At 41.8% G+C, this 144,179-nt stretch overlaps 1 long non-coding RNA gene across 16 annotated transcripts; it reads left to right on the top strand.

Moving 5' to 3' along the window:
- The first annotated feature begins 24,403 nt into the window (after positions 1-24,403).
- LOC119870017 lies at positions 24,404-112,384 on the top strand. 16 transcript variants are annotated; one of them, XR_005355690.1, is made up of 11 exons: positions 24,416-24,595; positions 34,968-35,804; positions 35,891-36,007; positions 44,033-44,201; positions 55,217-55,291; positions 76,539-76,667; positions 85,101-85,176; positions 91,406-91,463; positions 101,763-101,938; positions 102,699-104,777; positions 107,371-112,384. It is a non-coding gene; the product is annotated as an uncharacterized LOC119870017 (long non-coding RNA). The 16 variants fall into 16 exon arrangements; XR_005355695.1 differs by having other exon boundaries at positions 111,732-112,384; XR_005355696.1 differs by having other exon boundaries at positions 112,240-112,384.
- Positions 112,385-144,179: the final 31,795 nt, after the last annotated feature.

Below are 144,179 nucleotides of genomic sequence, written 5' to 3' on the forward strand. Positions count from 1 at the left end.
CCTGAACAGGCCAATAACCAGGGAGGAAATTGAAGCAGTCATCAAAAACCTCCCAAGACACAAGAGTCCAGGGCCAGATGGCTTCCCAGGGGAATTTTATCAAACGTTTAAAGAAGAAACCATACCTATTCTACTAAAGCTGTTTGGAAAGATAGAAAGAGATGGAGTACTTCCAAATTCGTTCTATGAGGCCAGCATCACCTTAATTCCAAAACCAGACAAAGACCCCACCAAAAAGGAGAATTGCAGACCAATATCCCTGATGAACATGGATGCAAAAATTCTCAACAAGATACTGGCCAATAGGATCCAACAGTACATTAAGAAAATTATTCACTATGACAAAGTAGGATTTATTCCTGGGACACAAGGCTGGTTCAACACCCGTAAAACAATCAATGTGATTCATCATATCAGCAAGAGAAAAACCAAGAACCATATGATCCTCTCATTGGATGCAGAGAAAGCATTTGACAAAATACAGCATCCATTTCTGATCAAAACTCTTCAGAGTGTAGGGATCGAGGGAACATTCCTCGACATCTTAAAAGCCATCTATGAAAAGCCCACAGCAAATATCATTCTCAATGGGGAAGCACTGGGAGCCTTTCCCCTAAGATCAGGAACAAGACAGGGATGTCCACTCTCACCACTGCCGTTCAACATAGTACTGGAAGTCCTAGCCTCAGCAATCAGACAACAAAAAGACATTAAAGGCATTCAAATTGGCAAAGAAGAAGTCAAACTCTCCCTCTTCGCCGATGACATGATACTCTACATAGAAAACCCAAAAGTCTCCACCCCAAGATTGCTAGAACTCATACAGCAATTCGGTAGCGTGGCAGGATACAAAATCAATGCCCAGAAGTCAGTGGCATTTCTATACACTAACAATGAGACTGAAGAAAGAGAAATTAAGGAGTCAATCCCATTTACAATTGCACGCAAAAGAATAAGATACCTAGGAATAAACCTAACCAAAGATGTAAAGGATCTATACCCTCAAAACTATAGAACACTTCTGAAAGAAATTGAGGAAGACACAAAGAGATGGAAAAATATTCCATGCTCATGGATTGGCAGAATTAATATTGTGAAAATGTCAATGTTACCCAGGGCAATATACACGTTTAATGCAATCCCTATCAAAATACCATGGACTTTCTTCAGAGAGTTAGAACAAATTATTTTAAGATTTGTGTGGAATCAGAAAAGACCCCGAATAGCCAGGGGAATTTTAAAAAAGAAAACCATATCTGGGGGCATCACAATGCCAGATTTCAGGTTGTACTACAAAGCTGTGGTCATCAAGACAGTGTGGTACTGGCACAAAAACAGACACATAGATCAGTGGAACAGAATAGAGAATCCAGAAGTGGACCCTGAACTTTATGGGCAACTAATATTCGATAAAGGAGGAAAGACTATCCATTGGAAGAAAGACAGTCTCTTCAATAAATGGTGCTGGGAAAATTGGACATCCACATGCAGAAGAATGAAACTAGACCACTCTCTTGCACCAGACACAAAGATAAACTCAAAATGGATGAAAGATCTAAATGTGAGACAAGATTCCATCAAAATCCTAGAGAAGAACACAGGCAACACCTTTTTTGAACTCGGCCATAGTAACTTCTTGCAAGATACATCCACGAAGGCAAAAGAAACAAAAGCAAAAATGAACTATTGGGACTTCATCAAGATAAGAAGCTTTTGCACAGCAAAGGATACAGTCAACAAAACTCAAAGACAACCTACAGAATGGGAGAAGATATTTGCAAATGACGTATCAGATTAAGGGCTAGTTTCCAAGATCTATAAAGAACTTATTAAACTCAACACCAAAGAAACAAACAATCCAATCATGAAATGGGCAAAAGACATGAACAGAAATCTCACAGAGGAAGACATAGACATGGCTAACACGCACATGAGAAAATGCTCTGCATCACTTGCCATCCGGGAAATACAAATCAAAACCACAATGAGATACCACTTCACACCAGTGAGAATAGGGAAAATTAACAAGACAGGAAACAACAAATGTTGGAGAGGATGCGGAGAAAAGGGAACCCTCATACACTGTTGGTGGGAATGTGAACTGGTGCAGCCACTCTAGAAAACTGTGTGGAGGTTCCTCAAACAGTTAAAAATATACCTGCCCTACGACCCAGCAATTGCACTGTTGGGGATTTACCCCAAAGATACAAATGCAATGAAACGCCGGGACACCTGCACCCCGATGTTTATAGCAGCAATGGCCACGATAGCCAAACTGTGGAAGGAGCCTCGGTGTCCAACGAAAGATGAATGGATAAAGAAGCTGTGGTTTATGTATACAATGGAATATTACTCAGCTATTAGAAATGACAAATACCCACCATTTGCTTCAACGTGGATGGAACTGGAGGGTATTATGCTGAGTGAAGTAAGCCAGTCGGAGAAGGACAAACATTATATGTTCTCATTCATTTGGGGAATATAAATAATAGTGAAAGGGAATATAAGGGAAGGGGGAAGAAATGTGTGGGAAATATCAGAAAGGGAGACAGAACGTAAAGACTGCTAACTCTGGGAAACGAACTAGGGGTGGTAGAAGGGGAGGAGGGCGGGGGGTGGGAGTGAATGGGTGACGGGCACTGGGGGTTATTCTGTATGTTAGTAAATTGAACACCAATAAAAAATAAATTAACTTTAAAAAATAAATAAATAAAATAAAAATAAAAATAAATGACAGAATGCTGCCAACTAGCTATCTCCTCAGTAAAGCTACTTACAACAGTCTTGAATAAAGAATGCAGTCTGGTGATAGTTTCCAGTGTCCCTTCTCTTGCTGATAGAATGCATGTGATCCCTTTATGTGACTGGCTGAGGAGGCAACAGTGACACGCTAGCATTTGTGGGATTATGACTGCAAGCCTCTATGTCTGAATTCCACCCAGGCTGAATGACAACACGGTGACATGAGGTCTCAACAGTCATCCCAGCAAACCCACACACATGTACTGTCACTGGGATGTCTGGTACTAAACCCTTTCATAGATTACCCACGTGTGAGCTGAGGTTCCCTCCAGAGCAGAGGAACTTCCTTGCTGTGAGCTAATAAACAATAATAAATAATACAAAGACAGGTGCAACTGCTTTGATCGTTTATAAACCTAAACACAAAATAGGTTTTTGTTTATATTCTGACAGTGCAACTTTCCCACCAACAGTGGAGTTAGGAAATGGGAGAAGAAAGAAAAAGGAAAATCAACCTAAAGTTCTCTTAGGACAGAGGGTTTCGAGAGGAGATAATGAAATTATTTGAGGGAGCCTGGGTGGCTCACTCGGTTCAACATTGGCCTTCGGCTTAGGTCATGATTCCAGGGGCCTGGATTTGAGCCCCACATCGGGCTCCATGGTGAGCAGAGTCTGCTTCTCCTTCTCCCTCTGCAGCTCTCCCACTGCACATGTTCTTGCTCGCTCTCTCTCTTGCTCTCTCTCAAATAAATAGGTTTATTTGAAAGTTTTAAAAATTATTTGAAAGTCTCCTCTTACCGGCATCTAAGAGAAACAAAAAGGCAACAAGGTGCCCTAGTCGGAACATGCTGATGTCATCTCAAATAATGGATGAAAACCATGTCTGAGAATGAATTAAGGAAAGGAAAGAATGCCCTCCAGAAAATGAAAAACCGGCCTCCCTCATAGAATCTAAACATTGAGTTTTAAGATGCCATTGTTGTATGTGCCACAAAGAACGTTACACTATGACATATAATAGCTATATGACACGTATTGATTTCACAAGTGTTAAAATATGAAAAATATGACTCTTTAAATCAATTTTTTAAAAACCAAAAACATTCTAAATGCTTAAGGAGGGAAGATGGAAGGCAGAGGGGAGAGCAGGCTAAATAGTACCATAAAACATTTTGAAGTGGGTTAGTTAGCACATGTGGCTTAGTCAGTTAAGCGTCTGCTTTCGGCTCAGGTCATGATCCCAGGGTGCTGGGATTGAGGCCAGCATCAGGCTCCTGGTTAGTGGGGAGCCTGCTTCTGCCTCTATCCTTCCTCTCTTCTCCTGCACTCTCTAGCAGTCTCTCACTCCAACACAAGTAATCTTTTTAAAAAATGTTTTGAAAACATGATAAAAATAATGTAAATGTAAAAAGAAGTAAAGTTTTGAAAAATCAAGAATACTAACCCTTACACTAAGTGTTAAAGGACTAACCAGTTCATCCCAAAAACAGATGACCAGATTGCACTAAAAAGTAAAACCTATGGACCCTTGGGTGGCTCAGACTGCTGAGGGAGGGTCCAACTCTTGATTTGGGCTCAGGTTATGCTCTCAGAGTCATGAGATGGAGCCCCATATCAGGTTCCATGCTCACACAGTAACTACATAAAGGGCATAATACAACAAGATTTAACAAATATCTACTCACCCACCATGGGAGGAACCAAATACACCAATCAACTGATAACAAATATGCAAAGTGGACTGAAGAATAACACAGTACCAGTAAAGGCTTTAACACCCCATGTATAGCAATGGACAGATCATCAAAAAATAAAATCAACAGTTACTTTGAATAACTCACTGGACCTGATGGATCTGCAGATATATTTAGAACATTCTATCTTCAAACAGCAGAATACTTTGCAAGACAAACTATTCTCCAGAATAGATAACATTTGAGGCCACAAAACCAGTCTTAACAAATTCAAAAATACTGAAGTCACACAATGCATCTTTTCTGACACAAGTCTATGTAGGAAACTAGAAATCAAACACAAGAAACCATCTGGAGAGAACACACATATACAGAAGTTCAATAACCCGATACTAAGAAATGAATGGGTCAACCAAGAAATCAAATAGGAATTAAGAAAATACAGGAACAAATGCAAATGAAAACACAACAATCCAAAACCTTTGGGTGCAGCAAAAGCTGTTCTTACGAGTAACTTTATAACAACACAACCTACCTCGAAAAGCAAGAAAGATCTCAAATAAACAACCTAACCTAACAAAATAAGGAGCTAGAAAAAGAAGAAAACAAAACCCAGGACCAGTAAAAGGATAGAAAGAATAGAGTAGAAATAAACGAAATAAAAACTAAAAAAAGCAATGGAACAGATCAAAGAAACCAGAAGCTGATTCTTTGGAAGGTTCAACAAAATGGATAAATCTTTGGAACACTCATTTAAGAGAGAGAGAGAGAGAGAACACAAAATCAGGGCTGAAAAAAAGACAAAAACTGAAAAGAAATACAAAGGATTATAAGAGAATATATTGAAAAATTACATGCCAACAAACTGGGACAAACAAGAAGAAATGGATAAATTCATAGAAACATAACCTCCCAAAAGTGAATCAGGGAAAGAGAAAAGAGAAATCTGAACAGACTGGTTACCAGGAAAGAAATTGAATTGGTAATCTTAAAGCACCCAACTGCTTAATCAAGATAAAAAGCTTCTAAAAAAAAAAAAAAAGATAAAAAGCTTCTGCACAGCAAAAGAAACAGTCTGCAAAACTACAAGACAACCTATAGAATGGGAGAAGATATTTGCAAATGACCTATCAGATAATGGGCTAGTTTCCAAGATCTATGAGGAACTTATTAAACAAAACAGCAAAGAAACAATCCAATCATGAAATGGGCAAAAGACATGAAGGGAAACTTCACAGAGGAAGACATAGACATGGCCAACAAGCACATGAGAAAATGCTCTGCACCACTGGCCATCAGGGAAACACAAATCAAAACCACAATGAGATACCACCTCACACCAGTGAGAATGGGGAAAATTAACAAGACAGGAAACAACAAATCTTGCAGAGTATGTGGAATAGGGGAACCCTCTTGCACTGTTGGTGTGAATGTGAACTGGTGCAGCCACTCTGGAAAACTGTGTGGAGGTTCCTCAAAGAGTTAAAAATAGACCTGCCCTACGACCCAGCAATTGCACTGTTGGGGATTTACCCCAAAGATTCAGATGCAGTGAAATGCCAGGACACCTGCACCCCGATGTTTATAGCAGCAATGTCCACAATAGCCAAACTATGGAAGGATCCTCGGTGTCCATGGAAAGATGAATGGATAAAGAAGATGTGGTTTATGTATACAATGGAATATTCCTCAGCCATTAGAAACGACAAATACCCAACATTTGCTTCAACGTGGATGAACTGGAGGGTATTATGCTGAGTGAAATAAGTCAATTGGAGAAGGACAAACATTGTATGTTCTCATTCATTTGGGGAATATAAATAATAGTGAAAGGGAATATAAGGGAAGGGAGAAGAAATGTGTGGGAAATATCAGAAAGGGAGACAGAACATAAAGACTCCTAACTCTGGGAAACAAACTAGGGGTGGTGGAAGGGGAGGAGGGCGGGGGGTGGGGGTGAGTGGGTGACGGGCACTGAGGGGGGCACTTGACGGGATGAGCACTGGGTGTTATGTTGGTAAATTGAACACCGATAAAAAAAATTTATTAAAAAAAAAACAACAACAAACAATTACATAGGGGAGCCTGGGTGATTCCATTAGATTAGCATCTACCTTCGGCTCAGGTCATGATCTCAGGGTCCTGGCACCAAGCCCCCAAGTCAGGCTCCCTCCTCAGCAGGGAGTCTGCTTCTCCCTCTCTGCGTGCCCCTCCCCTTCCCACTCCAACCACATGTGTGCACTTCTCTCTCTCAAATCAATAGTCTAAACACACACACACAAACACACACACTAAAGAATACCAGTTTGCAGAAACCAGAGAAAAAGAATAAAAATATCATACTCAAAATAATAAATCACACTCATTTTACCATAATGAAGAAGTACAAGGAGGGCTTCAATTAAACGCAAAATCAAAGTCGATGTTGGCAGCAATAAAAAGCGTGATTCGTGCTCCAGAAAATCAGTGATGCAGAGGATGAACCCTTGAGCAGCTACCCCGCAGTAGAATGAATGTATAAAAAATGAAAATTAGGGAAAAGAAAACAGTCCTAAGTGACCAGAGAAGGGAGTGTTAACTAATGGGAAACCATTAGTTCCTCAAAAGGAAGAGAGAATAGATGGAACCAAGCCAATCACCAAAAGTAACAGAAAACAAAAAACTTCCTCAGCTGAAGAAATTAACTGTGTATAGAGTTTATCATAATCCTGGAAAACCAACTAAGAAACTGACACAGGCATTTCAAAATGATAAGGGAAAAAGGAGAGAAAGCTGCAGTAGGAACCTAAATTAACAGAGCTGGAAATGAGGCTTAGATTACAACATATGTTGTGCTACAGGAGAACAGATACACAGCAGGGGCACAGTCACTCGACGGTGTGCTTCAACAGCTCCTCCAACACGAGGAGCTACTGGTACAGGTAACCACAGGATGAATCTCAAAAACATGTGAAGTGCAGGAAGCTAGACACAGAAAAATGTATGAATCCATTCAAACGTAGTAAGACCCAAAACTAAACTAGGATGATACAAATCAGAAAGTGAGTGGTAGAGTGGGGGCGGGGAAGCAGGAGAACTGACATGAAAATGCCAAAGGACTGTGAATGCGGGGGTGGGTGGGGGGATGTATGTGTTCTATAGATCTTAGGTGGTGGTTTTAAATAGGTATGTAAGTGTCAGAAATGCACTGAATGAAACGACAAAGATCTGTGTATGTCACTGCATGTTAATTATATCAGTAAAAATCTAACAATGCATACTGTGAAAGCCTAAAATTGGGTTAAGAGTGAGCCAGAAACCTGACAGTAAGCATGCTAGTAGTCTAAACCACACCCCAAAATGATTCACGGATTAATCTACAGGCCAGAGACTGATGGAGAGATCTCTACTAGTATTTGCTTTAGTGGCTAGAGCAGCAAAACACGTATGCTGAGCAACTCAGCAACATCTCATCATTCTCCTTTCATCCTCCCCAGTGATTTTAATTCAGAGCACATTTACCCTCTTCTAAACTGGCCATTTCCCATTATGTGCTGTGGTTTTGCCCCACACTAAGAGGTGTGGGTGCAGGTGCTTGACTAGCTTATGAATTCCAAGGTCGCTTCAGAAAGATTACACATGATGCCCTCATTCAAAATATCTGAACATATACCAAGTTCATGAGACACTTCAGTTTCTCCCCAAGGTCTCTAACACATAATAGATAATTTTCTTAGAAGTGCACACAAGCACACGCACACACGTGCGCACACACACACACACACACACACAAAATCAGGTGGGTCCAAGAGTAAGGCCAGCCAGCCAGCATTCTGTCTCTGACTAAGGGCAGTATGGAGGAAAACAATAATAAGGGAAGGTTTTATATAAGAGTACTTACAACATTTCATTCAGTGCCTTCATATACATTTTAAAAAAATACCAAAACCACAGAAAATAAGAAAAAACTGGAAAGTACCCAGGAGCAAAGAACACTGCAGAAAACACTGCAGAGATTAAATTGTGAAATGCAAACAAGATAAAACCAATAAAGAGGCAGATCACTGTGGTAATGCTGAAGTTCTGTATCTCTGATTTTTGCACGGTTATATGAATTCACACCTGTGATAACATGGTACCCAGGACAACTTCCTGGTGATGACACCATGGTATCATGATGGGAGATGTAACCACTAGGGGAAATGGTAATCCCTCTATAAGATCTTTATAACCTCCTGTGGATCTATAATTTTTTCCAAAATAATAAGATCTTAATGGATTACAGAGACAATAAGTGCCAAAGTCAAGCAAAATAGATCCCACATATGCATCACCCGAGTTCTGGGGGCTGGAGCAAATTGTCCTTAATAAATAAATTGCTTGAGTCTACATACGGAAGAGTAACCATGAAGAGTCAACAAGAGATACAGCCTAATCAAACTAAAGGACACTTGAAGGAGAGAGCATCTTTGGCTGAAGCTTACAAGAAAAAAAATCAAGTCAATTGTGAGGAAGGAAAAACTGAGGTGCCTCATATTTCCCTGCTATGTTCCACAGAAACAGGAAAGCTATCCCTACAAAATAAAAATATAAGGGATGAAAGCAGAAGCAGACAACTTGAAACACACCCTGCTATGCTTTCATTATCAAAGCCACAGGTTAACTGTGGAACATGAAAGAGCCTAGTGCGTACTGTTCCCTCTGTTCTCTGAGCAAAAGACCACAGAGTACATTCTTTAGTCAGTTGGGCTGGGCTGGGGGGGGACACCTGATGGCTAGTTAAGAATATATTTAAAGACAGAATAAGAACTAAACAAGTGTAGGATATGGTGATCAATCAAAATGCAAATGAAATGCCAATGTAGGAATTATGAAACTAAAAAAGAAAAAGGTGGAAAGGAAAAGAACGTGAGAATAACCTCCCTAATTGTGTTCTTGGTCAAAGATGCTATTATGGGTTGAGCTGTATTTCCAAGAAAACAAATTAAACCCAATACTTCAGAACATGACTATATTTGGAAATGGGATCCCCGCAGATGTAATTAGTTAAAATAGGATCATAGTGGAATAGGCTGGGCCCTTAATCCAATGTGAATGCAGAGACAGAGATTAGAGTAATTCATCAACAAACCAATGGATGCCTAGGACTACCAGAAGCTGTAAGATGTAAGGAAGGTTTCCCCTGTAAAAGCTTCAGTTGAAAGGCTTTATTGTAAGTAATCTCTACACCCCACAAGGGGTTAGACTTCACAGCCCTCAAATCAAGATTTAAGGGCTCTCCCAACTGAGCCAGCCAGGCATCCCCTTCCCTAAAAGCTGCAGGGAGAACATGGCCCTGAACTTCTAGCCTACAGAGTGTGAGGCAATAACTTTCTGTTGTGTTAAGCTGCCCAGTTTGGGACACCATGGCAGCCATGGGAAACTAATAAACTTGGGACTCAAAGAATATCACTTAAAATCTGACAAAGCAAGTGTCAGAAGCAGAAGCATATTGGACAGTACAAAGATAAATGCTCAGATAACTTTACAGACAAATATGAGAGGGGAGACCAAGAAAAATCAGTAGATGACATCAGTCATGACAAGTCAAGGACGGATAATGTTCAAATTTCGTTGGGCTAGATGAATTTTAATGTCTTACACACATAAACTGTGGAGACAAGGCTGTGCATATGAAAAAGTGTTAAGATGAGGTATCTAAGTGTCACTGAAACAGGAAAGAATTTTAGCCCTCTACTAAGAGTTCTAGTTTACCCATACCATTTCAGACAAATATGCAAAACTCCAATGGCAACTAGGGAACAATTTACTAGGTAACCTTGAAGTCGGATTGAATTTCAACTTGTTTCTAATTACTGAGCATTTTTGATAATGTCACTGTTTAGGTAAGTTTTTCTATTTATTAAAATCTTCCAATAGGGAAACATACAAAAGATGTTTTATAAAGCCATAAGAGGGGCACCTAGGGAACTCAGCTGGTGTCTGACTCTTGATTTTGGTACGGGTCATGATCTCAGGGTTGTGAGACTGAGCCCCACATCACGCTCTACGCGGGGCACAGAGACTGCTTAAGATTCTCTCTCCCTCCCTGCCTGCTTTATAGAAAAAAACACATGAAAGAGAAATTGGGAAATTTAACAATGAATTTTCTATATGGCAAAAAATACAAGCAAAGTAAAACAAAAAAAAATTTTTCTAAAGGCTAGGAACTATAACTCCTTCTTTACAAATGACTATTCATTCTCCCTAATACATCAAGAGTTCCTCGAAATGGAGGCCAAAAGAATACTAAAAATCCATGAAAAAAAGGAGCAACAAACATGGATAGTCATAGCAAATACAGAGGAAATGATGGTCACAATCACACCCCAAAAATTTGAATTAAAGTTATACCGAGATACTATTTTTTTTTGCCTATCAAAATGTCAACAATTCAAAAGTTTTATAAACCTTCTGCTGACGAGTTTATGGGAAAACAGGCCCTGTCTAAAACTGTTGGTAGGAAAACTTAATAAGTACCTTTATGGAGTGGTTCTACTAATTTAATATGAACATGAATACAAATACTCCTTGATCCAAAAATCTCATTTCTGAGAACTTACCGTATAGACCTATTTCACACGACCACAGTGATGATAATACAAATGAAGCTGTAATAAGTAACCTTATATAGCCAAACATCCACAGTAAGGATATATATTCATATTTGGTTATGCATGCATAAGGAAACTCTAGGATACCTGAGAAACTAATAATAGCAGTTCCCTGGTGGGAAGGGATTCGGGAACAAGCAGACAAGGAACACAGTAACGAAGGAAAATACACACAGGTGCATGAGTCCATCTACACGCAAATACACATGTAGACATTTCATAAAGCAATGAACTTGCACTGTTCAAAAGGTACACACACATATACCTATATAGATAATTTTTGAATAATGCAAATTATGGCCCATTAAAATATGACACTTTAAAAAGTCCTTATAACTTGATGGTTAAATTAGTTTACAGTTTCAGTTAAAATCTGTGAAGTATCAGTATTCTTCTAGTATTTAGCAATCTCAAGGCTTAAAACCTCAAATTAATACTACAAGATAAAAAAAATCTAAACCTTTAAGCTATTTCAAATGCTGATAAGAAAACAGTGAGACAGATATTCTCCTCATACACTGAGGTGAGAACACGAGTCTTTAAGACCTATTTAGAAAATAATGTGCTAATAATTTCACCTCTAGGTATCTAGCCTTAGGAAGTCAGACGAAACATTAAAAAAATTTTATAGGCAAAGCTGTTCATCTCAAATGGCAAAACAGACGATAAATAAAATAAAATGGCAAAAGGTAGTAAAATATAGTATCAACCCCTACCCACCAGGGGCATCAAATAATCCATGACTGATTCAGGATGTAGGCTGTAACATTATTACTTCTCTCTTAAACACAAAGAATCATTATAGTAAGTGCAAACAAGAAACTATAAAAATGTGCAGAGAAAAATGGCTTGAAACAAATTCAAAAAATATTTGCAATGGTTACCTTTGAGAAATGAACCTATAAGCGATATTTTTCTTCTCTACGCGTTTTCCAATTTTTTTATAGTGAACACGTATGTTTATTAAAGAAAAAAGAAAGGTAAGTACCTACCCTCATAAACTTGTTCCAGAAATTTCACTAGGAGCATGATTCAGTGGAGAAGAGGAAGGTCTGAAGCTATCTTGGTCATCCTCTGAGCCATATCCACCATCTTCAGGAGACGGATTTTTGCAAACCTATCAGAAAGGTGTTATTTTCCAATGAGAACAACAAAATAATGACTTATAATTCTGTGAACATGAACAATTACTTCAACACTTACCAACATTCTTAGGTGCAACTATGCAATGTTTTCGAACAAAAGTCACATGTTTTTCACTGTTGCTTGCTTCACTGGCACATTCATTTTCCCTCTGATATTCTTCATTATTTGGTATTTCTTCACACTTTTCTGACAGTCAAACAGATGCTAGGCTGGGATTCCTTACTAATGAATCACTATTAGATTTTGGAGTGGATACCGATGGGACTGTTACACGGTTACCAATATCTGGTAATTTGGTGTCAATAGGATAGGGCTTCATGTCAACTACCATATGTTCATTCTCTTTTCTATTTGTAAGAATTGAATGTGGAAAGTTTGTTCTAAATGATTTCTGATTCTCACTCTTTCCATTTTCAGCATAAAAAGTAAATACTATATTTTATTCCGGTTCCCTTAGGGTTTTATCAGTAGCACCCAAGTCCACTGTATGGATGTCTTGTGTAGTCTGTTCTTTTGGCAAAGATAAATCCCAAATATCAGATGTACTACTGGCTCTTGAAAAGTCTTCCAGTCCACATTCATATCTACTAACTTCTGTTCTGGTAAGGTATTTCTCCATATCAAATATGCTGGAGCCACTACTTTTTTCTATATCACTAGGGAAGAAATGAGACTCCATGGAATAGTCCTTCTGTTCATTATCCTCCTGAAAAGTCTTCTCTCTAGTTTCATTTGAAAGTGCCTCGATCATGGCAGGAAGTTGGGAAGGATCAGTAGTCACTGTTGCATCTGCAATGGCTGAAGCAATGGTGCTTATCCTACGTACAGAATCACCACCAGTAGGTAGCTTGTGTTTTGTCTCTTTGGGGTTTCCTTCCCATGAAGAAATTGTCCTAGAAAGAAAATTCACATCAGATAAATTTTCTCAGTTCCATGGACATGTACTTATTAGTGTAATCTTTAGGCATTACATAAAATTTCACAGCAGCTTAAAGTTAATGGCATACCGATTAAATACCCTCATTAAATAAAGACACTTGGTATCAACTTTAATGATAGAGTACTGGGTTATTCAGAGTTGGATTATCAAGCAAACAAAAATCTTCAGTAGTTAAAGAGATGATAAAGAGGAATTAAAACTTAACCAGACAGTAATTTAAAGCAAAAAATTGGGGCACCTGGGTAGCTCAGATGGTTAAGTGCCCAACGGCGGCTCAGTTCATCATCCCAGGGTCCTAGGACCTGGCCTTGCATTGAATTCCCTGCAAAGGGAGGAATCTGCTTCTCCCTCTCCCTCTGACATTCCCCTTGGTTGGGCCCTTTCTCTTTCTCTCTCTCTGTCAAAAATTTAAAAATGAAACAGAAACTTAAGACTGAAATTGAGAATCCATTGAGCCATTGTGATTCCAAGTATAATTCTTGGTAATTTCATTCAATTGTTAGAATGATTTATGAACCAGGCATAAATAGGAACCATGGGTAAACAACTGAAATGGAACCAAAAGCAAAGAAACATAAACCTATCTAATACTTAAAAATCCAAGGTAAGACTTCTATCTCCAGTAATAGCAGACTAAGCAATGCAAACTAACTCTGGCTGAGAGCAATTAGAGCTGGATAGAATATCCAGAAGCATCTCTTAGAAGGCATTGCCGAGCTAAAAAATGAACAAAAAACCACTGAGCCAAAATCCAAGACAAGAAACGATACAAGTACTGAGGAGGCTCTTCCCTGGGGGGCGGGGGGAAATTTGTTGCTTCAAGATGATGCTGTGGATAAGACTTGAAGAAGAAATTCAGCAAAGCTATTCCTATGGGAGTGAGGGTATAAAAACAGAGTTCCGTGCCCAAAAATGATTAGTGGTAAGGAATAGCCGGGACAAACACCCATGCTTTCGGATAAGACCACAAAGGGCTACACACCCTCAGAGAAAAGGAAAACCAAAATTAGGCTGCCTCTCAGAAGGACGGAGGGCCAGTTCCAATCAGCTTCAATCCAAAAACTGGACCGAAGAGATCTGAGACTGCTAGTATTCCTCATTCATGTTAGAAGCAAACAGAAGTCCTGTCTGGAAGACTGTACGTCCCATGGCCTCAAATTATTTCAGGGACTTTTCATGTAGAAGTCTACCCCTCCATTCATGAATGACACATGGCGTTCCAAGATAATGTGGCCCAAATCCCAGAGAAACAGACTCATGAGGGATATACAGCAATGAAGCCATCAGAACCCAAAACACATCTAAATTTAAAATAAGTATCTAAAACATAAAACCTAAAACATACTTAAGTAAATAAAAGACGATAATGAGAATCAGAGAACTAGAAATTATTAAAAAGAATTAAATGTAAATCATATAATCCAAACTTACAGGAAACAAAATAAGAATCTAGTGGATGGGTTTCATAACAAACTGGATCCAACTGAAAAAAGAATGAGACTTATAAGTCTGAAAAAAAATCCAGAATAAACTATGAAAGAGAAAGTAACAGAAAATACACAACGGAACAGAAGTACCAGGAAGAAAGCTACTCTGAGAAAACCTAACATACTTGTACATGAACTTTCAAAAGAAAAAGGACAGATAATGGAACAAATGGTTTCTTGGAAGATATAGAGGCTGATAATTTTCTAAAACTTGTGAAAGTCAACAATTCAAGATGTTAGGAGGCCTACACACACTAAGCAGGATAAAACAAAAGATTTCTAAGCACATCACAGTAAAATAGATAAAAATCAAAGTAAAAAATTTTGAGAGCAGCCAGAGATAGTAAAATACATTATCTTTAGTAAAGTTAACAGGAAGATTGGTAACAGACCTTTAAAATGAAATGTGAAATGGTCTATTCAAATTGCTGAGTTATTTCCAACATGGAAGTCTGTACTAAACAAACACATGCTTCAAAAATAAAGGTGTGAGCAGCCCTGGTGGCTCAGTGGTTTACCACCGCCTCCAGCGCAGTGTGGGATCCCGGAGACCCGGGATTGAGTGCCATGTCAGGCCCCCTGCATGGAGCCTGCTTCGCCCTCTGCCTGTGAAATCCATCTGGACCAGTAGATCATTTCAAGCTCTTGTCTCTTTGGAGATGTAGTGTTTAGAAGATCTTTAGAAGATCGTTCAGTAGCAGAAATTGCCGTGTGGAATTCTCCAACTATTAGTGTATTATTATCTAAGTAGATCTTTACTTTGGTTATGAATTGATAGACTTGGCAGCTCCCACATTAGGGGCATAACTATTCATGATTTTTTGGTCCTCTTGTTGGGTAGACCCGTTAAGTATGATATAGTGTCCCTCTTCAGAGAGATAGCATTCTAATTTGTATGTACCTAAAAAGAGAGCTTCAAAATTTTCAAAGTAAATACTACCAGACTCACGGTGAATATCAGGCAAATTCATCATCATAGTGTGAGACATTAACACCTAAGTAACTGAAAGAACAAGTACAATAATTTTAAGTGTACAATAATTTTAACTAAAATTATTAAATTAAATTCAGTTTTACCTGAATAAAATATACAGAAGAGAGCAACCAAGGATCACAGCAAGGCATTCCTGTCACATGTATAGAAAATATTTTGAAAAACGGAACAGGGTATCCCTGGGTGGCTCCGCGGTTTAGTGCCTGCATTCGGCCCAGGGGATGATCCTTGAGTCCTGGTATTGAGTCCCACATCAGCCTCCCTGTATGGAGCCTGCTTCTTCTCTGCCTGAGTCTGTGTGTGTCTCCCATGAATAAATATTAAAACCTCTCAAAAAATAAAAATAAAAAATGGAACCAATTTTGAGCCATTTATCATGTTTCAAAACATTTCAAAAGACTAAAACCAAGCTTTCTCTGACTGCAGGCCAACAGGCCTACAATCAGCATTTAAAAATTTGCAAACTCCCCAAATGTTTGGAAACTAGGCAATACACCTGTAAAACACAATGGACCAGAGATATGGGAAATAGGTTAAAAGGAACAAAAACCATGTGAGATATCTAAACATATAGGATGTACAAAATAGTATGGGACACAACAACATCCTTGCTTTAAGGGAAATGTATACCATCAGATATTTATATAAGAGAAGCAGAAATGCAGACAAGTTAAGCTAAACGAATTATCTCCAGAAGTTAGAAAGAACTATATATTAAATCCACGTTACATATATGGAAGGAAATGAAGACCACAAGATACGAATAGAAAACAGAAAAAAAATAGTGAGTTAATTAAATTGAGAAATCACTGGTAAGAATCGACTTAGAAAAAAGAGAGGGGAAATAAAGCAAATACGTAACAATGAAGTTGTCCCTTAAAAACCTAAAATGAAATTAGGGGCACCTGGGTGGCTTAGTGGTTGAGGGCCTGGCTTTGGCTCAGATCCTCAGCCTGGGGTCCTGGGATTGAGTCCAGCCATTGGGATCCCTGCAGGGGCCATGCTTCTCCCACTGCCTAAGTGTCCTTCATGAATAAATAAATAAACTCTTTAAAGAAGAAATCTAAAATATTAAACGATCAAACAATCACAAGAGAACATTGTGATCAATATTTGTCAATTAAAATAGAGATACACTATCGAGTTTAGATAAAAGATGTAATAATTCCTAGGAAACCACAATTTCCTAAAACTGACACAAGATTTAAACATCAGAATAGTCCTACAACTATTAAAGAAATTGAAGGATACTTGGGTGGCTCAGCTGGTAAAGCACCTGGCTTCCGCTCAGGTCATGATCTTGGGATCCTGGGATCCAGCCCTGAGTCAGGGTCCATGACAGAGAAGGGGCGCCACCCGGGGAAAGCGCAGGGGGCCGCAGGGCACCTCGACCACCGCACCCAAGCCTCCGCCCGCGCCCGGGCCTCACTCACCGGCCTCCCACCACACAGGGCGGACTCCGCCCACCGGTACCGCGGCCGCTGCCCGCCGAAGCCTTTGCCCCGACCAGGCGGACGGGGTGACAACGACCCTGCCCCCTCAGCCAGAGGCGTCCGCAGCCAGGCCCCTGAGGACCAACCGTCCCCGGAGCCAGACCGGCTCTGACTGGCTTTCCCAGGGTGGCGCCCGCGCCCACGCCTCACTCACTGGCCTCCCCGACACAGGGCGGACTCCACCCGCCGCCACAGCCGCCGCGGCCGCCGCGTTCTGGACCAGGCGGAAAGGGTGATGACGACCCTCCGGCCTCGGCCAGAGGCGTCCACAGCGAGGCCTGTAAAGCCGGACCGTCTCCCGCGCCGGACGGGCTCTGAATGGCTTCCCCGCCTTGGCCCACGCGCCGGGCCGGCTGGGGCTCGAGTGCAACAGCGCCCGAGGCTCCTCGGCCGGCGTCACGCATGCGAGTGGGAGCTCCCAAGCTCAGCGCGGAGCCTTAACCCTTCCGCCCCGGCGGGGGACAGAGGGGGCTTGGAAGAGCGCGGCCCGCGGGGCAAAGATGCCCACAGCGGCCACGCACAGGCTGCCTCGGCCATGTCGGGCTGCGAACGCCCGGAGCCCAGCCGCGCGGGTGGGGCGCGGGGTTAAGTTTAGAAGCTCCGGAGGCCGCTCCAGACTCTCGGCCGCCGCCGCCGCCATCGTCGCCGCTCCCGCCCTGGACCGGACCCAGGGGAGACCAGGGGGCCAGGAGGCACCTCGGTCGCCCCCACGCCCACCCCCACCCCAGGCCTGCGCTCGCACCTCCCTCACCGGCCTCCTCGACACAGGGCTGACTGATGGCCGCTGCTGCTGCCGCCGCTCCCACCCTTGTCCGGACCCCGGGGGGAGCCCAGGGGGCCACCGGGCACCTCGACCGCCCCTACCTCCCACCCCGACCCCTACCCAGGCCTGCGCCCGCGCCCGCGCCTCACTCACCGGCCTCCCTCGAAACAGGGCGGACTCCACCCGCTGCCGCCGCCGCAGCCGCCACTACCGACCTCGTCTGGACCCGGGGGGGCGGGGCGCAGGTGGCCACCTGGCACCTCAGCCGCCCCCACCCTCACCCTCACCCCCAGCCCCAGGCCTGCACCCCGCCCCTCCCTCACCGCCCTCCACTGACAAACGGCAGACTGCGCCCGCCGCCACCGCCGCCGCCACCGCTGCCAGCGCCGCCGCCGCTCCCGCCCTGGTCCGGACCCGAGGAGACCAGGGCGCCAACCGGCACCACGGCCGCCGCCAACCCCACAACCAGGACTGCGCCCGCGCCACGCTCGCCGGCCTCCACTGACACAGGGCGTGCTCCGCCCGCCGCTGCCGCAGCCGCCACCGCCGCTCCCGCCCTTGTCCGGACCCCGGGGGCACGCAGGGCGCCAGCTGGCACCTCGGCGGCCCCCACAGCAGCCCCCACCCCCAGACCTGCGCCCGCACCTCACCCACCGACCTCTCCGATGCAGGGCGGACTCAACCCACCGCCACCGCCGCCACCGCTCCCGCCCTTCTCCGGTCCCGGGGGAAGCGCAGGGGGCTACCCGGCACCTCGGCCGCCCCCACCCCAGATCGGAGCCCGCGCCTCACTCACCGGCCTCCCGGGACACTGGCTGGGCTCCGCCCTCCGCTGCCAACGCCGCCACCGCCACCACCGTTGTCTGGAGCAGGCGGTCAGTGTGACGACGACCCTCCCGCCTCGGCCAGAGACGTCCACAGCGAAGCCCCTGCGGCCAGACCGATCCCTGAGCGAGACGGGCTCTGACTGGCCTCCAGGCGGTGGCAACCACGCTGGGCCGCATTGGGCTCCGAGTGCGCATGCGCGGGGGCGCTCCCGTGGCCGGCCTCCCGCATGCGCGGTGGGGGCTCCCGGGCTCAGCGCGGAGCCTTAACCCTTCCAGCCCCGAGGGGGACAGAGGGGGCTTGGAAGAGCAAGGCCCGCGGGGCGAAGATGCCCACAGCGGCCACGCACAGGCTGCCTCGGCCATGTCGGGCGGCTGCGAACGCCCGGAGCCCAGCCGCGCGGGTGGGGCGCGAGTTAAGTTCAGAAATCCGGAGGCCGCTCCGGTGCGAGGAGCCGCCGCCTCCCGCAGCCCCAGCACCTCGCGCTCCCGCTCACACCAGAGCCGGGCCAAGGGAGGGCTCTGGCCGCAGGTAGCGGAGCCGCTGCGGGCGGTGCGCGGGACCCAGCGGAGCGGCCGGGCGGGGCCGATGGCCAAGGGGACAGAGGGACCCCCACCGCCCACCCTGGGCTTTAGCGGTGGGCAGAATGGATTGGGGAGAAGATGAGACTGGAATTAGCTATACTGGTTGGGCTGTTGTAATCTAGAAAAGCACTGATGGCAACTAATGCTATAACAGGAGTTATGGAAAGCTGTGAGGTTCAATTGAGAAATTAGTAGATATAACTGCTGATGATTTTAGAGACGCAGAACTGTTCATGCCCGCTGCAGTTCTGGCTTGACTCACTTGAGGTGAAGGTCAATAAAGACTAGGGGAGGGAGAACCAGTTTGGGGATGAAGTGAAGAAGACCCAGTTAAAAGAGTTTTGTTTCTGGGAGTTCTGAAAGGATCTGTTGCTCCCCCAGGAACTCCCAGGTCATGCTTTGAGAAGTCCTTTCATTGTGCTTTGTCATAACTTGTCAGGATTGCCTAACAAAAGGGCAAATAGGATAAAACTATCTTGTCACATTGTTGGTAGTGAATAAATGAATCAATTAGTCTTGGGAGTAAGAAGGAACTTCTTCTAGAAAGGTAATAGGAGAATCAAGAAAATATACTGTACTAAAAACCTAAGAGAGAAATTTTTCTTAAGTGACATGGCAAGATTAAGGAGGATAAAGACTTTGTAGTCCTCTCCTGGAGGTACAATAACCAGACTGTTTCCAGCCCTCCTCTCATGACGGGCACCACAGGCAAATGAAAATGCCTGATCCTCTGAGTCAGACACCTAAGAGTCCCTACCAAGAATATTCAACAACAACAAAAGTCTCCAATAGGGCTAATCACACCCATAACTCAGACTTGTTGAGAGATTCAATATATACAAAAATGTATTAATAATCTGTTCTGAGACAGGCACTGATCTGCTTCTTGCTCTCATGGAGATTTTAGCACAGTGAAAGGCTAGAAAATTCTCACAGACTGTGGTGTTAAACAAACACAGAGAAGGGACCCTGAGCTAGACCTGAGGGCCTTTGGATGTTTTCCCAAAGGAATGTTGGGAAAATGCCAGCAGAGTATCTGGATTCAGCTTCTCAATAAATGAAACCCATGGGCTGCTTTTCCTGAAGGTTTCCCTGTCCCCTGTGGTGTCAGACATGACTCTTTGTGCAGCAGGCCTCCAGGCAGCGAGCATGCACATCATGGGTGAATGGTCTTGCTCTCTCAGATGCAGTATCTGCCTGTGACATGGCTGAGACAGACGGCACTCGGGGGCTCTGTGGACAGCTCACGACTGCGTGTTAGCCAGGAGCATGGCAGGCTGCTGCTCCCTGCTCTGGGATCTGGGTCTGAGTCCCCTCTTTAACCAGGGCAGCCAGGAAGAGAGGGAGTGAGCATGGCTGTGGGGAGGAAACCACAGCATCCCTAAGGGATGGTACACTGCCCAGAAGGGAGAAAGAACTGGATCTAGATCCCTGTCAGGCACAGTAGGCTAATAATGTGTTTTCAAAGTGTTTTTGACAGCAAAGTGTCATGAAAATAGAGACATTCAGGCCCTCCAGCCATTGGGGAAGCTAGCATCCCCTTAGGAGTTGAGCCCCCACCCTGGAGATCCTCTGAACTGAGAGAGATGTCTTTGGGGCCCAAGCTGACTGCTGGGAGCCTGCTGCAAGCAGCTGCGGAAGGGAGGGTGGGAGGGAGGGCACCCAGGAGAAGGAGCTGTGTAACCTTGCAGATGCAGGTCCAAGGAGCCAGTCTGGGGTTCCATACCAGGGCTACCACATATCTCTAGTGCACACTTCCTCTACTTGGGTCTCACAGAGTTACTCACTTAGCTGCTGAATGTGGAGAGGAGCATAGAGTCACCCAGAGAAAGCAGGAAGTACAAACCAATCAACCCCAGAAGCACGTATCTTGTCCCTAGAGGGCCATTGGCAGTACGGAAAAATGGGAATGTTTCTCCTTGACACTTGTGTGGGCCTCTCTGCCCCCGAGCCTGCCCTCTTATCCCTGCCAGCTGCCCTAGGCTGCACTAGATTCCCCATGCCATGCAGGCCCCAGACTCGCCAGATGATGACTGTCACAGACGTTCCCCTGTAGACTTTTCAGTCCTTCTATGCCAAGTACTGCCCCATATTAATTCAACCTTCTTACATAGTGTCTGTTCTGTCACATTGGCCCTCACTCTCCTACACACACCTTGTGCCTTCTGCATCCTCACTAGTCTCTTCTTTGTGTCTTTGTGTGTGGCCTGTTCTTTAAAGGTCACGTCAGCACCCAACTGGTCAGGCTTCCTGATCAGCAGATAAAAAAACAAATTATCTTCCCTCTTCTGACAATTCAACCTGCAATAATTATAAGACCTATTCATCACTTCCCATCCAAGGCCTAGGATGTGGTGTTCATTTGTACCATAACTCTCTGGCTAATGCTCAGGTCCTTTGATAGCAGAAGCCTCATCTACATTTCTGTTCTGGCTCCCTAAACCTTAGCAGGTGTTTGGGAAAAGGATGAGCATTGGCTTCTGCCTTCCAAAGATCTCTTAAAGATTAAAATGGGAAAAAAAACTATACCCAAGTGAAGGTCGAAAGTAGTAGAAAATGTAAAGCTTGTTTCGCAGAGAACTGTTTCTCCCTAGTCACCTATCATGTCTTTTTGAACCCCACTAATACATGAGCTGTCTCCACAGAGGCCAGAACTGAAGGTCAATGATATGGTCCTAGCCTGTGAACAAGCAAGGCCCTGAATTCCTTACCCAAGGTGTTGTTACACAGCCCAAGACACCATCTGGTTTATACTAGCTCTCAGAGCATGCCCTCAGCTCCTTCTCCTTATGCTGACAACCTTCTGACATCAGGAGCTGAATTTTGCCTCATTTTGGTGTTGTGTCCACCCCAGGGTGAACAATGGATGTATGTTACACATATGTTTACTCAATGTACATACTCCATCTTTCCTCATGAATTATAAGCTTCCTTGCCCTTTTCATCAACATATATGTAACCACAAACCCCCTATGATTATAAAAAAACTTTTTCTCTCCTGTTTCAGGGAGGCATAAGAGGGGAAGCTTGCTCTCCTTGTTTGGCTGCCTCTCAAAAACCCATTCCTTACTGCACACCTGATGTCTCAGTGATTGACCTTGCTGCACATTGCACAGACAGACTTGGGGTCAGTTACAAAAGGAATATATTTCTTGATAGTTAACATTTTCATTAATGATCTAAATGAAGTGAATTTTAGTAAATTAGGCCATCAAACTGGCTTTCCAATGAAAGCCACAGGGTTCAGAAGGTCCTGAATGTTTTAAAATTAACCAAAATGAGTTTACTTGGTACGGTGTTCTGCATGTAGCCCCAGGCACCTCAACAAGAAGCATGAGCTGGTTAACTCAGAGTAAAGTGTGAATGAAGGGCTTGTACTTGAGAGTAAGCTGCCATTGATTACACTGCGATGGAGTTTCCAGAAATGAATCTATTCTGTGTTGATAGAAAGTTCAGCCTCTACATCTAGGGCAGGTGGACAGGAAAACCATGCACCCAATTCCAGAACAAACACTCAGGAATGGGGCCATTGCCAAGCAAAAATAGATAAGTTGAATTATGATGGTGCCCCCAGGTTATGACAGGTTTTTTTTTTTTCCCTGTAAGTGAAAGAAAAATCATCACTTTCTCTAGGCTAAGGGAAATCTGGTACAGGAAAGGGTTTGAGAAAAGAGGCATAGTCAAATTCCATTGCCAGGCCAACACATAAAGAGTTTAGAATTCATTGCTCCTGTCCTCACAATAAGGAAAAAGGCTGAACAAACGGAAAACAACTCTTCTTAGATGTGTTAGAAATCTGAGGTCTCAAGCAAACAGCTGACCTAATACCTGGATAGATATATATATAGTATTAGAAATATAATATATTATAATATAATTTAATATATTTAGAATATAATCTAATGCAATATTATAAATATAATATATAAATAGGATAATAGATTACATATAAAAATTTACATATAAATATATATTCAATAACATATACTAATATATATATATTGAATAAGTATATTTTGGTATTATTTAAATTTAACATTAATTAATAATATTTAATATTTAAAATAAATATTGGTATTTGTTTTTATATTAATTTAATTAATATATTTAATTTTAATGTATCAACTATGTTTTAATAGATATAATATACATTTAATAAATGTATTAAATATTTTAAATATAGGGAAGCCCGAGTGGCTCAGCGGTTTAGCGCCGCCTTCAGCCCAGGGCATTATCCTGGCGACCGGAGACGGAGTCTCATGTCCATCGCCCTTCATGGAGCCTGCTTCTCCCTCTGCCTGTGTCTCTGCCTCTGTCTCTCTCTCTCTGTGCCTTTCACGAATAAATATATAAATATATATTAAATATATATGAATATATAATTTTAAAACTCAATTATAACTATCATACAGTGTTACATTAATTTCAGGTGTACAACACTATGATTCAAAAAGTGAAAAAAAAAAAGTGAAGTCCTTTTTCTAAAAAAAGATTTTGTTTATTCATGAGAGATACAGAGAGGCAGAGACACAGGCAGAGGGAGAAGCAGGTTCCCTGCAGAGAGGCCGGTGTGGGACTCGATTCCAGGACCCCAGGATCACACCCCCCAGGGTCCCGACAAGGGCGGGAGCGGTGGCGGCTACGGGAGTGTCGGTGGCAGCGGCGGCGGCCGCAGCGCGTGGTGTGCGCCCTGTGTCCTTTGAGGCCGGTGGGGGAGGCGCAGGCGCAGGTCTGGGGTTGGGTGTGCGTCGGTCAAGGTGCCAGGTGGCCCCCTGCACCCCCCCGTGTGCCAGACAAGGGCCAGAGGCTGCGGCCTCACTCCGGAGCTCCCTCCCGGGCTTCTAACCTTAACCCCGCGCACCACCCGCGCGGCTGGGCTCCGGGCGTTCAGAGCCGCCCGACATGGCCGAGGCAGCCTGTGCGTGGCCGCCGTGGGCATCTTCGCCCCGCTTGCCGCGCTCTTCCAAGCCGCCCTCGTCCCAGTCCAGGGCTGGAAGGGTTAAGGCTCCGCGCTGAGCCGGGGAGCCCGCAATGCGCCAGTGGGAGGCTGGCGACAGGAGCACCCCGGCGCATGCGCACTCGGAGCCCCAGAGGGCGCAGCCTCGCCACCCTGGGAAAGCCAGTCAGAGCCGGTCTGGCCCCGGGGACGGTTGGTCCTCAGGGGCCTGGCTGCGGACGCCTCTGGCTGAGGGGGCAGGGTCGTTGTCACCCTGTCCGCCTGGTCCGGACAAAGGCTTCGGCGGGCAGCGGCCGTGGTACCGGTGGGCGGAGTCCGCCCTGTGTGGTGGGAGGCCGGTGAGTGAGGCCCGGGCGCGGGCTTGGGGGTGGGGGTGGGGGTGGGGGTGGGGCGGCCGAGGTGCTGAGTGGCCCCTGCGTCCCCCCGGGGTCAGGAAGAGGGCGGCCTTGGCGGGTGGCGGGCGGAGCCTGCTCTGTATCAGGGGAGGTCGGTGGGAGACACGCGGGCGCAGGCCTGGGTTTGGGGTTGCTGTGTGGGTGGCCATGGTGCAGTGGGCCCCCTGCGCCCCCCACCCCCGGGGTCCGGACCAGCGCGGGACCTTCTGCGGCGGGAGCAGGGGCGGCGGCGGGCGAAGCCCACTCTGTGTCTTGGAGGCTGGTGAGTGACGCGGGGTCTCGGGCCTGGGGTGGTGTTTGGGGTGTGGGTGGGGGCGGCCTTGGTGCCCTGTGGCCCCCTGCACTTTCACCAGCTGGCTCCCGATCAAGGCTGGATCCCAGGATCCCAAGATCATGACCTGAGCGGAAGCCAGGTGCTTTACCAGCTGAGCCACCCAAGTATCCTTCAATTTCTTTAATAGTTGAGGGCTATTCCGATGTTTAAATCTTGTGTCAGGAGGAGGGGCAAGATGGCGGAAGAGTAGGGTCACCAAATCACCTGTCCCCACCAAATTACCTAGATAACCTTCAAATCATCCTGAAAATCTATGAATTCGGCCTGAGATTTAAAGAGAGAACAGCTGGAATGCTACAGTGAGAAGAGTTCGCGCTTCTATCAAGGAAGGAAGACGGGGAAAAAGAAATAAAGAAACAAAAGGCATCCAAGGCAGAGGAGCCCCGCGAGGAGCCGGGCTAAGGCCGGGGCGAGTGTCCCCAGGACAGGAGAGCCCCGTCCCGGAAAAGCAGGAGCTGCACCAAGGCCGGTGGGGGAGGCGCCTTTCCCCCCCCCCCCCCCCCCCGCGGAAAGGAGCCCACAGGGAGTTAGAGCAGGACCCCAGGAGGGCGGGGATGCCCTTGGCTCCCTGGGACACTAACAGACACCTGCGCCCCGGGGAGAGTGCACCGAGCTCCCTAAGGGCTGCAGCGCGCACGGCGGGACCGGAGCAACTCGGAGAGGCTCGGGCAGCGGCTCCCCGGAGAGGCGGCTGCGCGGCCGGGAGCGCGAATCCAACAGCGCAGACCGGGAGCACAGGGCGCCGGGACACAGCCCAAGATCTGAACTCCCCCAAGGACAGGCAGAGGCGAGGGGGCAAGAGGGGGCACAGACAGCAAGGACGCTCCTGCCCCGAGCTGAGCAGTTCAGCGGCCCAGCCCTCGGAGCCTCCAGGCCGTGCAGAGGGAGAGCTCCGGAGTTACTTCGGGGGCTGAATCCAGGTTTCCAGAGCAGCCACTGCGGTTGTTCCTCCTGGGGCCTCACGGGGTGAACAACCCCGACTGAGCCCTAAAACCAAGCAGGGGGCAGAGCAGATCCCCCAAGTGCTAACACCTGAAAATCAGCACAACAGGCTCCTCCCCCAGAAGAGCAGCTAGACGGACAAGTTCCAGGGGAAGTCAAGAGATTTAAAGTATACAGAATCAGAAGATACTCCCCCGTGTTTTTTTTCTTTTTGATTTCTGATTGCTTCCCCCACCCCTTTTTTTCACCTTTCTTTCTTTTTCTTTCTCTTTTTCTAATCTTTTTTCCTTTTTTTCTTCCTTTTTTCTTTTTTCTTTTTCTCTTTTCTTTCCTTCTCTCTCTCTCTTTTTCTCCTTTTCCCAATACAACTTGTTTTTGGCCACTCTGCACTGAGCAAAAGGACTAGAAGGAAAACTTCACCTCAAAAGAAAGAATCAGAAACAGTCCTCTCTCCCACAGAGTTACAAAATCTGGATTACAATTCAATGTCAGAAAGCCAATACAGAAGCATTATTATACAGCTACTGGTAGCTCTAGAAAAAAGCATAAAGGACTCAAGAGACTTCATAACTGCAGAATTTAAATCTAATCAGGCAGAAATTAAAAATCAATTGAATGAGATGCAATCCAAAGTAGAAGTCCTAACGATGAGGGTTAACGAGGTGGAAGAATGAGTGAGTGACATAGAAGACAAGTTGATAGCAAAGAGGGAAACTGAGGAAAAAAGAGACAAACAATTAAAAGACCATAAAGACAGATTAAGGGAAATAAATGACAGCCTGAGGAAGAAAAACCTACTTTTAGTTGGGGTTCCCAAGCACACCGAAAGGGACAGAGGTCCAGAATATGTATTTGAACAAATCATAGCTGAAAACTTTCCTAACCTGCGAAGGGAAACAGGCATTCAGATGCAGGAAATAGAGAGATCCCCCCTAAAATCAATAAAAACCGTTCAACACCTTGACATTTAATACTGAAGCTTGCAAATTCCAAAGATAAAGAGAAGATCCTTGAAGCAGCAAGAGACAAGAAATCCCTGACTTTTATGGGGAGGAGTATTAGGGTAACAGCAGACCTCTCCACAGAGACCTGTCAGGCCAGAAAGGGCTGGCAGGATATATTCAGGGTCCTAAATGAGAAGAACGTGCAACCAAGAATACTTTATCCTACAAGGCTCTCATTCACAATGGAAGGAGAGATAAAGAGCTTCCAAGACAGGCAGGAACTGAAAGAATATGTGACCTCCAAACCAGCTCTGCAAGAAATTTTAAGGGGGACTCTTACAATTCCCCTTTAAGAAGAAGTTCAGTGGAACAATCCACAAAAACGAGCACTGAATAGATATCATGATGACACTAAACTCATATCTCTCAATAGTAACTCTGAACGTGAATGGGCTTAATGACCCCATCAAAAGGCGCAGGGTTTCAGACAGGATAAAAAAGCAGGACCCATCTATTTGCTGTCTACAAGAGACTCATTTTAGACAGAAGGACACCTACAACCTGAAAATAAAAGGTTGGAGAACCATTTACCATTCAAATGGTCCTCAAAAGAAAGCAGGGGTAGCCATCCTTGTATCAGATAAACTAAAATTTACCCCGAAGACTGTAGTGAGAGATGAAGAGGGATACTATCTCACACTTAAAGGATCTATCCAACAAGAGGACTTAACAATCCTCAATATATATGCCCCGAATGTGGGAGCTGCAAATATTTAAACCAATTAATAACCAAAGTGAAGAAATACTTAGATAATAATACACTTATACTTGGTGACTTCAATCTAGCTCTTTCTATACTCGATAGGTCTTCTAAGCACAACATCTCCAAAGAAACGAGAGCTTTAAATGATACACTGGACCAGATGGATTTCACAGATATCTTCGGAACTTTACATCCAAACTCAACTGAATACACATTCTTCTCAAGTGCACATGGAACTTTCTCCAGAATAGACCACATACTGGGTCACAAATCGGGTCTGAACCTATACCAAAAGATTGGGATCGTCCCCTGCATATTCTCAGACCATAATGCCTGAAATTAGAACTAAATCACAACAAGAAGTTTGGAATGATCTCAAACACGTGGAGGTTAAGGACCATCCTGCTAAAAGATGAACAGGTCAATCAGGAAATTAAGGAAGAATTAAAAAGATTCATGGAAACTAATGAGAATGAAAATACAACCGTTCAAAATCTTTGGGATGCAGCAAAAGCAGTCCTAAGGGGGAAATACATTGCAATACAAGCATCCATTCAAAAACTGGAAAGAACTCAAATACAAAAGCTAACCTTACACATAAAGGAGCTAGAGAAAAAACAGCAGATGGACCCTATGCCCAGCAGCAGAAGAGAGTTAATTAAAATTCGAGCAGAGGGATCCCTGGGTGGTGCAGCAGTTTAGCGCCTGCCTTTGGCCCAGGGCGCGATCCTGGAGACCCGGGATCGAATCCCACGTCAGGCTCCCGGTGCGTGGAGCCTGCTACTCCCTCTGCCTGTGTCTCTGCCTCTCTCTCTCTCTCTCTGTGTGTGACTATCATAAATAAATAAAAATTTTTTAAAAATGTTTAAAAAAAACATGCTAAAAAAAAAAAATTCGAGCAGAACTCAACGAAATCGAGACCAGAAGAACTGTGGAACAGATCAACAGAACCAGGAGTTGGTTCTTTGAAAGAATTAATAAGATAGATAAACCATTAGCCAACCTTATTAAAAAGAAGAGAGCAAAGACTCAAATTAATAAAATCATGAATGAGAAAGGAGAGATCACTACCAACACCAAGGAAATACAAACGATTTTAAAAACATATTATGAACAGCTATACGCCAATATTAGGCAATCTAGAAGAAATGGATGCATTCCTGGAAAGCCACAAACTACCAAAACCGGAACAGGAAGAAATAGAAAACCTGAACAGGCCAATAAGCAGGGAGGAAAATGAAGCAGTCATCAAAAACCTCCCAAGACACAAGAGTCCAGGGCCAGATGGCTTCCCAGGGGAATTCTATCAAATGTTTAAAGAAGAAACCATACCTATTCTACTAAAGCTTTTTGGAAAGATAGAAAGAGATGGAGGACTTCCAAATTGGTTCTATGAGGCCAGCATCATCTTAATTCCAAAACCAGAAAGACCCCACCAAAAAGGAGAATTGCAGACCAATATCCCTGATGAACATGGATGCAAAAATTCTCAACAAGATACTGGCCAATTGGATCCACCATGACCAAGTAGGATTTATCCCCGGGACACAAGGCTGGTTCAACACCCGTAAAACAATCAATGTGATTCATCTTATAGCAAGAGAAAAACCAAGAACCATATGATCCTCTCATTAGATTCAGAGAAAGCATTGGACAAAATACAGCATCCATTCCTGATCAAAACTCTTCAGAGTGTAGGGATCAAGGGAACATTCCTTGACATTAAAAGCCATCTACGAAAAGCCCACAGCAAATATCATTCTCAATGGGGAAGCACTGGGAGCCTTTCCCCTAAGATCAGGAACAAGGCAGTGATGTCCACTCTCACCACTGCTATTCAACATAGTACTGGGAGTCCTAACCTCAGTAATCAGACAAGAAAAAGACTTTAAAGGCATTCAAATTGGCAAAGAAGAAGTCAAACTCTCCCTTTTCACCGATGACATGATACTCTACATAGAAAACCCGAAAGCCTCCACCCCAAGATTGCTAGAACTCATACAGCAATTTGGTAGTAGCGTGGCAGGATACAAATTCAATGCCCAGAAATCAATGGCATTTCTATACACTAACAATGAGACTGAAGAAAGAGAAATTAAGGAGTCAATCCCATTTACAATTGTACACAAAAGCATAAGATACCTAGGAATAAACCTAACCAAGAGGTAAAGGATCTATACCCTAAAAACTATAGAACACTTCTGAGAGAAATGGAGGAAGACACAAATGGATTGGCAGAATTAATATTGTGAAAATGTCAATGTTACCCAGGGCAATTTACACGTTAATGCAATCCCTATCAAAATACCATGGACTTTCTTCAGAGAGTTAGAACAAATGATTTTAAGATTTGTGTGGAATCAGAAAAGGCCCCGAATAGCCAGAGAAATTTTAAAAAAGAAAACCATATCTGGGGGCATCACAATGCCAGATTTCAGGTTGTACTACAAAGCTGTGCTCATCAAGACAGTGTGGTACTGGCCCAGACACATAGATCAATGGAACAGAATAGAGAACCCAGAAGTGGACCCTGAACTTTATGGTCAACTAATATTCGATAAAGGAGGAAAGAATATCCATTGGAAGAAAGACAGTCTCTTCAATAATTGGTGCTTGGAAAATTGGACATCCACATGCAGAAGAATGAAACTAGACCACTCTCTTTCACCATACACCAAGATAAACTCAAAATGGATGAAAGATCTAAATGTGAGACAAGATTCCATCAAAATCCTAGAGGAGAACACAGGCAACACCCTTTTTGAACTCGGCCACAGTAACTTCTTGCAAGATACATCCACGAAGGCAAAAGAAACAAAAGCAAAAATGAACTATTGGGACTTCATCAAGATAAGAAGCTTTTGCACAGCAAAGGATACAGTCAACAAAACTCAAAGACAACCTACAGAATGGGAGAAGATATTTGCAAGTGACGTATCAGATAAAGGGCTAGTTTCCAAGATTTATAAAGAACTTATTTACTCAACACCAAAGAAACAAACAATCCAATCATGAAATGGGCAAAAGACATGAAGAGAAATCTCACAGAGGAAGACATAGACATGGCCAACATGCACATGAGAAAATGCTCTGCATCACTTGCCATCAGGGAAATGCAAATCAAAACCACAATGAGCTACCACCTCACACCAGTGAGAATGGGGCCAATTAACAAGGCAGGAAACAACAAACGTTGGAGAGGATGCGGAGAAAAGGGAACCCTCTTACACTGTTGGTGTGAATGTGAACTTGTGCAGCCACTCTGGAAAACTGTGTGGAAGTTCCTCAAAGAGTTAAAAATAGACCTGCCCTACGACCCAGCAATTGCACTGTTGGGGATTTACCCCAAAGATTCAGATGCAATGAAATGCCAGGACACCTGCACCCCGATGTTTCTAGCAGCAATGTCCACAATAGCCAAACTGTGGAAGGAGCCTCAGTGTCCATGGAAAGATGATGAATAAAGAAGATGTGGTTTATGTATACAATGGAATATTACTCAGCCATTAGAAACGACAAATACCCACCATTAGCTTCAATGTGGATGGAACTGGAGGGTATTATGCTGAGTGAAATAAGTCAATTGGAGAAGGACAAACATTGTATGTTCTCATTCATTTGGGGAATATAAATAATAGTGAAAGGGAATATAAGGGAAGGGAGAAGAAATATGTGGGAAATATCAGAAAGGGAGACAGAACATAAAGACTCCTAACTCTGGGAAACGAACTAGGGGTGGTGGAAGGGGAGGAGGGCAGGCGGTGGGGGTGAGTGGGTGACGGGCACTGAGGGGGGCACTTGATGGGATGAGCACTGGGTGTTATTCTGTATGTTGGTAAATTGAACACCAAAAAAATTAATTTATTAAAAAAAATAAATCTTGTGTCAGTTTTAGGAAATTGTGGTTTCCTAGGAATTGCATCTTTTATCTAAACTTGAAATATATCACTCAAATTTAATTGGTAAATATTGATCAAAATGTTCTCTTGTGATTGTTTGATCTTTTAATATTTTAGATTTCTTTTTTAAAGAATTTATTTATTTATTCATGAAGGACACTTAGGCAGTGGGAGAAGCATGGCGCCTGCAGGGATCCCAATGGCTGGACTCAATCCCAGGACCCCAGGTTGAGGATTTGAGCCAAAGGCAGACCCTCAACCACTGAACCACCCTGGTGTCCCTAATTTCATTTTAGGCTCCTAAGGGACATCTTCATTGTTATGTATTTGCTTTTTTCATTGTTATGTATTTGCTTTTGCTTTTTTTCCCCCTCTTTTTTCTAAGTCGCTTCTTACCAGTGATTTCTCAATTTAATTAACTCACTATTTTTTTCTGTTTTCTATTCATATCTTGTTTTCTTTATTTCCTTCCATTTTTTCAAGGTGGATTTAATTTATAGTTTCTCTAACTTCTGGAGATAATTCGTTTAGCTTAACTTGTCTGCGTTTCTGCTTCTCTTATATAAACATCTGATGGTATACATTTCCCTTAAAGCAAGGATGTTGTTGTGTCTCATACTATTTTGTACATCCTATATGTTTAGATATCTCACACGGTTTTTGTTCCTTTTAACCTATTTCCCAATATCTCTGGTCCATTGTGTTTTGCAGGTGTATTGCCTAGTTTCCAAACATTTGGGGAGTTTGCAAATTTTCAAATACTGATTCTAGGCCTGTTGGCCTGCAGACAGAGAATGCTTGGTTTTAGTCTTTTGAAAAGTTTTGACACATGATAAGTGGCTCAGAATTGGTTCCATTTTTTATTTTTATTTTTTGAGAGATTTTATTTTATTTTTATTTTATTATTTTATTTTATTTTATTTTATTTTATTTTATTTTATTTTATTTGTGTTCAATTTGCCAACATATAGAATAACACCCAGTGCTCATCCTGTCAAGTGCTCACCTCAGTAATGATCCACTGGTCCAGATGGATTGAAATGATCCACTGGTCCAGATGGATTTCACAGGCAGAGGGCGAAGCAGGCTCCATGCAGGGGGCCTGACATGGGACTCAATCCCGGGTCTCCGGGATCCCACACTGCGCTGGAGGCGGTGGTAAACCACTGAGCCACCAGGGCTGCTCACACCTTTATTTTTGAAGCATGTGTTTGTTTAGTACAGACTTCCATGTTGGAAATAACTCAGCAATTTGAATAGACCATTTCACATTTCATTTTAAAGGTCTGTTACCAATCTTCCTGTTAACTTTACTAAAGATAATGTATTTTACTATCTCTGGCTGCTCTCAAAATTTTTTACTTTGATTTTTATCTATTTTACTGTGATGTGCTTAGAAATCTTTTGTTTTATCCTGCTTAGTGTGTGTAGGCCTCCTAACATCTTGAATTGTTGACTTTCACAAGTTTTAGAAAATTATCAGCCTCTATATCTTCCAAGAAACCATTTGTTCCATTATCTGTCCTTTTTCTTTTGAAAGTTCATGTACAAGTATGTTAGGTTTTCTCAGAGTAGCTTTCTTCCTGGTACTTCTGTTCCGTTGTGTATTTTCTGTTACTTTCTCTTTCATAGTTTATTCTGGATTTTTTTTCAAACTTGTAAGTCTCATTCTTTTTTCAGTTGGATCCAGTTTGTTATGAAACCCATCCACTAGATTCTTATTTTGTTTCCTGTAAGTTTGGATTATATGATTTACATTTAATTCTTTTTAATAATTTCTAGTTCTCTGATTCTCGTTATCGTCTTTTATTTACTTAAGTATGTTTTAGGTTTTATGTTTTAGATACTTATTTTAGATTTAGATGTGTTTTAGGTTCTGATGGCTTCATTGCTGTATATCCCTCATGAGTCTGTTTCTCTGGGATTTGGGCCACATTATCTTGGAACGCCATGTGTCATTCATGAATGGAGGGGTAGACTTCTACATGAAAAGTCCCTGAAATAATTTGAGGCCATGGGACGTACAGTCTTCCAGACAGGACTTCTGTTTGCTTCTAACATGAATGAGGAATACTAGCAGTCTCAGATCTCTTCGGTCCAGTTCTTGGATTGAAGCTGATTGGAACTGGCCCTCCGTCCTTCTGAGAGGCAGCCTAATTTTGGTTTTCCTTTTCTCTGAGGGTGTGTAGCCCTTTGTGGTCTCTTCTTAAAGCATGGGTGTTTGTCCCGGTTATTCCTTTTTTTTTTTTTTTTTAATTTTTATTTATTTACTTATGATAGTCACAGAGAGAGAGAGAGAGAGAGAGGCAGAGACACAGGCAGAGGGAGAAGCAGGCTCCATGCATCGGGAGCCTGATATGGGATTCGATCCCGGGTCTCCAGGATCGTGCCCTGGGCCAAAGGCAGGCGCCAAACCGCTGCGCCACCCAGGGATCCCCTGTCCCGGTTATTCCTTACCACTAATCATTTTTGGGCACAGAACTCTGTTTTTATACCCTCACTCCCATAGGAATAGCTTTGCTGAATTTCTTCTTCAAGTCTTATCCACAGCATCATCTTGAAGCAACAAATTTCCCCCTGCGCCCCCAGGGAAGAGCCTCCTCAGTACTTATATCGTTTCTTGTCTTGGATTTTGGCCCAGTGGTTTTTTTGTTCATTTTTTAGCTCTGCAATGCCTTCCAAGAGATGCTTCTGGATATTCTATCCAGCTCTAATTGCTCTCAGCCAGAGATAGTTTGCATTGCTTAGTCTGTTATTACTGGAGATAGAAGTCTTACCTTGGATTTTTAAGTATTAGATAGGTTTATGTTTCTTTGCTTTTGGTTCCATTTCAGTTGTTTACCCATGGTTCCTATTTATGCCTGGTTCATAAATCATTCTAACAATTGAATGAAATTACCAAGAATTATACTTGGAATCACAATGGCTCAATGAATTCTCAATTTCAGTCTTAAGTTTCTGTTTCATTTTTAAATTTTTGACAGAGAGAGAGAAAGAGAAAGGGCCCAACCAAGAGGAATGTCAGAGGGAGAGGGAGAAGCAGATTCCTCCCTTTGCAGGGAATTCAATGCAAGGCTAGGTCCTAGGACCCTGGGATGATGAACTGAGCCACCTTTGGGCACTTAACCAACTGAGCTACCAGGCGCCCCAATTTTTTTTGCTTTAAATTACTGTCTGGTTCAGTTTTAACTCCTCTTTATCATCTCTTTAATTCCTGAATATTTTTGTTAACTTGATAATCCAACTCTGAATAACCCAGTACTCTATCATTAAAGTTGATACCAAGTGTCCTTTATTTAATAAGGGTATTTAATCGGTATGCCATTAACTTTTAGCTGCTGGGAAATTTTATGTAATGTCTAAAGATTACACTAATATGTACATGTCCATGGATTTGAGTAAATTTATCTGATGTGAATTTTCTTCTTTCTAGGATAATTTCTTCATGTGTAGTAAACCTGAAAGAGACAAAATACAAGCTACCTACTGGTGGTGATTCTGTACGTAGGATAAGCACCATTGCTTCAGCCATTGCAGATGAATCAGTGAGTGTTGATCCTTCCCAACTTCCTTCCATGATCAAGGCACTTTCAAATGAAACTAGAGAGAAGACTTTTCAGGAGGATAATGAACAGAAGGACTATTCCACTGAGTCTCATTTCTTGCCTAGTTGTATAGGAAAAAGTATTGGCTCCAGCATGTTTGATATGATGAAATACCTTACCAGAACAGAAGTTAGTAGATATGAATGTGGACTGGAAGACTTTTCAAGAGCCAGTAGTACATCTGATATTTGGGATTTATCTTTGCCAAAAGAACAGACTACACAAGACATCCATACAATGGACTTGGGTGCTACTAATAAAACCTTAAGGGAACCCAGAAGAAAATATAGTATTTACTTTTTATGGTGAAAATGGAAAGAGTGAGAATCAGGAATCATTTGGAAAAAACTTTCCATGTTCAATTTTTACAAATAGAAATGAGAGTGAACATATGGTAGTTGACGTGAAGACCTATCCTAGTGATAGCAAATTACCAGATATTGGTAACCATGTAACAGCCCCATCAGTATCCACTCCAAAATCTGATAGTGATTCATTAGTAAAGAATCCCGGCCCAGCATACGTTTGGCTGTCAGAAAAGAGTGAATAAATACCAAATAATGAAGAAAATCTGAGGGAAAATGAATGTGCTAGAGAAGCAAGCAACAGTGAAAAACATGTGACTTTTGTTGGAAAACATTGCATAGTTGCACCTAAGAGTGTTGGTAAGTGTTGAAGTAATTGTTCACGTTCACAGAATTAGAAGTGATTGTGTTGTTGTTCCCATTGAAAAATTACACTTTTCTGATAGGTTTGCAAAAATCACTCTCCTGAAGGTGGTGGACATGGCTGAGGAAGGTAGCTTCAGACCTTCCTCTTCTCCACTGAATCATTCTCCAAGCGAAATTTCTGAAACAAGTTTATGAGGGTAGGTACTTACCTTTTTTTTTCTTTAATAAAAATACGTATTCAGTATAAGAAAATTGGAAAAAGCGTAGAGAAGAAAAATATCACTTCTAGGTTCACTTCTCAAAAGTAACCATTGCAAATATTATTTGAATTTGTTTCAAGCCATTTTCCTCTGAAATTTTTTATAGTTTCTTGTTTTCACTTATTATAATGATTGTATTTAAGAAAAGTAATAATGTTACAGCCTACATCCTGAATCAGTCATGGATTATTTGATGCCCCTGGTGGGTAGGGGTTGATACTATATTTTACTACCTTTTGCCATTTTATTTTATTTATCGTCTGTTTTGCCATTTGAGATGAACAGCTTTGCCTATAAAATTTTTTTAATGTTTCGTCTGACTTCCTAAGGCTAGATACCTAGAGGTGAAATTATTAGCACATTATTTTCTAAATAGGTCTTAAAGACTCGTGTTCTCACCTCAGTGTATGAGGAGAATATCTGTCTCACTGTTTTCTTATCAGCATTTGAAATAGCTTAAAGGTTTAGATTTTTTTTATCTTGTAGTATTAATTTGAGGTTTTAAGCCTTGAGATTGCTAAATACTAGAAGAATACTGATACTTCACAGATTTTAACTGAAACTGTAAACTAATTTAACCATCAAGTTATAAGGACTTTTTAAAGTGTCATATTTTAATGGGCCATAATTTGCATTATTCAAAAATTATCTATATAGGTATATGTGTGTGTACCTTTTGAACAGTGCAAGTTCATTGCTTTATGAAATGTCTACATGTGTATTTGCGTGTAGATGGACTCATGCACCTGTGTGTATTTTCCTTCGTTACTGTGTTCCTTGTCTGCTTGTTCCCGAATCCCTTCCCACCAGGGAACTGCTATTATTAGTTTCTCAGGTATCCTAGAGTTTCCTTATGCATGCATAACCAAATATGAATATATATCCTTACTGTGGATGTTTGGCTATATAAGGTTACTTATTACAGCTTCATTTGTATTATCATCACTGTGGTCGTGTGAAATAGGTCTATACGGTAAGTTCTCAGAAATGAGATTTTTGGATCAAAGAGTATTTGTATTCATATTCATATTAAATTAGTAGAACCACTCCATAAAGGTACTTATTAAGTTTTCCTACCAACAGTTTTAGACAGGGCCTGTTTTCCCATAAACTCGTCAGCAGAAGGTTTATAAAACTTTTGAATTGTTGACATTTTGATAGGCAAAAAAAAATAGTAACTCGGTATAACTTTAATTCAAATTTTTGGGGTGTGATTGTGACCATCATTTCCTCTGTATTTGCTATGACTATCCATGTTTGTTGCTCCTTTTTTTCATGGATTTTTAGTATTCTTTTGGCCTCCATTTCGAGGAACTCTTGATGTATTAGGGAGAATGAATAGTCATTTGTAAAGAAGGAGTTATAGTTCCTAGTCTTTAGAAAAATTTTTTTTTGTTTTACTTTGCTTGTATTTTTTGCCATATAGAAAATTCATTGTTAAATTTCCCAATTTCTCTTTCATGTGTTTTTTCTATAAAGCAGGCAGGGAGGGAGAGAGAATCTTAAGCAGTCTCTGTGTCCCGCGTAGAGCGTAATGTGGGGCTCAGTCTCACAACCCTGAGATCATGACCCGTACCAAAATCAAGAGTCAGACACCAGCTGAGTTCCCTAGGTGCCCCTCTTATGGTTTTATAAAACATCTTTTGTATGTTTCCCTATTGGAAGATTTTAATAAATAGAAAAACTTACCTAAACGGTGACATTATCAAAAATGCTCAGTAATTAGAAACAAGTTGAAATTCAATCTGACTTCAAGGTTACCTAGTAAATTGTTCCCTAGTTGCCATTGGAGTTTTGCATATTTGTCTGAAATGGTATGGGTAAGCTAGAACTCTTAGTAGAGGGCTAAAATTCTTTCCTGTTTCAGTGACACTTAGATACCTCATCTTAACACTTTTTCATATGCACAGCCTTGTCTCCACAGTTTATGTGTGTAAGACATTAAAATTCATCTAGCCCAACGAAATTTGAACATTATCCGTCCTTGACTTGTCATGACTGATGTCATCTACTGATTTTTCTTGGTCTCCCCTCTCATATTTGTCTGTAAAGTTAGCATTTATCTTTGTACTGTCCAATATGCTTCTGCTTCTGACACTTGCTTTGTCAGATTTTAAGTGATATTCTTTGAGTCCCAAGTTTATTAGTTTCCCATGGCTGCCATGGTGTCCCAAACTGGGCAGCTTAACACAACAGAAAGTTATTGCCTCACACTCTGTAGGCTAGAAGTTCAGGGCCATGTTCTCCCTGCAGCTTTTAGGGAAGGGGATGCCTGGCTGGCTCAGTTGGGAGAGCCCTTAAATCTTGATTTGAGGGCTGTGAAGTCTAACCCCTTGTGGGGTGTAGAGATTACTTACAATAAAGCCTTTCAACTGAAGCTTTTACAGGGGAAACCTTCCTTACATCTTCCAGCTTCTGGTAGTCCTAGGCATCCATTGGTTTGTAGATGAATTACTCTAATCTCTGAATCTGCATTCACAGTAGATTAAGGGCCCAACCTTTTTCACTATGATCCTATTTTAACTAATTACATCTGCGGGGATCCCATTTCCAAATACAGTCGTGTTCTGAAGTATTGGGTCTTTCTACTTAAACATATTTGTTTTCTTGGAAATACAGCTCAACCCATAATAGCATCTTTTACCAAGGACACAATTAGGGAGCTTATGCTCATGTTCTTTCCCTTTCCACCTTTTTCTTTTTTAGTTTCATAATTCCTACATTGGCATTTCATTTACATTTTGATTGATCGCCATATCCTACACTTGTTTAGTTCTTATTCTGTCGTTAAATATATTCTTATCTAGCCATCAGGTGTCCCTCCCCCCCACCTCACCCAACCCCCCCCCCCCCCCCCCCCCCCACCCAACAGACTAAAGAATGTACTCTGGTCTTTTGCTCAGAGGACAGAGGGAACAGTACTCACTAGGCTCTTTCATGTTCCACAGTTAACCTGTGGCTTTGATAATGAAAGCATAGTAGGGTGTGTTTCAAATTGTCTGCTTCTGCTTTCATCCCTTATATTTTTGTTTTGTAGGGAGCGCTTCCTTTTGTTGTGGAATGTAGGAGGGAAATCTGAGGCACTTCAGTTCTTCCTGCCTCACAATTGACTTGATTTTTTTTCTTGTAAGCTTCTGCTAAAGATGCTCTCTCCTTCAAGTCTACTTTAGTTTCATTAAGCTGTATCTCTTGTTGACTCTTCATGGTGACTCTTCCATATGTAGACTCAAGCAATTTATTTATTAAGGACAATTTGCTCCAGCCCCCAGAACTCGGGTGATGCATATGTGGGATCTATTTTGCTTGACTTTGGCACTTATTGTCTCTGTAATCCATTAGAACTTATTATTTTGGAAAAATTATAGATCCACAGGAGGTTACAAAGATCTTATAGAGGGATTACCATTTCCCCTAGCAGTTACATCTCCCATCATGATACCATGGTGTCATCACCAGGAACTTGTCCTGGGTACCGTGCTATCACAGGTGTGAATTCATGTAACTGCCATGCAAAAATCAGAGATACAGAACTTCAGCATCACCACAGTGATCTGCCTCTTTATTGGTTTCTTCTTGTTTGCATTTCAGAATTTAATCTCTACATTCCTTGCAGTGTTTTCTGCAGTTTCTTTGTTCCTGGGTACCTTCCAGTTTTATCTTATGTTCTGTGGTTTGGTATTTTTAAAAATGTATATGAAGGCATTGAATGAAATGGGTAAGTACTCTTATCTAAAGCCTTCCATTATTATTGTATTCCTCCATACTGCCCTTGGTCAGAGACAGAATGCTGGCTGGCTGGCCTTACTCTTGGACCCACCTGATTGTGTGTGTGTGTGTGTGTGTGTGTGTGTGTGTGTGTGTGTGTATGCGCATGTGTGCACTTCTAAGAAAATTATCTATTATGTGTCAGAAAGAGACCTTGGGGAGAAACTGAAGTATCTCATGAACTTGGTATATGTTCAGATATTTTGAATGAGGGCATCATGTGTAATCTTTCTGAAGCGACCTTGGAATTCATAAGCTAGTCAAGCACCTGCACCCACACCTCTTAGTGTGGGGCAAAACCACAGCACATAATGGGAAATGGCCAGTTTAGAAGAGGGTAAGTGTGCTCTGAATTAAAATCACTGGGGAAGATGAAAGGAGAATGATGAGATGTTGCTGAGTTGCTCAGCATACGTGTTTTGCTGCTTTAGCCACTAAAGCAAATACTAGTAGAGATCTCTCCATCAGTCTCTGGCCTGTAGATTAATCCGTGAATCATTTTGGGGTGTGGTTTAGACTACTAGCATGCTTACTGTCAGGTTTCTGGCTCACTCTTAACCCAATTTTAGGCTTTCACAGTATGCATTGTTAGATTTTTACTGATGTATAATTAACATGCAGTGAAATACACAGATCTTTGTGGTTTCATTCAGTGCATTTCTGACACATTCCTATTTAAAACCACCACCTAAGATCTATAGAACATATACGTTCTCCCCCCATTCACAGTCCTTTGCCGTTTTCATGTCAGTTCTCCTGCTTCCCCACCCCTTCTCTACCACTCATTTTCTGATTTGTATCATCCTAATTTAGTTTTGGGTCTTACTACGTTTGAATGGATTCATACATTTTTCTGTGTCTAGCTTCCTGCACTTAACATGTTTTTGAGATTCATCCAATGGTTACCTGTACCAATAGCTCCTCGTGTTGGAGGAGCTGTTGGAGCACACCATCGAGTGACTGTGGCCATGCTGTGTATCTGTTCTCCTGTTGCACAATATGTGTTGTCATCTAAGCCTCATTTCCAGCTCTGTTAATTTAGGTTCCTACTGCAGCTTTCTCTCCTTTTTCCCTTATCACCTTGAAATGCCTGTGTCAGTTTCTTAGTTGGTTTTCCAGGATTATGATAAACTCTATACACAGTTAATTTTTTCAGCTGAGGATGTTTTTTGTTTTCTGTTACTTTTGGTGATTGGCTGGGTTCCATCTATCCTCTCTTCCTTTTGAGGAACTAATGGTTTCCCATTAGTTAACACTCCCTTCTCTGGTCACTTAGGACTGTTTTCTTTTCCATAATTTTCATTTTTTATACATTCACTCTACTGCGGGGTAGCTACTCAAGGGTTCATCATCCTCTGCATCACTGATTTTCTGGAGCACGAATCACGCTTTTTATTGCTGCCAACATCGACTTTGATTTTGTGTTTTTTAATTGAAGCCCTCCTTGTACTTTTTCATTTTGGTAAAATTAGTGTGACTTATTATTTTGAGTATGACATTTTCATTCTTTTTCTCTGGTTTCTGACAACTGGTATTCTTTAGTGTGTGTGTTTGTGTGTGTGTGTTTAGACTATTGATTTGAGAGAGAGAAGTGCACACATGGGGTTGGAGTGGGGAGGGGAGGGGCATGCAGAGAGGGAGAAGCAGACTCCCTGCTGAAGAGGGAGCCTGACTCGGGGTGCCAGGACCCTGAGATCATGACCTGAGCCAAAGGTAGATGCTAATCTAATGGAATCACCCAGGCTCCCCTAAGTAATTGTTTGTTGTTGTTGTTTTTGTTTATATTCACGGTATCCTGTTGGTCAAAATTTTAATCTCTTCAGTGGCGACATTTTTATGGTAAGTGTACTTTATCTGATAAGTTTTGATGCTTATTAGCATTCGTGTTAAGTAGGTGGGCTTCCGGCTGGTTTCCAGCAGGTCCATAGAGGTGACATCGGTCTTCTAATTGAGAACCACCTTGGTATATGTGTGGCTGGCGCCTTGGCAGCTGTGAATTCCTTTGAAGTTTGACATCTCAACTAAAATTTCTCTTTATTTACATGTTGGTTTTTTAATGGGGGGGGGGGGGCAGTGGGAGATGAAGAGAATCTTAAGCAGGGTCTCTACCCACTCAGAGCCTGATGCAAAGCTTGATCTCACAATCTTGAGTTCATGACCTGAGCTGAAATCAGTAGTTAGACGCTTCACTGACTGAGCCACCCAGGAACCTCTCTTTCCAAGTGTTCGGATGGTACTGTTCTCATTACTTGAAATAATACAGCCAAAACGCATTTTTCTTTTATTTTTTATTTTTTAAAAGATTTATTTTTTATTTATGATAGAGAGAGGCAGAGACACAGGCAGAGGAAGAAGCAGGCTACATGCCGGGATCTGGATGCGGGACTTGATCCTGGGACTCTAGGACCGTGCCCTGGGCCAAAGGCAGGCGCCATACCGCTGAGCCACCCAGGGATCCCCGCATTTTTCTTTTAATCAAAGAACTAGACTAGGCACCTGGGTGTCTCCATTTGTCAAGCATCTGCCTTTAGCACATGTCATTATCCTGGGTTTCTGGGATTGAGCCCTGCATTGGGCTCCCTGCTCATTGAGGAGGCTGCTTCTCCCTCTCCCTCTGCCCCTCGGCCCCACTCATGTTCTCTCTCTCTCCTCTATCTTGTTAATGCTCACTCTCTTTTTCTCAAATAAATAAACAACTTTAAAAAAAGAACTAGGCTAATACCGTATATCACCCTGATAACTCAGAACATGTTTCATGCTGTCTCATGGTGTGTGTGTGTCTGTGTCTGTGTGTGTGTGACAATGTGTGTCTGGGTGTTTGTGCATACACATGTGTGCACACATGGGAACCCATGCAGACACACGTCATGTGGATGCTAAAATAGGCCTGAAGCAATTTTGTTAATGTTCTGTGTCCATTGGTTAGAAATTCACTAACTAGATTTTGTCACTATCACTGTCTTGATTTGGGGCTTTTTAAAAATCCAAAATTCAGAATGAGATTCTCTTTGTGTTTGTTGCCCAGCTTGGTATTCTGAACTTTGTGCAATAAAAGGGGCTTTGGTAAAATTCTGTCCAATAGGGCTGAATTGAAACTAAATGGCAGAGTGTACATGCAGCAGGTGTAGCAGCTGACATCCTGACATCGGCAGCAGTGCTTCCTGTCCCTTGGGACTGTGCCATTCTCTTCGGGTGGTCCTGCCTCTTACCTCTCCTTGCGTTGGGCTGGGCTGACTCAGTGCTGGGGATTGGGTCACAGAAGGTGGTGTGTATATGAGATCCATGTGGCATCTTAATGTATTTGTTGCTTTCTAATCTTTTTTTTAATGTCCTAAACATCTTTCAGAGTGAAAGGGTAGTACTCGACAGCATGATTTAAAATAGCTGAATAGTGTTTTATTTTGTTTGTGCCATAATTTCTATAGCCTAATTTCTCTTACATCTTCATATCTCCCCTTTTGGCAAATCTTTATGGTTATCGTTGAATTTTTTCCCTTAGGATTAATTCCTAGACATAAAATGTCATAGTCGATGTGGCTTTGGTATGTATTGCTTAATTGCTCAGTCAAAAGTTGTCCCACTTCGTATTCCACTCAGCAATGTAGGACTGATTGCATTTCTTAGCACTTAACTACATGATTCTTTCTTTTATCTGTGCTCCTTGAGGCCAGGAACTTTTGAATGCTCTACTCAAAGCTTTATATCAGGTATTCAGAAGGTGTTTATCAAATGAATAGCTAACATTGTTAGGCAACTATGTATGAGGTTTATTAATGAAAATGTCACAGCCTTGGGATGCCTGGGTGGCTGAGCGGTTGAGTGTCTGACTTTAGTTTGTGGTGTGATCCCGGAGTGCCGGGATCGAGTCCCACAGTGGGCTTCCTATATGGAGCCTGTTTCTCCCTCTGCCTGTGTCTCTCCCTCTCTCTCCCTGTGTCTCTCATGAATAAATAAATAAATAAAATCTTTTTTAAAGGCCACGGCCTTTTTCTTTTATAATAGTTCATTCAATAGGGATATGATTTAGAATTTTAGATAACTAAGACGGAAAATCCATGGTTGAGTTATCATACATGGCAGGTAGAGCAGAGCCTAAGATGAACAAGCCCATTGGGCAGGCAGAAAAGGCTTTTTGTTAGTGGAGATAATGTTATATAAGGGAATGGAAGACTAATCATGAGATGTTCTCCCTTTCAGGTGAGCTTTAGAGTCTTTTGGTTCAGCAGCTCCTCAGAAGCCCCCCTGTGAGAGTGAGTCATCTACGTTGGTGTGTCCACAAGCCAGTGTGGGTAGGCTTACTTACGTGTCTGAACAAGAGAGCACCTGTCCCACTACAGCCTCAGATCATGGCCTTGAGGATCGCAAGGTGGGCAGCATTTCTGTTATTTCTTTAGGAAAGCTTATGAGTTTTACGTGATATTGATGTAGCAGTCAGACTCAAGTTTAGGCCTCTGTAAATTCTGTTGCTTGTTTTACCTTAAAGGTGTGTGTGTGTGTGTTTTGATCAAATAACTACTCATGCTGGTTAGGCAGTAGAAGTCCAGCTCTTTAGTATCTGCTCTCTAAAATCTTTCAGTCTGGTGGAGGGTACTTGGCAGGCACACTGGAATGAAGTACACTGTGATCCACCTATGCTTAGATTTAGAGGGAGGTAATTACAAATGTGACCGGACTTGGTGATGGTTGAACAGAGCTCTATGGAGGGATAAGTAATGTATTGAAGCCATATTTTGTAAGACTACTTGGCAGGGAGGCAGAAGATAAACAAATGGGGGAAGGTATGGAGTTGTAAAATAAACAGTGCATTTGAAGGAGCCCCGGAGCTTTGTAATGTCTGCAGTGGATTGTGTATGGTGAAAGGAGGAAAGGCCAAACAGGAAGAGTCCCATATATAAAGTTTGGAAGTTGAACGGCTTAAGCAGGACACTGATGTGATGTTGATATTTAATTTTAATATTAATTTTTTTAAGGTTTTATTTATTTGACAGTGAGAGTGCAAGCATGTGTGTGAGTGACTGCAAGAGCCAAGGTGGGGGAAGGGAAGTGGCAGAGGGAGAGGAAGAAGCAGGCTCCCCCCTCAGCAGTTCCACCCCAGGACCCTGGGATCATGACCAGAGCTAAAGACATGAGATTAACCAGCTGAGCCACCCAGGCACCCCTGTGTTGATGGTCTCATTCATTTGGGGAATATAAAGTGTCCTGAAAGGGAATAAAGGAAACAAAGGGGAAAGGAGAGAAAATGAGTGGGAAATACCAGTGAGGGAGACAGGACACGAGAGACACCTAACTCTAGGAAATGAACAAGGGGTGGTGGAAAGGGAGGTGGGTGGGGAATGGGGTGACTGGGTGTCGGGCACTGAGGGGGTCACTTGATGGGATGAGAACTGGGTGTTATGCTATATGTTGACAAATTGAACTCCAGTAAAAATATACATAAAAAATTTTAAAAAGCTCATGCCATGAGCACTGTGAGGGAGGCATGGAGCAGGGGCAAGATTACAATCAGGAGACTTTGACACAAGGCTACTATAGTCAGGTAAGAGGTGTTGTGAGCATGTATCAAAGCCATCTTTTTGATGGCGCTGTTGAGTGTTGGGTCTCTCTGTTCTTAGCTAGTGATTTTTTTTTAAAATATGGTCTTTTTTAACATTTTATTTATTCATTCATGACAGACATGGAGAGAGAATGAGGCAGAGGCACAGTGAGGTAGACACTGCTACCATATTTTATATATGGCAGATGAAGCTGACTGTCAGGAGTTAAGTACTTGCTTAAAGCCACACAGCTGGCTAATGGTGCATCAGAGCTAAGAACCCGTGCAGTCTGACTCTAGGCTATGTGCTGATAGGAAGGATACTGCACTGCTTGATTATCTCCAGGACTCTATGAACCTATGTCATGCCACATTTGCCTTATTTCTCCTATAGAGAAATGAACATATACTTTGTTTAACTTTGTTATATCATTCTCCAATGTTGTTTTTTTTATCTTTTTTTTTCTTTCTTTCCAATGTTGTATTTTAATAGACATTTTGCTTCCTCTCTGTTCCCAATTCAAGCTTTTTATTTCTTCATTTGATCTTTAAATGGATGACAAAGAATTGATTATGTTAAAAATTATGAGAATTGAATCATTTTATTGATATTGGGACATGTATTTTCTTCGTTAATATCTTCTGGTTATGGAAGTAGCTAGACTTGGATAAATTTTAGCAAAAGTTTTTATTTCCCAATGTCTATGTGGAAACTCAGAGCTGAAAATGTAATCTATAGTATTGGCTTGAGGTTCAAAATGGCATGTGACACGTAGGAGTTTAAATTCCCCATGCTTCCACGAACTTCATTGAAAAGGCAGAAAAATGTATGTGTGGAGAAAGCTGGCTGCAAGGATCCTGGTAAGCAGGAAAGGATACACCCAGAAAATAAGACAGTTCAATACATTTCTAAAATGTGTTCAACAAGTGGGGTGAAGGAGAAATCAGAGGAGAAAATTTTTTTAAAAATTGAAGCTGAAATTGGCTTCAGAGCAAAGAGACATCGTTCACTATGGAACTCACAATAGATTTCTTCCCCCCAGAGAAGAGTCTGCTAAAGCATTGGTCCCCAGGCAGCCCTCTGCTCCTCTGCTGACTACAGTGTTTGTAACCTTGGTAAACCTAGGAGGACAGTTGTTGAGGCTAAGAGAGAATTTCCTTGTTCTGGTTTAAGGGAAAGAGACTAAAAGAAGAGCAAAACAAAGCTGTCTGAAACCTCAGTACTTCACATCTGATGACCAGAGGTACTTCCCTGTTTGAAGGGGGTTCTCAGATTAGTTCATGGTACTTAGGATGAGAAAGAATTGAGTCAGTTAGGAAGAGTAAAATATTACAGCAAATGGATAGACAAAGGTATATCAAGCAAAAGGAACTCAAGGATTAGAAAATATCAGGTAATAGAGACTGTTGCATTCAACAAAAAAACACAGTTGTCAAAGAAAGGAACAGTATGTTAGATGATAGTGCTGTTGCCTTTTAGATGACAAAATAGAAGAGACTCAAAAACAAATATAAAAGAATACAAACTATGAGAATACAAGGGCAATTTGACAAATCTACAATGATACAAAATTTTTGTCCAAAGTAATAAACAACAACAACAACAAAATATAATTGGGATATATATAAATGATGTTATCACAAAGGTTAGGAAATTCATTTTATTAAATGCATTGTACAGTGTTGTACCTTACTAAGATAAGAATAACTTTTTATAGGATATTTGCAGACATCACACATACATTAGGTCATGAAGAGAATCCCATTGTATTTCCAAAATTGATGCTCCTTGGCCACATTTCTTGCTACTGTGAAATACAAATAAAAGTTCAGAGCAAATTGGGCACCTGCATGGCTCAGCGATTGAGAGTCTGCCTTCAGCTCGGGGTGCGATCCAGTGCCACGTCTGGCTCCCTGCATGGAGCCTGCGTCTCCCTCTGCCTGTGTCTCTGCCTCTCTCTGTGTGTCTCATGAATACATAAGTAAAATCTTTTTCAAAATTCAGAGCAAAAAGATACATTCTTTGCCTCCCTAACCCAAATCTGTATCTCAGAAAGGAGCACTGAACTCCAAGCTTGATTTGTTCAAATGGGCAAGAAAATTGACAGATTATTGGCAAGTCTAAGGGAAGGAGGGAGAGAATACACTGTGCGAAGTGCTCTTTGGGAAGAAAAGTGAATAGCAATCCTGACATCAGCAACAAATCCAATAGGATGAAGAATGCATAGTATAATTGTGGAATCAAGTTTGGTACAAGACACACTTCCATGCTACTTGTTGGTTCTATTTATCTTACTTTGAAGTCTTTTAAAATTGAAATCACAAAGGATTGACTGAATTACTGATTTCAGATTATAAAGCTTCCTAAGGAAAATAAAGACACTTATGTATTGCAGCATATCTCCAGATGACTTTGTTTCCTGAAATAACATTGCTTTAATGAAAAATACTTGAATATATTCAGATTACAGATTGGATTCTTTTATCTGTGGTCTTTTTTTTGTCATAAGACAAAGTTTCTGTGTCTATTAAATTACTGATAACTATATCCCATAGTTATTTATAATTATAGATTTCTAGAATAGCTTCATCTTTGCTAAAATGAGCTATAAAAAGTATATATCTGCAAAGATAGGCTTATGTATATGACAGTTAAAGTCATAATTTATATAGCAATGAATCTAAGTACCAAAAATTGATATGTGATAATAGGGTGAGTATGCTGATGAAAGGGCTTAGAAATTAACATGAATACTTCTTAGGTTCTTTATAGTATTGAGCTAGTCTTAAAAAATCAAAGAGTCAGTCAACTGCTTTACAGTCAGGATGACTCTTCATAAGGGCAGTTTTCTCATTAAATTCTCACTCAGATTTTGTGGAACTATATTTGATACTTCCACTAGGAAGGCTAGTATTGGGTTTAGGGTCAACTCAGCTTAGTCTACAAGATCTGTATCTGGGCAGACTCATGAATTTCATAGGCATTGATTAGAATACTCATTTTAAAAAGCATATTTACTGTTTTAAAAAAGCACAAAATAATATTTAAAGTAGAAATATGATAAATGTAAGCTGTTACTTTTTTCAGTTTGTAAGGCAACTTAAATTGTAGAATACAAAAGATGCTTTAGTAACCTGAATATCATTTTTAGCCTAGGCAACAAGACTTAAATTTAGACTTGATTCTTCTTCTTTCTTCTTTCTTCTTAATCTCATTTGCTCTTTATAAAAACGCTATGTTTAAAATCTTCTAACTTTATCAGTGGAGAATCTGAGAACTTCAACGACATTCAGAAACTTGGGCTAATGTACATAGTGAATAAATGTTGGAACAAGTCATCATGCTATACCGCTGACCTGTTTATTCTTGAACTTCATGTTCATAATGGTACTATTTATAATATACTTTCTTTTGCAATTGTATCTTTATTACGTTTTTAAATCCTGTGGTCAGATTTGATGCAGTGCTTTTCCCAAGAACTGACTATTTCTTGGTGGGTCCTCCATAAATATTCGTCAGTTGATTTCTGGTCCACATTGGTCCCTGGAGGGAGCGGGGTAGCTTTGTCATGTGGCAGCTAACCTTCAACCATTGAAGATGGAGAAGTGCCATCAGGAGTAAGGTAGATAAGTGCTTGAAACTCCCAGGTATTTTCATTTTCCTCTTCCCTATGTCTGCTTTTTTCTGTTCAGGCAGAAATCTTAAAATTTTGGTTTGACCTTTTGTGGAGATCGCCTATTCTTGACCTTGTTTCTGACTTGGCTTTTTCTCCAGATGGGCCTCTTTTAGAACAGTCAGCCCTTCCTTTCTGATTACTTCTTTCATTTCAAGCATTTATTGTGACTCTATCCTGTCTTTTTACTCTGATTAACTCAGGCCGAGTGGCTCATTAGAAAGGGTGTGGGCATATTTCTTGCCAATTTCAGGAGCGATTAGCATTTTTGAGCTTTCATTTTTTAAATTAGACTTTTTATTTTGAGATAATTGTTGATTCATATGCTCTTATAAAGACAGACTGGAGATCCCCTGTACCCTTGACCGTGTTTCCCCTAAGGGACATGCAAATACAAACCCACAGTTCAGTATCCCAACAAACCAACACTGGAACAGTCAAAATACAGAACATTTCCATCACTACGTGGCTTGCCCACTTTGCCCATTTAGAGCCATCCCTGCTTCCCTCCCACATTCTCCTTTTCTGTAACACTCGATCCACTAAGCTGTTCTCTAATTCTCTAATTTTGTCACTTCAAGACTATCATGTAAATAGAAGCATACAACATGTAACATCTTATGATTTTTTTCCCACTCAGCACAATTCTCTGGAAATTCATCCTGATTGTTTTGTGTTTCACTAGTGTGGTTTTCTGTTTGTTATTGCATTGTGAGTACAATCTTATGGTATCAACCTAGTACTCTTAACCGTTCACTTTTTGGATGATATCTGAGTTTCTATTTTTTAGCTATTATGAATAAAGCTTCTAATAAATATTCATTTATAAGTTTATGTATGAATAGAAATTTTTAATCTCTCTGGATGATCAAGAATGCAATTGTTGGGACATATGTTTATTTTTTTTTAACAAAGTACCAACCTGTTTTCCATAATGTACCATTTACATGTCTGCATCTTTGCTAGTATTGATGTTGATGAAATTTTTAATTTTAGCCATTCCCATAGGTGTCTCATTGTGGTTTTAATTTGCATTTACCTACTGGTTCACTGTATTGAACGTATAGATTATCTGTAAATCTGTATATCCTGGGGCACCTGGGTGGCTCAGTGGTTGAGTCTTAGCCTTTGGCTCACGTCTTGATCCCAGGATCACGGGATGGAGTCCCGCATTGGATTCCCCAAAGGGAACCTGCTTCTCCCTCTGCCTCTCTCTGTGTGTCTGTGTCTCTTATGAATAAATAAATAAAATTTAAAAAATAAATCTGTATATTCTTTTCAGTGAAATGGATAATTTCCTTTCCCCATGTTCTAATTGTATTTTCTTAACTCTTGGATTTTGAAATTTCTTTATCTATTCCTGACGTTAGATTGAAGGTACTCTTTACAGGGCCTAAAGTTTTTAATTTTGATGAGATCCAATTTATCAACTTTACCATTTACAAATGGTGTTTTTGGTGTTGAGTATAAGACCTTTCCCTAGCCCTAGATCCCAAAACATGTCTTCCATTTTTTCCTAACAGTTTTTTAGTTTCACATTTTACCTTTAAATCTCTTATCAATTTTGAATTAATCTTTGTATAAAGTATGAGATTTAGCTCAAGGTTCATTTTCTCGTGTGTGACAATGGATGTTGAATTGCTCTAGCAGCATTTATTGAAGGGGCCATCTTTCCTCCATTGAATTACTTTGATAGTTCTACTGAAATTGGGCTTATGTGTCTGCATCTGCTTCTGAATATTCTATTTCACTGATCAATGCTTTTCTTTGACGGTACCAAATAGTCTTAGTTTCTATAGCTATAGAATAGTCAGGTAGACAGAATAAGATACTTTATTCTTCCTTCAAAGTAATTTTGAATATTCCAGGGTTTTTTGCCTTTTCATATAAATTTTAATGTAATCTTATCATGTCTATAAAACATCTTGCTAGGATTTTAAAATAAATTGGTTTAAACATCTAGTTCAATTTGGAAGATAATTGAGATCTTTATTATTTCTCGTCTTCCAATTCAGAAGCAAGGTATGTCTCCCCATTTATGTGTATCTTTGATTTATTACATCACATTTTGTAGTTTTTTAGCATACAGATCCTGTATGTGTTTTGTTAGATTTATTTCTCAGTATTTTTAATTGATCATAAATGTTTTTTTTTTAATTTGGGTGTTTATGTGTTCATTGCTTGTCTACAGAAATCAAACAGATATTTTTATATTGATATTCTACTGTGATATAGACAGTTTGTACCACCCCATAGAGATCCAACCCCCAAAGATGTGGTATTGGGGAGGGGGCGTTTGGAGGTTGATTAGCAGTAGTGTCCTTATAACAGAGACCCCAAAAATGCTCTGTTACCCCTTCTGCCATGCAAGGACACAACGAAGAGATGATTATCTGTGAACCAGGAAGTGTATCTACACCAGACAATAAAGTTGCTGGTGCTTTAATCTTGGACTTCTTAGTTTCTAGAACCATGTGAAATACATTTCTGTTTACAAGCCGCTGTATATAACAATTCTGTTAGCAGCCCGAATAGACTAGGACATATTATAACCTTGCTGAACTCACTGACTGGTTCTAGGAGGTTTTTAATATATTTTTATTTGTTGCAATTTTGTATATAGAAAATCATGCCTATGAAGAAGCACAGTTTTATTTATAAAGCTTTTTTTCTGATATGAATGCATTTTATTTTCTTGCATAATTGTACAGTTATGTTTCTTGAGCTTCTAGCACTCTGTTGAATACAATTTATTGGTGTGGACATTTTTTTGAAGAGAGAGAATGCATATGAGCAGTGAGGGGAGGAGCAGAGAGAGAGAGAGAGAGAATCTCAAGCATACTCCCCGCTGAGAGGTGCCAGATTTGGGGCTAGATCTCACAACCCTGAGATTATGACCTGCGCTGAAATCAGGAGTTAGACACTCAACCTACTGAGCCACCCAGCAGCTCCTGGTGTGGACATTTTTGCTTTATTCTCCTTTCTTAGCAGCATTTAGTTGTTTGAACATTAAGTATAGCATTACATGTAGTTTTTGAAGTTCTTTATAAAGGTGACAAAATCTCCCCTCTATTCTTATTTTTCTGAGTGTTTTTATTATGAATGGGTATTTATCAAATATTTTTTCGGTATCAATCGATATGATAAAATAATTTTTTTGGCAGGCTAATATAGGATTATATTGATTGATTTTTAAATATTGAGCTACCCTTGCATTCCTGGAATAGTACTTTTTATATGTAGTTGCATTCTATTTGCATATATTTGTTAGAGATTTTGGCATTTGTATTCATGAGGGATATTGATATTGGTCTGTCGATTTATTTGGATTTTACTGTTTTTGTTTGGGTATTAGGGTAATTCTCACCTCATAAAATGAATTTTTTCCTTCTATATTTTAGGAAGGAATTATTTGGAAATTCGTATTCTTTTTTTTAAGATTGTATTTATTTATTAATGAGAGACAGACAGAGAGAGGCAGAGACACAGGCAGAGGAAGAAGCAAGCTCTATGCAGGGAGCCTGATGTGGGACTCCATCCCAGATCTCTAGGATCAGGCCCTGGGCTGAAGGTGGCGCTAAACCGCTGAGCCACCCAGGCTGCCCAGTATTAATTCTTTTAAAAATATTTTGTAGAATTCTGTAGTGCAACCAGCCTGAAGATATCTAATTTAGGAGTTTTTAACTAGAAATGCAATTTCTTTACAGCTAAAATACTCAAATTTTCTATTTTCTTTTGTATTAGTTTATTTTACTATTATTGTTTTTTAAGATTTTATTTATTTATTCATGAGAGACACAGAGAGAGAGGCAGAGACCTAGGAAGAGGGAGAAGCAGGTTCCCTGTGTGGAGACTGGCATAGGACTTGATTCCCGGACCACAGTACCACACTGTGAGCCGAAGGCAGATGCTCAACCACTGAGCCACCCAGGCATCCTGTTACTTTATTTTTTTTTAAGGAATTAGTCCATTTTATCAAAGTTGTCAAACTTTTGTGTGTAAAATTTTTGTAGTATTATCTTATTAAACTTCTGATGTCTACAGGGTCTATAACGGTGTCCCTTGTTTCATTACTGATATTGGCCATTTGTATCTTCATTTTTTGTTTGATCTTGATGAAGATTTGTCACTTTCATTAATCATTTTAAACAAACAGCTAGTTGTAACATTTTTTTTGAGTTGTTTTACTGTTTTCAATTCATTGACATGTGCTCTTTATTCTCTTTTGGTTACTTTGTTTTTTTATTTTTTTTTTGTTTTTCTAGGTCCTTGAGATAAGGTACTTTGTGGTTTTCTGATATATGCATTTCCTGCTGTAATTTTGAGTCTAGCATTGCTTTAGTTGTCTTGGACTACATATGATACATTGTATTTTTGTTTTCATGAGTTCAGTGTACTCTTTTGATTTTCCTAAAACTTCCACTTGACCCATGAATTATTTAGAAGTTTGTTGTTTCACTTATAAGGATTTGGAAATTTTCTTGTTATCTTTTTTTAAAGATTTTACTTATTCATATGAGTGACAGAGTGTGTGTGTTGAGTGAGAGAGCACAAGCAGGGGGAGCATCAGAGAAAGAGGGAGAAGCAGACTCCCCACTGAGTAGGAAGCCCAGTGCAGGGCTTGGTCCCAGGACCCTGGGATCATGACAGGAGCTTAAGGCTGATGCTTACCCGACTAAGCCACCCTGGAACCCCTCCTCTTTTTCCCTTGCTGATTTCTGATGGTAGTTGATGCACACATGATGCGTGATGTCAAATTTCTCCCAAATTGAGGAGGTTTGTTTTATAGCCCAGTGTATACTCTATCTTGGTATAGGTTCTGTGGATCCTGGAAAGGAATGCATATTTTGGTGTTGATTGGTAGAATATTTTGTAAATTTTGATTAGATCCTATTGATGAATGATGTTTCTAGTTGTTCTGTATCCTTCTTACACTTCTGTGTAGTTATTTTACGAGTTGTGGAAAGGGGTTTTGGAGTCTCCAACTATAGTTGTTAATTTGTGTATTTCTCCTTTTATTCCTATCAAATTTTGTTTCACGTAGTTTCCTTTTTCTCTTTTTTAATGTAGTTTTCATCTATGTTTGTTACATACACATGAAGAAGTTGTTATGTCTTCTTGGTGGATTGGCTCTTTTACCATTATTTGATATTCTTCTTTGTCCCTGGTAATTTTTATTTCAATTATTGTGTTTTCACTTACAAAATTTCATTTTATCTTTATAGTTGCTGTATGTCTGCTGGGACTCCCTTCCCCCCCCCCCCCCCCCCCCCCCCCCCCCCCGTATTTTCAAGCATTTTATCAACTGGTCATTCAAGCATTTTTAGGATATCTGTTTTAGATTCTTTCTCAGATAATTCTAATATGTCTGTTTTTTTTTTTTTTTGTCATTGTTGTTTTGTTTTGCGATCTGTTGGTTGTCTTTTATCATTCAGTTTGAGACCTTCCTGGTTCTTGCTATGACTAATGGACATTTATGAGACTAGGGTTCTCACTCACCCTATCGTGACAGTAGAGTGCCCTCCTTACTGCTAGGCAGGGATTGCAATTCTGTCCCCCTACTAGTCCTCCGCTAATACATCCATGGCTGGGAAGTATAGGAATGCCACTTTCTTGTTCCCCAGGTGGCTTCTACTGACTCTATGAGCTGAAGGGGTTGTCATGGTTACTGATGAAAATTCTTTCTTTTGAGTAGGCCTCCCTGACATTATGACATTACACTGTGACACTCTCACCACCATCACAAAAAAAGGAAGGAGGAGGGCACCTTGTTACTACCAACTGGGGGTAGAAGTCCAGGTTCTACATGTGGTCTCCCCTGACAGGAAGGGTGAGGGTGGGAGGCATCTACTCAGTTTTCTGTGAGACCTCTCTAGCAGGAGGTTGGGGATAATTTGTTAGCATCCAATAAGGATGGAAATCTAGGTTCCTCACTTAATATTTGCAGATGCGAGTGGGGCAGAACAAAAGTTTTTCGGTGATGTTTGACTCTCTATCTGTAGACAAGTCTCTTGTTTACCAGGAGTGCCACTGTATTAATGTGCATTTTCGTCTTATATCCACATATAAATGCCTGTTTCAAAGTACTTTATGAAAAAAAAAAAGTACTTTATGGAAAATTTTTAGCAGAGAGTCATGTTTCAGTGCTATAATTATTCTTATTTCTTTCTTTAGGGTTGCTTTTGTAATGAAGAAGCAATTAAATACTCATCTACTAGGCAAACATGGAGGTGGCATCCCAAAAGAAAGGTAATTTTAGTGCTCGCTTCGGCAGCACATATACCAAAAGAAAGGTAATTTTCACTCATTTTAAAAACTGTAAGAAATACAATTATATTTGCCTTTTAGGCCTTGTTTAATGATGTGACTTCTAGAATGTTTATCAAATCAGTTCATCATGCTTTGCGTTTGTGGTACTCCGTTGTTGAATATGACATTTCATACCATTCTTCCACAAACATTTAATGTCCTTGTAATTCTAAAAATTCTGATCTAAAAATATTTGCAACGATTTGAAGGACTTTGAATTTGTGGAATTGTGAAATAACATTGAAGCAGTAGAAAAGTTTATTTGGAGGGGATTGACCTCTGCACATGTGTTTGAATGAGCGAAAATAATGATGTAAAAGTACACTTTGTCTATTTCTTCCTGTATTTTTTGAGTTTTTAAAGCAGTAGTTTCAAATTCTTAGTGTAGAAGTAAACATTGCTGACACTAAAAAAGAAATACATCTTGTGCATTCCCGAAATAATACTATAGTTGCCATGTCATGAAAAATAACACCACAATGATTATGTCCTCAACTGCCAGGCTTTCTTTTTTCCCTGCTACTGTATCATAATTAGTTTCTTCACATAGACTTAATTCTATTAGGTGAGCAGAAATAGAGCAATGTCATCCATCAGGGGAGCATGGCCACCTCTAAAGTGTTTGAATCTGCAAAATGTGCAACTCAGAGCTAGTGAAAATTTCTCTCTCTTTCCTTCAAAGAGAGGATATTTATCCCCCTCCCCATGCTCTAAGATGGTATCTGGAAACTTTAGGTTCTTAGTACGTTTTCAAGACGTCAGTAATGCAGTTTGTTCTACAAGTCTGCAGCTTAGGACCTCCAAGGACCTCTTCGTTATTTTGCAAAAGTTTCATTCCCTTTTTAAAAAACATAAAATTAAATACAAATCAAAACCACAATGAGCTACCACCTCACACCAGTGAGAATGGGGAAAATTAACAAGGCAGAAAACCACAAATGTTGGAGAGGATGCGGAGAAAAGGGAAGAACCCTCTTACACTGTTGGTGTGAATGTGAACTGGTGCAGCCACTCTGGAAAACTGTGTAGAGGGTCCTCAAAGAGTTAAAAATAGACCTGCCCTACGACCCAGCAATTGCACTGTTGGGGATTTACCCCAAAGATTCAGATGCAATGAAACGCCGGGACACCTGCGCCCCGATGTCTCTAGCAGCAATGTCCACAATAGCCAAACTGTGGAAGGAGCCTCGGTATCCATCGAAAGATGAATGCGTAAAGAAGATGTGGTTTATGTATACAATGGAACATTCCTCAGCCATTAGAAATGACAAATACCCACCATTTGCTTCAACGTGGATGGAACTGGAGGGTATTATGCTGAGTGAAATGAGTCAATTGGAGAAGGACAAACATTATATGTTCTCATTCATTTGGGGAATATAAATAATAGTGAAAGGGAATAGAAGGTAAGGGAGAAGAAATGGCTAGGAAATATCAGAAAGGGAGACAGAACATAAAGACTCCTAACTCTGGGAAACGAACTAGGGGTGGTGGAAGGGGAGGAGGGCGGGGGGTGGGGGTGACTGGGTGGCGGGCACTGAGGGGGGCACTTGACGGGATGAGCACTGGGTGATATTCTGTATGTTGGCAAATTGAACACCAATAAAAAATTAATTATTAAAAAAACTTAAAATGCTCTTACCAATATTTTCTATGTTTATTTATTTTTTTTTAATTTTTATTTGTTTATGATAATCACAGAGAGAGAGAGAGAGAGAGAGAGAGAGAGAGAGGCAGAGATACAGGCAGAGGGAGAAGCAGGCTCCATGCACCGGGAGCCCGATGTGGGATTCGATCCCGGGTCTCCAGGACCGCGCCCTGGGCCAAAGGCAGACGCCAAACCGCTGCGCCACCCAGGGATCCCTATTTTCTATGTTTAAAAGCAGTTTAACTTGTCTCTTCTTTGAAGGCATAGTATTCTCTTTGGCATGTTAGTTTGGACATGAGCATTTTGTCAAAGAATTGAGCATTATGTATGCCTATTCCTGATTTTTGATGTCTGGTTCTTTTGCAGCATTATATTTAATTTGAGCCAAATTCTATGTATTGAACATATCCTGAGTGCATTATTCTTCAAATCCACAAATTCTTTATTACTTAAATGCTAATTTGGAGCTTGTCAAAGTTTTGTTTTGTGAGTGTATAAAGAAGTGGAAGCAAAACATTTACAATACTGTTTTTGTTGCTTTCATGTGCATGATCTCAATAGTCACTCTGTATTGTTATTAGCAGTGCAGCAAAGTTATCTGCCCTGACAGCGTCTCCGGGGGGCTATTTTCACCCCAACCACTTTTTCCACTAGAGGATTTTAAATTGGATCCATGTGACGGAGAGTCTAAGAGCTAAATAATTTCATAACAAAGGAAATGTACATATTTCTGAGTGAAAATATCAGTGAGGGTGAAAAACATGAGAGGCACCTAACTCTGGGAAAGGAACAAGGTGTAGTGGAAAGGGAGGTGGGTGGGGGTGGGTGGGTGGGGGTGACTGGGTTATGGGCACTGAGGGGGGCACTTGGTGGGATGAGCACTGGGTATTATGCTATATGTTGGCAAATTGAACTGGGTATTATGCTATATGTTGGCAAATTGAACTCCAATAAAAAGAATTTAAAAAAGCTTTTGCCAGAATGTAAAAAAAAAAAAAAAGTACCTGTTTCTTTCAAGTTGCTAATTAATGAATATCTAGATAAATACCTTATTATTTGCTTAGGGAAGCAATTTGGGAGGCATCTACTCAGGTTGTGTAAAAGTCAAATAGTGTGTGATGGTTGACATGGGGAGTCTTTAGGCCCCAGGGCGAGCCCAGGATTGATCAGGGCTTTTGTTCAGGTGAAGGAGTTTTCCCTAGGCCTGTTTCAGATCCCTGAGCTCTTTTCATTGATGCTGGCTCTGTCTCTTTTTCACCAGACACTTGGAATTTGTGATTAGCTGTCTTCCTTTTCATAGTATCTTTGATCTTATTGATAAGTAAAATCTTGCCCCCACATTTTTATCCATACCAGGTGTTACCTAAACCAGCTGTGCAACAGAAGTCCTTGCGGCTCTGATACTTGGTTCTGGTTTGCTGTAAGCCATTAGGACCAGACATGGGACCTATAGGGCTTCGGGGTCTTGCTTGTCTCCTTTCCTTTCTCTCCTTTTTCAGAAATGCTTATATTGAAATATTAAAATTTTATGAAAGCATCATTGTTACCTGCTTTTTGGTGTAGATGGAAACATATTTTTTTGAAAACATTAAAGTGTCCCAAACCTAAACATTCCTAGAGAAAAGCATATCGATGTGCACATGCAGTTGTCTTTGCAAGTTTGCTAACAGTAATTTGGGTTGATGAGAAACTTCAATGACATTTATTTATTGAAAGGTTTTGTTCATCAGAGAGAGAGAGTATAGCAGGGAAGAGGGGCAGTGGGAGAGGGAGAAGCAGGCTCCCCGCTGAGCAGAGAGCCCCAAGTGGGGCTGGATCCCAGGAACCTGGGATCATGACCAGAGCCAAAGGGAAACACTTCACTGACTGAGCCACCCAGGCACCCCATAAACTTACATTACCTTTAAATGAGAGGATAATAAAAAAAAAATGAGAGGATAATACAATTTATAAAAATTCTGAATTATGCTTATCTAAAGAGATTCAAGTTTTTCCTATCAGAAGAGTATGAGATTAACTCCTGTTATTGTCACTTGATTGTCCATTTGAAAGAACTATGTTCCTTTGGTTAAGTTGTCATCATTGCTTTCATTTTCTATATTAAAGGATCATCATCAGGGGGCGGGGGTCTTGGGGTGGGGGTGGAGCTCAGTGGATTAAGCCTCAGACTCTGGCTTTCTGCTCTTGATCTCAGGGTCTTGAGTTCAAGCCCCACATTAGGCTCCATGCTGGGTGCTGGACATGGATGGAGTCTACTTAAAAAAAAAAAAAAAAAAAGGTTTGACATCTTCCTCAGTGTTTATTCCTTATGAATGCCTGTAGGATAAATACTGTTTTCTGTTGTACCACTGAAATGGATACCTTATTCTCATGGATGCATTGAGATATTTTACTTTGTGTTGTGTGACCATCGTTTGATGTCTGTGGAGTGTTCTTGGTAAAACTTGTTGGTCACTTTATTCCTGTTGGCCTCAGGCTCACTGTCACCATGATTCGCCAACTGCATATTGGTCTTCCCCGCTCATTTCTTCTCTTACCCTAATGGTTAGCAATATTTTTTTCTTATCTTTTTTTTTAATGATGGCCCATTTTAAGAAAAATAGACTGTTTATAGGCTCCTTTGTATTGTAAAAAATACATTTATACCAGAAATAACTCTCGAGCCAAAATGGAGTAAAACATATCTTCTTTACACCTCAGCTTGCTTATTTTAAGGAGTGAGAGGTTGTCCTATTTTATTGCCTCACTATTGCATGAGCTCAGGACTTTTTTCTTCTGTCTTTTCCCATTTCTCCATCTGCAGACAGTAGAACAGAATTAGTATCTTCTCTTCATTTGCCACAGTTTTATTGTGAACAAGTAGGATTGAGCAGACATATAGCCCTGCTAAGTTATCACTTCTATGCGGAGAGATAGATAGAAGTCACGTCAATTCATCTAAAACCAAGGTTATTTATTAGTTTTAGAAAATTTCCTTTTCTACATTACTGATTTGAACTGACAATTTACTAAGGTGCCTACAGAGATAAGTATATATTTTCCACGAAAGCTATCTTGTCAGTGTCTGGGAAATATTTCTCAATTAAATGGGTAATTTAAATGTTCTATGGTTGCTTCCTGACAAGTGTTTTCATACTGAAATAAGTACTTTCTAACTGTATCTTGGTGAATTTTCCTTGTGGAAGTGGACAGAGGTGTCAGTGGTCTACAAGGTCAGGTTCTCAGATGCTCATTTATTGCTTGAAGTCTCCAACTTACTTTTTGGCAAGGGGTTTGGACCTAGTTAGATTTAATTCTCAGGGCTCATCCTCAAGGAGATGGAAATCCCTCTTTCAGGCTCCTGCCTGCCTCTGGCTCCGCAGCTTCCGTGGAGCACTGGCGGCCCTGATCCTCTTTCAGCAGTGTTCAGGAGCTGCAGGGAGGCGCTGGCCTCTGGACCTCTGTGCAGTGGTTGACCGTGCTGTCCTGAGTGCATATTCCTTCCATTCCTTTCCTCATGTGCTTCCACTCACCCTTCCATTAGCACCGTCACAAGGGAGCCCCTTGCCCTCCCTGCCTTGCTTTTGTTTTCTAAGGTGGAATGGACTTGTTTGTTTTTGTGGTAATGACTGAGACTTAAAGATGTTTAAAGAAGTAACCTTATAAAATGCATATCTTTATTATTAAGATAGTGCTCAGGTTGCCGCTCATGAAAATAGGTCAGATCTTCCAGTGAGTTTCAGGGGCCTGTTTCTGTCTGGTCTTTTTTTTTCTTTTTTTCTTTTTTTTTAATTTTATTTATTTATGATAGGCACACAGTGAGAGAGAGAAAGAGAGGCAGAGACACAGGCAGAGGGAGAAGCAGGCTCCATGCACCGGGAGCCCGACGTGGGATTCGATCCCGGGTCTCCAGGATCACGCCCTGGGCCAAAGGCAGATGCTAAACCACTGCGCCACCCAGGGATCCCATCTGTCTGGTCTTAATTCCAGGAAGGGTTGTGCTTTTCTGAAACTGTCATTTTGGTCTTAAGGACCAAAATGTCTGTGGACCAGCACATACCCTCTATAAGTGAGTTTTCCTCTTTATGTTTAGTGCTGGGAAGCTCATTGCTCATTATGAGGCTTTTTAAAAATTGTTCTTGCCCTCTGGTCTGAAAGCATAGTGTACTTCTTGTACTGGTTCAAATGATGCCTTTTATTTCTCAAGATTATGTATTATTTTGAAGACTGCTTGCTCCTGAAGTGTGCTGGTCACACATAGTATGTATTCCACAGGGAAAGAAGTGGGGTTCGTGTACCTTTTATACTGAGATGTCTTCAGTCGGGAATGAGGGCTGCTTTTACTGCATTGTGGTTATGTTGATCAAATACCATACTCACTACTTGAATGGAAATGATCATGTTGGTAGCAGAGGAATTTTAAGTGTTAATGAGGTATATATTTGCTGGGCGTTTAAAAGACATGAGTAGTATATGAGCTTTGCTTTTAGAAGAGATTGGTTACTGTACAGTTGTCCATAATGTGTATAAAGGAAGGGACAAGCTACACAGTGATGCAAAAAAAAGTTTTACGAGAGGAAACAGTCTTCCAAAGGGTTATGATAGGGGGTGCTGATAAAGGCATCTCATTTATTCATTGACTTATTCTTGTCAGCATTTACTACTCTGGTTACTACGGTGTTCCCAAATTCAAATGGTATTGATGTTTAAATAGGATGATACACCTTTGTTCTCATTCCCCTCAGATTTGGGGCTGATGGTCTGTGGTTCAGGATAGAAGGTGTTGGTGAGAATGAGAGAGGAGTCCTCACGTGAAGCGGCATGATTCAGTGTGGCTTGTGTGAGGGACCTGAAGCAGAGTGGTGGTTGTCTGATCCGGTCCCTGCTGTGACTTGGTTGTGTCATCTCACATATACTTACAGTTAATATTGACAGTTTTTGCATATTTCCATGGTGGTTTTGAGCAAATTGCTTCAGAGAAGGACTAGGACAATCTAGATTGCCTGTCCTTAATTATGATTGTATCCTTTAGTCTTGAACTCAATTATGAATTTCTAATCATATCTCCAGAAACCTAGGATTTAGATCCTGGCTATTAAAATACATATGTAGACATGGGGGTATGCGAACATTGTTTTCTCTGTCTGATTTGAAATCAGAATGAAAAGTTAATTAGAGCGTCTCATTAACAAGCTATCTATTACAATGAAGATATGTTGTAGCATGGAAATGAAATGTCAATATTAATGCTGGTTTTGAGCTGGGGTGTAATACAAAAATGAGTAAATAATGTTGATTACATTGTACATGAATAATAATGGTGTTCTTGCTAAAGAAAATCGTGCTACTTAAGTGCTGTTTTTGAACAGAAGAAAAACAATTAAAAAGCACAAGAAAATTTACAAAATATAAGAGTTGTGTTAGTATCTAATTAGCATTAAAATTCATTCTATATTAAGCTATTTAAGCTTATTTTTTTTAAAAAAAGCTTTTATTTTTTTTTTTTTTTAATTTTTATTTATTTATGATAGTCACATACAGAGAGAGAGAGAGAGAGAAGCAGAGACACAGGCAGAGGGAGAAGCAGGCTCCATGCACCAGGAGCCTGACGTGGGATTCGATCCCGGGTCTCCAGGATCGCGCCCTGGGCCAAAGGCAGGCGCCAAACCGCTGCGCCACCCAGGGATCCCTAAAAAAAGCTTTTATATTTCTAAGAAGGATTTCGGGGTTTTGAGGGGCTTTTGCAAAATTTAGAATCCTAGAATTTTATTAGCTATGATTTTTCTCAAGACATTTTACTTTTTCTGCATTGATTATAGTTATAAAATAGTAAAAATAAGGATGCTTGGAGGTTCAGTTTCATCATTCCAGCTCAGGTCATGAGCTTTTTGGGTTCTGAGAGCAAGCCCTGCCTCTGGCTCCCCGCTCAACAGGGAATTTGCTTGAGATTCTAATTCTCCCTTTCTCTCAGGCCCCCCACTCCCCTGCACTCATTGACACACACTCTCTCTCTAAAATAATAAATCCTAAAAAAATAGTAAAAATGATATCTATTCCAAAGGGTAGTTTTTCAGACCTATGAAAGATAATACATGAAAAATAGCCCAGCACAGTGTGTGACACAAAATATTGGGAGACATTGAATCCAGGGGTACCTGCTTGTGAGATATCGCTAAGGAAATAGTTATAAAGTTACAGTGTCAACTTAACTAAAAATGCCAGTTTTAACTAAACACCTAAATAAGGGAATTTACTGTAGAGCTATTTCTGATACTGTCACTTGCTTTGCCTTTTAGTCACACATCCTTCTTAATTTTCCTTTATTGTTCATATTTGCAAAAACTCTGGTTCCCAACTATCTAGCAAATATTTCACATTATTTATGTGAAGTAGGAGTCAATGAGTAAGAATGAAGGACCATATATTCATATACTACCATATTTTCATGATAGATTTTCTGCTAAACTTGTCATAAGATAATAATAGCTTAGATTTACATCACCCTCTGTGACAGGTATCATGCAAGGTGCATTGACATAGCATCCAGCCCTGTAAAATAGGTGTTATGTACTTTTTTGATGAATAACCCAAAACAGAGAGAGTTAAAGCACTTATTCATGTTCACATTCAAGTTCACATACTTTAACACCAATGTTAAAATCTGGGTCAGTTTAACTCTGGCATATTCTCACCTGTAGAAATGTTTGCCAATGTTTGCCATGGTCCTAACCTTATTAAACATTTGACATAATAGATTATAATATTAAATATTTACATATTATCAATTTTCCATTAGCATATCATTTGAGATTTTCTATATTTTAATATAAAATTCTAGACAGCCCCTAAGGTACACATGGATTATGTCCCAACAGTTCATTTCCAAATCAGTTTTTAAAGATAAGGATAAGAAATAACATTTAAAATTGCTTTAAAGTTGCTGAAAAGCTAGTATAATCAGAAGGGACAGAGAAGTATATAGGTACAGTCCCAAAAGGGGCCTTCTGAGTACTTTGAAAAACAAATGGAATTCTGAGAAGAAACACAATTTTATTAAGAAGTCCATTCAGCAATTGGAATAGACGTGTAGGGGAAACATCATAATCTGTAGGTGTGTGTACATACGAGGTAGACTTAACTGGCAGAGAATGGTTTTCTAAATAGGCATAGATGTGCAGTATTTGGTAAAAACCCTGACGGAACAGACTAAGCAGAGGCTAAAAGGAAGTGATGGGAACTTGAGGCAGGATATCCTTCTTGTGTTTCCTGCTGTAGGTCTGGGGTAGCTCAGTTGCTGAAATGATGTAAGGGGCTGGCGAGGAGCAAAAACTTGAGTAGAGTAGCCTTAGGCTAAGATGAAGTAGACGTCTTGGGAAGTTGGCTTATTTTGTGCTCATAAATAAAATATCCATGTCTTTTTTACTTCTGTTTCCGAAAACATTTTCATAACACTTTGAAATGATTGTAAATTTGTTTTATTCTTTTCCTAGTTAAGTAGTAGATGATAGTACAGGGATAATTTCAAAGTAGGCACATTCTATGAATTACAAATTGGAACAAGGTGTAACTAAAAGATTATATTTTTACTTTGTAAAATTTTGGATCTAGATTTCTGGAATTTTTCAATTAAAGGGCTGTAACTAGATTTAAATTAGTTTTTAATTGATATCTTATCAATCTCCTTTTAAAAGCTCATTATATTCAAATGATAGTGATGGCATGAAACACCGGCATGTTAGAGTTAGTTTATTTTGAAAATGTTTATCATTTGCAAATTAAGGAAAATGGTCAAATTTAAAGTGATTAACAATTTAGAAAATAGGACTTTGAAAAAGTGATGGTTAAAATGAGTTTAAACAGAATCACATAAAAGAGACACGGCAGGGACGCCTGGATGGCTCAGCGGTTGAGCGTCAGCCTTCGGCCCAGGACCTGATCCTGGAGTCATGGGATCCAGTCACACATCAGGCTGCCCACAGGGAGCCTGCTTCTCCCTCTGCCTGTGTCTCTGCCTCTTTCTGTGTGTCTCTCATGAATAAATAAATAATTTTTTTAAAAAAGAGAGACGTGGGAAACTTACTCAATAAAATGCAAGATGTTCCAATACTTTTAAACCACATCAACATGTAGAGAAATATAGGAGAACAAAAACATGCTCTGCTTCCAGATTGTCTCGTTTATATCCTAGTCCAGCTATTTTTCTAGCTAATGTGCTTTTTAGAAATTGAAAGGATATGTAAAAAAAAATTGGAAGAGGATTAAAAGATGCTTATTTAGAATACAGTTCTGGCCCATTCAAGATTCACGGTGTCTCCCTCAGGCGCTGTGAACATGCGGTGTGGCGTTGCCCTCCACGGGCCGGCCCGTGACCAGTCCCTCGGGCAGAGGCCCCAGGACTCTCGGGTCACAGACCAAGAACCGTCTCATTCTTGGCACAGCAAGGAACACGAGCATCAACATATTTGCATGTCCCTTGGCCCCCCAGGTCCCAGGGAGGCCACACAACGGGTCCAGATAGACATCACACATGCAGTGGGTTCGTTTCATGGCCGAGGGAACCAGGGTCAAACCGCTTTTCTTTTTTTTTTCTTTTTTTTTTTTTTTTATGATAGTCACACAGAGAGAGAGAGAGGCAGAGACATAGGCAGAGGGAGAAGCAGGCTCCATGCACCAGGAGCCTGACGTGGGATTCGATCCCGGGTCTCCAGGATCGCGCCCTGGGCCAAAGGCAGGCACCAAACCGCTGCGCCACCCAGGGATCCCTCAAACCGCTTTTCAAGCCAGCATCAAACACTCTAGCAAATGGCAAAACAGACAGACTCGCCTTCCACAGGAGAGCAAGCAGTTCCATGGCTGTCACCCGCTAGTGGACTTGGCCTACTTAGTTGGTATGTAACAAGCTAAGACAGCTGCTCAGTATCAGGAGGTGGGTAAGGTTCCAGTTTGGCTCGCTCAGCAGGAATGTGCAGGGCTACTCAGAGCCCTGGCACCCTGCCTCTCCACCCACCTCCCGTGCCCCTCCACATTTGCCACCGATCACAGTGAGCATGGGAGCATGCGACCCTGTGGACTATTCAGATTCATTCCGTCCATAGGAACTCGACCTATATTTGTTCAATTTGTCTCAGACAACATTTATTTAAACTACTGTACTGATAGTGGCAGGATGTGCCACTACTATTCTGCAAGTGGCAGGATGGAGCCAACCTGCAGTCATGACTATCTACGACCCCTGGGGCCCCAGACTAAGCTGGGATTTCCCACAAACAGAGACATGATTATAGACACAGGACTCCCTATTTAAGTCTCTGCAGTGCCCTTGCCACCCTTCCAGAGGAAGTAATCCAGGCACAGCAATGTGTAAGTGGCCGTACCAGGTTCACCTTGGCCTTGAAGGACGACTGTGTGGGATAGTTCTGTGTGCCTTAGCAGTTCTGGCCAGTGGCTTGAAACTGACCCGTAATGGCTTCTGTGTCCAAAATGGCATCATTGATACTTTCAGCTCAAGTTTCAGCTGAATTTCAGGGACACATTTCTTACTACATTTTCTGAGTGGATGACTCCTGTTGTAGAGATAACTGCACCAACAAGTTCATGTACAGTGAGTAATTCATTCCTTCTGGAACTCTCCAAATAACTAAGGGTGTCCTATTCCAGAGAGATCTCCAGGCACTTGGGAGCCACATGATCTACTGTTGGTGTTTTCTTAAGCACTTGAAGAGCTCTTATGATCACTCCTTAGCTACAAATTACAGCAAGTACAGACAAGTCAATGTCTAGTTTCCACAGAAGTAGTTCAGTCCCAGAGGCACAAAGGTGCCCCCAGAAGAAGGTGTAAACCGCAGTGGTTGTTCACTGCAAATACGACCTATGTCAGTCAGGGGACACAGGGAAACAGGCTCCAGGTTGCCTTCCTGACCAGCTGCTAAATCCTAGTTTTCCCAATTCTGGTTCAGCCTGTGTCTTTGGAGGGATTGCATGAGGCTAGTCTGTCATCAAGGGTTTGTCTACACCACCTGCTAGGTGGCGTTCATCCATCCCATGTCATGACCTAGTGATTGAGATGGGAATAGAGGTGGAAAGACATTTAAAGGTGGTGATAGCCATTTTTTGTGTGAGATGCAGGGGCTGGGATCACCCCCTATTTCTGATTGACTTCTCAGTGACATTAGAGAGAGTAGATACTAAGTGCTAGTCACCACCATTTGGCAGCAGGGGGTGGATCTAGGAGTCAAGCAGTTTGTGATTCTCTGTGAAAGCTGCACTGGGATTTTTTTCTTCATGAAGAAACTTCCAGGATGGTTCCAAAAGACCACAGATTATTAGTGTCCCTCCTGCTCTGCACCGAGACTCTACGATGTTCCCTCCCAGATGTCAGAGTTGTGGCTCTCCCTGTAGTCCCCCACATTAGTGTGTCTCATCCTAGGAGCTATCCATCCACATTTTCTCCAGTCAGCATCTCTCTGTACTCAGACCTCTGAGCTAGAGTGTTCCATACCTGGGGGATAAGAGCATCTTAGCAAAGTGTGTTGAGGTGCAGAAGAGGGAGGTGGAGTTAGAAATTTTTTCAGTGTTGTGTTGTTTTTATAATCTGTGACCTTCTTAATGACACTATTTCACTATGAAAGAAGTGTGGAATGGCCAATGACTACCTTGACTTTTGACCCAATGTTGGGTGGCCTTTGTGACAAAAGGTGCACCATTAGTTTCTCAGGCCCCAGTGCGTGGTGGGCGGTGGCCAATCGGCCAGTGGATGGGCAATTGGCAGCCCCGCGGGCATTGGGCAGCCAGTGGGGGTGGGGGGCAGTCTGGGAAGGTGGTGAGCTGCGGGGGCATTTTGGGGAGTGGGCAGTAGGGAGAAAACCTGCAGTTCCTGATAAGTCACCCGGCTCCTTCTCCAGATCACACCATTCAGATGCAGGAGTTTCCCCAGTACTATTTTTTTAATTTATTTTTTACTGGTGTTCAATTTGCCAACATATAGAATAACACCCAGTGCTCATCCCATCAAGTGCCCACCTCAGAAAGGAGACAGAACACGAAAGACTCCCCAGTACTTTTGAGAACTCAGAACCTCATTCCAATAGGCAGAAAACTGGGAAAAAGGGAGTGACCTCCCCTACAACCCTGCCATAACAATGATTAGGCTAGAGCTGGCTAATGTCATCAGATAATCAGGTTAATTAACAAATTGAGAGGCAAAGTGAATTGGATGCAAAGCAATTATCTGAAACACAGGGCTGAGAATAAGTAGCATTGGAGGGACAAAGAGTAGTCAGGATTTGTGTTTAACCTTTTTTTTAATAAATAAATAAATAAATAATTTATGTGTTTGAGAGGGTGAGCACAGTGGGGGAAGTGGGAGTGCCTGGCACCCAGCACCCGGAGCCTCCTGCACAGCAGCTTGGTCCCAGGCCCCCAGGATCCTGACCTGAGCCCCCCACGTGCCCTGGTTTAACCTGCTTTACCACAAAAAGCCTTGGCTTGGTATTTTTCCTTTATTCACTGGTTTTGCATGAGAAGAAGAGGGGTTAATGGTGTCTTCTATTTTTTGTCTAATATTCAAACAGCCTGTGTTGCATACCCAATTTATACAAGTTTTATACCTTTGTATGAATCTTTGCCAAAAAAAACCACTATTTCTGGGATCCCTGGGTGGCTCAGCTGTTTAGCACCTGCCTTCAGCCCAAGGCATGATCCTGGAGTGCAGGGATCGAGTCCTGCATTGGGGTCCCTGCATGGAGCCTGCTTCTCCCTCTGCCTGTGTCTCTGCCTCTCTCTGTGTGTCTCATGAATAAATAAATAAAATCTTTTTTTAAAAAAACCACTTCACTTAAAGCTATGAACTTACATATCATTTAAATTACAGGTATATACACATCTATGCATACACATATTTATTTTCCTTACATTTTTCTGAGATTTAGTTTAGTACTCCATATATGGAACATTTTGTATGCACAGGGCATTAAATAAGGTTTTTTTTTTAATTTTTATTGGTGTTCAATTTACTAACATACAGAATAACACCCAGTGCCCGTCACCCATTCACTACCACCCCCCGCCCTCCTCCCCTTCTACCACCCCTAGTTCGTTTCCCAGAGTTAGCAGTCTTTACGTTCTGTCTCCCTTTCTGATATTTCCCACACATTTCTTCTCCCTTCCCTTATATTCCCTTTCACTATTATTTATATTCCCCAAATGAATGGGAACATATAATGTTTGTCCTTCTCCGACTGACTTACTTCACTCAGCATAATACCCTCCAGTTCCATCCACGTTGAAGCAAATGGTGGGTATTTGTCATTTCTAATAGCTGAGTAATATTCCATTGTATACATAAACCACATCTTCTTTATCCATTCATCTTTCGTTGGACACCGAGGCTCCTTCCACAGTTTGGCTATCGTGGCCATTGCTGCTATAAACATCGGGGTGCAGGTGTCCCGGCGTTTCATTGCATGTGTATCTTTGGGGTAAATCCCCGTCAGAACACTTCTGAAAGAAATTGAGGAAGACACAAAGAGATGGAAAAATATTCCATGCTCATGGATTGGCAGAATTAATATTGTGAAAATGTCAATGTTACCCAGGGCAATATACACGTTTAATGAAATCCCTATCAAAATACCATGGACTTTCTTCAGAGAGTTAGAACAAATTATTTTAAGATTTGTGTGGAATCAGAAAAGACCCCGAATAGCCAGGGGAATTTTAAAAAAGAAAACCATATCTGGGGGCATCACAATGCCAGATTTCAGGTTGTACTACAAAGCTGTGGTCATCAAGACAGTGTGGTACTGGCACAAAAACAGACACATAGATCAGTGGAACAGAATAGAGAATCCAGAAGTGGACCCTGAACTTTATGGGCAACTAATATTCGATAAAGGAGGAAAGACTATCCATTGGAAGAAAGACAGTCTCTTCAATAAATGGTGCTGGGAAAATTGGACATCCACATGCAGAAGAATGAAACTAGACCACTCTCTTGCACCAGACACAAAGATAAACTCAAAATGGATGAAAGATCTAAATGTGAGACAAGATTCCATCAAAATCCTAGAGAAGAACACAGGCAACACCCTTTATGAACTCGGCCATAGTAACTTCTTGCAAGATACATCCACGAAGGCAAAAGAAACAAAAGCAAAAATGAACTATTGGGACTTCATCAAGATAAGAAGCTTTTGCACAGCAAAGGATACAGTCAACAAAACTCAAAGACAACCTACAGAATGGGAGAAGATATTTGCAAATGACATATCAGATAAAGGGCTAGTTTCCAAGATCTATAAAGAACTTATTAAACTCAACACCAAAGAAACAAACAATCCAATCATGAATTGGGCGAAAGACATGAACAGAAATCTCACAGAGGAAGACATAGACATGGCCAACATGCATATGAGAAAATGCTCTGCATCACTTGCCATCAGGGAAATGCAAATCAAAACCACAATGAGATACCACCTCACACCAGTGAGAATGGGGAAAATTAACAAGGCAGGAAACAACAAATGTTGGAGAGGATGCGGAGAAAAGGGAACCCTCTTACACTGTTGGTGTGAATGTGAACTGGTGCAGCCACTCTGGAAAACTGTGTGGAGGTTCCTCAAACAGTTAAAAATATACCTGCCCTACGACCCAGCAATAAGGTTTTTAAAATGGTTAAGGTCAAGGAGTAAGAAAAACAGGCAAGACAAGGATAGGTTAAAAAAAACTAGAGGCGCCTGGGTAGCTCCATAGGTTAGGCCTCTGCCTTTGGCTCAGGTCATGATCTCAGAGGCCTGGGATGGAGCCCCACATCTAATCAGGCTCCCTGCTCACTGGGGAGCCTGCTTCTCCCTTTCCCTCTGCTCCTCCCCCACTCATACACTTTCTCAAATAAAAAAATAAAATCTTTAAAAATGAAATAAAAAAACATATTAGATATAATATCATAAAAGCAATTCTTAAAGCAATTTATAAGATTAAGAGATTATATATTTAAAAAATACAATCATAAGACTAGACCAGAGAGTTAACCAAAACAGATGACCTAGAAACAGTTTCAGCATACCTTAAACCTGGCTTCCCAAATAAATTTATATTAATGAAATCATTAAATGGTACTATAACAGTTGTTTTACCCTTTGAAAAATATCCACAAGTGTACTAAAGTACAGATGAATCAAAAAATAAATATTTAACCAAAATTACTGCATGGGCATCTAATTTAAATATTTGTTTGAACTCATTGTGGCTAGGCCATTTATTAGATGAACTAAAAAGAAACTATGATAGGTACAGACTGGGGTCTAGATACATAAAACTTCCTGGGCAAATGCTTTGGTTTCAACCTCTTGAAAACTGTCGGAATGAAGACATTTTATTTGCTATTGCTCATATTTTACTATTCTAATTAAATGTTATTTTGGAACATTTTGTTGTGACGTCTTTTGCATCCTCTTTTCCAGAGTGGAAATAGAATGACTAAGTTTGTTCCCATGTGAGATAAAGCTTGGATAACTTTCTTCATTCACATTTATAAATTCATTACCTTGATTGTATATTTAATAAGTGCCAAACACTAAGCACAAATAATAACTTATTTAAAACCCAGCCACAGTCCAATTTAAGTAAGGGACCTGAGTGAGGAAAGACCATGGTATACCCATTCAGAGTCTTATGGGGAAAAAGTGTGTTTGGGGGACATCTCTCCTCCGCCCCTTCTAAATTGTCTGGAATGCATGGTCAAAGGAGAGACAGGAGATATGATAGGTGTTAAGTAACAGGTGATGTTAAATGTGATAGGGATGAGAGGGTGGTGACTCTGAATTGGTTCTGTATGTGTTTGGAGTCTTTGCCAAGAAAGGAACTTCCTCAGTAAAGATAAAAGTATTTGGGGACAGTTTTCAACTTGGTTTCAAGCCCACCCCTCACTTCCTTGGAGAGTAGCACTTTTGTCTCACTTGGGTCCCTGTCAGCTAACCACACCGTTGTCCCTTCCCAGTATGAGTTGCTCCAGTAAGACAGCCTTCTTCAGAAATGTCCAGGTGAGAAGCAATTCTTAGTGTCCTTTTCAGCCATCTTAGAGAAATGGGATAGTAGAAGAAGAACTAGATCCGGTGGTATTGTGCAGTTTTGCCACACTTGACTAGTCGGGTGGACGGATCTAGCCCTGTTACAAGTAATTCTCTTTAAAATGAAAAATACAGCTTCCTTTGGGTTTTCATAAAAAGTTGTTCCTATGCTGCCAATTGTTGGGCAAAGGAAAAAGTTCTGCTCAGCATCCTTTAAGCTAGTAAATAGTCACAGTTAAATAGAAAATTCTGCAGGAAGAAAAAGATTTAATTGACCAAAAACACAAAATGCTTTTAAATAACCTTGAAGAGAAATGTTAGGACCTTTCTTAAGAGCATTGTAAAAAATAATCAGGTGGCATTTATTCATTCATTTCATAAATGCTTATTGACTGTTTATTATACAAAATTTGAATGCTGTTGTCCTGGACAAGAGAGTAAATATTAAGAAGGGAAAACTTTTGTTCAAAGTGATCTCAAAAATTAATGAATTAATTAATCAAAATTAATTAAAAATTAATGCAATTAATTAATCAAAAGCACAGTAGACCATACAGGCAGTTATGTATGTAATCAATGAAATTTTGACACACTGCTGTGTCATAGTGTGTAGGGCACAGAGTGTATCCAGTTTGTTAGTTGTCTTTTGAGGTGAGGTTTTCCTTCTAGTCATTTTGCTCAGTGCAGAGTGGCCAAAAACAAGTTGAATTCGGAAAAGGAGAAAAAGAGAGGAGAGAAAGAAGGAACGAAAAGAGAAAAAGAAAAAAGGAAAAAAAAGAAAAAAGAGAAGAAAAAGTTAAAGAAAAAGAAGGGGAAAAAAAGGGTGAGGGAAGCAAACATAAATCAAAAAGCAAAAAAAAAAAAAAAAAAAAAAAAAAACACGGGGGAGTATCTTCTGATTCTGTATACTTTAAGTCCCTTGCCTTCCCCTGGAACTTGTCCGTCTAGTTGGTCTTCTGGGGGAGGCGCCTGTTGTGCTGATTTTCAGGTGTTAGCACTTGGGGGAGCTGCTTGCCCCCTTCCTGGTTCAGGGCTCAGTGGGGGTTGTTTACCCCATGAGGCCCCAGCGGGAACAATCAGAGTGGCGGCAGCCAGCTCTAGAGCCCTGGATTCAGCCCCCACATTAACTATGGAGCTCTCAGTCTGCAGGGGCCTGGATGCTCCAGGAGCAGGGCCGTTGATCTGCTCAGCTGGGGCAGGAGCATCCTTGCTCTCCTGGGCCCTCCTGCCCTCTGCCTGCCCCGGCAGGGAGAGGCCTGATCCTGGGCTGTGTCCCCGGCGCCCAGTTCTCCCGGGCCTGCTCTGTTGGATTCACGCTCCCGGTATCGCAGCCACCTCTCTGCGGAGCTGCCATTCGCACTCCCGGTATCACAGCCACCTCTCTGCGGAGCCGCCACCCGAGCCCCTCCCAGGTGCTCCCGGAGCCCTGCAGTCCCTTCCGCACAGAGCCTGTTCCTCTGCCGGAGCCGCCTCCGAGCTGCTCCCCGGCCGCGCAGCCCCCTCTGCGCAGAGCCGTCGTCAGAGCCCCTCTGAGCTGCTCCCCGGTCAATGTGTGCAGGCGCTGCAGCCCTTTAGGGAGCTCAGCGTACTCTCCCCGGGGCGCAGGTGTCTGTTAGTGTCCCTGGGAGCCTGAGAGCATCCCCGCCCTTCCTGGGGTCCTTATCTAACTCCCTGAGAGTGCCTTTCTGCCCGGAAGATTGGTGAAGCTCCTGCTTCTCTGGGACGGGGCTTTCCTGTCCTGGGGGCACTAGCGGGGCCCCTTCCCCTTGGATGCCTTTTGTTTCTTTAATTCTTTCTTCCCCATCTTCCTACCTTGATAGAAGCAGGAACTCTTCTCACTGTAGCATTCCAGCTGTTCTCTCTTTAAATCTCAGGCCCAATTCGTAGATTTTCAGGATGATTTGAAGGTTATCTAGGTAATTTGGTGGGGACAGGTGATTTGGGGACCCTACTCTTCCGCCATCTTGCCCCTCCTCCCCGAATTTTACATTTTAATGTTTTTATTTGTTTCATAAGGCTGCTAGAACAAATTGCCAAAATTTGGTAGCTTCCAACAATTGGAATTTATTCTCAAAGTTCTAGAGGCCTAAAGTTGGAAATCAAAGTATTGGAAGAGCTAAACTCCCTACAAAGGCTCCTTTCTTCCCTCTTTCAGCATCTGGTGGGTTCCTGGTTTTCCTTAGCTTGTGCCAGTTTCACTGGAATACTTGCCTCCATCTTCACATGGCCTTTTTCTCAGTGCCCCTGTGTCCTACTATATCTTTTTTCTCTTATAAGGACATTGCTAATTGGGTTTGGGCCCATTGTAAATCCAGGATGATTTTATTTCAAGATCCTTATCTTAATTACATATGGAAAGACCCTTTTCCAAATAATTAGGCTTCTAAATTAAAGGACCAGTGGTTAAGTCTGATAAATGTTTAGCCCACCGGAGTGTTATATATAGATGTTATCTACTGAAGAGTATACAACTGTTCATCTGTATTCTCCTAGCACTTTTGAATCTAAATCTGTAAGCCATCTGGAATTTATTTTGATTTAAGGTAGGATATAAGTTTATTTTTTGTATAACATTATTGGCAAATCACCCATGTAATAAGGATAGGATTTAAACCTATGACTTCGGGATCCCTGGGTGGCTCAGCGGTATAGTGCCTGCCTTTGGCCCAGGGCATGATCCTGGAGTCCCGGGATCAAATTCCGCATCAGGCTCCTTGCAGGGAGCCTGCTTCTCCCTCTGCCTGTGTCTCTGCCTATCTCTCTCTCTCTCTCTCTCTCTCATAAATAAATAAAATAAATAAATAAATAAAATCTTAAATCTTTTTTATTTAAAAAATAAATAAATAAACCTATGACTTATTTTCAAAGTCAGCATCTTTACTTTTATGTATAACTACCTGTTTTTAGTACTTTAACTTTTAAAAAGTTTGCCTGTGAGGCTGTTTTTGTCATCATACATCTCATAACAGAAAAGACTACTATTACACGCTTTGTTGGTAATTGAAAGTATGATGGTAGCTAAAAATCCGAAAAGAGTTTTGTCAGCACTTGGCGCCCCCAACCCCCGCCCTTCCCTTAAGCATTTGTTATTCCAGGAAAGAAGGAGAAATGCCAATTGGAAACGTATGTTGGAGAGCATGGTTTGAGATGCTGGCTTATGTTGCTGTGCCTGATGTAGTTGTGATTGGACACCTCGTGGGCATCTGTAATATATGCTGTTTAGTCCTGTTAAAAGGTATTTTAGGGTCTTTTTCAAATTTTTATTTACATTCTAGTTAGTTAATGTAGAGAGTAATTATGGTTTCAGGAGTAGAATGCAGTGATTCATCACATACGTATGACACCTGGTGCTCATCAGAACAAGTGCCCTCCTCAATACCCATCACCCAGTTAGTCCATCTGACACCCAAGTCCCTCCATCCACTGTGTTTTTTATCTGTTGTTAAGAGGCTTTTGTTGTTTCCCTCCCTCTCTCTTCTCATCTGATCATCTGTTTTGTTTCCTAAATTCCACATATGAGTGAAATTGTGTGGTATTTGTCTTTCTCTGACTTATTTCACGGAGCATAATACATTCTAGCTCTATCTCCATCAGTGCAAATAGCAGGGTTTCATAGTTTCTAATGGCTGAGTATTGTATTGTGTATCTATGCACATCTTCTTTCTTCATTCATCAGTCGATGGACACTTAAGCTCTTTCCATAGTTTGGCTATTGTTGATAATGCTGCTGTAAACATTGGGGTGCTTGCCGATTCAGTGTCATTACATAGTAGTACAATGGCTGTGGGGAAGTTTTACTTTTAACTACTACTTTTCTACTTTTAATATTTTTTCCAAAGATTTTATTTATATTGAGTGGGGCGGTAAGCAGGGTGGGAGAGCAGAGGCAGAGAATAATAGACAATCTCAAGTAGCCTCCATGCTGAGCATGGAGCCCAACGTGAGGCTTAGTCCCATACCTATGAGATTGTGGTGACCTGAGCCAATATCAAGAGTTGAGCTTAACTAACTGAGCCACCCAGGAGCCCCTCTATTTTTGACTTTTTGAGGCATCTTCATACTCTTTTCCAGAGTAGCTGCACTGTTTTGCCTTCCCACCAATGCTGTAAGAGGGTTCCCCTTTCTCTACATCCTTACCAACATCTGCTGTCTCCTGTATTGTTAATTTAAGCCATTCTGACAGGTATGAGGTGATAGCTCATCATGGATTTGATTTGCATTTCCCTAATGATGCGTCTAGTCTTTTAGTCATGTGGGTGTCTTCTTTGGAAAAGTGGTTATCCATGTCTTCAGCCCATTTCTTAACTGGATGGTTTTTCAGTGTTGAGCTTGATAAGTTCTTTATAGATTTTGGATACTACCCCTTTATCCGATATATCATTTCCAAATGTCATGTGGTATTTGTCTTTTCTCTTTCTGACTCGTCTCCCTTTTTTTTTCTGATTTTCTTATTTTTCTGATTTTCTGATTTTCTTTTCTGATTCGACTCCCTTAGCATGTCTCATTGGCTATCATGAAACCTGTGGCGATGAAAATAGGTGCATGTGTATCGTTATCAGTTACCAGTTTCAGGCCTGGAGGACCGAACCACGTACAATGGGCAGTTATTCCTTGGTAGTAGAAGGTAAATGTCCTCTTTTCTTTCTGTTGGAATCCTCATTTAATTAAGTAAATACCGTCTGTCTGAATCCTTAAGGAACCATTTACTTTATTACCTGACACTTGACATTGAGGGAACCCTATCCTGGATAATGGAAATATTTCATTTGGGGGCTTCACATGATGTTTGTTCACTCAGAAATATGGATTTGAAATAAAAATGATATGTTTCTTAACTACTGGGAGAAAGATGAGTTGCTTTCGTGTCTCCAGCAGAGACAGGAGGCCACACCGAGGATGCCAGGCACACGCACGTCCCAGAGGAAGAAAGGTAGCAGAGACAGAGAGAAAGGCAGTGGCTTCAGGGACAGCAGGGAGGAATGGTCAGTCATCGGTTGTCCCTGTGGTGGAAATGTGGCCCATGTACCTTCTGGTCTTGCCTGAGCAACACTGGCAATGGACATAAAGTACCACGATGTGTAATTTGAAAGCATCCGAGTTAGTTTTTGTGTGAAGTTAACTTATCCTTTATTACAAACAAAATGCATGAAGGAATTATAGAGGTTGATGACAACCACAACAAAAATTAGACACAGTGCAATGAGAGAGGAGGGGAAGCCTTCTGTTGGGCTGCAGCCATGATGAGCTGCTGCTCAGTGGCGGAGGCTGGCTGCTCCAGTAAGGCAGGTGGATGCACGGCCCTTCGATGAACTCGAGGGCGGGCACTGAGGCCTGCCCCACGTTTTGGAGGGGCCAGGGGTGCAGGCAGCACCTCCAGGTGGGGACAGTGAATCAGAGGTGTGACCAACACCTGCAGTGGCTTTGACTCAACAGGTGACATCTCGGCCCCTGGCAGGCACTCAACTCCAGCAGCGTTGACTGGCTCGATCACTCTGGCCCTGAAGCTTCAGCAGGCCCCGTGGTAGGAGCTGGGGCGGGCTCTTGAGGTGGTTTTGGATCTTGCTCAGGAGCGGAAGCTAGTTGGTCCCCTGAGACAGGTGGCTGCTGCAGCATGTGGGGGAACCTGATTGCATGCACCGGGACTTTATGTATTTGTTTCCTATCTACTGTCTGTGTCCACCCTAGTACCTACAACAGTACCTGAGGTAGAGAAGGCCCAAAGATTTTTTTTTCCTAAGGGTACATTGTTGTTTTGGGGCCTTGTGCAGAGATTTTGGGAACTTCAGTGATGAAAGTCACTGAGTAAGAGATATAGGCAGTCCTCCAGATTCCCTTTTAGATTCAAGTATCCCACATGTCACTTAAAAATGTCAGGTTCAGTCGAAGCTGGGTCCTTCATTAGTTTCTCATGAGTAAATTTGCTCCCTGTTGCTAGGGCTGCAGTCCTAAAATTGTAAATGTTGTTTCTCTCATCATAAAAATGTACTCTCCGGATTATAGTTGTTATTATGTCTTGGACAAATTTCATAATTTTTTTCATAGTCTATTGTTTTAGGAATTAAAATTCTTTAATCTCTGGGTTGTTTCATTCAGACATTGATGCGTTACTATTTTTTGAAAAACTTGCTTAAGATTTTTTTGTTTACCTACTATGCTAAATTCTCAGCTCTTTGAGATCTTGTTTGATTCATTGTTGAATTGCCTAACCACCTAGCAAATGTGTTAGAAATGATGGGTATCTATAAAAGTATCCTGAATCTAATTTAATACCAATTTCAGTTTTCTGTATTGACCCATAAATTTACAGCCTCTTCGAAATTCCATTATAACATTGTTACATGTACAATGTTATAATGTTATAACATTGTTACATGTTTCATATTTGAAATACATTATTTCATAATTGCTTATGTAAAAAAAAAGCACTGTGCCCAAGATTTAAAATTCTTATTTACGAATGCATTCACATCATTCTCATAATGATGTACGGCATTTAATGTAGTAGGGAAATTGTTCATGTCGGTGTCTCCGGCAACTTTTCCTTCTGTACTTGTGTTGTTCCTGTTTATATCATTTGGATATCTTTTGAAAAACAATGACATTCTTTAGACCCCTGAAGATTTCCCTTGTGGTTTTTATTTTTTTCATGTCATTTATTTCTATCTATTTGACCTGTTGAATACATCAGTTAAACAAATGTTTGCTTATTTTACATAAATGGTTCTTCCCTCTTCATCTTCCCTTTCATTCCTGCCTTCGTCCTCTCCCTGTTAGCTAGAGCCATGCTAAATTCTGTCCAGTTCTCTGACTGTGTGCCTTGATTTCTTCTACATACTTCTACATACTTGCATACCTAAATTCTGCTCATCTTCCCGAAATGCTTCTTGGAAGCCTTCCCTGAGCTTCCACAGATGGACAAAGTGCCCGTCCAAGTGCTGAGTGTTCCTGAGTATGAGGTGTATCACCCCCTCTGCTGGGGAATGAGGTCTCTCTCTGGACCCTAGGTTACTTAAGGCACAGATGATTTCTTTTCCTCTTTCCTTCACGTAACATGCGTTCATATCATTAGACACAGACAAATATTTTTGAGGAGTGACTAAATTCATCTGGATGATACATTTAATATTTGTCTATATGTTTATCTTAGAATGGATTTTGGAATAGGTATTGCCTTATTTCTTACAGTCAACGTACACTTTGAAAAACATGGATGTTAAATATGTTAAGTGATGGTAATCTATTTTGTAAGAAATACTGAAAACAAAATCTCAACAGGTTTTCAAAAAATTCCAATTTGTTAAAATGTGCTTAAAATTAGGGATTCAGAATCCTATGCTTTTTTTTTTTTTTTTTTTTTTTTTTTTTTTTAGAATCCTATGCTTTTAATTGTCAGCATGGGAAAGTATGAGAAAAAGCGATAAGAAGTTTTTTTTTTAAGGTCCTCATTCGTAAGGAATGTGAGAGGACACAGAAGGTACAATTTCTGAATGAATGCTCAAAAGGCAGTTTTGAAAGTTAGCCAGTAAACATATTCAGAGTTTTGTCAACCCTGGAGGGTAGGCCCTAAAGCAATGGAGGGGAGATAGGACTAGGACAAGTCTAAGGGCATAGATTCACAGGACTAATGATTGAAAGGCAAGGTCTGAAAGTGAAATACTGGAAGGAAGAAAAGCCAAGTGGCCCTGGATGGATGACAGTGGAGTAAAGCATGTGGCTCAGGCCATCTGTGACCCATATAAAGAGAACAGGGTGCTCTACTGCCTTCAGGGGTCAGGCTCAGAAGGCGACAAGAAGGGCAAAAGAGATCCCTGAAAGAGTGGAGGGGTTTTTCTTCATTTTAGTCAACCTTCAATCTCTGCCTTGTAACTTCACATGTCTAGTAATTGAAAAGAATTGGAGAGCCATGAAATGAGAGTGACATTTGGTTCTACTTGTTGGGTTCACGTTGTTGTACATGTCTGTGCAGCCAACCAGCAGTGCTCATTATGTACCAGATCATGTACTAAGAAGGGTCTCTTCCTGAAAATCAGGAAAGAGGAGAAAGAACTAGTTTCTATAGCTTTCTGATTTGGAAAAGCATTATAAAAATCATGATTTAAAAAAATAAAAAAAATAAAAATCATGATTTTCATTATACAGTAAGGGAGTAGCTTCCTTTCTGTGTTCATTCTCATGAGGATTAACCACAGAGCAAGTCCTGTGAAATGAAGAATGGTTGTATTGTATATTAATTCCTTGAATTTCTTGTTTCCTTGTTTTTAAGTGGAGATTTTGGTGGGTTTTTTTTTTTTTGGTTCGTATTTTTTATTGGGGTTCGATTTGCCAACATATAGCGTGACACCCACTGCTCATCACATCAAGTACCATTCTCAGGGCCCGTCACCAGTCACCCCATCTCGCCACCCACTTCCCCTTTCACTGCCTCTTGTTCATTTCCCAGAGTTAGGAGTCTCTCATGTTTTGTTATCCTCTCTGATTTTTCTCAGTGATGTTTTTATGTATTTATTTTAATTTTTTTAGGATTTTATTTATTCGAGAGAGAGAGAGAAAGAGAGAGAGAGAGAAATGCAGAGACACAGGCAGAAGTTGAAGCAGGGTCCATGCAGGGAGACCCATGTGGGACTCAATCCCGGTCTCCATGATCACAACCTGGGCTGCAGGTGTCACTAAATGGCTGATCCAATGGGGCTGACCCGAAGTGAAGATTTTATTTTATTTTATTTTATTTTATTTTATTTTATTTTATTTTATTTTATTTTTATGTTTTTACATTTTTATTGAAGTTCAATTTGCCAACATATCACGTAACACCCAGTTTTTATCCCACCACGTGTCCCCCTCAGTTCCCATCACCCAGTCACCCCAACCCTCACCCACCTCCCCTTCCACTACCCCTTGTTCGTTACCCAGCATTAGGTGTCTCTCATGTTTTATCACCCTCACTGATATTTTTACTCACTTTCTCTCCTTCCCTTTACTCCCTTTCACTAATTTTTATATTCCCAAAATGAATAAGGCCATATAATGTTTGTCTTTTCTGATTGACTTACTTCACTCAGCATAATACCCTCCAGGTCCATCCACGTTGAAGCAAATGGTGGGTATTTGTTGTTTCTAATGGCTGAGTAATATTCTGTTGTATACATAGACCACATCTTCTTTATCCATTCATCTTTCGATGGACACCGAGGCTCCTTCCACAGTTTGGCTATTATGGACATTGCTGCTAGAAACATCGGGGTGCAGGTGTCCTGGTGTATGACTGCATCTGTATCTTTGAGGTAAATCCCTAGCAGTGCAATTGTTGGGCCGTAGGGCAGATCAATTTATAACTCTTTGGGGAACCTCCACACAGTTTTCCAGAGTGGCTGTACCAGTTCTCATTCCCACTAACAGTGCAAGAGGGTTCCCCTTTCTTCACATCCTCTCCAACATTTGTTGCTTCCTTTCTTCTGTTTGGTTTTTACTGACATTCAAAAAACATAAAACTTCAGGGTCATAACTTTGTTGCATTTCTAAGTCCTTTCAACAACAAAAGGAAATCGTGTATTATGACTAGAAGTTTAAGTGAGTCCTAAACTATTGGAAGAAAATTCTAAAATATACATTGACGTTCTACAAAGAAAATACTGAGTTTAAACAAAAGAGCCAGAGATCATTCTTCCAGAAGGTTTGTTAAGTTGAATACAGAGCCCTTTTACAAGTATATTAGAAAAATAAGTAGTCCCACAGTATCAGTCAATTCATGTATAAATGAAAATAGAGCTACCTTTAGTGAAACTAACTCTAAAGTAGTTGACTGCCAAGCTGATTGTTAAATTGGTTATTATTAAAACAGGAGAACAATCCCACACAGTTAGGAATGAGGTCCCAGATTAGAAGAACTGGTAAATGTAGCTGCTCATAATCTAAGTTAAATAATTCCTCTACAATTTGAGTAGATATATATCAACATGGCAGTCTTATATGTAATTTATGGTGTTTAGCAAATTATGTAATGGACTTCATGATTCCCTAGAGCTTATTTTTGAGAGATGCTAGTGAATACAGAGGGAGAAAAATGAATGCTCAAAAAAGTCCTATTGCCATCGTATACATTTGGGGAAACTAAGAATATGTCCAAAGAATCTTGGTGTTCAATACTTTTATATTTAGTAAGAACTAACACCATAAAATAGCACCCATTTAGATAGAATTGATGGTAGATGTGGCAGTACTACATCCTTTTCTACAATGTCTGAGCCTACATAGTACTTAAGACCTTTCCTACAGGCATCAACATTAAGTACAATACTAGAAAGCGTGAAAATAATTTTGTCTTTGGAAGTAGTTTACATGAAGTTTTCCTGCATGTCCCATTGGAGATTTGCAGGGAGCCTGCTTCTCCCTCTGCCTGTGTCTCTGTCTCTGTCTCCCTCTCTGTGTCTCTCATGAATAGATAGATAGATAGATAGATAGATAGATAGATAGATAGATAAAGAAATAAATCTTTAAAAGAACTAAATAAAATAATCATCATTATTTTATGATATTTATAAAATGCAGTAAGTTAAGGAAATCATCCTGAGAGGCAGGATGCCTTTCTCATTTGGCCATCTTTTTAACATGTGATACTTATTTTCCTCCCTTGGAGAAGACGACAGGATGCCACTTTTATTTCATAGGGAAGTGTTGTTTGTGACCATCATTTGTAAATGGGTTTTCCGTTGGTTTTGGCGGCAACAGTGTTTGCCACTTCTCTGGTCTAACTGGACTAAGACATCCCTCACTCCTGTTACCACTAGTCCATGTTTGCAGTGCTGTTGGTTGGCTTTGGAAATGTGAACTTTGTGGCTAAAACAGGGAAGTTTCTCTGGCATCGAGTGGAAAACAAGGAGTCCACACAAGGCTCTGTACAGATGGTGTGTGTGCATGCATGAATGAGATACTTTCATAACAGGATCTTATGAAATATATATATATATTTATATATGTAAAATATACTGTATCTTACAATGAAGTGAGCTGGGGATAAGACAATGTTATCAAGAAAATCGTAAGGAAGAGGGGCGCCTGGGTCGTGCAATCGTTGGGCTCCTGGGTGATGCAATCGGTTAAGTGTCTGACTCTTGGATTTGGCTCAGGTCATGATCTCATGATCTTTGGATCAAGCCCTGCATCAGGCTTCATGCTCAGCAGTGAATCTACTCAGGATTTTCTCCCTCTGTCTCCTTACTCATGTGTACACACTCTCTCTCATTCTCTCTGTCTCTTAAATAAGTAACTAAATCTTCAAAAAAGGAAAATCACAAGAGTAAAGCCATATATAGTACTATACTGTATAAAGAAGTGGACCCATGCAATTCCAACACCTGTTGTTCAAGGAGCAACTGTATTTTATCTTTATATCTCCCACTTATTAAGCCGTGACCCTTAGAAAGCCATCAGCAGTTGTCCCTAAGACTAATGACCTCTTTTTTCCTCTCTCCTACTCCTAGTCTGCATAACAGGAATGCTGCCCCTGTCTACTGCATTAGTGGGAAAAGATCTCTGAGGGCAATTTAGAAGACCTGGTGTCTGTTTCCATGCTTGCCCTTTTCAAGCTGGGTCACCTTTCCTCACTCCATGGGGCCTTTGTTCTTTTATGTATGCTTGAATAGTAGATGGTCGTCAAAGACTCTCATGCAGTATAATCTAGTTGGAAAATTTTGCATTTGCCACTCTGTATGAAGAGGTAAAACATGGGTGTGCAGTCACATATGACTTTGGATTCCTGGAGTGACCCTTGCTGTAGACTTTGTTTTGCTAGAGCTCGTGTTCATCTCTAAGTGTCTGCCTTATAGAGGCCTGTGGGGAGTAAATGAGACCATATGTGGAAATTTCTGAGAGTGTCTACCTGGGAGGAAGTACATATAATCCCGGGTGGGGCCGTGGGACTGGTGAGGCGGTGGGGGTATTGACAGCGGTCAGACTTGGTGCATTGAGGTTTCCTCTGCAGCAATGAGCAAAGCAGAACAACAGAGGTGCCATGATCCCTAGTAGCCCCACTGTCCTATGTCTTCAGCATATCCCTAAATGCTACTGGGCATCTACTTGGACAGTAATCATCCCAAATAGGTAGTCCTGAGCAAGCAGCTGTAGGGGTGCTCTGCAACCTTAGCATGTTTAGCCTGTTTTCCTGGGGTCATGAGTGCTATTTTCCAAAGAGAATACAAAAATGGAACCTGCTGTTTGTACCCATAAGCCGTGCCATATTGAAATTGGGTTGTATGGCATTGCGTTCCCTTTAGTGCCTATCAAGGAAGCTAACAGTCAAAACCTATTTTATTTTTACTGTTCTGGGCCTATTTCTTTAATGAATAAGTAATTTTTTGTCCCTAAAGAGGCTTATTGTGAAAGAGGGAAAGCTTTTGGGCAAAAACTCTTATGTTAAAATTAATGGAAAAAAGAGAGCCACATTCATGAAAGTATCTTGAAGCTATAGAATATACAGTGAGAAATAATTTGCAGAGAGATGAAACTAGTAGCTTAATTAGCTTTAGATACATGAAATAGCTGACTTTGTTTTTCCTATAAAAATGAGTTTTATTCAGTTCAAGGTAGTATTTTCCAGAGATACCCTGATTCATGCTTTATTCTATTTTGAATACCTGTTGATGGTAGTACTCAACTACACTCGTGGCTGTTTTGTTTAAAGTGAAGTCAGATGTGGAACATAATCATCTTCTTTTTTTTTTAATTTTTATTTATTTATGATAGTCACAGAGAGAGAGAGAGAGGCAGAGACATAGGCAGAGGGAGAAGCAGGCTCCATGCACCGGGAGCCCGACGTGGGATTCGATCCTGGGTCTCCAGGATCGTGCCCTGGGCCAAAGGCAGGCGCTAAACCGCTGCGCCACCCAGGGATCCCCATAATCATCTTCTTCGTGGACCCTTTTATTTTACAAAGAGTGATAGCGTATTTATTTATTTATTTATTTATTTATTTATTTATTTATTTTCATCCTGAGTTGTAGAATGTAGCTTGTGGTGTTTATTCTCATAGATTTTTCTTTTTCTTTTTCTTTTTTTCTTGCAGATTTTTCTACTGAAGCAACCGAGAAGCTACATCTCTGCTGTCCTAATGTCTTGTCTGGTAGCCCCGTTTCTGTCTTGTAAGTGTTGTCTATATTTTCTATAAAAAATGTGGTTACCTTATGCATAGTATGTCTTCACCATAATTCATGGCTGAATTTAGAATACTTAGAGACATCCAGGTCAGTTAGGATCTTTCTTTTAATTGTTCAGAAAATGGATGATGAAATCATTAAGTAAGGGAAGAAAGATGGATGGGTAGAGGAGGAGAGACCCAGGGGATGTGGAGCTGAGACTTGCTCACTGTTGCCATGAGTGTGACTTGGCACAGTGAGGGTTGACTTTAGATTTGTGATTTGGACGCATCGTTAGAAAGTGGTGTTTTATTAACCAAGATAGAGAACACAGAAGAAAGAGGAAGTTATGGGGATTAGGGATTGGAGTGTGGGAGAGAAGATGACACTTTCAGCGTTTGTGCTGAACTTACAATGACCGTCGCGTATTCAGATTGGAGATACATAGTAGGCAGCTGAAAACCAGAGTTGCAAACTTGAAAGAGGGGTTTGTCTGTTTGTATGTCATTTTTACGTGGTGTGGATTCACCATATAGAGGAATGAATTAAAAAATGAGAACAGCATTTTTTTTCTCTTTGATACTCATTTTGAAGGAACATGAATGTGTTTGGTCAGGGTTTATGCTGTCATAGGAGGGGTGTGTGTGTGTGTGTGTGTGTGTGTGTGTGTGTACAAGGCATACCCATTCTTGTTGAACGTTTTGGTTAATCTTTAGTTAAATGCAAGATCATATGATACTCTGAAGTTTTCATATTTATAATATAGGACATTCTCTCTGAGGTTTTAAATTACTAAATCAGATGAGGACCCTTGGAAGTTTATTGGAAGTATATAATATTCCCTTTTAGGATAGGTAGTGATAAAATCCTAATGAGTTGTCACTGTTTTAAGATCTGTGAAGTTCCCTAATTGGTATTCATGCAGGTATTTTTAATGGAAATAACCTCTTGCACTCTAAAATGTTGTGAAAGAAATATTACTACACTCCTTCTGGCTTTATCTGGAACATTCTGCCTTTTTAGATATTTGTATATTATGTCTATTGCCCCTAAAAGAATAGATATGTTATGATTTATTACCTCTTCCTGCTTATAAGATACATTTTTGTCATATTTTAACATTTTTGAAATTGTGATGTGTTTAGAGTCACCTGGGACATTAATTTGAGATTTTCACCTTTGGAAAAGATGTTAGTAAATCAATTATGTATCTCAAAATCAATACTCAGAATCAGAATCAAGTAAATACTGCACAGTAAGTTATCATAATGCACTACCCCAGGCACTTATTATTGTCATGGGGCACTTTGATTAGTTGATTCCAATTTTGGCTCCTTAGTTATTTTGTAGTACTGAGTTTAGTGTTCAACCCCTGGGTAGAAACACTGATTTTTCTGATCTTCAGGCGATAGATTAACACTGAGAATTTTTTTAATGAACTCTTGATTCCTCCAACAATCTCTGTCTATCTGTCACCTACTTAGGGAAATGATCCCCCAATAGTTATGTGCTGACTTCCCTTCTGAAGCTGGGAATGTCTGTTCATCTTTGTATTTCCAGAGCGAACTTCGTGAAGTGGCACATGCTAAATGTGAGCATGGAAGTGGGCTGGTGGCTTGACTCACAACTTTGACCTGACCTGTGGTCCAGTATCTGCTTTTCTTTTTCAGAGTCCAAGATCCTATGGACTCACTGAACCTCCACCTCTGTAGTGGACAGTGCTGGAAGGGATATCCAGAAAAATTCACGTGCTTTTATTTATTATGTTTTAAGATTGTTGAATTTAGACACTAATTAGAGAATATTTGGGAATTAAAGATAATCTTTAAAATTCTAGCATAATCTTACTGCACAGCAATTGTCATGGTGAATTTTTAATTGTATATGTATTTATTAGATCATTTTGTCTACATTTACATATGACATGTAATTGAAAAGTCTTTTTTTTCCAAAGTATTCTAAAATGTTTCTTTTGGGGATCCCTGGGTGGTGCAGAGGTTTGGTGCCTGGCTTTGGCCCAGGGCGTGATCCTGGAGACCCGGGATCGAATCTCATGTCGGGCTCCTGGTGCATGGAGCCTGCTTCTCCCTCTGCCTGTGTCTCTGCCTTTCTCTCTCTCTCTCTGTGTGTGTGACTATCATAAATAAATAATTTAAAAAAAAAGAAATAAAATCTTTAATAAAAATAAAAATAAATAAAATGTTTCTTTTGTTCTCTTTAACTAAAACACCACATATTGATATATTCTTTCTTATAGAATTCTAATTTCACTTGTCATTTTTTTTTGGTCTGAATAATAGGTTTATTTATATTTATTTTTATATTTTTTATTTTATTTATTTTTTTAAAGATTTATTTATTTATTTATTTATTTATTTATTTATTTATTTATTCACAATAGACATAGACAGAGAGAGAGAGAGGCACAGACACAGGCAGTGGGAGAAGCAGACTCCATGAGAGGAGCCCGATGCGGGACTCGATCCTGGGACTCCAGGATCACGCCCTGGGCCAAAGACAGGTGCAAAACCTCTGAGCCACCCAGGGATCCCCTTGTTTTTTTATTTTTAAAGATTTATTTATGGGATCCCTGGGTGGCGCAGCGGTTTAGCGCCTGCCTTTGGCCCAGGGCGCGATCCTGGAGACCCGGGATCAAATCCCACGTCGGCTCCCGGTGCATGGAGCCTGCTTCTCCCTCTGCCTGTGTCTCTGCCTCTCTCTCTCTCTGTGACTATCATAAATAAATTTTAAAAAAATAAAATAAAGGATTTATTTATTTATTCATGAGAGATGAGAGAAAAAGAGAGAGAGAGGGAGAGAGAGAGAGGGTGGGTGCCAGAGGGAAATATTAGTGAGTGTACATTATTTTGATTACATTGCACAAAATAAAACTACTATTTCTTTCATAGAAATACAGCAGTGGGAATTATAAGTATTTGTAGAAGTATTGAATTATGTCTCAGTGGATTTATGTGAGTGTGACTTTTCCTAATTTAAGAATGTACATTCAAGTTATTGCTGTCCTTTTCATACTTCCTGACTGATTGAAAAATATTGATTTTCTTACTACAGAGTGCCAAATAAATAGGAGGATGAAGTTTTCTCTTTGGAGGGAATTCCAGTTTTACTTTGTACCTACCCCTTTTAATCTAAAAATTGAAACAAAAGTTGTGTCCCGAATCCCCATTGTTATAATCAGTGACTAGTTACAGTATACTGTACTTGAGGCTATTAGGTCTACAAATGCCATCCTATAATTACATTATTATTATTATTATTATTATTATTATTATTATTATTATCTTAAGGTTATGGCTTTGGAAGTTTTAAGTGCTAGGTTTCTCCTTTTGAAAGCAGATGTGGATGTCATAAAGGACTGGCCGGATTTGTTTATTGAAGTGGTACAGTTTTGTTTTGTTTTTTTAATTTCGGGTTTCAGATTCAAGTAGAATTTGAGGAAAAGTATAATATATAGAATTGATCTTTTTATTCATCTGGTGTTATTGGTGTTTCAATATAAATTATTGCTTGAATTGCTGTTACAGTCTTTCTATCTGAGGTTCCTGGGAACATATCATCTGTTGTTCCTGCCTCCTGGCACTCGGTCATCTTCTGTGTGCTGTGGCAGGCTGCTGTTTATGGATAGACAGCAGAGAAGTACTGAGGCTCAGTTCTCCCAAATGTGGAGACATCTGTGAATTGGACAGCATGCCACCGTTTAGACTGTCCTCCTCCATCCCACTGTATGCTCAGTACTGTCTCTGGAGTGGGAGGAAGTTATTTCTTCCAAAAGGTTCAAATGAATTTCTAGTTAATATCATTTAATATCACTTCAAATAAATTTGACTACTTATAGGTATATTGCCTATTGTTTGTGAATGTATTTAAATTTTGTGTAATTGAAACATATTTGCTGTTCTTGTTTTTAGACTTACAGATTTTTTATAGGAGAGAAAATGAGAATATGGACAAAATGGGAACACCTGGAAGTTGATAGATTTAACATAGAAGTTTTTTTCTGCAGTAGAAACTCTTTAAAAAGCAAGATTTATGTCCAGGAATCAGGAAACATTGGAAACAACCCAAATGTCTATTTATTTCCACCATATGACCCCATTTTTGAAAAAAAAAAAAGCCAAATTAAGCAATGTAGTATTTATTATTTTATAATATTACAAAATATATTGTTACATTATGAGATAATATAGTATTTATTAGATTATATAAAGGATATGTACATATGTTGTAAAACTATCAAACCAACTGAAGGAATGATGAAATGATTCAGCATATATTTATCTTTCAGACAGTAGGCTGTGAGATGAGATTAGGGGAAAGCACACAGCTTAGTAGCATGCTCCATACTTGCCTTGCTTGCTGAATGTTCTTTACTCATTTAAAATATTATATAAAGAAAACATTTCTTAAGATCTGATTTAAAAAGGCAGCACATGGATAGCCCGGGTGGCTCAGCATTTTAGCGCCACCTTTGGCCCGGTGCGTGATCCTGGAGATCCGGGATGGAGCCCACTTCTCCCTCTGTCTGTGACTCTGTGCCTCTCTGTGTGTCTCTAATGAATAAATAAAATCTTTAAAAAGGGCAGCACAATAATAATAATAATAATAATAATAATAATAATAATAACAGAATAGCAGAGAGGAGATTGGGTGGCTCATACACAGATATAGATTGGGCCATGGACATGGCCCAATCAGCTGCAGATTTGGTGTCTGGTGGAAGTCCACTTCCTGGTTCAGAGGCCGCTACTTTCTTCTTGTGTCTCCCACATGGCAGCTCTGTGGGCTGGGTTATTTTTTTACAAGGGTGAAAATCCCATTCATTAGGGCTAAACCCTCGTGACCTCATCACCTCCCAACCACCTCAGGTCCTAATACCATGAGGACTAGATTTTATCATGTGAATCTTTGGGGGGGGGGGGGGGTTTCGCAAGGATTCAGTCTGTAACATGTTTGGAGAATCACATATGGACCACCTAGGAGGTGAGTCAAAAACTCACCTAGGAATATATGACTAATTTTGTCTTTTAGGATATTTATAAGTTATTTTAATGGTGTTACAGAAAGCATCCAACTATATGGAATTTTTTCTGATGTAGAACAGGAACTGAAAATTGCAATTCCTCACTAGCCAGTAAAAACTTCAGTTGATCTCACAGGTTAATTGTCAGAATCAGATGTAATACAGGGTATAGCAAAAATTGTAAGTTTTAAATGCTGTTAAAATATAACATCATTCCTATCCTGGTATTCTTTGCAAACATAATTATTTGATATTAGGAGTCACAGAATTTCTGCTTTGTTTAAAAATGTGTTCTTGTTCTCAACTGTTTCTAATAATAGAATGTACCCCCTTGTTTTGTATTAGTTACTTCAACACACTTTGAGTTCCTTTGGGGGAAAAAAAAAACAAGCACTGCCAGTATTGAGGAGTATCGGTTATGAATAAGTAAGCATTTAGAGTAGACAGGTGTCAGTTTTGTCTGGTTCAGGAAACTAGTCTGTGGGTCTGTGTCACTTCAGATGACTACCATGCCACCTGGTTCAATCTCTTTGCTCAGGATCCTGCTTCATGGAAGGCTGGAGTTTTGCTAATTCTGTCCTTCTATAAGCAGCTTAGGTTTCCTGTGTGTGTTTATCAGTTGGTGTATCCCTGCAACTGACATATATGACATACTTCTTGCTCATAGGGCTTCCAAATGTTTTCATTCAGTTAGTAATAGAGTTGATTGTTTTCTTTACTTCGTTTTGCATAGAAAAACCTAGTGTTAGCAATTGAATACTCACCCACTGAAACAGAAACCACCACCATATGATTTCATTAAAGGCACCAAGCATCTGCTCCTTTACTGAAGGGAATTACATAGTATTCTCTATACAGAATCTCAGTTCACACTTTGAAGACTAATTGCCTGAGGAAAGAACAGTGTATGAAATTGGGTAAATTATTTTTTCACATTTACCTGATTGATAAGAGGTTAAGTGCCGTCAAGTACAACCACTGAGTACTCTTTTATTTTTAAAGTTAGGTTCCACAAACTATAAGTTTGGCATTTTATTAGACTGCTGAAGAAAGGTATGTAGGCTTAATAGAATTAAAAACTGCCTTATATACCTGGCACATGTGTGTATGCCATTGTACTCATAATCAGTTGCAAATGCACTTAAAGTATAAGCAGCTCTTCTCATGGGAATCTTTTGATTATCCTTATTTTAGAAAAATTACCTGGTTGATGTCAAAGTGAAATGATACGGAGATTCATTTCTGCCCATTTGTAAGTTACTGACACATCTGTTTTTATTAATAATGTTAAAATATTTTATGTATTTAGGTAAGCTGTTCAAAAATGTTTCTAAGGAAGTTTTGTATGGGGAAACATCTGGCTTATTAACTTACATAGTAGAAATTCCACACCCTTGTTACTGTTTGGCAATACAGAATACATAACAAGCACTGAATTTAGTACACATTTGGCCTCACAAAGTTGAGAATAAAGTTCATGCTTAGGAGTATTAGTTAAGTTCACGTTATCTTCCCTTTGAACCAAAATATGAATGTTTTGAATATTAACAATGACTGGAAATCTCATGGTGGGACTGAGAAGGATAGAATACATATCTGCTTTGAGGAGAAAGTAACGTAAAAGAAATCGCTTCTATATTTATATACACATATATATCTGTAGGTAGAATTTTAAATAAGTTTAAGTGTAATTAATGGCTGCTAACATTGTGCAGTTTGTCAAGTTTGCCACATGGGATGCCACGGAAGAAGTATTACATATTCTGGGTTTAAGGCATTAAAAATTAAATAATACTTGGGCAAATTGAACACCAATAAAAAATAAATTTATTATACAAAAAATAAAGGCTTAAAACCAAAAAATAAATAAATATTACTTGGTTATGTTTAAATATTTTCTTTTTTTAATATTTTATTTATTCATTAATGAGAGAGACAGAGATAGAGGCGAAGACACAGGCAGAGAGAGAGAAGCAGGTTCCATGCAGGGAGGCCAACATGGGACTAGATCCCATGTCTCCAGGATCACACCCTGGGCCAAAGGCAGGCGCCAAACTGCTGAGCCACCCAGGCATCTCTGTGTATGAATATTTTCAAACAAATCACTAGTGTACATGGGAGTATGTTGAAATATTTAAATGCTGTGAAGTTTCTTTTTCAAGATTAAATTTTATTATCAGACATGAGCTAGTGTTTATAAATTATAGAGATGTTTTTAGTGAACACTTATGAAATCATCAAGGTGATCACATCAACAAGAGAAAAAACAAGAACCATAGGATCCTCTCAATAGATGCAGGGAAAGCATTTGACAAAGTACAGCATCCATTCCTGATCAGTACTCTTCAGAGTTATGCACAGGGAACATTCCTCAATATCTGTAAAGCCATCTCTGAAAAGCCCACAGCAAACATCATTCTCAATGGGGAAAATGGGAGAGCCTTTCCCCTAAGATCAGGAACATGACAGGGATGTCCACCCTCACCACTGCTATTCAACACATTACCATAATTCCTAGCCAAAAGACATTCAAATTGGCAAAGGAGTCACTCTCCCTTTTCGCAGATGACAAGATACTGTACTTTGAAAACACAAAGACTCCACCCCAAGATTGCTAGAACTCATCCAGCAATTCAGCAATGTGACAGGATACAAAAATCAATGCCCAAAAATAAGCTGCACTTCTCTACACTGACAATGAGTGGGAAGAAAGAAAAATTAAGGACTCAACCCATTTACAACTGGACCACAAATCAGAAGATATATAGGAATAAACCTAACCAAAGAGGTAAAGGATCTATACCCTAAAAACTACAGAACACTTCTGAAATAAATTGAGGAAGAATCAAAGAGATGGAAAAACTTTCCATGCTCATATATTGGAAGAATAAATATTATGAAAATGTCTATGCTATGCAGGGCCTTTTACAGGTTCAATGCAATCCCTATCAAAATACCATGGACTTTCTTCAGAGAGTTGGAACAAATTATTTTAAGATTTGTGTGGAATCTGAAAAGACCCCGAATAGCCAGGGGAATATTGGGGAAAAAAAACAAAACAAAACTCCAGATCAGGGGCATCACAATGCCAGATTTCAAGCTGTAGTACAAAGCTGTGATCATCAAGACAGTGGTACTGGCACAAAAACAGACACATAGATCAATGGAACAGAATAGAGACCCCAGAAATGGGCTCTCAACTCTATGGTCAACTAATATTCGACAAAGCAGGAAAGACTATCCACTGTAAAAAGGACACTCTCTTCATTAAATGGTGTTGCGACAAGTTGACAGCCATGTACAAAAGACTGAAACTAGACTATTCTCTCACACCAGACACAATGATAAACTAAAAATGGATGAAAGATCTAAATGTGAGACAAGAATACATCAAAATCTTAGAGGAGACCACAGGCAACACCCGTTATGAACTTGGCCACAGCAACTTCTTGCAAGATACATCTATGAAGGCAAAGGAAATGAAAGCAAAAATGAACTCTATTGGGACTTCATCAGGGTAAAAGCTTCTGCACAGCAAAAGAAGCAGTCAACAAAACTAAAATACAACCTACAGAATGGGAGAAGATATTTGCAAATGACATATCAGATAAAGGGCTAGTATCCAAGATCTAATAAGAACATCAGATTCAACACCCAAGAAAGAAACAATCCAATCATCCAATGGGCTGAAGACATAACAGACATTTCACCAAAGAAGACATTTTCATGGCCAGGAAGCACATGAGAAAATGCTCTGCATCACTGGCCATCAGGGAAATACGAATCAAAACCACAATGAGATACCACCTCACAATGGTGAGAATGGGGAAAATTAACAAGACTTGAAACAACAAATGTTGCAGAGGGTGTGGAGAAAGGGGAACCCTCCTGCACTGTTGGTGGGAATGTTAACTGGTGCAGCCACTCTGGAAATCTGTGTCCTTCAACAAATGAATGGATAAAGATGATGCGGTCCATATATATAATGGAATATTACTCAGACATTAGAAGGACGAATACTCACCACTTTCTTCAATGTGGATGGAACTGGAGAGGATTATGCTGAGTGAAATAAGTCAATCAGAGAAGGACAAACATTATATGGTTTCATTCATATGGGGATTATAATAATAGTGAAAGGATTATCGGGGGGAGGAGGGGAAATGAATGGGAAAAATAGGGAGACAAACCATGAGAATCCTAACTCTGGAAAATGAACAAAGGGTTGGGGAAAGGGAGTTAGGCGGGGGGCATGGGGTGACTGGGTGATGGGCATTGAGGGGTCACCTGTCAGGATAAGTACTGGCTGTTATACTGTGGGTTGTAAATCGAATTTCAATATACATGAAACGTCAAAGATTCAGGTTACCAAATTTTGGAAGCTATTTTAAAGGTTTACCCATAAAACTTTTTTTCTTTAATTTTACATATATGCCCTTAACAATGAAAAGAAAAGTATAGGAGACAGACAAAATTGACCATTTTAAGTAGTTTTTGTGCACAGACCGCAACAGGTACAATTTGCCTAATCAGTTGAGGCAACAGCAAAACTGAATAGGCCCCTCCCTCGGGACTGATTTTTTTTTTTTTTTTTTTTAAGAATTTCAGAAGAGCAGGTATTACCACTCCTTCAGTGTTTGGTCGAAATTCCTGTGAGGCCATCTGGTCCTGGGCGTTTGTTTGTTGGCAGTTATTTTTATTACTGACTCAATTTCCTTGCTAGTATTCAGTCCATTGAACTTTTCACCTACTTCCTCCTTCAGTTTTTGTAGCTTCTAGACTTCTAGGAATTTATCCACTGCGTGTAGGTTGTCCAATATGTTGGTCAATAGTTTTTCATGATATTCTGTTTCAATCATTTAATGTATGTATTCAATTGGTTGCAATTTCTCCTTTATCCTTTGTGATTCTGTTTGAGTGCTTCTCCCTTCTTCTTTCATGAGTCTACCTACAAGATTATCATTCTGTTGATCTTCAAGGAACTAGATAGTGGTTTCATTAATCTGTTCTACTGGTTTTTACTTTTGTTTCTGTAACATATATTTCAGCTCTAATTTTTAGTACTTGTGGCCTTCTGCTGTTTTTTGGTTTTATTTACTGTTCTTTTGCTGAGTCCTTTAGCATAGGTTTATGTGGTTTGAGATTTTTGTTTGAGGTAGGTCTGTATTGCTGTAACCTTCCCTCTTTAGGATCCATTTTGCTGTATCTCAAAGATTCTGGACAGTGGTCTTGCCATTTTTATTTGTTTCCATGTAATTTTTTCTGTCTTCTTGGAGTTCTTCGATGCATTCATTGTTTACTAGCATGGTGTAAACCACGCGTATGTGTGTTTTTCCAATTTTTTTTTTCTCTTGGGATTGATTTCTAGTTCCACAGCATTGTGCTCAGAAAAGATGCTTGGTATGATTTCAATGTTTTTGAATTTTTGAGACTTGTTTTGTGGCCTGATCTGTGACCTATGCTGAAGAAGTTACCACGGGCACTTGAAAGGAATGAGTATTCTGCTGTTTGAACAAGTTTGAACCAGTGAATTAGTCCAAGTAATTGTTTCCTTTTTGATTTTCAGTTTGGGTCATCCCTCTATTAATGTAAGAGGGGTGTTAAAGTCTCCTACTATTGTTGTATTACTGTCAATTAGTTCCTTAATGCCTAATTGCTTTATGTATTCAGGTGATCCTATGTTGTGTGTACATTTATTTAAAACTGTTAAATCTTCTTGTTGTGTCATCTCCACTCTTATACATAACATCTTTGTCTCCTACTACACACTCTGTTTTAAAGTGTGTTTTGACTGGAAGAAGTGTTCCTACTCCTGCCTTCTTCAGACCTCTTGAATGATAAATATTTTTCTCCATCTGCTCGCTATCATTCAGCAGGTGTCTATAGATCTGAAATGAATCTCTACTAGTCAGCATATAAGTGAGACTTGTTTCCTTTTGTTGGTGTTGTTGCTGTTGTTGATTGAAAGAGTTTAGTTTGTTTTGTTTTATTTTTTACAGTTTTGTTTGTGAATCCACCCTGTCACCCTATGTCTTTTCATCAGAGTGTTTTGTCCATTTACATTCGTAGTAATTATTTTTGTATTCGAGTTCAATTTGCCAACATATAGCATAACACCTAGTGCTCATCCCATCAAGTGCCCCCCTCAGTGCCCATCACCCATTCACCCCAACCCCCCGCCCACTTCACTTTCCACCAGCCTTTGTTCGTTTCCCAGAGTTAGGGGTCTCTCATGTTCTGTCTGATATTTCCCACTCTGATATTTCCATTCTGATATTTCACACTCATTTCCACTCATTTCTTCTTCTTTCCCCTTCTTCCATTTCACTATTTTTTATATTCCCCAAATGAATGAGACCATATAATGTTTGTCCTTCTCCAATTGACTTATTTCACTCAGCATAATACCCTCGAGGTACATCCGACTCGAAGCAAATGGTGGGGTTTATCATTTCTAATGGCTGAGTAATAGTTCATTTCCCAGAGTAAGGAGTCTTTCATGTTCTGTCTCCCTTTTTGATATTTCCCACTCATTTTTTCTCCTTTCCCCTTTATTGCCTTTCACTATTTTTATATTCCCCAAATGAATGAGACCATATAATGTTTTTCCTTCTCCGATTGACTTATTTCACTCAGCATAATACCCTCCAGTTCCATCCACATCGAAGCAAATGCTGGGTATTTGTCATTTCCAATGGCTGAGTAATATTCCATTGTATACATATACCACATCTTCTTTATCCATTCATCTTTCGATGGACTCGAAGGCTCTTTCTACAGTTGGCTATTATGGATATTGCTGCTATAAGTATCAGGGTGGAGGTGTCCTGGCGTTTCATTGCATCTGTATCTTTGGGGTAAATCCCCAGTAGTGCAATTCCTGGGTTGTAGGGCAGATCTATATTTACCTCTTTGAGGAACCTCCACACAGTTTTCCAGAGTGGCTGCACCAGTTCACATACCCACCAAAAGTGCAGGAGGGTTCCCCTTTATCCACGTCCTCTCCAACATTTGTGGTTTCCTGCTTTGTTAATTTTCCGCATTCTCACTGGTGTGAGGTGGTATCTCATTGTGGTTTTGATTTGTATTTCCCTAATGGCAAGTGATGCAGAGCATTTCCTCATGTGCTTGTTGGCCATGTCTATGTCTTCCTCTGTGAGATTTCTGTTCATGTCTTTTGCCCATTTCATGATTGGATTGTTTGTTTCTTTCCTGTTGAGTTGAATAAGTTCTTTATAGATCTTGGATACTAGCCCTTTATCTCATACATCATTTGCAAATATTTTCTCCGATTCTGTAAGTTGTCTTTGAATTTTGTTGATGGTATCTTTTGCTTTGCAAAAGCTTCTTATCTTGGTGAAGTCCCAATAGTTAATTTTTGCTTTGGTTTCTCTTGCCTTCATGGATGAATCTTGGAAGAAGTTACTGTGGCCAAGTTCAAAAAGGGTGTTGTCTGTGTTCTTCTCTAGGATTTGGATGGAATGTTGTGTCACATTAAGATCTTTCATCCATTTTGAGTTTCTCTTTGTGTATGGTAAAGAGAATGGTCTAGTTTCATTTTTCTGCATATGGATGTCCAATTTTCCCAGCACCATTTATTGAAGAGACTGTCTTTTTTCCAGTGGATAGTCTTTCCTCCTTTGTCGAATGTTAGTTGACTATAACGTTGAGGATCCACTCCTGGATTCTCTATTCTGTTCCATTGATCTATGTGTCTGTTTCTGTGCCAGTACCACACTGTCTTGATGACCACAGCTTTGTAGTCCAACCTGAAATCTGGCATTGTGATGCCCCCAGCTCTGGTTGTCTTTTTGAATATTCCCCTGGCTATTAGGGGTCTTTTCTGATTCCACACAAATCTTAAAATAATTTGTTCCAACTCTATGAAGAAAGTCCATAGTATTTTGATAGGGATTGCATTAAATGTGTAAATTACCCTGGGTAGCATTTACATTTTCACAATATTAATTCTTCCAATCCATGAGCATTGAATATTTTTCCATTTCTTTGTGTCGTCCTCCATTTCTTTCAGAAGGGTTCTATAGTTTTGGGGGTATAGATCCTTTACCTCTTTGGTTAGGATTATTCCTATGTATCTTATGCTTTTGGGTGCGATTATAAATGGGATTGACTCCTTACTGTCTCTTTCTTCAGTCTCATTTTTAGTGTATAGAAATGCCCCTGACTTCTGCGCATTGTTTTTGTATCCTGCCAGGCTACCAAATTGCTGTATGACTTCCAGGAATCTTGGGGTGGAGTCTTTTGGGTTTTCTATATACAGTATCATGTCATCTGTGAAGAGGGAGAGTTTGACTTCTTCTTTGCAAATTTGAATGCAATTTGTTTCTTTTGTTGCCTGATTGCTGAGGCTAGGACTTCCAGTACTATGTTGAATAGCAGTGGTGAGAGTGGACATCCCTGTCATGTTTCTCTTCTTAGTGGATAGGTTCCCAGTGTTTCCCCGTTGAGAATGATATTTGCTGTGGGCTTTCGTAGACGGCTTTTAAAATGTTGAGGAATGTTCCCCCTATCCCTACACTCTGAAGAGTTTTGATCAGGAATGGAATGCTGTATTATGTCAAACGCTTTCTCTGCCTGCATTGGGAGGATCATATGGTTCTTGTTTTTTCTCTTGCTAATATGATCAATCACATTGATTGTTTTACGAGTGTTGAACCAGCCTTGTGTCCAGGGAATAAATCCTACTTGGTCATAGTGAATAATTTTCTTAATGTACTGTTGGATCCTATTGGCTAGTATCTTGTTGAGAATTTTTGCATCCATGTTCATCAGGGATATTGGTCTGTAATTCTCCTTTTTGGTGGGGTCTTTGTCTGGTTTTGGAATTAAGGTGATGCTGGCCTCATAGAACCAATTTGGAAGTACTCTATCTCTTTCTATATCTTTCCAAACAGCTTTAGTAGAATAGGTATGGTTTCTTCTTTAAATGTTTGATAGAATTCCCCTGGGATGCCATCTGGCCCTGGACTTTTGTGTCTTGTGAGGGTTTTGATGACTGCTCCAATGTCCTCCCTGGTTATTGGCCTGTTCAGGTTTTCTATTTCTTCCTGTTCCAGATTTGGTAGTTTGTGGCTTTCCAGGAATGCGTCCATTTCTTCTAGATTGCCTAATTTATTGGCGTATAGCTGCTCATAATATGATTTTAAAATCGTTTGTATTTCCTTGGTGTTGGTAGTGATCTCTCCTTTCTCATTCATGATTTTATTAATTTGAGTCTTCTCTCTCTTCTTTTTAATAAGGCTGGCTAATGGTTTATGTATCTTATTAATTCTTTCAAAGAACCAACTCCTGGTTTTGTTGATCTGTTCCACAGTTCTTCTGGTCTCGATTTCGTTGAGTTCTGCTAGAATCTTAATTAACTCTCTTCTTCTGCTGGGTGTAGGATCTATCTGCTGTTTTTTCTCTAGCTCCTTTATATGTAAGGTTAGCTTTTGTATTTGAGTTCTTTCCAGTTTTTGAATGGATGCTTGTATTGCGACGTATTTCCCCCTTAGGACTGCTTTTGCTGCATCCCAAAGAATTTGAATGGTTGTATCTTCATTCTCATTAGTTTCCATGAATCTCTTTAATTCTTCTCTAATTTCCTGGTTGACCCTTACATCTTTCAGCAGGATGGTACTTAACCTCCACGTGCTTGAGACCCTTCCAATGTTCTTCTTGTGATTTAGTTCTAATTTCAAACATTATGGTGCAATAATATGCAGGGGACGATCCCAATCTTTTGGTATTGGTGAAGACCTGATATGTGACCCAGTATGTGGTCTATTCTGGAAAAGGTTCCATGTGCACTTGAGAAGAATGTTTATTCAGTTTTGTTTGGATGTAAAGTTCTGTAAATATCTGTGAAATTCATTGGTATAGTGTATCATTTAAAGCTCTTGTTTCTTTGGAGATGTTGTGCTTAGAAATCTGTCGGTTGTAGAAAGCGCTACGTTCAAGTCACCAAGTATAAGTGTATGATTATCTAAGTATGTCTTAACTTTGGTTATTGGGATCCCTGGGTGGCGCAGCGGTTTGGCGCCTGCCTTTGGCCCAGGGCGTGATCCTGGAGACCCGGGATCGAATCCCACATCGGGCTCCCGGTGCATGGAGCCTGCTTCTCCTTCTGCCTATGTCTCTCTCTCTCTCTCTCTCTCTCTCTCTGACTATCATAAATAAATAAAAAATTAAAAAAAAACTTTGGTTATTAATTGATTGATATACTTGGCAGTTCCCACATTCAGGACATAAATATTGATGATTGTTAGGTCATCTTGTTGGATAGATCCTTTAAATATGATATAGTGTCCCTCTTTATCCCTCACTACAGTCTTGGGGATAAACTTTAGTTTATCTGATATAAGGATGGCTACCCCTGCTTTCTTCTGAGGACCATTTGAATGGTACATGGTCCTCCAAACTTTTATTTTCAGGCTGTAGATGTCCTTATGTCTAAAATGAGTCTCTTGTAAACAGCAAACAGATGGGTCCTGCTTTTTCATCCAGTCTGAAACTTCGCGCCTTTTGATGGGGTCATTAAGCCGATTCACATTCAGAGTTACTATTGAAGGATGTGAATTTAGTGTTATCATAATGCCTATTCAGTCATGGTTTTTGTGGATTGTTTTCTTGGACTTCCTCTTTCTATTACATAATCCCCCTTAATATTTCTTGCAGAGCTGGCTTGGTGGTCACATATTCTTTCAGTTTGTTGCCTATCTTGAAAGCTCTTTATCTCTCCTTCTTTTCTGAATGAGAGCCTTGCTGGATAAAGTATTCTTGGCTGTATGTTTGTCTCGTTTAGGACCCTGAATATATCCTGCCAGCACTTTCTGGGCTGCCAGGTCTTTGTTGAGAGGTCTGCTGTTAATCTAATATTTCTCCCCATAAAAGTTAGATATTTCTTGTCTCTTGCTGCTTTAAGGATCTTCTCTCTATCTTTGGAATTTCCAAGCTTCACTATTAAATGTCGAGGTGTTGAATGTTCTTTATTGATTTTGGGGGGTATCTCGCTATTTCCTGGATATGAATGCCCGTTTCCCTTCCTTGTAACTCTGTGGGAGAGAGGACTGTTTCTGCTTCTTTCCTTTGAGGTGAGTTTTTCCTTCTAGTCATTTTGCTCCGTGCAGTGTGGCCCAAAACAAGTTGTATTGGGAAAAGGAGAAAAATGATAGAAGAGAAAATAGGAAAAAAAAAGGGATCTCTGGGTGGCGCAGTGGTTTGGCGCTTGCCTTTGGCCCAGGGCACGATCCTGGAGACCTGGGATCGAATCCCACGTCAGGCTCCTGGCGCATGGAGCCTGCTTCTCCCTCTGCCTGTGTCTCTGCCTCTCTCTCTCTCTGTGTGTGTGACTATCATAAATAAATAAGAAATTAAAAATAAAAGAAAAAGAAAATAGGAAAAAAAGAAAGAAAATGGGGGGGAAAGCAAACAGAAAACAAAAAACAAAGGGGAGTATCCTCTGATTCTATATACTGTAAATTCCTTGACTTCCCCTGGATCTTTCCAGTGCTGCTTGGTCAATAACTTGTTTTTTTCCCTGTCTGTCTAGCTGGTCTTCTGGGGGAGTGACCTGCTTTGCTGATTCCCAGGTGTGTGCACCTGGGAGAGCTGCTCAGCCCTCTGCCTCGTGCATGGCTCAGCAGGAGTTGTTTATCCTGTGAGACCCCATGAGGAACAACAACAGTGGCGGTGGCCAGCTCTGGGGCCCTGGATTCAGCTCCCACAGTAAGTATGGAGCTCTACGTCTGCAGGGTCCTGGATGCTATGGGGGAGGGGGCTGCCGATCTGCACAGCTCTGGGCCGCCCAGTGGCAGGAACGTCCTGGCTATCCTTTGTCCCCCCGGCCTCTGCCTGTCCTGAGGGCAGCACCAGATCCTGGGCTGTGTCCCCCAGCGTCCTGGGGTCTGGGGCCTGCGCCGCTGGAATCGCACTCCCGGGGCCGCTCAGCCCCTTCTGGTTGGAGCGGCTGCCTGAGCTGCTGTCCAAGCTGCTCCTGGGCCCCACCTTACCTGAGCTGCAGCCCTTTAGGGAGCTTGGCTGGTGCGTGGTGCGCTCTCCCTCTATTAGTGCCCCTGGGAGCCTGAGGGCATCCCGGCCCTTCCTGGGATACTGGTCCAACTCCTTGGGAGTGCCTTTCTGTCCGGGAAGATTGGTGAAGCTCCTGCTTCTCTGGGTCAGGGCTTTCCTGTCCTGGGGGCACTCGCTGAGCGGCTCAGCCTGGCTCCTCGTGGGGCCCCTCCCCCTTGGATGCTTTTTTATTTCTTTCCTTTTTTTCTGTCTTCCTACCTTGATAGAAGCATGAACTCTTCTCACTGTGTCATTCCAGCTGTTCTCTCTTTATATCTCAGGCCGAATTCGTGGGTTTTCAGGATGATTAGAAAGTTATCTAGGTAATTTGGTGGGGACAGGTGACTTGGGGACCCTACTCTTCCCCTATCGTAGTGATTATTGATCAGAATACATATATTGCCATTTGATTACTCAGGTCATCAGCTTGGTGGCATTCACCTCATGGAACCTCCTGAATCCTCCTCTCTCATTCGTCATATTTCAAAGCTCCTGACAGAAAAGGTTCATGTACCCCATGATATAACCGAAGTACAAGATGTTAGAGGTCAAGCCCAGTTAGCAATTTCAGACAAGACAGTGTAAGTGTGTATACTTAGTGTAAACTGGTGAATGTCTGGGACCACAGACATCAGAACAACAAAGACCTAAAAGTCATCTTGTCCAGCAAGGAGAGTGTGGTGGTTTCTCTGGCCAAAGCATTATTCTGGCAAGGGACAACTGATGTCTGATCCATCAGGTCCCAGCCAGGGAAGAGTGGCTACTACGCATCCGACCAAGAAGCTGGGGCCTTCAGGGAATTTCTGCCTTCAAGAGAGCTGCCAAAGGAAATACAGGAAGGCAGGAAATCCTAGCTCAGAAGTCAGCACAGATGTTCATGGAACCTGGCCCAGGTGTGACCTTCAATGTACACAAATATCTTTCCCCCTCAAGAAAACCAAGAGGGAAAGGAATTCAGAGATCACTGACGAGGATCCCAGGAGGATTCCAGTGTTGGTCAGGGGTGAAGTTGGAACCCCTGGAGTGAGACTGAGGATGGAAAGTCCTGCCTGCCCTTATTTCATCCACTAATTATCTTCCACTGGCCTCATGCCTTCCATGTGCAGGATATAGTCTCTTTACATGTTTGTCCCCACTTTAGTGTTGATGCAATTCCAGAGGTGGAACTAGACAACTACACGTTCCTAATAATGGAACTGTCAAACCCTAAAACCCAAGCCAAAATCATCTACATCGCAGAAAGTGGCAAGAAAAAGTCCTCCTTCCTTTAAACTGTACAAAGGGAGCCACTGTCCTTGGGCAGGAGGTAGTTCTGGCAAGTGGTATCCTTCAAGACCCCCAATTCAGTGATTGTTGCTATTCCTGTGGAAATACCTCCAACCTCTAAATCTCAGCAGTTAAGAAGAGGTGTTTCTGCTGTTTGCCCGAGTTCCTTACACTGTCCTCTGAGAAAGGAGGGCTTGGGGATGCCCTTCAGTAGCTAGGGAGGAAGGCTGGATCTTCTACTTTTTCCCACATACAAGAGCTGATGACTCTGTAAGATTTCCTGTTTAAAATGAGCATAAGAGGGTAACCTGGGTGGCTCAGTGTTTGAGCATCTGCCTTTGTCTCAGATCATGATCCTGGAGCCCTGTGTTTGAGTCCCATGACAGGCTCCCCACAGGGAGCCTGCCTCTCTCTCTGTGTCTCTCGTGAATAAATAAAGAATATTTAGGGGGGGAAAAAGAAAATGAATATGAGACTCTTCAAGTCTTTTAGATTACTATAGGAAGTAAAAGAACGAAACTACTCCTGGACTCTAAAAAGGCTTTAATATTATAATATTGAAATCTACCATTTACTCTTTAAGATGATGAAATATTGGTCCTCCAAATAAGTGAAGAGACGGAAGGAAGTGTTGTTGAGCAGACGGGTCCCATGCCCGCTGTTGCCCCTGGACACCAGCTCAGGCTGAGGTTGACTGTGGCCAGTTCTTTCTGTTTGTGAGCTAGGTTTGGGGCGCCAGCTAGCAGGACAAGATGTAGCTAAGGACAGAGTGACACATGTCAGTTGAGCAGGAGCTTCAATTCAGGAGTTTTTCCTGATATTTTCGAAGGAGCTGGAGCCTGGTGCCCCAGCAGCAAGGTTGGAGGCTGCCCCAGGAGCCATATTAGAAGGATCCCTGGAGTGGCCACCTGAGGAGTCTACCCCTACCCTCATTCAGCTCCTGATGGGCCTCACCTCTCCTCTTCACTGAGCCACTTCCCAGACTGGAACCAGGCCCTAAATGGATGCTTGGGCTCTACGTTGTAATGATCTGCAGCCACCTGGAGCAGCATGATCTCGGTCATGAATCTGCATTCCTGGGCCAAAAGAGAAGGACAGGATGCATGAAGAGCCTGGGTGGGGAAGCTACAAGTCTTTGGAGGGCTGAGCACTGGGACAGGGGAACAGTGCTGGGTCTTTGACACATGGCAACACCCCCGTCCTACAAATTCATCCCAACTTGTTCTCAGAGGTGAGTATAAACTGCCCCTGCTCTGGCAAGTTATCCTTGATGGCCATTCCTCTGTCCTCACTTACTGCATGGGACTTTTTCCTTATTATGAAACTATTCCCAAAAATGTGAGAATGAAGGGATGGAAGCAAGGAATGATCCTCCTGGGGACATCTCTGACAGCCACAGCCCTACCCTTTCCTACAGGAAGTCATAGAGAGCCTCACCTTATTCTTCTTCCGGTGGTTGAACTCATTGCCCTGGAAAGCAGACAACCAAAGTCTGTCAGTGACAGGACTCCGGTGATTACTGGCTGCTAATACCCACCCCTTCTCATGTTGCACTAAGGCCAGGCACACAAGGGGCCATGACTTCCCGGATGACAGGACTGCAATCTAGGTCAGGCTCTGGGAGCCAGGGAAAGGAAGACATGGGGTGGCAGTTCTGGCATCCTATAGCACAGGAAGGGGAGGCCAAAGCCTCAAGTGGGCAGGAGATGCTAGGCTCTTTAAGTGCCCGCTCAAGTTGGAGATCCTGACTTCACTCTGCCCCCACAGGCAATCTCAAAGGGACAGGCTGAAGTCAACCCAGACTAACCTCGTGCTGCTTTGCATTCAGGCAGCAGATTTGATCTCAGGACCAGTGAACTAAGTGCAGCCTCCCTTTACTCATCACAGACATGGGCAAGTAACTCTAGCTCACAGGGGCAGCGGGGAGGCTGTCACAAGGGGAAAATTAAAAAAAAAAAAAAAAAAAAAAAAAAAAAAAAAAAACAAGGGGAAAATTTGCCAAGGACTGAGAGCTCAGGGCTCAGTTCAGGGGTTCTGTGCTCCCACACATCAGGATTCTGGCCCCTCCTTCCCAGCCCTCAGGCTCATGCACCTCCAGGTACTCCTCCATTGCAGCATCCAGCATGAGCAGGTCAGTGAGGAAGGTGCCAAGGAAGGGGACGACACCCTGTGTCAGGGGGTTGGGGGTGGAGTGAGTTCCTGCTCTCTCGTGTCCACAGCGATCCTCCCCGGGAAACATTCAGCCTCCTGGCCCACCCCAGCTTACCACATGGTGCAGACAAGGACCCTTCCCTCACCCTCCAAGAACATCAGAGTCCTCCTAATTATTTCAAGGGCGTGCTTTAGAAAATCATTGTATATGTGGCCCTGGGCCCCTGTCCACCGACAAACACATTTGTATCTAGGTTTAGATACAGGTCACTTCAAAAGAAGGGATTTAGAAGCTGTGGCAACAGGAGGTGGAGCTGGAGTTGGAAGGCCCCACCTGTCTTGATTTGGGGGCTTCCAGCTTTCAGAGAAGACCCCCGTCTCCTCTGGATTCGAGGCCATGTATCTGGGCCATGCTCAGCTTCTTCTGCCACTCCCTCTTCCATGCTCTCTGAACATTTACCCCCAGGGTTCCAAGTTTAGATGGACGTTCCTGCAGGGCTAAGGACAAGTTCCTCAAGATCATAATCACCTCAGGCTGCTTCTCCCCACCATCTTTGACTCAGACCCTGGACATCTGACGCAAGGCAGAGGGTAGCATGCTACGTTATCCTTAAGCCTGCCATCTAGTGATTCTAGAACAATCTCAGCTCCATATTCACTCCCTGTGTGACTTTGAGCTTGCAGTCTGGCCTCCCTGGGAAAGGTTGAGAATTCCAGCTACCTCCCTTGGTCTCCTGAGGACCCAGTGTCCTATTCCTATCATCATTGTTGTGGCCCTCATCCCATCCAAACCCCTAACTGAGCAGAGGCATGTCCTCTGGGCTCTCAAGTTTGGTAGAGGCCCCCATCTGGACCAGCTGGTGTCAGGGAGCTCGTGTGTCCAGCCTAGGGATTCTGGTAGAGCAGCAACTGCTTTTCTACCCCTTGTGGATTTTCACCCCTGGCTGTGTCCACATTCATGCAAAAGGCTTCACTCCCTGGAGGAATGCTCCTGGCCAGTCCCTAATTCATTCACGAAGGACACTGTTGCTCCCACACCTCTTCTCTTTCTATACCAACACCTTCCATGCTACCTTGATAAGCAGGTTCCTGCTCTGTGGATTGTCTTTGGTGCACAATTTTAAAACATGTTCGAATGTTATTCCTGAATAGAGAGAAAGAAGGCAGGATGGATGTTGGAATACTATGGTAGGGTTGAGTGCAAGTCCCTATGATCTGAGACCTCAAAGGAGTCAAACTGCTGGATCACGGTTTTCTTTGGGTTCCTCTGAGCACTTAGGTCATTGGAGGACACAGGAGGGAGCTCTCTTGTGGGTCATCCACTGCATCCAGTCCCCTATTAATTGAACAGCTCTCCTTTGGTCAGTTTTTGTTTCAATTGGGAAGAGACTTTAGTTGCTGTAATGTTCATATCCTAAAACTTTTAATTCAGCTCAGCCCAGTCTCCCCAAATGGGGACATTTGGAGGCATGGTGGCCTATTCCCCAGGAAGGAGGAGAAAATAACCTGCCCCCCTGCCCGCCCACGTCCTGTTTCATGGTTTGCTGCCTCCTAGGAAGTCCAGGGTGACTGAGGGGGTGAAAAGGACAGGCATATGGGACATCCCTCACCCTTCATGGTCCTTCTGGAGAGAGGACCCCTCACCTGGAAACTTTGGTCCATGTGATCTTCAGGCGGTGAATTGAGGCACTCTGAAGAGCAGAGATGATGGCATTCATGGAAGAGTAGTTCCGCAAGATTTGACAGGCCTGGGGACGGAAGAGAATGAGCTGTCAGGTGGATAGCAGGAGCCCAATTTCCTGGAGAGCTGCACTCCTCTTCAGTGTCAGTCTCCTCTCCTGGATGAGACAGATGTCTAGGGACCTACAGAAGGGCACGTGGAAGACCCAGCGAGGAGCACTGCTGGGGAGAGGGGGCATTTTCCTTCACTCCAAGGAAAGAGTCATGTAGGAACTGAGCATCCCAAAATTGGGCCATGCAAGGAAAGGTCAGCATGCCCCTTGAAAGAAGAACTCAGACCAGAGACTTCCAACATTGAGAACTGATCAAGGACAGAGCAGTTCCCGAGGCTCAGGAGAGCAAGTCAGCTGGGCCTCCTGTAGGCTTACCTTGGCCACCTTGATCCAGTGCTCCACCACCATGGCCTGTCCCGGGCCATCATGCGTGCGTTGCCAAGGAAGGTGGTGATGACGCAGTTGGACACATCGTTGAACTGGGTGATGGTGGCATGGACTGTGCATGGCAGGTGCTCATTTCCAGGTTCATTTCGCTTGGACCAAATGGCACCCAGGCACTGTTGGGGCAGCAGCTTCTTGAACAGATCCTAGAGAATAGGGGGACACTCGCTCTCACAGCCATTTCACATGCAAGATTCATGTCCTATGTAGGGGTCCCATGTCAGAGCTGGGGCTCAGCAAGCGCAGAAAGTGGCCTGAACCCAGTTAGAGTCCCTGGATTGCACTCCATTCCTCTTCCCTGAGGGAGCCCAGTACAGGATGAACGAGGAGCGGATACTGCCGTGGGGGAGCAGAGGAAGGAGGGCATTTGTACCCTGATCATCCCCACTAACTTCAAGTTCAAGGGGGCTCCTCAGAGGGGCATCTTCCCCTCCCAGTGTTCATGCCTCTGGTCCTACTCCCCTTTCAGCAGCACATTCTCACAGAGAGAGGTACAACCACAGGTTTATCTCCCTGCCCTGTACTTCACACATTAGATGACTAATAAATGTAGGTTGCTCAGCCTCCAAGGCAGATGTGTGGGTGAGCCGTGGGCTTGGCCGCACACAGTGAGTTGCCCTCCTCCACCCAAGGACCAGTGCCTGCCCATTTGCCTATCAGTTCTGGCTCATTTAATTGACACAGGAACTCTGCATCAGTCCTTGCCAGGGTCTATCTCCAAAGTCTGCAGCTGGACAGTGAAAGCAAGGGTTTGAGGAACTGGACGGGTTGATGTGGTTCGTAAGTGATGGAGCTGAGATTTGGACCCTGACCTTACAAGCCCACATCAGGGAAGGGCAGGTCTGGGGTAGATGACAGCAGAAAGAAAGCCTGCCCCGGCCCCGGCCCCGTCCTGGGAGCCCAGCTGCTCACCACATCTATGGATGTCAATTGCTCTGCCACCAGCTTGGGAGGGAAGTCCATGAGACCGGGCTTCTCCTCATGTAGCTGGTGCTCGGGAGTTATGCACCAGTGGCAGGTCGCCTCTGGGGCTGGAGGTGGCTCTGTCTCTATGTTTAGGGAAGGAGTTACAATTCCCAGGAAAGCTGGTGGTCGAACTGACTGCAGCTCATGACCTGGTACACATGCAGAAGAAGACATGAGCTCTTGTTCCAGATCTGGAACAGCTGATCGAGGAGATGCTGGAAGGAGCCATGGAGCTGGCACTGGGACAGGATAAAGAGAAATGTTTGTCCACAAGACTGACTTGCCCCATGCCCTTCCAAAAACAGGGCAGATTCCATGGCCAATAGAGAAACCCCCAGTCCCTGAACCGCATTGCAGATAGTCTTCCCAGCTTGCAATCCCCCTTACCCTCTGACTCTGTGTCTGCCTCAGTGAGCTGCAGAATTTCCCGTGGCATCACGGTAATGGAGGTATGGCAATTCATGTCCCAGTCATGCAAATTTGCCTGCACCCAGGCCCCCTTTCCTTTGAAACAGGCACAGTGCAGGGACTGCCAGGTGTCCTGCAGTTTCTGGTCAGGCCAGGTACCCAAGATGGGAGAGAGGGTGCTGGGGAGAGTCATATGTGGAGCAGCATCACAGCATAGTCTTTCATGCCACATGGTACTTCCATAGCACCATTCTTTCTGTGTGGGCCCCAGAGAATGTCCCCAGCATGACTTCCAACCCCCCTATTGCTGTGCTTGCAGTGGATGATCCGGTCGTCCAGAAAACCTGTATGAGTCTCGTTTTTCTACTTAGCCTGTTTTCTCAATGGCCAAGGGCCTCGTCTACTCCATCCTTCATGCACACCAGTATCAGGGCTTAGGTTTGTGGCAGATTGGTGAGTGGTCTGCTCACCAAAGTTCTGTTCTTGGCCCCAGTTGTGGAGGTCAGAAGAGGTGGTATAGAGAGGTGCAGGAAGAGATGGGACAGTTGAAGAGATGGATGTTTGAGGCACCGAATCAGCCCAGACTGTGCTCTGCTTCCCAGAGGGCTTGGGACCCCATCTACAGCTCCCTTTGACTCATTTCCCTCTTCACAGGAAGCCCCAAAAATGAAACCCTCCCAATGGAAATCAAGAGACCTATGAGATCCATGGCTCTGAGAGTTACTCCCCAGCCACAAACCCTTAGTCTCCCAACATGCTCTGTGGAGAAATTAAGGTTCTCCTTCTGGATCCAAAGATCAAAGTTTTACTTGATCTTTCCCAAAAATTTTTAAGGATATTTATTAGAGCGAGCGAGCGAGTGAGCGAATAAGCATGGTGAGCAGGCTCCCCACTGAGCAGGGAGCCCAATAGAGGGCTCAAACACAGGACCCTGGGATAACAACCTGACCTTATGGCATAGGCTTACCTGAATGAGCCCCTCAGTGCCCTTACTTGATCTTATGGTCCATGATAATGGTCCAGATATGGGTGGATCCATTCATTCTTTGAGGCGGCCATGAAGATGTCACATCTAAAAAACTATGGACATGTGTGTCTACGACACGCAGAGTGATTGTCTGACACTCTGATTAGTCTTGGGACCGAGACACTGTACCTTCTTTATTCCTTCAATTATCTCAGTGAATAGAAATGTGTCTGCAATACGAGGTGCTTAATATGTATTATTGGATGAAGGAATCCCAACCAGCACTTTCCGTATACTGAGTGGAACTTGAGCTGCTCTGCCTTCCCCCAGTGACCTCTACTCTTATGAGGACAGAGTATCAGGACCTCTTACTTATGTGGACAGAGTATCAGGACCAGTTAGATGGAATCTCAGAAGTCCTTTGCATACAGGAAAACTGCCTGCTTTGCATGTGCTTCTGTAAAACCAGAAGTGCCACAGGCCCACGGGGGTTGATGTGGAGACCTTCTTAACTGTGGAGAGAAAACTGCTACACATGAAGATGCCCAGCAGCCCTTTCTACAGAGCCAGGCACCAGATAAGTCTATGCCATGTTTTCTCTCAGGATTTCCACAGTAGCCCGATGAGGTTCATCCTCTTACCACAGCACTTTTTAGAGGAGCAAAAGGAAGCTCAGAGAGGTGCAGTGACATTCCCAAAACATACTGGTAGTAGAGGCGAGACCCCCCTCCCCCATGCTGCATATGGGGTGGTCACTCACTTGGGGAATTGCTGGCCCAGGACCTGTTGGGCTGTGGTGAACACCTGGTAGATACAGGAAATGACTGGGTTGTTTGCGAGGCTTCTATCCTGGAAGGATGGTACCAAGGACTGTACAAAATTATCCATTCTCCCTTCTTTGAGCATCAGCATGGTCCTGGCCTCACCCAGGAATAGGGTTGATTCCTTTTCACACCAGAGACACAAGGAGGAGCACTGTAGTCAGCTTCCAAACCAAGAACCACTGCGAAGATCAGGGTCTGGCTCTCAGACCAGACTCCCATCCCCTCAGGAAGTTCTACAGGACAAGGGACTTGAGTGCTCACACAGAAAAAGGTGTGAGGCTTCAAAATATCATTGGTTTTAGGGAAGACATGGTAAACCATTAGTAACTTCAACACATTCTGTTAGCTGAGCAACAACAGCATTCCTCTCAACTAATAGTTTTATGAAGACCAGTATGCCATTGAGTCTTCAGTTACGGCCTCACACAGAACACAGAGGGCTAGACCCTCACATGCTGCTTAAGATCACATACATTGCAGCTGAGAAGAGACCAGAGCGTGAGCTGCATGGGGTTTCCCTTAAGCTGATGTGGCTTGGTCTGTTCCTGACATAGGGAGGAAGGGTCAGGGGAAAACTACCTTCTCCTGCAAGGCCCAAGGGCATCATTTGTTTCTAGTCTGTGTTCTGGTCTTGCCCTGATCATCTCTGTGTCTTGAGTTTGACCATGAATGTGGACCTGTTCTTACCGCAGACCTTCAATGGAAGTAGTTGGTGGCCTGATGCCCCTGTGCTTGTCAGAGGAGCTGGAGGAGTTCAACTCTTGGAGCAACTCATCCAAGATCTCCTGGGTGGGTCATTACAAAAAGAGCCAGCTACTGGTGCCAGGAGGCATCAGAGGCCTTCCCCCTAATCTGGGGTTCCAGGATATGGCAGATCTAGCAACCAAAACAGTCTGTGGGGACACACACGGTGTTCCTTGCAGCACTGCAGAAATGGCAAGAGAATGGCATCAGGTCGAGTGCCAAGGGTCTCGAAAGTCTGAATCCCTGTGGCAGACGGCCTCATTTATGGACTACTACAAAGATCTATAGGGATACAGCTCATGTCCTGTTGGGCCTACAATGATTTGATGTGTTCTGAGAGACGACATGTTATAGAGAAACATATAGAGAGAATCTATAGAAACTATATAAACATTCTATATGAAAACATATACAATGGCTTCATCACACCCTTTTGTGTTAAATCACCCTCTTTAGTGTGATATTTGGAAAGGCTCGGAGAAGGTCTGCAGGGACAGTGGAGCTGGCTTCTACACAGGATAGCTGGGAGGAGTACGTGAAATAATAAAAACAGAAGTAAAACGCAAAGATACTCATGGCTTTGTGAACCCCCCCCCACCAACTCCTAAAAAACATGAAATATATTCTGCACCATTCCAATACAGGTGAAGAGTGTCTTCCCACATCATACGTAGCTGGAGGATAGGCGTGGAGGTTCAGAGGTCTCTGCGGTTGGGCTGGTGGGACACTCATGTGGAAACACTATGGGAGGGCCCCAGTTTTCTCTCCATGTTTGTGTGGGTGCCATATTTCTGTGGTGAGCCCTCTTTCCTTTCTCACCTCAGAACAGCACTGATCCTTGTTTCTCTGGTGCACCTGATAATTGTCTAGGGAGTTGGAATAGTTGAAGCCACAGACCATCTCCTCCAAGATCTCCTGGATGCAGCTCTGCAAAGACAGTGCCCCGTATATACAGGGCCAAGAGACATTAGGGTCCTCCCTCGACATCACCCCCAAGGGGACACCCCCATTAGAAATTGCATTCTCCTGTTCAGGCCAGAGGTGCAGCTGTGGAGACATCTGACAAGGAGGAAGCCAGGTGAAAGAAGCTCTTGGGCTCATGACTAATATATTGGAAGTTGAGCTTGGTGCCCACCTTCTCATCATGCCTGCTATGACCTGGGGTCTGAACACAAAAGATGTATCAGGCTTCCAACTCCTGGAAGCTGGTCTGTGCCCAGGAAGGGCATGTTCCTCTCCTCTGTCCCCTCTACACACACACACACACACACACACACACACACACACACATACAAAGACCCAGACACAAACACACACAGTAAGGTGTAAGAGGTGTGCTCCTGCTCAGCTGAGATCACAGGTTGCCTTGTGGTACCTGTTGATGTCTCCCACCACATAGCCAGAAGCGCTGGAGAAGAGGGCTGAGCTGACGTAGACAGCGACATGAAAATCTCTCACTCTGGACTCAGAGTGCCTGAAAGTAGGACAAGAGTAACAGAACATCTTGTTCTCTTGACCGTCTGCAGTTAAGTGAGCTGGAAAGCGGGACCTGGTTCCCGCAGGTTCCTTGTTACCGGAGTTCCACATCAGTTGTGGGCCTGTCACCAAGGAAGTGAAGTCACTTTTTCAAGATTCTGGGACCTGGGCCCCTTCCTTCAGTCAGACCTATCCAGAGCCCCTTCTTGGCAGATGCATGCTTACCCCATGTCATCTTAACTGTACATGATGGGCTAAAAAATACCATAGACACAACCCTCTGAACATGCAAGTAAGGTCTACCTTTGAGAACATGGAGCTGAATTCAGACCTTTATTTCTCTGTTTTCCCAGTGCTGTGTCCTACCTAACCCACTGGGTCTATCAAATAGTCCACAGTTTCCCAACCTGCCCTGTGGGATCAGGCTAGACTCTACTTCCTAGGCACATCACCAGGTGTCTATGGATGATATTTATAATGCATGTGGGCTGGTATCCTGTGTATCTGAGGCACAAATATAAGGATGGAAGATTGACCAGAAGGGGGTTAATGAACCATGGAGTACCACTTGAAAGTTGCCTGGGTTCCAGCAATGTAATATCACAATAGCACTTTCCCACTGTCCTCATTTCAATGGGGGCACCACGATGGGGTGGAAATGCTCCAAGAGGCACACATTGTCACCTTCTGTAGCAAAACTAGCCAATTATTTCCTCTTAGAATGAGACCGGGTTGCCTCGTTTTGGCCTCAACTGCAGCCATTACAATGGCTCACAGGATCCTGACCTATGGTATAAGTATACCTGTGTAACCCCGAGGTGCTTTGTGACTGGCTTATGACCAATCTAGCGCTTTCTACACTCGATAGGTCTTCTAAGCACATCTCCAAAGAAACAAGAGCTTTAAATGATACACTGGACCAGATGGATTTCACAGATATCTACAGAACTTTATGTCCAAATGCAACTGAATACACATTCTTCTCAAGTGCACATGGAACTTTCTCCAGAATAGATCACATACTGGGTCACAAATCAGGTCTTAACCGATACCAAAATATTGGGATAGTCCCCTGCATATTTTCAGACCGTAATGATTTGAAATTAGAATTAAATCACAAAAAGACATTTGGAAGGATTTCAAAAATGTGGAGGTTAAGGACCATCCTGCTAAAAGATGAAAGGGTCAACCAGGAACATAAGAAAGAATTAAAAAGATTCATTGAAACTAATGAGAATGAAGATACAACGATTCAAATTCTTTGGGATACAGCAAAAGCAGTTCTGAGGGGGAAATACATCGCAATACAAGCATCCCTCCAAAAACTGGAAAGAACTCAAATACAAAAGCTAACCTTACACTTTAAGGAGCTAGAGAAAAAACAGCAAATAGATCCTACACCCAGCAGAAGAAGAGTTAATAAACATTCGAGCAGAACTCAATGAAATAGAGACCAGAAGAACTGTGGAACAGATCAACAAAACCAGGAGTTGGTTCTTTGAAAGAATTAATAAGATAGGTAGACCATTAGCCAGCCTAATTAGAAAGAAGAGAGAGAAGACTCAAATTAATAAAATCATGAATGAGAAAGGAGAGATCACTACTAACACCAAGGAAATACAAACGATTTTAAAAACATATTATGAGCAGCTATACGCTAATAAATTAGGCAATCTAGAAGAAATGGATGCATTCCTGGAAAGCCACAAACTACCAAAACTGGAACTGTAAGAAATAGAAAACCTCCCAAGACACAAAAGTCCAGGGCCAGATGGCTTCCCTGGGGAATTCTATCAAACGTTTAAAGAAAAAAAGATACCTATTCTACTAAAGCTGTTCAGAAAGATAGAAAGAGATGGAATACTTCCAAACTCGTTCTATGAGGCCAGCATCACCTTAATTCCAAAACCAGACAAAGACCCCACCAAAAAGGAGAATTACAGACCAATATCCCTGATGAACATGGATGCAAAAATTCTCAACAAGATACTAGCCAATAGGATCCAACAGTACATTAAGAAGATTATTCACATGAAAAGTAGGATTTATCCCTGCGATGCAAGGCTGGTTCAAAACTCATAAAACAATCAATGTAATTCATCATATCAACAAGAGCAAAAACAAGAACGATATGATCCTCTCAATAGATGCAGAGAAAGCATTTGACAAAATACAGCATCCATTCCTGATCAAAACTCTTCAGAGTGTAGGGATAGAGGGAACTTTCCTCAACATCTTAAAAGCCATCTACAAAAAGCCCACAGCAAATATCATTCTCAATGGGGAAGCACTGGGAGCCTTTCCCCTAAGATCAGGAACAAGACAGGGATGTCCACTCTCACCACTGCTATTCAACATAGTACTGGAAGTCCTAACCTCAGCAATCAGGCAACAAAAAGAAATAAATAGCATTCAAATTGGCAAAGAAGAAGTCAAACTCTCCCTCTTTGCTGATGAAATGATACTCTACATAGAAAACCCAAAAGACTCCACCCCAATGTTGCTAGAACTCATACAGCAATTTGGCAGTGTGGCAGGATACAAAATCAATGCCCAGAAGTCAGTGGCATTTCTCTACACTAACAATGAGACTGAAGAAAGAGAAATTAAGGAGTCAATCTCATTTACAATTGCTCCCAAAAACATATGATACCTTGGAATAAACCTAACCAAAGAGGTAAAGGATCTATACCCAAAAAACTACAGAACACTTCTAAAAGGAATTGAGGAAGACATGGAAAAATATTCCATGCTCATGGATTGGAAGAATGAATATTGTGAAAATGTCAATGTTACCCAGGGCAATTTACACATTTAATGCAACCCTATCAAAATACCATGGACTTTCTTCAGAGAGTTGGAACAAATTATTTTAAGATTTGTGTGGAATCAGAAAAGACCCTGAATAGCCAGGGGAATATTCAAAAAGAAAACCATACCTTGGGGCATCACAATGCCAGATTTCAGTTTGGAATACAAAGCTGTAGTCCTCAAGATAGTGTGGTACTGGCACAGAAATAGACACATAGATCAATGGAACAGGATAGAGAATCCAGGAGTGGACCCTCAACTTTATGGTCAACTAATATTTGACAAAGGAGGAAAGACTATCCACTGGAAAAAGACAGTCTCTTCGATATATAGTGCTGGGAAAATTGGACATCCATATGCAGAAGAATTAAACTAGACCACTCTCTTGCACCATACACAAATATAAACTCAAAATGGATGAAAGATCTAAATGTGAGACAAGATTCCATCAAAATCCTAGAGAAGAACACAGGCAACACCCTTTTTGAACTCGGCCACAGTAACTTCTTGCAAGATACATGCACGAAGGCAAAAGAAACAAAAGCAAAAATGAACTATTGGGACTTCATCAGGATAAGAAGTTTTTGTAGAGCAAAGTATATAGTCAACAAAACTAAAAGACAACCTACAGAATGGGAGAAGATATTTGCAAATGATGTGTCAGATAAAGGGCTAGTATCCAAGATCTATAAAGAACTTATTCAACTCAACACCAAAGAAACAAACAATCCAATGATGAAATGGGCAAAAGACATGAAGAGAAATCTCACAGAGGAAGACATAGACATGGCCAACAAGCACAAGAGAAAATGCTCCATATCACTTGCCATCAGGGAAATACAAATCAAAGCATAATGAGATCCCACCTCACACCAGTGAGAATGGGGAACATTAACAAGGCAGGATACCACAATTGTTGGAGAGGATGTGGAGAAAGGGGAACCCTCTTGCACTATTGGTGGGAATGTGAACTGGTGCAGCCACTCTGGAAAACTGTGTGGAGGTTCCTCAAAGAGTTTAAAATAGATCTGCCCTATGACCCAGCCATTGCACTGCTGGGGATTTACCCCAAAGATACAGATGCAATGAAACGCTGGGACACCTGCACCCTGATGTTTCTAGCAGCAATTTCCACAATAGCCAAACTGTAGAAGGAGACTTGGTGTCCATCAAAAGATGAATGGATAAAGAAGTCGTGGTCTCTGTATACAATGGAATATTACTCAGCCATTAGAAACAACAAATACCCACCATTTGCTTCAACGTGAATGGAAGTGGAGGGTATTATGCTGAGTGAAATAAGTCAATCGGAGAAGGACAAATATTATGTGGTCTCATTCATTTGGGGACCATAAAAATAGTGAAATGGAATAAAGGAGAAAGGAGAAAAATGGGTGGGAAATATCATAAAGGGGGACAGAACATGAAAGACTCCTAACTCTGTGAAACGAACTAGGGGTGATGGAAGGGGAGGAGGGCGGGTGTTGGGGGTGACTAGGTGATGGGCACTGAGGTGGGCACATGACGAGATGAGCACTGGGTGTTATTCTATATTTTGGCAAAAATGAACACCAATAAATAAATTTATAAATGAAATAAATTAGTATTAATCTTTTTCAAACTCCACTGATTTTTTAAAATATTTTTTTCTCATTAGGAATTTATTTTTAGAGGAGTTTTAGGTTCACAGAAACATTGAGACAAAGTACAGAGAATTCCCATATAACTGCTCCCACCACACATTGTCCCCTTCTTGATTGATATCCCTCACCAGATGGCACATTGCTTAAATTGAAGATTCTACGCTGACACATCATTCCTAGCTAAGTCCACTACTAACCTTTAGGCTCACCTCTGGTTCTGTACACTCTATATGTTTGGACAATGCATAATGACACATATGCATCATTAAAGTAGCATACAGCGTATTTTCATTGCCCTAAACATCCTCTGTGCTCTATTTATCCCTCCACCCCACTTCCAGCAAGCACTGATCTTTTTGTTCTCTACAGGGTTTTGCCTTTTCCAAAATGTCCTAGAGTTGGAAACATACAGTTAAACTGTTGTCTTTTCATCAGATTGTTTCTTTCAATTAGTAATACGGACGTAAAGTGCCTCCATGTCTTTTCATGGTCTGACAGCTCATTTCTCTTTATAGCAGGGCATAACATTCCATATTGTTGGAATAGACCACAGTTCATCCATCCACCTACTGATGGATACTCTGGCTCCTTTCAAGTCCTCCCAATTATGAATAAAGCTGTTATTAGCATCTGTATGCAGGTTTTTGTCTGGATAGAAGTCTTCCAACTCATTTTGGTAAATACCAGAGGGCAACTGCTGGAATACATGCTAAAAAGTAGGTTCAGTTTTGTAAGAATCTGCCAGACTTCTTCAAAGTGGCTGGACCACTTTACACTCCCATCAGCAATGAGTGAGAGTTCCTATTGCTTCACATCTCAGTCTTTGGTGTTCTCACTGTTCCTGATTTGAGCCATTCTTTTTTAGTTTTGGCTATTCTTATAGGTATGTAGTGTTACCATCAGTTTTGAAAAGACTAGAAGGCCCTTACCATTTTACAGTATCAACTCAAACAGAGTTTCATTAGTCAAACTATAGGCAAGAATGCTATCCTGAATGCCTACTTTACCTATTAAGAAACCAAGAAAAATAATGCAAGCTGGACTTGCATGCAACTGGTTTCAGTTCTTTTCCATGTTGGAATTTTTTTAAAAACAAAAATGTACCAATGTCTAATTCTAAGACTGAATATGAGTGCAACTATTTCTCATAAAACAAAAACCTTTAGAATGCCTTAATTAAAAAAGGACCTGATCATGTAAAATTTAAAATATTAATGTCCACACTACACTTTGGGAAATGGGTGTCATTCAGATTCACAATGCTTTTACTTTCTACCTTTGTGACCTTGAATACATTACTTAACTGGTTTCAACCCTAGTTTCACACATATAAATAGGAACAATATTTCATAAAGTGGTTACAAAGCTTAAATGGGAAGGTAGAGTCCCTGGCTTAGTGTCTCTCTTGCAGAAACATTCAATAATTCATAGTCATTTTGAATATAATATACAAACTGAAAGCAATCACAAGAGAAGGTACAGTAATCATTAATTTAAATGCTATGAACAATTTTTAAGTAATCAAGATAAGTAGAGCTAAATTACTCTCTAAAAAGAGAAAAAAAAAGATCTTGATTAAATTAATACAGTAAGATGGAAGGAGAGAGACCAATCTGTCTCCTGACAACATCTGGCATTTTGCTATGTAGTGATTCAATCCTGGTTTGTGAGAACCTGTGTCTAAAGCAAAAGTCCTCAGATGTCATGGGTTGGATAAATAGCTCTAATGGAAGGCAGTATGTGAGTCAGAAGTGTTGAGGCAAATAACTGCACTTGTACATGTTTCCCTACTTTGGGCATTTTATATGCATCCTTCTCATTTACTCTTCAGCCATCAACTAAAACAAATGTATTATCCATATTTTAGCGTTTAGGAAACTGAATCCACACAGCTGTGTTTATTAACAGACTCAATGTTCATTTCACGCCCCGTGCCACTTCACATTAAAGAGATGTTTAGTCAAAGAAAAAAATACTTTTGGCTGCACAGAGCACAACAGATCAGATGGTACCTTGGTGGGGAAGAATTTATACTGTACTTTGCAGAAGACACTGAATTTAAACATACAGATCTCACAGAAGAGTAAGCATAAAAACAGGCTGGAAAGGAGCAATATACAGTGATTAGCAGGCTACTTCCAAGCATGTAAAAAGCACAGGAGCATGGAAGAAAGCTACCAACAGATGAGGAACTTCAATGACAACAACAAAATCCACCAGGTAAACAAAACATGGCTGAATGTACAACAGAGGAGAGGGTGGAGGGGGCAGCTTAGACTGTTATCCTAATGATCTTCTCAGTTTTACATTAATTATTACCAATAATTACTCAATCCCCAAAGTCCAGGTTCTATATATGTGCACATACGTACACTGAAATGGTCTTGCCTTTGAGTCTTCCAAATTTTCTCTAGTATTCCTAAGTTTTCCTTTTCAATTCCTTCATCCTCTGACTTTTTTCCACCAATGGGCTCTTCTTCCTTCATCTCATTAGTGATCCAAGTGGTCCATATCCTACAAGAAAAGTATTAGTTTGTTGAACCTTCTGCCAAACGTTAGATTATCCTTGATTTAACAGGAAACAGAAAAGAATGGAGAGGAAAAAAAAGCATTCACAATCAGGTTCCCTTCTTCTGTAGCTCACATTTTGTATAAGAGCTAGAATCTGAGTAAATCATATTTAATAGTTTGTAAAGTTATAATTATTACCAAAAAGAAAAAGTCTCCTATTGAGAGGAACTTTTGAAACCTTTTAGCAGTAGGTATCAAGAAGCTTATATATATCTTGTTCTAGTAACTTGCCACTAGAAATCTATCATAAGAAACTAAAATGTGATGACAGACTCAAGCATAAAGATGCCTATTTAAACTTTATAGCCCCAACCCCCCCCCCAAAAGAAATGCATGTGGAAAAATTTCAGAACAGGGGTGAACTTGCGTGGTTCAGCTGTTTAAGCATTTCAGCTTTTGGTCTCAGCTCAGGTCATGATTATGGGGTCGTGAGATGGAGACCAGGGACAGGCTCTCCACTCAGTGAGGAGATTCTTTCCCTCTCCCTTCCCCATCTGCCTCTTCTTCCCACTTGCTCTGGCTTTATCTCTCTGATAAAATTTTTAAAAATTAAGAGCAGGTAACGCAATTCCACGGAATATTAGAAGACCATTAAATTGCCAACATAAGCATAAATGTTTCTTCTGTATCAATAATGAAATTAAAGAGTGGTGAGGGTAGCAGGATGCCAATCCCTGGCTCTGTGTGGGGGGGGGGGTGGCGAGGGGAGTGGATGAGGCTGGCCACTGTGGGTGCCAGGTTATGTGCTCAGCTGGGTCCCACCTGCTGCTTCTGGCTGCACTTCTAGGCAGACCTAAGAACCCATCAGGGGAGGATCCCACCACAGCTCTGGGGTGAGCTGGGGGACTGGGCACCCCTGGGTGACCACAGGAACTGTACTAGTTACATCTGTGCTATCCAGCAGGGCAGACCCTTGACTCTTACAGTTGCTGAGCACTTGGGATACAGCTTATCTAAACTCAGATCTGCTGTAAGAGTACAGTCCATTCTCAATTTGGTAGACTTAGTGAGAGAAAATATAAAGAGCTCCTTACTTTTTTATATCATGTTGAAATGATAATAATTTGAATATATTAGGTTAACTAAAATATATTAAATGGAAAAAATAATGCAATGAAAACAAAATACAAAACAATATACAGAGAGGCGGGGCAAGATGGCGGAAGAGTAGGGTCCCCAAGTCACCAGTCCCCACCAAATTACCTAAATAACCTTCAAATCTTCCTGAAAACTTACGAATTCGGCTTGAGATTAAAGAGAGAACAGCTGGAATGCTACAGTGAGAAGCGTTCATGCTTCTATCAAGGTAGGAAGGCGGGGGAAAAAAGAAAGAAACAAAAGGCATCCAAGGGGGAGGGGCCCCGCAAGGAGCCGGGCTAAGGCCGGGGGGAGTTTCCCCAGGACAGGAGAGCCCTGTCCTGGAGAAGCAGGAGCCTCACCAAACTTCCGGAATGGAAAGGGGCTCGCAGGGAGTTGGAGCAAGACCCCAGGAGGGGCGGGGATGCCCTCAGGCTCCCTGCGACACTAACAGAGCTCTTGCGCCCTGGGGAGAGGGCTCCACACCCCGAGGCTGAGCTCCCTAAAGGGCTGCATCGCGCGCAGGGCTGGACCCAGGAGCAGCACAGAGGTGGCTCGGGCGGAGGCTCTGGGCGGAGGGGGCAACAAGGCCCCGGGAGCAGCTCAGAAGTGGCTCCGGCAGAGGCTCCAGGCGGAAGGGGCTGCGCAGCCGGGAACACGATTCCATCAGCACAGGCCCGGGAGCACAGGGCGCCGGGGACACAGCCCACGATCCGGCACTCCCCCCGGGACAGGCAGAGGCCGGGAGGGCACAGGACAGCAAGGACGCTCTAGCCTCCAGGTGGCCCAGAGCTGTGCAGATCAGCGGCCCTAACCCCGAGCATCTTGGCCCTTGTAGACTGAGAGCTCCGTAGTTACCGCGGGAGCTGAATCCAGTGCTCCTGACAGCTGGCCGATGCCACTGTTGTTTCTCCTGGGGCCTCACAGGATAAACAACCCCCACTGAGCCTCACGGTGGCCTCATCGGATAAACAGCTTAAACATCTTTCACTGAGCCCTGCACAAGGCAGGGGGCTGAGCAGCTCCCCCAAGTGCTAACCCCTGAAAATCAGCACAGCAGACCCCTCACCCAGAAGACCAGCTAGACGGACAGCGGAAAAACGGATTATTGACCAAGCAGCACTGGAGAGTTCCAGGGGAAGTCGAGGGATTTACAGTATACAGAAACAGAAGATACTCCCCCTTGTTTTTTGTTTTTTGATTTTTGATTGCTTTCCCCTCCCTTTCTTTTCTTTTTCTTTTTTCTTCCCTTTTTCCTCTATTTTTTCTTTTTTTTTCTTTTTCTTTTCTTCTTTCTCTTCTCTCTTTTTCTACTTTTCCCAATACAACTTGTTTTTGGCCACTCTGCACTGAGCAAAATGACTAGAAGGAAAATCTCACCTCAAAAGAAAGAATCAGAAACAGTCCTCTCTCCCACAGAGTTACAAAATCTGGATTACAATTCAATGTCAGAAAGCCAATTCAGAAGCACTATTATACAGCTACTGGTGGCTCTAGAAAAAAGCATAAAGGGCTCAAGAGATTTCATGACTGCAGAATTTAGATCTAATCAGGCAGAAATTAAAAATCAATTAAATGATACACAATCCAAACTAAAGGTCCTAACAATGAGGGTTAACGAGGTGGAAGAAAGAGTGAGTGACATAGAAGACAAGTTGATGGCAAAGAGGGAAACTGGGGAAAAAAGAGACAATTAAAAGATCATGAGGATAGATTAAAGGAAATAAGTGACAGCCGGGGAAGTAAAACCTACATTAAATTGGGGTTTCCGAGGGCACCGAAAGGGACAGATGGCCAGAATATGTATTTGAACAAATCATAGCTGAAATCTTTCCTAATCTGGGAAGGGAAACAGGCATTCAGATGCCGGAAATAGAGAGATCCCCCCCTAAAATCAATAAAAACCGTTCAACACCTTGACATTTAATAGTGAAGCTTGCAAATTCCAAAGATAAAGAAAAGATCCTTAAAGCAGCAAGAGACAAGAAAGCCCTGACTTTTATGGGGAGAAGTATTAGGGTAACAGCAGACCTCTCCACAGAGACCTGTCAGGCCAGAAAGGGCTGGCAGGATATATTCAGGGTCCTAAATGAGAAAAACATGCAGCCAAGAATACTTTATCCAGCAAGGCTCTCATTCAAAATGGACGGAGAGATAAAGAGCTTCCAAGGAGGCAGGAACTGAAAGAATATGTGACCTCCAAACCAGCGCTGCAAGAAATTTTAAGGGGGACTCTTAAAATTCCCCTTTAAGAAGAAGTCCAGTGGAACAATCCACAAAAACAAGGACTGCATATATCATGATGACACTAAACTCATACCTTTCAATAGTAACTCTGAACGTGAACGGGCTTAATGACCCCATCAAAAGGCACAGGGTTCCAGACTGGATAAAAAAGCAGGACCCATCTATTTGCTGTCTACAAGAGACTCATTTTAAACAGAAGGACACCTACAGTCTGAAAATAAAAGGTTGGAGAACCATTTACCATTCAAATGGTCCTCAAAAGAAAGCAGGGGTAGCCATCCTTATATCAGATAAACTAAAATTTACCCCGAAGACTGTAGTGAGAGATGAAGAGGGACACTATATCATACTTAAAGGATCTATCCAACAAGAGGACTTGACAATCCTCAGTATATGTGCCCCGAATGTGGGAGCTGCCAAATATATCAATCAATTAATAACCAAAGTTAAAACATACTTAGATAATAATACACTTATACGTGGTGACTTGAATGTGGCGCTTTCTACAATCGACAGGTTTTATAAGCACAATGTCTCCAAAGAAACAAGAGCTTTAAATGATACACTGGACCAGATGGATTTCACAGATATCTACAGAACTTTACATCCAAACTCAACTGAATACACATTCTTCTCAAGTGCACATGGAACTTTCTCCAGAATAGATCACATACTGGGTCACAAATCGGATCGGAACTGATACCAAAAGATTGGGATCGTCCCCTGCATATTCTCAGACTACAATGCCTTGAAATTAGAACTAAATCACAACAAGAAGTTTGGAAGGACTTCAAACACGTGGAGGTTAAGGACCATCCTGCTAAAAGATGAAAGGGTCAACTACGAAATTAAAGAAGAATTTAAGATTCATGGAAACTAATGAGAATGAAGATACAACCTTTCAAAATCTTTGAGATGCAGCAAAAGCAGTTCCTGAGGGGCAAATACATCGCAATACAAGCATCCATCCACTACTGGGAAGAACTCAAATACAAAAGCTAACCTTACACTTTAAGGAGCTAGAGGAAAAACAGCAAATAGATCCTACACCCAGCAGAAGAAGAGAGTTAATAAAGATTCGAGCAGAACTCAACGAAATTGAGACCAGAACTGTGGAACAGATCAACAAAACCAGGAGTTGGTTCTTTGAAAGAATTAATAAGATAGATAAACCATTAGCCGGCCTTATTAAAAAGAAGAGAGAGAAGACTCAAATTAATAAAATCATGAATGAGAAAGGAGAGATCACTACCAACACCAAGGAAATACAATCGATTTTAAAAACATATTATGAACTGCTATACGCCAATAAATTAGGCAATCTAGAAGAAATGGACGCATTCCTGGAAAGCCACAAATTACCAAAACTCGATCAGGAAGAAATAGAAAACCTGAACAGGCCAACAACCAGGGAGGAAATTGGAGCAGTCATCAAAAACCTCACAAGACACAGAAGTCCAGGGCCAGATGGCTTTCCTGGGGGAATTCTATCAAACGTTTAAAGAAGAAACCATACCTATTCTACTAAAGCTGTTTGGAAAGATAGAAAGAGATGGAGTACTATGAGGCCAGCATCACCTTAATTCCAAAACCAGACAAAGACCCCACCAAAAAGGAGAATTACAGACCAATATCCCTGATGAACATGGATGCAAAAATTCTCAACAAGATACTAGCCAATAGGATCCAACAGTACATTAAGAAAATTATTCACCATGACCAAGTAGGGTTTATTCCCTGGACACAAGGCTGGTTCAACACTCGTAAAACAATCAGTGTGATTCATCATATCAGCAAGAGAAAAACCAAGAACCATATGATCCTCTCAATAGATGCAGAGAAAGCATTTGACAAAATACAGCATCCATTCCTGATCAAAACTCTTCAGAGTGTAGGGATAGAGGGAATATTCCTCAGCATCTTCAAAGCCATCTACGAAAAGCCCACAGCAAATATCATTCTCAATGGGGAAGCACTGGGAGCCTTTCCCCTAAGATCAGGAACAAGACAGGGATGTCCACTCTCACCACTGCTATTCAACATAGTACTGGAAGTCCTAGCCTCAGCAATCAGACAACAAAAAGACAATAAAGGCATTCAAATTGGCAAAGAAGAAGTCAAACTCTCCCTCTTCACTGATGACATGATACTCTACATAGAAAACCCAAAAGCCTCCACCCCAAGATTGCTAGAACTCATACAGCAATTTGGTAGCGTGGCAGGATACAAAATCAATGCCCAGAAATCAATGGCATTTCTATACACTAACAATGAGACTGAAGAAAGAGAAATTAAGGAGTCAATCCCATTTATAATTGCACCCAAAAGCATAAGATACCTAGGAATAAACCTAACCAAAGAGGTAAAGGATCTATACCCTAAAAACTATAGAACACTTCTGAGAGAAATGGAGGAAGACACAAAGAGATGGAAAAATATTCCATGCTCATGGATTGGCAGAATTAATATTGTGAAAATGTCAATGTTACCCAGGGCAATTTACACGTTTAATGCAATCCCTATCAAAATACCATGGACTTTCTTCAGAGAGTTAGAACAAATTATTTTAAGATTTGTGTGGAATCAGAAAAGACCCCGAATAGCCAGGGGAATTTTACAAAAGAAAACCATATCTGGGGGCATCACAATGCCAGATTTCAGGTTGCACTACAAAGCTGTGGTCAACATCCTCATTTTAAATGTTTGTTAGAAGTTCGTGGGAGGCAAGTGGCAAGATGCAGACTTGGAAGGCTTCTGTCTCCGAGTAGGGTAGACCGGTATTCATAAATGCCACTACATTCTCTCTCCAATAAGAATGAACCTAGTTGCAAGCGGGTTTCTAGGCATGCTCACTTGTGAGAGCTTAGCTCATTGGCAGGACTCTCACACCTCCTGACTGCCTGTAGACTTAGCTTCTAACATCCTTATGTTAGATGTTGGCAGAGGTTGGGTGAAAAGCATGTAGAAGTGGCAGCCCTGTTGTCATCTGTATGCGAGTTCAATACAGTGATTTCCAAGTAACATCTTCAATTAGAATGGAGGTAGGTGCCATAAATGAGTGGCTAACCGAAATCTGCCACGAAGGCATATATACTTCTGAGAGTTGAACTTATGGCCTGTACCTCTGACATCCTGGTTTCCTGTACAAATAGATTCTAACAGGCTTATGTTCGATGTACGACAGAAGTTGTGTGAGAGGCAAGTGGAAGGTACAGGCCCAGAAGACTTGTGTCTCCAAGCTCAGTACAGAGATTTCAGAGGATCATCTTCCCTTACATTGGATCTAGAATCTTACTTCCAGAAATGAGAGGCTAGGTGAAAGCTGTCTTCAAGAGGAACTTGCTTCTGAGTGTTAAGCACACTTGCTGTCCCTCACAGTTCCACACTGCCTGCAGATTTAGTTTCTAACACCCTCATTTTATATGTTTGTTAGAAGCTCCTGGGAGGCAAGTCGCAAGTGCAGACTTCAAAAGCATGTGTTTTCGAGAGGGGGTAGAGAGGTATTCATGGAAATTCCTCACCTAGAATGCTGCTATATTCTGTCTCCAATAAGATCGAAGGTAGTTGAAGCCGGTATCAAGGCATGCTCACTTGTAAGAGAAGAGCTCATTGCAGGGCTCTCTCACCTCCTGACTGCCTGTTAGACTTAGCTTCTAACATCCTCATTTTAGATGTTTGTTAGATGCTCGTGGGAGGCAAGTGGCAAGCTGCTTGCTGGAAGGCTTGCGACTCCGAGTGCAGTAGATCGGTATTCATGGAACCTCCTCACCTGGAATGCTGCTATGCACTGACTCGAATAAGAATGAAGAAGTTGAAAGCTGGCTTCTAGGCATGCTTACATGCAAGAGCTGAGCTCATAGCAGGACGGTCTCGCATCCAAACTGCCTATAGACATAGTTTCTCATAACATCCTTATGTTAGATGCTGGCAGACATGGTGTGAAAGGCATGTGGGAGCGGCAGGCCTGATATTGTATCAGAATTCTGATATTGTATCAGAATTCAAAATAGCAATTTCCAAGTAACATCTTCAATTAGAATGGAGGTAGGTTCTACCTGCTATAAATGAGTGGCTGGCTTAAATCTGCCTCCAAGGCATACATACTTCTGAGAGTTGAGCTTATGCCTGTACTTCACACATCCTGAATGCCTCTAAACTTAGTTTCTTACAGGCTTATGGCCGATGCATGACAGAAGTTGTGTGAGAGGCAAGTGGAAGTTGCAGGCCCAGAAGACTTGTTTCTCTGAGCTCAGTACAGCGATTTCAGAGGAACATCTCCTTTTATATTGGAACTAGACACGAACTTCCATAAAAGACAGACTAGTTTAATGCTCTGATTTTTTTTTTTAGTTCAATTTGCTGACATATAGCATAACACCCAGTGCTCATCCCATCAAGTGCCCCCCTAAAAGCCCCCCGCCCACCTCCCTTTCCACCATCCCTTGTACGTTTCCCAGAGTTAGGAGTCTCTCATGTTTTGTCTCCCTTTCTGATATTTCCCACTCATTTTTTCTCCTTTCCCCTTTATTCCTTCTCACTAATTTTTTTATTCCCCAAATGAGTGAGACCATATAATGTTTGTCCTTCTCCTATAGACTTATTTCACTATAATGCTCTCTTCAATTGGAACTTACCTCTGAGAGTTGAGCAAACTTGCCTCACAGTTTCACACTGCCTGGTGATTTAGTTTCTAACAATCATTTTAGATGTTTGTTAGAAGCTCATGGGAGGCAAGTGCCAAGCTGCAGGCTTGGAAGGCTTGTGATTCTGAGTGCAGTAGACCAGTATTCATGGAACTTCCTCCCATAGGATGCTGCTAGGTTACACTTGAATAAAACGAAATTTTATTCAAAATTTGCCTTCTAGGCAACTACTTGAGAGAGCTGAGCTCATGGCACGATCCTCCCGCATCCTGACTGCCTGTAGACTTAGCTTCTAACATCCTTATATTAGATGCGGGCAGGGTTTATGTAAAAAGTATGTGGAAGTGAAAGGCTGGTAGTCACGTGTATGTGAGTTCAATTATATCCACAGGCAGTGCTCAATTGCCTGTGAAAGCATATCACTTTAAAACACTGATGGGGGATCCCTGGGTGGCGCAGCAGTTTAGCGTCTGCCTTTGGCCCAGGGCGCGATCCTGGAGACCCAGGATCGAATCCCACATCAGGATCCCGGTGCATGGAGCCTGCTTCTCCCTCTGCCTGTGTCTCTCCCCCCCTCTCTCTCTCTATGTGTGTGACTATCATAAATTAAAAAAAAAAAGAAAGAAAAATAAATAAATAAATAATAAATAAAACACTGATGGAAGTCTTTATTGTAGCCACCTTACCAGTATATTTGCTCCTATGGGGTTATAAGCAAACACCATTCTTCTGGAAGAATTTCCATTGCAAAAGGTTTATTGAACTGGAGACAAGAGCCCTCCATGTCTGCACCTTGCCCATTGCCTCACACGCAGCATCTGATAAGCATCTCAAAAAAAGATGTTAGAAACTAAATCCAGGGGATCCCTGGGTGGCTCAGCATTTTGGCGCCTGCCTTTGGCTCAGGGAGCGATACTAGAGTCCCGGGATCGAGTCCCATGTCGGGCTCCCGGCATGGAGCCTGTTTCTCCATCCTGTATCTCTGCCCCTCCCCATATATATATACATGTATCATAAATAAATCTTTTAAAAAGAAATTAAAACCACAGGCATTGTGGAACTCTGAGGGACAGCACATGTGCTCAAATCTCAGAAGGAAGTATGACTTCAAGCCAGTTTTATATGAGCCTCTCATTGATGGCAGTTAGAACCTGCCACCACTGTAAGTGAGGATGCTCCTAGGAAATTGCTGTATTACACAGAGAGACAAGAGACACCTGGGCATGCAAAGTTCACCTGCATCTCATACAACTTCTTTCAGGCATCGAACATGAGGATGTTAGAAGATAGGTATACAGAATGGGGGAGGTACAGGTGATAAACTCAACTCACAGGAGTATGCCCTGAATCCAACTTACACCTAGACTCGCTTTTATGGCAGTTAATGCCTACCTTCATTGTGTGGTAGGATTAAACAAGGCAAAAAGCTATCTTGTCTCAGACACACAGGCCTTCCAGGCCTGCAGCTTGCCACTTGATTCTCATGCTGCTTCTGGCAAGCATCTAAAATGAGGATGTTGGTAAGTAAATCCTCAGACAGTGTGGAACTGGGAGGGACAACAGGAAGGCTCCACTGTCAGAAGTAAGTATGCCTTCAAGCCGATTTCAGCTAGCTTCTCCTTGGTGCGAGGTAGAACTAGCTCCACTCTCATTGAACATGTCACCGGGTAATTGCTGTACATGTCACTGGGTAATTGCTGAACATGTCACTGGGTAATTGCTGTACTGCAATGTCCACGTGCTTTGGACACTTCTGCCAGCATCGAACATAAGGATGTCGGAAACTAAGTCTACAGGCTGTCACGATGCGGGAGGGTCCTGCAATCAGCTCAACTCTCAGACGTATGTCTTTTTTTTTATAAATTTATTTTTTATTGGTGTTCAATTTGTCAACATATAGAATAACACTCAGTGCTCATCCCGTCAAGTGCCCACCTCAGTTCCTGTCACTCAGTCACCCCCACCCCCTGCCCACCTCCCCTTCCACCACCCCTAGTTCGTTTCCCAGAGTTAGGAGTCTTTCGTGTTCTGTCTCCCTTTCAGACGTATGTCTTGAAGCCAGTTTTCAACTAGATTCGTTCTTATTGGAGTTATAACTTAGCACCTTTCTCAGTGAAGAGGTTCCATTGAAACACTGTACTCGGAGACACAAGCCTTCCAGGCCTGCAACTTGCCGCTTAGCTCTCTCAGAATTTCTGACAATCATCTGAAATGGGATAGTAGAAATTATATCCACGGCACTGTGAAATTGCCAGGGACAACACCTTTGTTCAACTCTCTGAAGAAAGTGTGTCTTATAGCCAGCTTACGAGTGTACTTGCTCCTATGGGAGTTCCAAGCAAACACCATTCTACTGTAGGAATTTCCAGTGCAAATACAAATCAAAACCACAATGAGATACCACCTCACACCAGTGAGAATGGGGAAAATTAACAAGGCAGGAAACCACAAATGTTGGAGAGGATGTGGAGAAAAGGGAACCCTCTTGCACTGTTGGTGGGAATGTGAAATGGTGCAGCCACTCTGGAAAACTGTGTGGAGGTTCCTCAAAGAGTTAAAAATAGACCTGCCCTACGACTCAGCAATTGCACTGCTTGGGATTTACCCCAGAGATACAGATGCAATGAAACGCCAGGACACCTGCACCCCGATGTTTCTAGCAGCAATGTCCACAATAGCCAAACTGTGGAAGGAGCCTTGGTGTCCATCGAAAGATGAATGGATAAAGAAGATGTGGTTTATGTATACAATGGGATATTACTCAGCCGTTAGAAATGACAAATATCTGCCATTTGCTTCGACATGGATGGAACTGGAGGGTAGAAATGATTCGATGATTGTCAGATGCTGAGTGAAATGTCAATCGGAGAAGGACAAACATATGGTCTCATTCATTTGGGGAATATAAATAATAGTGAAAGGGAATAGAGGGGAAGGGAGAAGAAATGTGTGGGAAATACCAGAAAGGGAGACGGAACATAAAGACTCCTAACTCTGGGAAACGAACTAGGGGTGGTGGAAGGGGAGGAGGGTGGGGGGTGGGGATTAATGGGTGACGGGCACTGAGGGGGGCACTTGATGGGATGAGCACTGGATGTTATTCTGTATGTTGGCAAGTTGAACACCAATAAAAAATAAATTTATTATTTTAAAAAAAGGAATTTCCAGTGCAAAAGGTGTATTGAACTCGGGGACAAGAGCCCTCCATGCCTGCAGATTGCCACTTGCTTCACATGCTGCTTCTGACAACATCTTAAATGTGGATGTTAGAAACCAAATCCACAGGCAGTGTGGAACTGCGAGGGATAGCACATGTGCTCAAATCTCAGAAGTAAGCATGTCTTGGTGTAAGCTTTCAACTAGCCTCTCATTGATGGTAGTCAGAATCTAGTTCCCCTCTAAGGGAGGATGTTCCTAGGATATTGTGCTATTCAGCAATGGAGACACAATTCTTCTGGGCCTGAAACTTTCACTTTCCTCTCACACAACTTCTGTGAGGCATCGTACGTTAGGATGTTAGTAGCTATGTGTAGAGGCGGTCAACATAGGGGAGATACAGGTCATAAGCTCAGCTCAAAATAAGTATGCCTTGAATAGTACCTACAGCTAGTCTGGATCTGGTGGGAGTTAGAGCCCAACTCCGTTCTAGGGTAGGAATTTCCATGACAAAAGCTGTATTGAAAAAAAAAAAAGCTGTATTGAAGTCGATGACACAAGCCTACCAGGCCTACAGCTTTCCTCTTGATCCTCATGCTGCTTCTAACAAGCATCTAAAATGATATTAGAAACTAAATCTCCACCAGTGTGGAACTCTGAGGGACAGGCCCTGGCTCAACTCTCAGAAGTAAGTATGCCTTGAAGCCAGTTTTCCGCTAGCCTCTCAACTATGGAAGTTAGAATCTAGCTCAATTCATATTGAGCATTTTACTAGGAAATTGCTGTATTGAACTCAGATACACCAGACTTGTGGGCCTGCAACTTCCACATTCTTCTCACACACCTTCTACCAGCTTCTAAAATAGGGATGTAAGAAGCTAAGTCTACAGGCTGTTTGGATGCAGAAGGGTCCTGCCATGACCCTTCAACTCTCAGAAGAATGTATGACTTGAAGCCAACTTTCAAGTAGCTTCCTTCAAAAAGTTGATAGACCTAGCATCTTTCTAGGTGTGGAGGTTCCATTAAAGCGCTGACTGTACTCGGAGACAAGCCTTCCAGGCTTACAGCTTGCCACTTGCCTCTCACGCAGCTTCTGATAATGATCTAAAATGAAGATGTTAATTTCAGCCTGATTTGATCTAAATTCTGCAGTCATGAAGTCTCTTGAATCCTTTATGCTTTTTTCTAGAGCTACCAGAAGCTTTTTAATTGTGCTTCTGAATTGGCTTTCTGACATTGAATTGTTATCCAAATTCTTTAACTCTGTGGGAGAGAGTACTGTTTCTGATTCTTTCTTTTGTGGTGAGTTCTTCCTTCTAATCATGTTGCTCAGTGCTGAGTGGCTAAAAACAAGTTGTACCTGAAAAAGGAAGGAAAAATATTAAAAAAGTGGGGGAGGGAAAGAAACAGAAAACAAGGAGGGGTGTCCTCTGATTCTATATACTGTAAGTCCCTCGACTTCCCCTGGAACTTTCCAGTGATGCTTGGTCAAGAACTTGGCTCTTTCCCTGTCCTTCCAATGGGTCTTCTGGTGGAGGGGTTTGCTGTACTGGTTCTCAGGTGTGTGCATCTGGGGACCTGCCTTGCCCCCTGCCAGGTGCATGGCTCAGTGGGAGCTGTTTATCCTGTGAGGCCCCTTCTCCCTGGCGACCCTGCTCAGTCCCAGGCACAAGGTGACACCAGGAGGAACAACAACAGTGGTGGCCGCCAGCTCTCCAGCCTTGGAGTCAGCTCCAGCAGTACTACTACAGTCTCCCAGTCTACAGGGGCCTGGATGCTCCAGGGGCGGGGGGGCACTGATCTGCACAGATCGGGGCCACCGGCGGCAGGAGTGTCCTTGCTGTCCTGTGTCCTCCCGGCCTCCTCCTGTCCCGGGGGGACCGCCAGATCTTGGGCTGTGTCCCTCCGTACCCTGGGCTCCAGGGCCTGCACCACTGGAATCGCACTCTGGGGCAGCACAGCACCCTCTGCACGGAGCCCCCGCCTAAGCCTCCACCGGAACTGCTCCACGAGGCCCCGCCAGTCGCACGCTCCAGCCCTTTAGGGAGCTTGGCCCGCGGTGTGTGGAGCACTCTCCCCCGGTTCGCACTTCCTCTGTTAGTGACCCTGGGATCCCGAGGGCATCACTGCCCCTCCTGGGATCCTGCCCGAGCTCCCTGCGAGCGCCTTTCCATCTGGGAAGATTGGTAAAGTTCCTGCTTCTGCGGGACTGGGCTTTCCTCTCCTGGGGGCACTCCCTGCAGTCTTGGCCTGGCTCCTCGCGGGGCCCCTCCCCCTTGGATGCTGTTTTACTTATTTTTTTTCCCCATCTTCCTACCTTGATAGAAGCGGGAACTCTTCTCACTGTAGTATTCCAGCTGTTCTCTCTTTAAATCTCAGGCCGAATTCATAGGTTTTCAGGATGATTTGAAAGTTATCTAGGTAAGTTGGTGGGGACAGGTGACTTGGAGACCCAACTCTTCTGCCATCTTGCCCCGCCTCCGGCATATAATCTCCTGATATCCATAATGCTTTTGGTTATGTAGGAGAATGTGGGCAATCTGTGTATATAACTCCTCGGGTTGTGTTTCTTCCATACCATCCTGGGACAGCCTGGCAAGGATGCTCGCAGGACTAAATCAGGCCTGGGCAGCAGAAAATCAGGCCAGACACGAAATAGATAAAAACATAGAACATATGGATGTATCTTGGGTCATCTTCCCCTCTCAAGCAAGGCAGGCCTCTGCCAGTGTGTGTGTGTGTGTGTGTGTGTGTGTGTGTGTGAACGTTTTAAAGCTATGCTTGAATCAATAATGACCAGGCATACCTTGTGATAATAGGTAGTATTGATCAGGAGAGAAATCTATTACCTGTGTAGGATAATTCAGCAGGCTGGGCAGAGAGCTCAGTGTAATGAAAAGAACACACACTCTGCAGTCTAAAAGACACTGGTATGTGACCTTGAGTAGTAACCTTGAACATTCTGAGCTTCAGTTTCCTTGTTTGTAGAATGCACCTACCTTATAGGCTTGTCCTGAGGAAGCTATAACTTACTCACCGTGAAGACTTCCTCTTCCCAAGGTACTATGATAACTGCTCCAAGTATACTCTACATGTTTTTTATGCTTTTGTTAATGTTTGGATACTCACAGATACCTACTTTAAATATCTGACCATCTGTTTCCGTGGTGATACTTTCCTTTAGCTTTTCCCCATTTTGGCGGTTATTGATGTTGTTTGTGAACCTACCATCCTATGCCAGCTCTATTCATGACGAAGACGACATGTTTGGTGGCCATTGTGGAATTCTTAGTGAGCAAGAGACTCCATGATGCTATCATGGCATAAAAGGAAAGAATCCAAGCAGAAGGCAGAACACAGGGCCCTGTTCATACTGCTGCTCTTCTCTTTGGGAGAAACTGTTTGGAGCTTTAAGCCCTCAGGGTCCAATCTCACAGATCTTGGTGTACTGAACGTAATGAATATCATCCCTTTGCGAATTCCCCTACCCATCTATTTGCGTCTTGTCTTTGGATTTTTATCAAAAGACTGTATTTTCATACTGTATTTTCTAAGAATCTTACGACTGTTTTCATATTATGGTGTCATTACCAGTCCCACAGCACCCAGTTCAGCGTTGGCACATTGCAGATGCTTAGTGTCTTTGTTTTTTCTGTTGTTTCATTTTTAAAGAAGAACTCAAAAGAGAGGAGTTGCCATTTCAGCTAATTCCACAGTATTTTATGAAGTTGTTATATGGATATGTTCAGTTAAACAAATACTTATCTGTGGAGAGCTAAAATTTGGGTAAACAAAGATTCATTGGAAATAAACATAGTCCTTGCCCTTGATAGTCTCATAGTTTGGTGTGCAAATTAATCATACAATCAGGACATCTCTTTTTTTTATTTATTTGTTCAGATTGAGAGAGAGAGAGAGGCAGAGACACAGGCAGACGGAGAAGCAGGCTCCATGCAGGGAGACTGACGTGGGACTCGATTCCTGGTCTCCAGGATCACACCCCGGGCTGCAGGCGGCGCTAAACCACTGTGCCACGGGGGCTGCCCAATCATGACATTTCATAGTAGAGCCCTGGATATTATGCAAAAAAAGAAGGGGAGTAATATCTGGGGTTTCAGGGAAAGCTTTTGGTTGTGGCATGTATGTTGAACCTAAACAAATGGATAAAAACCATCTAAGGGGAAAAAAGGGTGGCACAATCCAAATAAAGAAAAGCATCAGCAAAGCCAGAAGGTATGTGGAAAATTTGGTGATTTACCAGAGTTTGTGGGAACCAGTTGAGAGTGATCTCACCATAAAGTAAAAAGTAAAATATTTTGGAAGTGAGAAAAGGAGAGTGGATAGGGGCCAGATTAGAACCAGCAACTCTCCTAAAAACTACAGAACACTTCTGAAAGAAATTGAGGCAGACACAAAGAGATGGAAAAATATTCCATGCTCATGGATTGGAAGAATTAATATTGTGAAAATGTCAATGTTACCCAGAGCAATTTACATGTTTAATGCAATCCCTATCAAAATACCATGGACTTTCTTCAGATAGTTGGAACAAATTATCTTAAGATTTGTGTGGAATCAGAAAAGACCCCGAATATCCAGGGGAATATTAAAAAAGAAAACCACAAAAAAAAAAAAAAAAAAGAAGAAGAAAGAAAACCACAGTTGGGGCATCACAAGGCCGGATTCCAGGTTGTACTACAAAGCTGTGGTCATCAAGACAATGTGGTCCTGGCACAAAAACAGACACATAGTTCAATGGAACAGAATAGAGAATCCAGAAGTGCACCCTCAACTTTATGGTCAACTAATACTCAATAAAGGAGGAAAGACTATCCACTGGAAAAAAGACAGTCTCTTCAATAAATGGTGCTGGGAAAATTGGACATCGACATGCAGAAGAATGAAACTAGACCACTCTCTTTCACCATACACAAAGATAAACTCAAAATGGATGAAGGATCTAAATATGAGACAAGATTCCATCAAAATCCTAGAGGAGAACACAGGCAACACCCTTTTTGAACTTGGCCACAGTAACTTCTTGCAAGATACATCCATGAAGGCAAGAGAAACAAAAGCAAAAATGAACTATTGGGACTTCATAAAGATAAGAAGCTTTTGCACAGCAAAGGATACAGTCAACAAAACTCAAAGACAACCTACAGAATGGGAGAAGGTATTTGTAAATGACCTATCAGATAAAGGGCTAGTTTCCAAGATCTATAAAGAACTTATTAAACTCAACAGCAAAGAAACAATCCAATCATGAAATGGGCAAAAGACATGAAGAGAAATCTCACAGAGGAAGACCTAGACATGGCCAAAAAGCACATGAGGAAATGCTCCGCATCACTTGCCATCAGGGAAATGCAAATCAAAACCACAATGAGATACCACCTCACACCAGTGAGAATGGGGAAAATTAACAAGGCAGGAAACCACATATGTTGGAGAGGATGTGGAGAAAGGGGAACCCTCCTGCACTGTTGGTGGGAATGTGAACTGGTGCAGCCACTCTGGAAAACTGTGTGGAGGTTCCTCAAAAAGTTAAAAATAGGGATCCCTGGGTGGCGCAGCGGTTTGGCGCCTGCCTTTGGCCCAGGGCGCGATCCTGGAGACCCAGGATCGAATCCCACATCGGGCTCCCGGTGCATGGAGCCTGCTTCTCCCTCTGCCTATGTCTCTGCCTCTCTCTCTCTCACTGTGTGACTATCATAAATAAATAAATAAAATTAAAAAAAAAAGTTAAAAATAGATCTGCCCTACGACCCAGCAATTGCACTGCTGGAGATTTACCCCAAAGATACAGATGCAATGAAACGCCGGGACACCTGCACCCCGATGTTTCTAGCAGCAATGTCCACAATAGCCAAACTGTGGAAAGAGCCTCGGTGTCCATCAAAAGGTGAATGGATAAAGAAGATGTGGTTTATGTATACAATGGAATATTACTCAGCCATTAGAAACGACAAATACCCAACATTTGCTTCGACATGGATGGAACTGGAGGGTATTATGCTGAGTGAAATGAGTCAATCGGAGAAGGACAAACATTATATGGTCTCATTCATTTGGGGAATATAAATAATAGTGAAAGGAAATAGAAGGGAAGGGAGAAGAAATGAGTGGGAAATATCAGAAAGGGAGACAGAACATAAAGACTCCTAACTCTGGGAAACAAACTAGGGGTGGTGGAAGGGGAGGAGGGCATGGGGTGGGGGTGAATGGGTGACGGGAACTGAGGGGGGCACTTGATGGGATGAGCACTGGATGTCATTCTGTAAGTTGGCAAATTGAAGACCAATAAAATATTTATTATTAAAAAAAATTAGAGGAACACCTGGGTGGCTCAGTGGTTGAGCATTTGCCTTCAGCTCAGGGCCAGACTTAGCAAAAAAAGAAAAGAGAAAGGAACAAAATACATAAAATCATGAATGAAAGAGGAGAGATCACAACCACCATCAAAGAAATACAATTATAAGAACATATTATGAGCAACTATATGTCAACAAATTAGGCAATCTAGAAGAAATGGATACATTCCTAGAGATGTATAAACTACCAAAACTGGGGATCCCTGGGTGGCACAGCGGTTTGGCGCCTGCCTTTGGCCCAGGGCACGATCCTGGAGACCGGGGATCGAATCCCACATCAGGCTCCCAGTGCATGGAGCCTGCTTCTCCCTCTGCCTATGTCTCTGCCTCTCTCTCTCTCTCTGTGACTATCATAAATAAATTTAAAAAATTAAAAAAAACTACCAAAACTGAAACAGGAAGAAACAGAAAACCTGAACAGACCCATAAGCAGCAAAGAAATTGAAGCAATAATTTTTTAAAAATCTCCCATTGGGATGCCTGGGTGGCTCAGCAGTTGGGCGTCTGCCTTCGGCTCAGGGCGTGATCTTGGAGTACCAGGGATCGAGTTCCACATCAGGCTTCCTGCATGGAGCCTGCTTCTCTCTCTGCCCGTGTCTCTGTCTCTGTCTCTCTCTGTCTCTCTCTCTCTCTAACTCTCATGAATAAATAAATAAAATATTTTTTTTTTAAAAATTTCCCATTAAACAAGGGTCTAGGACCCAGTGGCTTCCTAGGGAATTCTACCAAACATTTAAAGAAAAATTAATATCTGTTCTTCTGAAGCTGTTTCAAAAAAACAGAAGTGGAGGGGCACGTGGGTGGCTCAGTCAGTTAAGCATAAGCCTTTGGCTCAAGTCATGATCCCAGGGTCCTGGGATCGACCTCCTCAGGCTCCTTCCTCAATGGGGAGTCTGCTTCTCCCTCTGCCTCTCCTCCTCCTCCTCCTCTTCCTCCTCCTCCTCCTCCTCCTCCTCCTTCTTCTTCTTCTTCTCCTCCTCCTCCTCCTTCTTCTTCTTCTTCTCTCTCTCTCTCTCAATCACTATCTCACTCAAATAAATAAAATCTCTTTAAAAAATAGAAATGGAAGAAAAACTTGCAAACTCCTTCTATGAGGCCAGCATTACCTTGATTCCAAAACCAGACAAAGAATCCATCAAAAAGGAGAATTACAGACCAATATCCCTGATGAACATGTATGTAAAAATTCTCATCAAGATACTAGCCAATAGGATCCAACAATACATTAAAAGGACTATTCACCATGACCAAGTAGGATTTATTCCTGGGCTGCAATGGTGGTTCAACAACCACAAATCAGTCAATGTGATACATTACATTAATAAAGGAAAGGACAAAAATCATGATCCTCTCAATAGATGCATAAAGGGCATTTGATAAAGTACAGCATCCTTTCTTGATTAGAATTCTTCACAGTGTAGGGATAGAGGAAACATATATATGAAAAGGCCACAGTGAATATCATTTTCTTTTTTTTTTTATTTTATTTATTTATTCATGAGAGACACACACACACACAGAGGGGCAGAGACACAAATGGAAAAGCAGGTCCCATGCAGGGAGCCTGATGTGGGACTCGATCCCGGGACTCCAGGATCACACCCTGGGCCAAAGTCAGATGCTCAATCGCTGAGCCACCCAGGCGTCTCCGAATATCATTTTCAATGGGGAAAAACTGAGAGCTTTTTCCCTAAGGTCAGGAACATGGCAGGGATGTCTATTATCACCACTGTTGTTCAACATAGTATTGGAAGTCCTAGCCTCAGTAATCAAACAACAAAAAGAAATACAAGGTATCCAAATCAGCAAAGAAGTCAAACTCTCACTCTCTGCAGATGACATGATACTTTATGTGGAAAACCCAAAAAAAACTTTACCCTCAAAATTGCTAAAACTAACACAGGAATTCAGCAAAGTGACAGGATACAAAATCAATGCATGGAAATCAGTTGCATTTCTATACACTAACAATGAGACAGAAGAAAGAGAAATTAAGGAGTCAATCCCATTTACAATTGCAGCAAAAACTATAAAACACCAGGAATAAATCTAACCAAAGAGGCAAAGGATCTATAGATCTGTACTCAGGAAGCTATAAAACACTCATGAAAAAAATTAAGGAAGATACGAAGAAATGGAAAAATGTTCCATCGTCATGTTGGAAAAATAAATACTGTTAAAATGCCTATGCTATTCAGAGCAGTCTATACATTCAAGGCAGTCCCTATCAAAATACCATCAACTTTTTTCACAGAGCTGGAACAAATAATCCTAAAATTTGTATGGAACCAGAAAAGACCCTGAATAGCTAAAGGAATGTTGAAAAAGGAATGTTGAAAATGTCTATGCTACCCAGAACAATCTACACATTCAGTGCAATCTCTATAAAAATTCCATCAAAAATTTTCATTAGAGCTGGAACAAATAATTCTAAAATTTCTATGGAATGAGAAAAGACCTCAAATATCCAGAGGAATATTGAAAAAGAAAACTAAAGCTGATAGCATCACAATTCTAGACTTCAAGCCCTATTACAAAGCTGTAATCATCAAGGTAGTATGATACCGGCACAAAGAAAGACACGTATTATCAATGGAACACAATAGAGAACCCAGAAATGGACCCTCAACTCTATGGTCAACTAATCTTTGACAAAGCAGGAAAGAATATCCAATGGAAAAAAAAAGACAAAAGACAGTCTTTTCAACAAATGGTGTTGGGAAAATTGGACAGCCACAAACAGAAGAATTAAGCCAGACCATTTCCGTATACTACATACAAAAACAGACTCAAAATAGATGAAAGATTCAAATGTGAGACAGGAATCCATCAAAATCCTAGAGAAGAACACAGGAAGCAACCTCTGTGAACTTGACCGCAGCAACTTGTTGCTAAACACATCTTCCAAGGCAAAAATGAACTACTGGGACTTTATTAGAATAAAGAGTTCTTGCACAGAAAAAAAAAAAAAAGCAGTCAACAAAACCAAAAGACAACCGATAGAATGGGAGAAAATATTTGCATAGTCTTATCAGTTAAAGGGCTAGTATCTAAAATCTATAAAGAACTTATCAAACTCAACACCCTAAGAACAAATAATCCAATCAAGAAATAAGCAAAAGACATGAACAGACATTTCTCCAAAGAAGACATACAAATGGCCTACAGACATGAAAAACTGCTCAACATCACCTGGAATCAGGAAAATACAAATCAAAACCACAATGAGATACCACCTCACACCAGTTAGGATAGCTAAAATAAACCACTCAGGAAATGACAGGTGTTGGTGAGGATGTGAAAAAAAAAAAAGGGAACCCTTTTACACTATTGGTGGGAAAGCAAGCTGGTGCAGCCACTCTTGAAAACAGTATGGAGGTTCCTCAAAAAGTTGAAAATAGAGCTACCCTATGACCCAGCAATTGCTCTACTAGGGATTTACCCAAAAGATACAAATCTAGTGATCCGAAGGGGCACCTGCACCCCAATGTTTTTAGCAACAATGTCCACAATAGAGCTCAGATGTCCATCAACAGATGAATGGATAAAGAAGATGTGGGATACATATATATGTATACATATATGTGTGTGTGTATATATATATATATATATATATATATATATATATATATATATATATATACAGCCATCAAAAAAATGAAATCTTGGGGCACCTGGGCAGCTCAGTGGCTAAGCACCTGCCTTTGGCTCACTCAGGTTGTGATCCCGGGGTCCTAGGATCGACTCCTGCATTGCACTCCCTGCAAAGAGCCTGCTTCTCCCTCTGCCTATGTCTTTGCCTTTCTCTGTGTCTCCTTCATGAATAAATAAATAAAATCTTAAAAAAAAAAAAAAAGGCAGCTGACTCTTGGTTTCAACTCAGATCTGATCCCAGGGTCATGAGATCCAGCCCATGTTTGGCTCTGTGCTCAGCACTGAGTCTGCTTCATATTCTCTCTCCTCTGCCCCTGCCACTTATTCTCTCTCTCTCTCTCTCTCTCTGTCATAAATAAATAATAAATAAATAAATAAATAAATAAATAAATAAATAAATAAATTTTTTTAAAAGATCATTGCATTTCTCCAGTGATTTAAAACCTTTGGGCCATATTTGGGTTGTCAGCAGAAAGAAGGAAGAGAGAGCAGACAAAGCCTTGGTAAGACATGATGGAGAAGTTTCAATTGTCTAACATTCCCAGAATGCCTAGAAGGGGAAGGAGGATTCCAAAGTTGTCTTTAAAGCTCCTGTGTCAATGTTGGAGGGGATGCGGAGAAAAGGGAACCCTCTTACACTGTTGGTGGGAATGTGAAATGGTGCAGCCACTCTGGAAAACTGTGTGGAGGTTCCTCAAAGAGTTAAAAATAGACCTGCCCTACGACCCAGCAATTGCACTGCTGGGGATTTACCCCAAAGATACAGATGCAGTGAAACGTCGGGACACCTGCACCCCGATGTTTATAGCAGCAATGTCCACAATAGCCAAACTGTGGAAGGAGCCTCAGTGTCCATCGAGAGATGAATGGATAAAGAAGATGTGGTTTATGTATACAGTGGAATATTACTCACCATTAGAAACGACAAATACCCACCATTTGCTTCGACGTGGATGGAACTCGAGGGTATTATGCTGGTGAAATAAGTCAATCAGAGAAGGACAAACATTATATGGTCTCATTCATTTGGGGAATATAAATAATAGTGAAAGGGAATAGAAGGGAAGGGAGAAGAAATGAGTGGGAAATATCAGAAAGGGAGACAGAACATGAAGACTCCTAACTCTGGGAAACGAACTAGGGGTGGTGGAAGGGGAGGAGGGTGGGGGGTGGGGGTGAATGGATGACAGGCACTGAGGGGGACACTTGACAGGATGAGCATTGGGTGTTATTCTGTATGTTGGCAAATTGAACATCAATAAAAAATAAATTGGGATCCCTGGGTGGCGCAGCGGTTTAGCACCTGCCTTTGGCCCAGGGCGCGATCCTGGAGACCCGGGATCGAATCCCACATCGGGCTCGAATCCCACATCGGGTGCATGGAGCCTGCTTCTCCCTCTGCCTGTGTCTCTGCCTCTCTCTCTCTCTCTCTCTCTCTCTCTCTCTCTCTCTCATAAATAAATAAAAATTAAAAAAATAAAAAATAAATTTATTATTTAAATAAAAAAAATAAAGTTCCTGTGTCATGCCCAGTGTTTCTAAAATAATTAGACCTGTGAGGGGTGGTTCCAACAGGTAGGTAGGAATGGAACACCACAGGTAAATAAGCCTTGTCACTTTACAGTCTTTTTGGAAGGCAGATGGAGAGAGAGCAGGTTTTGAGAATTTCATAGGCTCTATGGGCGGGCAGCCAAAGCAAAAAGACCCCAATCCCAGAATCCTCATTTCCAGGGCTCTCCAGCTCCCAGTCCTTTATAAACCCAAGAGGAAACAAACTGTGTACCTGAACCATCTAACTGTGACACAAACCAACCCTCCCCAGTGGACACACACACACACACTTTCTAGTGTTCACCTGCTTTTCTGACCTATCAGCTGCTCCACTATGGAAAAAGTCATAGTGGTTATTTTAGAATTTTGATCAAAAGTCAAGGTAGATATACATTCAGGCCACTATCATTGCCATAAAAATTTGCCAGATGGAGAAACACAACAGAATAATATTTTGAGATATTTTCTCTTTATGGTATGCTTTCCCAATTTCACTTCCTAGGACACAAGCAAGTAATGGGTCATATCACCATTGCCTAAAAGGGAAAACAACCCAGAGCAGAAATCAGAGAGATGTTGCAAATACTCTTGATACTTTTACTTAAATTTTAAGCCATAGGAAGAAGAGGAATCAGAGGTATGAGCACATTAGGAATATGTGGTGGATAATTTTTTTTAAGATTTATTTATTTAGTTATTTGAGAGACACAGAGAGAGAGTGAAAGAGAGCAGTAGACTCCCCACTGAGCAGGGTGCCCAATGTGGGGCTTTATCCCAGGATCCTGGGAGGGATCATGACCTGAGCCAAAGGCAGACACTTAACCGATTGAGGCACTCAGGCACCCCTGTGATGGATAATTTTATATGTTGTTTTAACTGGACTTAGGGATAGCCATAGAACTGGTGAAACATTTCTGGGTATGTCTGTGAGAGTTTTTTGGAGGAGATTGGCATTTGAATTTGTAGACTAAGCAAAGCAGATTTTTATCCCCTATGTGGGTAGGCATCATCCAGTCCACTGAGATCCTGAATAGAATAAAAAGGTGAAGGGAGGGCAAATTTTCTTTTTGCTTAAACTGAAACATGTCTGTCTCCTGCCCTCAGACACTGGCAATCCTGGGTCTTGGGCCTCCAGTCTTAGATCAGGATTTACATCATCAGCTCCCCCAGTTTTCCAACTAGCTCCCCTCAGA

This window comes from Canis lupus, chromosome 2, assembly GCF_011100685.1.
Source record: "Canis lupus familiaris isolate Mischka breed German Shepherd chromosome 2, alternate assembly UU_Cfam_GSD_1.0, whole genome shotgun sequence".
NCBI lineage: Eukaryota > Metazoa > Chordata > Mammalia > Carnivora > Canidae > Canis > Canis lupus.